The 144,179-nt window shown below is 45.2% G+C and overlaps 1 protein-coding gene and 1 long non-coding RNA gene across 2 annotated transcripts; both read left to right on the forward strand.

Annotated features, from left to right (window-relative positions):
* Positions 1-60,335: 60,335 nt before the first annotated feature.
* LOC147701172 (lens fiber membrane intrinsic protein-like) lies at positions 60,336-114,845 on the forward strand. The gene is made up of 5 exons (XM_086928587.1): positions 60,336-60,602; positions 77,068-77,271; positions 97,016-97,165; positions 99,810-99,932; positions 114,520-114,845. Exons 2-5 carry the CDS (start codon positions 77,109-77,111, stop codon positions 114,843-114,845), a joined length of 762 nt encoding a protein of 253 aa, XP_086784713.1. The 5' UTR covers positions 60,336-60,602; positions 77,068-77,108.
* Positions 114,846-117,650: 2,805 nt separating this feature from the next.
* On the forward strand, positions 117,651-120,223 carry LOC147701173 (uncharacterized). Its single transcript, XR_015297161.1, has 7 exons — positions 117,651-117,751; positions 117,852-117,956; positions 118,053-118,161; positions 118,974-119,066; positions 119,280-119,374; positions 119,547-119,622; positions 119,987-120,223. It is a non-coding gene; the product is annotated as an uncharacterized LOC147701173 (long non-coding RNA).
* The last annotated feature ends 23,956 nt before the right edge of the window (positions 120,224-144,179 follow it).

A 144,179-nucleotide genomic window follows, 5' to 3' on the forward strand; every position in this document is an offset into this window, starting at 1 on the left:
GACTGTGCTCCCCCATCCAACATAAGGCGATGTCAAATTGAATCCTGGTAACTTCTAAACGGAGAAACACTGAGGATATCAAATATTGCAGCTGATAAAGGTGATAATATAAGATATCCTCCACAGGAACTGACCGTAAAATCTTGTGCAATGATTTAAAAATGTGAAAAGATACCGTAGTCTGTAATCAAATAAAAGGCAACTTCAAATGATCAATGGCTAAAGGGCAACCCGTGAAACGTAGGGGAAACAAGATATTACAGCAAAGCATGAGCCATAATATTTGGTATCCCCATAGTAAACGATGTTGAAACACAAAAGGAAGGGTGCTTTTTAGGACAGATCACTGTGCTCACCCTTCCAACATAAGACCATGTCAAATTAAACCCTGGTAAGTTCCAACCCAAGTAACACATGCAATACCAAATATTATAGGCTGTGTAGACTATTATATTAGGTATCCCCTAAGGGTTCCGGATGCAAAATCTTGTGGAATGATGTACAAAATGTGAAAAGATACTGTAATCTGCTATCAAATAAAAGGCAACTTCAAATTGTCAATGGCTAAAGGGTAAATCATGGAACGTAGGGGATATGAGATATTACAGCAATGCGTGAGCCATAATATTTGGTATCCCTATAGTAAATGATGTTGGCAAGCAAAAGGAAGGGTGCTAATTTCACGAATACTGTACTAACCCATCCAACATTAGACCACGTCAAATTGAATCCCTGTAAGTTCTTAGCCAAGAAACACAAGGGATACCATTTTTTATAGGCGATAGACTCCATTATATATGGTGCCAAATATTACAACAATGCAGAAGCTGTAATATGTGGTATCCCCATAGTACAATATTATGGAAAACCGAGGGAAGGATGCCATGTGGAAAGAAAATACTTTGTTCACCCAGACATCATAAAGTCCAATTGAATCCTGGTACGCTCTATCCCACGAAACTTAGGGGATACCAAATATTATAGCCCTTATGAGACATTATATTTGGTATCCTGCAAAGGAACTAGATGTGAAAGTTTGTGCAATGAAATAAAAAATGTGAAAAGATATAGCAGTCTGCTAGCACATAAAAGGCAACTTAAGTTGATATGTGGCTAAAAATAACACTTTAAAAGTTGGGGATTCTAGATATTACAGCACTGCAGAAGCTGTAATATGTGGTATCCCCACAGTAAAATACTATGGAAAACAAAGGGAAGGGTGCCATTTGGCAGGAAAATACTTTGTCCACAGAATGTCATGTCAAATTGAATCCTGGTAAGCTCCAACCAAGAAATATAGGGGACGCCAAATATTACAGCCCAACCAAGGCATTATATTGGATATCCCCGAAAGCAACCAGATGTGAAAGCTTGTGGAATCAAATGAAAAATGCAAAGAATAAGTGTAATCTACTCTCATATAAAAGGTAACTTTAATTGGTCAGTGGCTAAAAGCTAACAGTTGAAAAGTAGGGGATATCAGACAAAACAGCAATGCTGGAGCAGTAATATGTGATATCCCCACTGTAAGAGATGTTGGAAAACTCAGTGAACGGTGCTAATTTGCAGTAATATACTGTGTTCATCCAGCCCAAATTATGCCATGTCAAATGGAATCCTTGTAAGCTCTAACCCAAGAAACACAAAACTTTATAGCCCTTGTAAAGCATTATATTTAATATCCCCAGAAGGACCCTGATGTGAAAGCTTGTGGAATGAAATCACAAAAATGAAAAGATACTGCAGTCTGCTGTCAAATAAAAATGCAACTTGAGTTGAAAAGTAAGCAAAACCAGATTTTACAGAAACGCATGAGCTGTAATATGTGGTATCACTTTAGGAAAAGATGTTGGAAAACTCAAGCAAGGATTCTATGAGGAATGTGTTCATAGAGTCAACATAACGCCATGTCAAATTGTATCCTGGTAGGTTCAATCTCCATAAAAATAGGGGCTACTAAATATTGTAGGATGTACAGGCCATTATATTTGGTATACACTAAAGGAACCAGATATGAAAGCCGTGAAATTATATAAAAATTGCAAAATAAGACTTTGTCCACCTGCCATCCTATCGTGATATGAGACCACCCGCCATAAGGGCGGGAGTCCCGTGGGGGCCATTAGGATGCACTGCCACAGTGGAGGGTGCATCCTGCATTCCAGACATTGTGGCGGGCGGTGCAATTAGCATCCCCGCCACAATGCCAGGAAGGCATGTCATGCACTTCCATGCACAACATGGCAGGCACCGCGCGGTGCCTGCCATGTTGTGCATGGAACTGCAGCGGGTACCATAGGTACCCCCCCATGTTCACCTCCCAGTGTCCCTGGGGGCCCGCAAAGGGCCCCTGCAAGAAATAATATTGCATGCCTTTCCGCTGCAGCAATGCCACCAAGTAAAGGCATGTGTCCGCCGCATACTAATATGGATGGCGGTGCCTAGCAGACACCGCCACCATATTAAACTCTTTTCCGCCCGGTCCGAAAAAGCGGCAGACGGTCTTTCTGTCCGCCGTGGTCCCCCCCGCCATAGTAATATGGCGGGGGAAATGGTGGCGGTGGGGACGGATCTCGGGTGGATTGCCACTCGCCAAAGATCCTAATGACCCCCTAATATTCTAACAGATAAAAGGCCATTTAAAATGATCAGTGGCTAAAAGGAAACCATTGAAAAGTGGGTAGAAAGATATATTAATTTAGGAGCAACTTTGTTTGCTACCCCCATACAAAAAGATATATTGGAAAACACAAAGATTGTAACACATTGTTTGAAAAAATTGTGCACACTTAACCAATATGGAAATGTCTTGTTACTTACTCATGTACATTTTTTTCAAAATGTGAAATACAAAATTCTATAGGGCAAAGGGGGGCTGTGCTGTAACCAGTAGCACCCATGATTGGCTACTAGTCACTAACCAGACCAAGTAGAGGGAGTATCCACCATCTAAAACTAAATAACATAGTGAGGCTAAAGATATTTTTTTGCTTTCAGTTTTTTTTTGTTGCAATGTTTCCCCTTGAATTTGGCGTGCCTTTCACTTGGCACCTGAAGCAACTGCCTAGTACACCTATGAACCCTGACAGTAGCTTTCATGTGTTAAAGTGAAGTTTGTGCTGCAGGTATTTGAATGTCTGGATTCTCTTTGAGTTGTTGACCATTACACTGTTCAGTGCCACACAGCACTTTTATGGTTCCAAGCCAGTGAGTCTACTCTTTTAAACTACAAGAGTGCTTTGCATGCTGCAATTTTTCAGCAATACTGTCACTTTAAAAAAGAAACTACAAGTTCCAGAATGCCCAATGTAGACTAAAAAGTGGACATTTACATCTCTCATAATATAAAGCGACTTGACACTGGGGCTGCACCAGAAACAAATATTATTTGGTTATGTTTACTATTCTGAAACAGCCAAGTGTTGGCACATGAAAAGGTATTTGTGTAAAATGCTTATATTAATTTCTAATAATTATGCTTCATTTTAATAATCATTGTAGGAAATGACCATATTTTGTGTGGCATCCCTCCTGATTTTTCCCATTTCTGTTTTGCTGGCTTTTCAACTCTGTACAATTTGCCCCTGCTAGTAGAGTGCCTGTGAACCCTCTTATATATGGTTAATTTGGCTTATTCCTAATTGGAATATTTAACTTGCTTGGATGTCCCTACTATACGATGTAGAAAGTGAACACAGGGTCCAAAAATATAATGGCACTAGAGGACTGCAGTGCCTATAGTGCCATCAACTACAGCGGCAGGGGAAACAAGGCTTCAGGCCTATACTGTGTATTCCTGACTACTGCACTGTAAAACCTACTGTACATTCATTCAACATAACTTATTTTGGAAGGTAAAAAATGTCTTTTATATCAAAAAGTCACTCCTGTGTAGGCAGTTTAGCCCACAAGGCAGTGTGCATGATCTGAGAGTAGAACAGTAGATATATACAGTTAACAGTAGAAATATACAGTTAACATGTCTTTATAGTGACTAGCACCCAAAAGCTATTTTTAATGTGAGAAGGTTCTTGCTATCCAGTAGGGAAACACTGGGAAGCGATAGTAAAAATAAATGTTGGTATCTCCAGTTAGGGTCCAGCTACAAAAATGATGAAACAACTACTTTTTATTAGTTATTAAAATCCCAACTCAATGGTGTGCAGTCATATTTTTAATGAATATTAGGGAAAGGTATATTTTAGAAAGTTAGATTTTTCCTGCTTGAAGCTGCTTGGGCTAATTTGCATTCTCTCATAAGCAGTGGCACAGCCAGGAATAAGCTGGGATGAATGGTAAGAAAAATGACCATAGGGCAGGTACAATGGCTTGGGAATCAGGAGTTGTTTTTCTCTTCCCCTGACAGAAAGAACAGTGGGGTTAGCCCAGGAACTTAATTTACTTCGAAGGGGTGTCCCCTGTAACAGGCAAATGTTTGGTGACACCTGGAGAGGTCTCGGCTTATGTCCTTATCAGGATGGCCCCAAATGTCCCTCCTGAACCTTTTCCCATTCGCTTCGGGCACCTTTAGGAGCAATACAGTAGTTGGTAGCAAGCATTAATATGGAACCTCAAAACACCAATTTTAATCAAACTTTAAGGACCTGTGGGAGAAGAGAAGGCGAATGGACCAGATATCTGTAACTAGAGCAAAGCCTTGAAGGATTGGACTTGCTTTCCCTTGTAACCAAGGCAAAAAAGTAGACACCTATTGTCCTGTGTAGCTATAGGGCCACAACAAGCTGCAAGAGGACTTTTCCTTGAAGTGCCCAGCTGACCAATAACAACTGGACCCGACTTGGAACCTGCTGATAGCCTCTCCTGGATTGAGTCTTGACTCCCAACTGTTGTTTCTCAGGTCCTGGAAACCTTAGCTGTGTCTAACTGCACTGGTCATACCACCTCTGAAAAGTTGGCACTTACAAGATTTTGGATTCCCAGTTCTCAGGAGAACCAGAACACGCAAACCCATTCTATCCACCCAAGGCATGGCCACACTGGTTTGAGGAAAGTGGTTTCTCCCACTTGGAGCTTCACCGCAGCAGGAAATTAGTGGGTCCTGATCGATAAGGTACCCGGCCTCATGGAACACACCGTCCGATACAGCATGGCGGTTTGACCCACTGAAGGATTTTGACTTCAATTTTAGAGACTGAGTCCCAAGGAAAAACTCTACTGTGGCCATTGACTATCAATGGTGCGTAATCCTTTTCAGTGCTATTATCACTTTAATCTTTAAAATTCATATCTGTAGTATCCCTTAATGGATTATTCTTGTTTTGGTGTCATTTTGCTTATTACATTTTACTCAATTTTTATAATTCGTTTTGGGATTTTTTGTGTGTATATTCTTTATTTCGATCTCACAGATCATAATAGACAATTACAAAATTATTATTTTTTAAACAGTACAACATATTAAGTATAGATAAAAACAGAACATTTTTGGCTCAACGCTTAACATTATACGCTTGACATAAAAGCGGAGTTGATATGAAGACATACTTTTTTTTTTAAAGGGTTGTTTATAATATGACCCCCATAATACTGCTAAAAAAGTACAAAATGTAAAAGCTGGTACCCAACCATTAACGCCAGAAAGAGTACAAATGCAATTCTATGAGGCTACAATTCTGTATATTCATAGGCATAAGTTGGCCATTGTTTGAAGAGCAGTACAGCGGTTAACTAATTTGTTTTAATTGTTCCATCTTGAACAGATTGTTATTATGCCTGACATGGCCATTCAATATGCTTTTAAATGTAAGCTACTGATTTGGCTTGCCTCTAGCGTCTTAAGCGATTTAGCACGTATTCTCCATGACCAGCTTAAGAATTTGGCAATGGACATCACACAGAGCTCGTTAGTGCTTGACCTCATAATTCATAGCGCTGTGGAGCTAGACCTAGTACCCAAGATAGTGCATAGTGGTTTTAGCCATTTGTCCCGGGGGGCCTTGCAGGCGGGACAAACAAAAAGGATGTGAGGGATTGACTCTCCCTGCTCTATGCATAGGTAGCACTTATTGTCGTTAGTATTGTGCCATTTGTGGGTAAAGGATTTTAATGGTAACGAACCAACTCGGAATTGAAAAAATAATCTCCTGTCAATAGGCTTAGTAATCACATCCCAGTGGGGCTCATGACTTGGGCAAGGCTTATGCTCTATGAAGGAGCCAGTCAAGGAAGTATACTCAATGGTACGTGAGCTGCTTGTGGTAACCATAGACCAATAAAGCTCCTTGAGTTGTCGTTTAGTTGGGAACTGGTGGCCTTCTGGGTACTCTCACAAGTGGCTTAAGCCCATCTTAACTAAGGGGCTCTCCACCTTTAGTAGCCAGCTTATTTTACAGGAGGTACCAGCCTGTCTAATGTCCTTCGGCGCTTTTGCATAGTGTGATAGGTCGGGAGTGGCCATAGTCTTTGCCAGTAGGCTATCGGTCTGAACCTTGCTGTCTCCTCCAGAAGATTACATCCTAGGTCATATAAAAGGGGCTTTAATGGAGTACTTTACAGAAGGCCTATAAGGCCTCTCACACATTTATTCTGGGCTAAGACTAGAGGTGTTAGTTTGTTGAAGCCCCAGAGTTCTGCCCCATATAAAGTCCCTGCTAAGACTTTAGTGTCGTAAATCTGCATCCCTGGAACTATGGGCTTATTTTGCGAGGTCTTGTGTTCCCTCAATAGAGCACCAGCTATTTGGCAGTGTTTAAGGGCCATGGTCTTGATCTGAGGCTCCCAATTTAGTTTACTCCCAAGGGTTATCCCTAGGTTATTGAAAACATCAGTCTTTTTTAGGTTTTCCTTGTTTAGGTTTATGTTGCCCTGTATTGCTCTATGTTTGTGAAGGACCATGGATTTAGTTTTGCTTTTATTTATGAGAAGACCACGATCCTTAAAGAAACCCTCAAAGCGCATCAACCCCCTACCCTCTGCAGCCCACTTTGTGTTTTTGAGATGATCAACGTATCATCAGCTAACATAAGTATTGGGACTTTGGTACTTGCAAGTGACTGCGCATCGGTCTAGAACGTGGATAAATAGTCGACGACCTCATTTGAAAATAAGGAGAATAATGTTGGGGCCATTACACACCCTTGACGAACCCCTTTAGATACAGGGAACTGATCTCTGATGTTACACTGTGAGCACAAGGGCACTTGAGCATAATTGGCCTTGTGTAGTCTGACAATAATGGATAGTAGGTCAAGTGGCACCCCGGATTGTATAGGACCACCCACAGCTTTTTTCAGGGTACCATGTCCAAGGCAGACTTGAGGTCCACGAAGGCGGCATAAATTGTACCTCCTGCTAGCACCACCACATGCCAATAAATTAGAATAAAACAAAACACCTGGTCAATGGTGCTCACATGAACAAACCAGCTTGGAACGGGGTTAATATGTCATTCTCTGAGATCTTCTGAATTGAGTCTATAAGGCTGATTGGCCTCCAGTTGCTGGACTGGATTGGTCGCCCTTTTTGTAGATTGGCAGGATTTCTGCTCCATACCAACATTCTGGTATTGGAGCTCCACTAGCAATTGCATTTGCTAGTTGCTGTATGTGCCTTTGCCAGATGTCACTATCATGCAAGTACAACTCAGCCAGTACGCAGTCAGGGCCCGGGGCTCTACCACGAGGTACTGCTCTTAACTTTTGATCTGGGTGAGGTTGAATCGGCGTTAAACACCATATCAGGGTGGGGAACTTGAAACAGTTCTTCTATCCCCCTCACATCATTTGCGGCAAATTGTGCCTCAAAGAAAATAACCCACTGGTCTGGTGCCACATAATTGTGTGGTGTGGGAGCCTGACCACCGCTGCCCTATTTGACCAGATGCCAAAACTTTTTCAGGCCTGTTGGAGATCATGCCATCTGTGTTTGTCCCATTCTTTCTTCGCTTTTAGTTGAGTTGCTCTATAGCTCTTCCGTGCTAATCTGATTCTACCCAATTCCTTTGATTTTATAGCGGAGGTCAAGATCCTGTAGGCTTCTCTGCACAACTTATATCAAGTAGCATGTATTATGTTGAATTTACTTTTCAGACTACTGGGCTCTGTAAATGGATTTTAATTTTGCCAAAGAAATCTTCATGGTCTCGAAGTATAGGCTCATTAAAATTGGCCTGAGAAGTAGCAGCTTGGACGACTGTTAGGGACTTCACGATTTCAGCCCTAATCAAAGCGGCCGATTGATCATTTCCCAAATTGCGTGCCCCTTTGACCTGCCTCATATCATTACAAATCAGGGTATTAGCTGTCCAACACTGAGCTACCAGTGGCTGTGGCATTACTAAACCTTGGGCTGACACCTTGAGTATACGAGGGATGTGATCACTTTCCACTCTTTCTATAACCTCCATGTCAATGAGGAGCGTCCGGTGTTCCAGATTGATAAGAAAGTAATCAACGCGGCTCCTACTCTGGCCAATACAGAATGTGTGGGAACCATTTCTGTCCAAGGGAATTCTGCCGTTAACTGCCCTAATACCCCACTCCATACACAATGCTGCGAGTTGTAAAGTGGCCTCCATCCATTTCTTAATCCGATTTTAATTGCTTGGTGTTTTTTTTACTTTATTACTGTTCTGACAGTGGATAAAGAAGTCGCACATTTCCCTAAATTAAGCCCGTCTTATCTACACCATTCCTATCAGCGGGTAGAGCATAGGTAATTAGTGACTTTAAAGGTTCACGCATACTCGAGTTGTGATTATTCCTTGAAATGTGTAGTTGTCCACCCCAAATAAGAATCCAATTTCTTGCAATCATAGAAGACATGCATATTTTTAAAGGACTGCTTTGTGTGCTTCTTGTTTTAGGTGTATATGTCACAAGAAAAAAAAATAGTTGTATTGCTTTTTAGGTTGAGCCTAGCAACGCACATGTGCTGTTTGGAAGACCCGTTATATTGATAAAAGGAGTTTCCTCCTGCCTCCTGCTTACTATTGCTTCAGTCAAGTGTCGCTCTTCTTTGTTGCCTTCTAAGTGGTTCATGCAGCGATTCCTCACTTCAGTTTTTCGCAGAGGAGCACTGCCTAAATACAGTTTCTTTCCGCTTACATTCTTTATCTGTTGGGGAGAACTATTTGTTCTTATTGTTGCAGCACGGCAAGCCGTACTTTATCACAGTGCAACAAATGTAAACCCCAGCTCGTATGGACAGCCGCCGACCCCTGCACTTCTCTCATTCCCAGTCCACAACCCCCGTTTCTCTCATCAGTCAGTGGTGAGAATAAAATAGTGGAGGCTCGCCTGGATGCTGTGTATTTAAATGCATGAAGTCTGCCCTCTGTATGACAGTGCCTCTGCTAAGAGCTGTCTCTTCTTTCGCTAGTACTTGTTTTGTGTTGCTGCCGCTGTTTTAGGTTCGCAAGCACTCAACCACAATTACACAGTTTATGATCCCTTAACCAAGATGGCGCATCCTACGCTGATTACCTTCAGCATGGATAGTACCTTAAATAGTATGGCGTCCTCAGGGTGACAATGTACAGGTGCTGCGCTTGTCAAATTTATCCAGTTTTTGCCTTCCTTCTGCCTCCGGTGCTGGCTGAGCTGCTGGAGGCCGTGGAAGGCAACAATGAGCCCATGGGGTCCACACTGCTGCAGCAGCAGGTGAAACTGGGCCTGGCGAAGCTGGAGTAGGCAACCTGCATGGTCTTGGAGCTCCATTTGTTCAGGTAGGGCAAGGGTGGTGGGCTGTCTGGGCAGGTACAGCATCACAAGTTCGGCAGGAGTGCTTTTTAATACAATACATGCTTAACACCTGAAACTGTTATCTGCATCTTTGCAAGGCATACAAAATGTGTATGGAGCGTACTTTGGGTATAATTATACTTCTGATTTGTGAGGCTAGACTATTGTTTTTTCAGAGCGCAGTGCAATCTTATTTCTTCTTTGTAGTGCTTCAGTGAATGTATGGGTCAGGTGTTTGGTGAGAGAATAAGGAGTTTCACCTAGCCCATCAACTAAAGCAGTACATTAAACATTCTGGGGCCGTACTACAGATGATGCACCAGCGCTAATTGTTGCTGTACCCCAGAGTACATCTGTGTTTATGTGCATTTGCGTGTGTGCGCTATACAGTATGTGCACAGACGCAAACGCATATCAACACAGAGTTCAAAGTCTGCGCCAATATCTTCGCGCATTACAAGCCTATCCTCTGTAATGCCGTTGGGTGCATAATCTGATGCACAGTGACAATTAGCGTTGGTGCAGTAATCTGTAATAAGGCCCCAGAATGTGATATCTTTTGTTTGGTCTTCGAATCAAATAAGCAACAGAGATACTGGGAAGCTGCTGCTGTGAAGGCTCACTCGGAAATGTTGCAGTCCTCAGAACAAAAAGACAGTAATGCTGCCCTTGCTGTGCCAGTCATGCCATCCCTTCCTTGCCCTTACACAGTTACAAATTGCAAGGCTCTGGAAACATGTTGCATGCCTTTTGTGTGCATCACTTGCACTAGAGAGATACAAATAGGCCTATATTTGGCAGTCTCAATGCCACAGAGTGGCATAATTGTGCTTATCAACAGTTTATTGCTAACGTGTCCTTGCAATGTGCAGAACACCATATGCAAGGGCTATAAATGCGACCAGTCATCAGACTTTTCCTTCATCAGTCATAATTAGTAACTGTCTACTGTAAGGTTTGATCGGACACAGCATTTAAGATTTGAATGGGTTTAACCAGTATCCAAGTGTAATACTCTGTTGGAAGACTGCAGATTAGGCAGGCATCCAAGCAGCTGACAAGGAAGCATAGTTTCGGGGTAAAGGCACAAAACCACCACCAACTTCTGAACAGTAAATGGGATTTTATGTTTATTGAGATCTGGGCCACCATTGTAGCCTTAAATATCATCCAGTCTTGACCAAAGGTCCAATAAAGTACTAAAATTTCCTTTTCCTAAATGTTTTCCCTATGTATCCATCTTTTTCTTTCCATACCAACCATCTGTAACTTTCCGACACATGCATCACCTACCATCTTTTCATTCAACTGATCACCAAGACATCAATGCATGTATTATTATTTATTATTTAGTGTATTTATAAAGCGCAGTCCTGTCACCCAAAGGGCATCCTGGCGCTTGAACTTGAGCGGAGGCACTGTTCAATTACACAGCAATTTTAGGAAACAAATGCGTTTTAAACGCTTTCCTGAATGGAAGGTAGTCACTGTGGCTTCTCAAGGAGAGTGGCAGGGAGTTCCAAAATTTGGCCGCTGCAACACTGAAAGAGCGGCCACCCATCCTGACTCTCTGAAACCTCGGGACTACCAACAAATTCGTCGAAGAGGAACTGAGAAGTCGCGGGGCAGAGTACCAGGTGAACATATTCTGCAGAGGTTATCGGGCCCAGCTGATGTACTGCTTTAAACACCAAACAAGCGGCTTTGTACAGCACTCTCAGATGTACCGGGAGCCAGTGTAGCTCTCTCAAAGCTAGGGTAGAAGAACTGGACCTAGGGCGTGAGAGAGCCAACTTGGCGGCCATGTTCTGCACTCGTTGTAGCTTCCCCACCAGATTTTTTGGGGCCTCCAGAAGTAGCGCATTACAATAGTCTAAGCGACTTAGTATGGTACCGCGAACTAATTCCGGCCTGGCTTGGGCGGGGAGAAGGGGCAGAACTTTACGCAACATGCGTAACAGCATCAAGCACGTAGACGTGGTTTTATTGACGTGCATGTCAAGCTGAAAATTTGGGCCGAAGATCACCCCCAAGTTGCGAGCAGATGCCGCAGCCGATACTGGCTCGGGGAAGGAGGCAGGCCAAAAGTTCTCAGGAAGTGCCCGCGAGATCCGATCTGTGGAACAGTAGAGAACCTCCGTCTTAGCGCTGTTAAATTGTAAGGAGTTGGCCCGTAACCAGTCCGCTGTGGCTGCCATGCAGCGATGGAATGTCTCCAGTGAGACCGCATTGTTGCCCTCCAAGGAAAAGGCCAGCTGGGTGTCGTCGGCGTAGTTAAAAGCCGAGACACCAAAAGATTTTATAAGCTGGACCAAGGGGCGGAGGTACAGATTAAAAAGTATTGGGCTGATGGCCGAGCCCTGTGGAACCCCCTGCCCTACTTTCCTTGGCTCAGAACAAAATGGTGGGAGCGAGACCAGCTGTTGCCGACTGCCAAGATAGGATATGAGCCAGTCTCTTGCATCCTCTGTGACCCCACACTCTTAGAGTCTCCTGATAAGGGTCCGGTGGCAGACCGTATCGAACGCGGCCGACATGTCGAGCAGCACTAAAAAGGCTGCCCGACCACTGTCGACACGCGAGCGAAGGTTGTCCAATACGGTTACAAGCGCGAACTCCATCCCGTGCCCGGGGCGGAAGCCAAACTGTGCCTCATCGAACCAACCGATGTTTTCCAGGAAACCGGAGAGCGAGCGGGTCACCCATTTTTACATGATCTTAATAGGAAAAGGGAGCAAGGAAATTGGCCGATAGTTGGAAAGACAGGTCGGGTCCAGCGTTGGTTTCTTGAGCAGAGGTGACACTACAGCTAGCTTCCAACACTCGGGGACAGATGCCAACTCCAAAGACTGGAGGCAGATGGAATACAACGGTTGAAAAAGTTCCGCCTGAAAAGCCTTCCAAAATTTGGGAGGCAGTGGATCACGAGGAGAACCAGAGGACACCGTGTTTGCCAAACTGCAGAATTCCTCAAAAGAGGGACGAGGGAAAAATGTTAGTTGGGGTCGACTGGAGAGAAGGTCCGGAGCTCCCACGCTAAAAGCTGGATACTCAACTGGGGTCGACTGGATGAGCCATCTGGAGCCATCTGGAGCTCCCAGACCAGGGCCGAAGGCACCTGTCTGGGGTTGACTGGACAGATCAACCGGAGCTCCCAGATCAAGAGCTGCTATTGGAAGACGCGATTCGGTCAGCTGGGGTCGACTGGATAACCCGTTCGGAGCTCCCAAGCCAGGACTAAAGTCAACTGGTCGGGGTCGACTGAGCGGGCTAACCGGAGCTCCCAGACCGAGTGCAGCGGGCAGGGGGTGTTTTAAGCCCTCTAAGATCTTAGCAGTCTTCTCTTCAAAAGCACCCGCCAGGGAATCGCACAGGGCCTGCGATGCGGGGACCGTATTAGCCACAGATATAGGGTGGGACATGTCCCTGATTATTTTAAACAGTGCTTGCGATTTGTTAGGCGCCTGATTCAAGGTAGATTCCAAAAAAGCCGCCTTAGCAAGCTTAATCTGCGCTTTATAGTCCTGTAATGCGAGCCTGAACGAGGCCTTTGCTGATGGTAAATATTGCTTCCTCCAAGCCCTCTCAGCACGTTTACAGCTCAACTTCAGCTGTCGAAGCTCTTCCGTATACCAGGGAGAAGCCCGGTTCACTCTCCCACGAGACTTACGAAAGGGAACAACCTTGTTGAGAGTGTTAGTAATCGACCGGCACAAAGTCAAGTAGCTTTCCTCCACTGAGTTACTCAGACAATAATTGTCTGGTAGTAAAGAAGGCAGAGGAGATAGGCTGAGTAGTCGAGACCAAGGTCTACCCAGTTTTGTCACTCCTACCCCGGCTGTCTCAGAGGAGTAATCACCTATACAAAGGGAGAAGGCCACAAGTGCGTGGTCCGTCCAGCATTGGCGTAAGATATCGGTGACCACTGCTAATTGAGCGTCAGCAAAAATCAAGTCCAAGACATGACCTCCCTTATGAGTCACTGAGCAAACCAATTGCTGCAGCTGAATGTCACCAAAGGCCTGGCAAAGTGTCGTAAACGCCCCATCCAATGGACCCCCCCTGCCATAAGTTGAAGTCCCCCAAGACCAGCAGCTTTGAGTGAGTGTTGGATAAGTCATATTAGGTCAAGAAAATCTGATATGGAGGGTGCCGAGCCCGGTGGACGATAGCAGAGCACACCTGAGAGCAGCGTTCTCTCCAGAACTCTAATGGAGAACCCCATCAGTTCAAAACCCGAAACCTCACCAATTTTAAGCTGAAAAAGGCCCAGCTTTTCTCTGTAGATGATACCAATTCCACCACCTCTGTTCTTCAGCCGAGGGGTGTGGATGATTTTAAAGCCTGGGGGGCAAGCAAGTGCCAATTCAACTAGGCAGTCCTCCCGAGTCCAAGTTTCGGTTAGAAACAACACGTCCAGACCTGAGGATTCAATCAGGAAGGCAATCTCTGTATGGTGCTTGCAGAGCGACCGCACGTGAAGCAAACCGCAGGACAGAGATTGAGATGGGAGAGAAACAGTAGTCTTTTGAGACTGAGACGCCAAAGTCGGTCTAAGTTCCAGAAGGGCAGCCCGGGAACAGACTAATATAAACAGACAATGGTCCAAGACCCAATTTTTTCAAAAATGAAAAATCAAAGATTTAGCAACTCAAGGTGTGCATAAAATTCACAACCCAAACACATTTAAATGACAAACAAAAGAATAGGCAACTGTAATAAATTCAAGCTTTTTATGCATTTGATTCATGCTTGGAATTCAGAAATATATCTAGCGGGAACAGACTAGGCGAGGAGAATGTAAGAGTCCAGAGGAAGCGGCCCTATGCGCGCCCGTAGCGCGAACGAGCGCAAACGGGCTTACCTCTGGCGCACCTCCGGCACGCCTACGACGCGCCCGCTGCGCGTGACCACTGCGCGCTTGGTCCACCATTCTTTTATGGTATTGGACCGAGCGGAAGTCCGCCTCCTGCGTCCCTTGACCTACGCAAGATGGCGCCCGGAGTGCTCACACACTTCACCACCACCCAAGATGGCGGACGGACCCGGTAAACTTACTCTATCCCGCCAAGTACGGGTAAAAAGCAGTTTTGAGTGCAGGTAAGCCTGTCAAATTCACCGGCCTACGGAGCCGACACCAGGAAGACAGCGCAATAAAAGCGAGCTCTAGAAGCTCTAAGCGCGATGACCAGCAGCGCAGGTAATTTAAAAGTAATGAGCGCAATTAAAAGTGTTGCAGCAGCGATAAGCGCGTAGGCAAAAGTTACTCATACAGCTATCCATCCATTCAGGCATTCATACAAATAGCTATCATTCCACCAACCCATCCATCCATCCTAACTGCAGCTCTGCTTCTTAAATGCTCACATTAGCTGGATGGTAGCCACATAATTCCACTACACACCACATACACCGACTCTACTCTATTACACATAAATATTTACACTTACAACGCCAATAGCTGTAACTCTTGTTTTCTAACTGATCACGCCACTGCAAAGAAAAAAAAGCATTTGCAAGAGTTTAAGCTATCGGTATTGTACATGACAATGCCTTTTATTTATCTAAGAAAGTCCAATTGGTCGCACACTGCTTGTCCTACCAGCGTGTTACCCCAAAGCATTGTGGTCCATGAAGTAAGCATCACGTGGTTGTTACCTCTCCTCAGCAGGGAATAGGCATGTATGTAGGGGTGCTGCGTAGGCTGAAAAAAAATATTCTCAGGTCCGGTACCGCTTGTGGCACGCAGGTGCGTAACCCGGGCTCGTCAGCCCCACCAGCCCAATACCCCGAAACACGTGTACAGGGATGGCGAAGACTTGAAGATACTCGAGAATTCAAAAGAAGATGCATCGCAGAAAACGATACTACAATTACCATGGTCCTTAGGGGCGATCCCGCTGGTGTATAAGCAGTGTGCGACCCCATTTTCCTAATGTTTATGCTCCTTTGAGCCATGGGCTGACGAGCTTGGGACCCCGCACCTGCGTGCCTTTGTGTGGTACTATACCTGGTGATATTTGGCAGCACGCAGCAACCCCAGAAGATGGCCTAATCCCTGCTGACGAGGGGTAAATACCCCGAAACAAGTGTACAGGGATGGCGAAGACTTGAAGATACTCGAGAATTCGAAAGAAGATGCATCGCAGAAAACGATACTACAATTACCATGGTTCTTAGGGGCGACCCCGCTGGTGTATAAGCAGTGTGCGACCCATTTTCCTAAAGCCTTTTATTTATCTGTTTTGTAATTAACACATCAATAAAAAACATTGTCATTTACGATGCTAATAGCTCAAATGCTTGTAATTACGAGACCTATTTCTGTGTAAAGAAGTAGCCATTCTCTCGGGCTGCTTGGAAAGTGAAAGCATGCATGGCGTTTTTGAATATTGCAGGAAAGCCTGTTCTGTCTGCAGTAGGAGAAACTCATCTGAAAACCAGCCTTAGATTGTGCTGTGCAGAGTGAGGCATAAGCGTGCACCAGGTTCTGTGCATGAAAACTAGCCATGTGGCAAACCATTATTAACACCTTGGGTGCTCATGACGAGCTCAGCTCGTAATGAGCCACGGTGCTCGTGTGCTCATGACGAGCTGAGCTCGTCATGACCGTTAGAACGCTCGCACGCTGAGAAAATTCCCCTGCTGTGCAAGCGTTCAAATGAAACTAGTGTGGTCATGACAAGATCAGCTCGTCATGAGCACACGACCATCGTGGCTCATGATGAGCTGAGCTCGTCATAAGCACCAGGGCGCTGGGCGCGCCCCCTCTCCCAACAGCACAGGGGGGGGGGGAATATGCCCCGCACGGAAGGGGTTAAAGTGTGCAGTAAGACAAGTGTCCCCACGGACCTGCGCATTAAAAATAGCATTATGGAAAACCAGCATTAGAGTGTGATGTACTGCATGAGACACGAGCGTGCACCAGGGTCCACGTATGCAAACTATCATTAGTGTGTGCTTTGCAGCGTGAGAGTGCACCAGGGTCCGTGTGCCAAAACCAGCCATGTGGGAAACTAGCATTAGAATTTGCTGTGCAGCGCGAGACATGAGCGTTCACCAGGACCGGTGCATTAAAACCAGCCCTGTGAAAAACCAGCATTAGTGTGTGCTGTGCAACGTGACACATGAGTGTGCACCAGGATCTGTAAGCGAAAGCCAGCCATGTGGGAAACCAGCATTAGAATGTGCTGTGAAGAGTGAGACAAGCGTGCACCAGGATCCCTGTATGAAAACCAGCATCAAAATGTGAGCAGTGCCACGTGGGACGAGCGTGCACCCGGATAAGTGCATGAAAAATACCCCTATGGAAAACCAGCATTAGTATGTACTCTGAAGTATGAGACATAAGTGTCCACTAGAATCTGTGCATGAAAACCAGACATGTTGAAAAGTAGCATTAGACTCAGCGGTCTTCAATCTGTGGGACGCGACCCCCAGGGGGGTCGTGGAGTCCTGGGAAGAGGGTCGCAGATTCTGCAGAGTGCTGTTCCTGGCATTGGGCTGAGGGTGCTCACGGCGGAGGCCTAATTCACACCGAGGTGTGAAAAACATCAACGCCTCATTAAGAAGTAAAAGGTCATTCAAAGACCTGTCAAGTACTTGGGTGTGACTGTGTGTGTGTCCCTGAAGCTGTTACAGCTGGGCTCACATACACGAGCTGGGGGGAGCTGGAGAGGGGGGAGGGGGGGCTGGGGGGAGTGGCTGTAGTGTAGCCCTTCGAGTTCAATGGATGCTGCGCACCTGGAGCTGTGGGACCCGTGACACGTCCCCCGCCCCCAGCAGGGAGGCACAGAGATGCCCTCCCATGAGTGGGAAAGAAGAATGAAGGCGACGCAGAGAGATACTGATTCTCCCCCCCCCCCCATGAGAGAGGCACAGAAAAGGTGGGTGGATGAATGAAGGGTGGATGGATGGATGAAAGGCTGAAGGATGGATGGATGTGTGAAAAGGTGGGTGGATGAATGATGAGTGGATGGAAGGATGAAAGGGTGAATGGATGAAGGATAGATTGGTGAAGGATAGATGTATGGATGGAAGAATGAAAGGGTGGACGGAAGAATGGATGGATGAAAGGGTGGATGGATGAATGATGGATGGATGTGTAAAAAGATGGGTGGATGAATGAAGGGTGAATGGATGGATGCATGGGTGGATGGATGAATGATGGATGTATGGAAGGATGAAAGGGTGGATGGATGAATGATGGATGTATGGATGGAAGGATGAAAGGGTGGATGGGTGAATGATGGATGTATGGATGGAAGGATGAAAGGGTGGATTGATGAAGGATAGATGAAAGGGTGGATGGATGAATGATGGATGTATGGATTGGAGGATGAAAGGGTGGATGGATGTATGAATGGATAAAAGGTTGCATGGATGAATGATGGATGGATGGATGGATGTGTGAAAAGGTGGGTGGATGAATGATGGGTGGATGAAAGGAAGGGTGGATGGGTAAAGGATGGGTGAATGGATGGATGATGGATGTATGGATGGATGGATGTGTGAAAAGGTGGGTGGATGAATGATGAGTGGATGGATGAATGAAAGGGTGGATGGATGAATGATGGATGTATGGATGGAAGGATGAAAGGGTGGATGGGTGAAGGATGGATTGGTGAAGGATAGATGTATGGATGGAAGAATGAAAGGGTGGACAGATGATGAAGGATGGATGGATGAAAGGGTGGATGGATGAATGATGGATGGATGTGTGAAAAGGTGGGTGGATGAATGATGGGTGGATGGAAGGAAGGGTGGATGGATGGAAGGATGAAAGGGTGGATGGATGAAGGATGGATTGGTGAAGGATAGATGTATGGATGGAAGAATGAAAGGGTGGACAGATGATGAAGGATGGATGGATGAAAGGGTGGATGGATGAATGATGGATGGATGTATGAAAAGGTGGGTGGATGAATGATGGGTCGATGGAAGGAAGGGTGGATGGGTAAAGGATGGATGTATGGATGGAAGGATGAAAGGGTGGATGGATGAAGGATAGATTGGTGAAGGATAGATATATGGATGGAAGAATGAAAGGGTGGACAGATGAAGGATGGATGGATGAAAGGGTGGATGGATGTGTGAAAAAGTGGGTGGATGAAAAATGGGTGGATGGAATGATGGGTGGATGGAAGGAAGGGTGGATGGGCAAAGGATGGATGTATGGATAGAAGGATGAAAGGATGGATGTATGGATGGAAGGATGGAAGGTTGAACGGGTGGATGTATGGATGGAAGGATGAAAGGGTGGATGGATGGATGTGTGAAAGTGTGGGTGGATGAATGATGGAGGGATGTGATGAGGTCTAACAGGCGCATTTATGGTTGTCAAAAGTTGATGATGAGGAGTACCAGTTTCTAGAAACTTTTGTCGGAAGGGGGTCCTTACGCCTAAAAAGGTTTTACAAGGGGGTCTCGGCATCAAAAAGTTTGAAGACCTCTGCATTAGAGTGTGCTGTGCAGCATGCGACACAGGCGCGCACACCAGGATTTGTGTAGGAAAACCTGCCCTGCTATGTGGAAAACCAGATTTAGAGTGTGCTGTGCAGTGAGTGACATGAGCGTGAGCCAGAATTTCTGTACAAAAAACTGCCACGTAGGAAGCCAGTACCAGAATGTATGCCGTGAGCCGCCAGCGTACACCAGGATCTGTGTTCGAACAAAGGCAGTAAGGGAACTAGTCCCAAAATGTGCGCTGTGCAGCCTAAGACACGAGCATGCACCAGTATCTACATACGAAAACCAGATATGGGAAAAACGAACATCAGAATGTGCGTCACCAGTGTGCACCAGGAACCGTGTGTGACAAGCATTTGCAATGCAATAGTTGTCGCATTTGCAAGAGTTTAAGCTATTGGCATTGTAAATGACAATGACTTTTATTTATCTGTTTTGCTAATTAACACATAAATAAAAGGCAGTCATTTTACAATGCCAATAGCTCAAACGTTGTAAAGGAGAGACCTATTCAAAGAAGCGGCAGCCATTATCCCGGGTTGCTCGGAAAATGCAAGCATGCATGGTGCACTGAATGTTGCAGGAAAGCATATTGTGCCTGCAGTATCAGAAACTCATTAAAGAAATTAGTGCTTACAGACTAAACAAGCATTTGCAATGCAATAGGTCTAGCAGCATTAAAGTTTGAGTTACTGGCATTGTAAATGACAATGCTTTGCATTAATTTTTTTTCCTGAATTTGGAATTGGTATATAACCATGGTTTGTGAATGGTTAGCTGTTCCTTTTGCTAAGCAAAGTTGCCAGTAATATAGAGTGCTAATCTTGCTTGTTATAAGCGTGCTGATTTAAAGCGCTCTGATACACGCGGGTTAGAGGGATGCAAATACATTTCATACCTCCCCAAAAATGATCTTAATTTCTATGTGGCTTCGAGTAGCATCTAGGGGGTATTAATACATTTAAAACGCACATTAAAATGATGTTTCAGGTGTTTTCCCGAATCCCGGGCCTGTGTGTCTGGGCTTGAGAGGGTGGTATGCAAAATATGTTCTTATAATTCTTACTCACCAGTAAGTATATTTTACAGACTTCGCGAACTTTGGCGGCTGTTGCAGAGAGGACGTTTACGCATGCGGCATATCAGAGCCCGTCACTCCTGCTTGACAACCGGATACTTTGTAATATATAGTCTGTAGAAATACATGCCCATGACCCGAGAAGTGAGTTCGAGGCCGCGTATTTTTGTACCAAATAAACTGGAGATTAAGGAGTAAATTATATAAACACTTCTTGAAATCTTAAGGGACTTTTTTATACAGAGGAACAAATTGAACTTGAGAACTCACACCTAAGTTCCCCGCATTTTATGGTGATCAGTTGTTGCGGTTGGTAACATAATTCCTCGTCACCCTGACTGGTATTTCCGAAACCAAAAGACAAGAAGAATATGGGCTGGATTTACTAACCAGAATTAATAGGAGCTACAAGAAATAGGTACAAAGCTACCTGCTAAAAGAATTTCAAAATCGGGGTGACCAGTGAAGAACAATATCGACATAGACATTTAACCGTGTATGACAAACAATTCTGAAGCCTTGAGGAAGTCACATGACGTGACGAAACACGTGTCGGCTGTTGTTGCTCGTGAATCAAGAAGAGGAGGACATATAAACATCAACTGTCCTGTATATTTTGTATGCCACTCCCTCTTGACCAGTTTAACGTTATTGAAACCTATATCATCTTTGGTTGAACTTGTAAATCATTCTGATTGTGTTCACTAATGTGTGTAAATAAAATCTATCTTTTTATAACAACCGAAATTGTTACTTGTGGACAATTGTTCAGGTTCTACATATAAAGTAAAAAGTATTCTTTGATGTACAAGTAATCTAAATTGTTACATTTGAGTGCCGGGATATTGGCTGTAATAGTTTGAATTACTCAGGGACTCTTTCTTGACATCCCTGTGTATATGTGCACCTAGGTAGTAGGGTGCTTTTTGTCCCGAGAGGCACCAACCCTAAAATTTATATTATGCTGATGAATTGTATTTGTTTACTCCGTAAATCCTTGACCTAAATCTGACTATATTTTCGAATGAGGTGCGCCCTAATTGCATTACTGCCAGTAAAATTACAAGTATATTTTACAGACTACCTCTAGTGAGAGAGAAGTGTCAGACGTTACAACGAAGCTATAGTTGTTGTTTATTTATCTTATGCATATAACAACCATTGGCAAAGCAAAAAGTCCTGGCTTGTTATAAGTGTACTGAAAATTATTGTATTATATATCTGGATGCAATGATAGAAGCAGCAAATTACCAGTCGGGCGAACCCCCCTCCCTCCCCCTTCCCCCCGTTTTTTCATTCGACTTAAATATTTATTTTTATTTATTTTAAAAATTTATAAAGCGCGGCGTATACCCGTGGGTGTCTTGGCGCTATAAATTTGCTGAAAATCCCAGAAAAAGGTGGTATCTTCCTTCAAACGTATTGTTTCTGAGCGGATTATTGATCAAATAACCAAGTTTTTACCAGTTTTCTAAACTGAAGTAACGATGGTGCCAGTTTTATTTCCTTTGGGAGCATGTTCCAGATTTTAGCTGCAGCATTGGTAAAACTTCTGTCGCCCCATGTCACCGTCCTGGTGCGAGGCACTACCAGTAGGTGACTATGTTCGGAGCGTAAGGATCTTTTTGGTAAATAGTATTGAAGTTTTCGTTTGAGAAAGGCTGGTCCAAGACCCTTGAGAGCTTTGTAGGTGAGACACAGGGTCTTGAATCTGATGCGATTTCTCACTGTTAGCCAGTGGAGATTTCTAATCGCATGCCTGGTGGACTGAAACTTAGGAATGCCAGCTAGTAGCCTTGCAGCCGCATTTTGTATAAGCTGGAGTTTGGCCACCACCCTTGCCTGGGCGTTTACAAACAGTCCGTTACAGTAGTCGAGTGAAGAGAGTACTAAGGAGCTCACCACTGTTTTCCTAGCACTCTCCGGAAGGTAGGGCAGGATTTTTTTAATTATCTTAAGCTTGTGGAAAGCAGACGACGCAACCTGGTTGGCATGGTTGGAAAAATTAAGATTGTCGTCAAATATAATGCCTAAGTTCCTGACCTTTTTTACTGGTTCTGGAGGGGCCCCGAGGGGTGTCGGCCACCAAAGAGTGGACCACTGTGGTGATAAATTTCCAAAGATCACTACCTCGGTTTTCTCCGAGTTGAGGCGCAGGCAGTTTTCCGACATCCATTCCTTGATGGCAAGCATGCCTTCTTGGAATCTGGCGGCAACCTCCTCACCGTTGTTCCTGGGCAAGACCTATTGGCTTTGCCAATGCGTGTATATTTATATTTCGCTCAAAGTGGCATCTATCACCTTGGAATAATAAATACTGTAGCACTAAAAGAGCACTATCTAAGGCAGCTCACCTGGCTGGGATCATGTAGCTGTGACATATCACTGCAGGAGGGGGCTACCCCTGCAGAATGACTGCAGCTACAATTGCAGAATTACCGCAGGGCTACAAGAGCACTGCTGCAGGGAGCTCACACTGTGCAGAGAGCACTGCTGAAGGGAGCTCACTGCAGAATGAACGCAGCGCTACAAGAGCACTGCTGAAGGGAGCTCACACTTCAGAATTACCACAGCGCTATAAGAGCACTGCAGGAGGCAGCTACTGCTGCAGAATTACTGCAGTGCTATAAGTGCACTGCAGAAGGAAGCTCAAACTACGGGGTACCCCTGGCTGTGCCAGGGCACTGCTGAGAGGAGCTCACACTGTGCTGAGAGCACTGCAGAAGGGAGCTCACACTGCAAAATTACCGCAGCGCTACAATAGCACTGCTGAAGGGAGCTCAGACTACATTAGCTGTGCTAGGGCACTGCAGTAGGGATCTAACACTGCAGAATTACCTCACCGCTCCAAGAGCACTGCTGGAGCATCGCAGGAGTTTTCTAACACTGCATGAATACTGCTGAGAGCACTGACAAACAGAGCTCACACTACAGGGTACCCGTGGCTGTGCCAGGGCACTGCTGAAGGGAGCTCGCACTGCTGGTAGCCTGTATCTGTCAGGACACTGCACGATGGAGATAACAGAGCAGACTCACAGCAGCACTAAAAGAAACATGCTGAGAACGTCCAGCTGTTACAGGCCACTGCTGGGGGGAGCTAACACTCTAGTAGCCCTGCCAAATGGATCACACGCTACTAAGGAGTCGCACGCTAATGGAAGGGATTGCACGCCGTTGTGAAGGATCACACGCTAATAGGAGGGATCGCACGCCATTGTGAAGAATCACAAGTTAATGGGAGGCATCACACGTTAATGGGAGGGATCCGCACGCTGGTGGGAGGGATCACACGCTAATAGTATGGATCGCACGCTGACTTTGCGGTTCAAACTGTCGGAAGCCCCCAAAGCCCGCTTACCGCTGCTCTGGGTGGCGGAGGGCTGCATTTCCATGGATCCTCCTCCCCCCGCCCCCCGGATCTTCATGGCGGCAGCGGCCATGTGCATGGAGCTCCCTGAATCGCTGGCCGTGAAACTTAAAGCGCGGTGGGGGCCCAGTACACGCCGTCGCCGTGAGCGTGCACATCGCCTGCTACAAGTAGACTGACTCACACGGGCGACCAAATACCATGCGCGCGTGGCCAGCTCTTGTCTCTCCCTCTCCCATTGACAATGCTGCGCACGTGCACAGCTCTGGTCTCCCTTTGTCGGCTGAAACGATAACTATAGTTCGGGCGAGAACGCACTTTGCGCGTTTCTTGCCGAGACCTAAAAAGACGTACCGTGTAACAACTGAAGTAAAAGGGGCCAATCCTCATGGGAGGTTACAAAATTAAAAATGCAGGATACGACCTACCTGCAGTGTGCACTGTTCCTGTGAACGATATGTTCCTTGCTTAATACAATTTAACACTTGTTTCTTAAATAATTACACAAGTTTCTTTCCGATTTATACGTGCAATTTATCTTACATGACTTCAATAAATCAAAAAAATTGTTACATTTGCTGCATAATGTAAATACACATATTTTTGTGTTCATACATTGATTATTGCTATCTAGTAAGTGTAAACATTCATGCAACTATGATGTCGTACAGTACATATACCATTAGATATTATACATTAAATTCACAAAGAACTTAATTTCAAGCAGTTCGGAGCCCAATGCATTTCGGGAATTGAACTTCCATCATCTGGGGCAATGTCCTGAAACAAAAAAATGCAATGATATGCACATGTATGTTGCTAATCTTCACGTCAGCAGAACACAAACGGGAAAAAGGTCCCGTGACAAGCATTATCCTAGATTGGAGTGCTCTGGATGAAAGATACTGATAACAGTAGTAGAAAAAATGACAGCATATGCATTGTGAACTCCCAGAAGTTAATAAGTGAGTAAATGAACTGTAAAGAGACAGGAAACCATGATCCACACATGATTGACCCAGGCGCGCATCACCCATTGGGCTCACAGGGCATCAGTCCCCCCACCCCCCGTCGTGTGTGTCAGCCCAGGGGGAAACAGCTTCGCGGGCGGGCGAGCATCAAATTGCAGCCGCACCCGAGTACTTAACAGGTCTTTAAAAGACCAATTAATTGTAAATGAGGCTTTTGTTGTGTGTTCACCCCGTCTTACAGCCACTCTGTCCATGTTTGGAAGAATTAGCCCCCCATGAAATATTTTCCAGCCTCCCCCCACCCCACGAAATTTGGCTCTAGTTGCCCGCCTTCACCCATATACAATCACGAGGTAACGCCATGTACGAATGATTATATCAGCCCAAAAAGTGAAACATCTCCCAAAAAGTAAATACCAAAAACAGCCTTACGAGGCCGAACTACCTGGACGCGATTTTTTCAGAACGAGTCTTCCGTAAAAGTATGCTAAAAACACCTAGCCTATTTGACCAGAATTTCCTAATGTGAACAAAAATAATTAAAAAAATAATGCTGGTTACATCCTCCATCTCTGAATTCCCTACTGACATACATAAATCTTATAGCAGCTGGAGTAGTTCATGTACAAGTCGATAACGATATCTCTCACAGATAGTAACGGAGAAAAACCTTTTTAATAATGACCAGCAACAACATCGCCAAAATTAAATGATCCACTCGGTGCTTAGAGATAAATGAAATGTACTAACTGTAGTGACGCTCTAGCGTCGCACGTCACGTAGCTACGTGACGTGCGGTGACGTGGAGAGGCAGGGCGCGCAGCGCGGCATTAGCGCGCGAGCAGGCTGGGCAGAGGACATGCTCGGCGCTCCTTGTATGATATAACTTGAATAAATAGAGTATACAGCAATCCGACTCTGAGAGTTATTGGGGGAAGAAGGCACATCATTACAGTGGCGACGAGGGTGGGATCCACGACCCACGACCCACGACCCCCCACGGCACAGATCACGCGACGAGCAGCAGAAACGGAGCGGAGTCGCGGAGCGGAGAGCACGGAGGGCCCGAGGGAACGCACGTGACCACACCCTGACCGGGCACCACAAGGAGCGCAACAGAGCCAATAAGCACACGGAACAGTGCACAGCAGGCGCGCAGTGAGTAACCTGCTAGACGCTGCGACGCAACCCGCGCAAGAAGCTAGCCACGACCACGGCCCACAGGGAACCGCACTGGCTACCCCACCTGAGCGGGAAGGGGCCGAAAGGAGTAGCCCCCCACCCTTACCCGGCGAGGAGGAACAAAACAGCGCGCCAGGGAGCCCGAGAAGCCTGGAAAGTGCGCCGCCCACATCTAAGGGCGAGAAGATGAGCGCGCAAGCGGGGTTCGCGGTGGCCCCAGTCCAGTTCCTTCCTAGACCAGGGGAACCCCTCATGAAATGGGAGGACTGGAAGGAGTACATAGACAATTTTATAGAAGTGCTGGAAGACGAAAGCAAGGAGAAATTCAAGCCACCGAGAAAGAAACGTATCCTACTGTTAAACCTGGGCCCGGAAGGCCTGAGGATCTACAAAAGCCTGGTTCCTAGGAAAAGAGAGGCGACGGAAGACGACGTGTACGCACACGCAATGGAAGACCTGGATGAACACTTCAAACCATCAGTATGTGTCTCAGTGGACAGGTTTAACTTCCAACAAAGGAAACAACAACCAGGGGAAACGGTGGAAGAGTATGTGGCGGCGCTGAGAAAACTAGCATCCTCATGCAGGTACGCCAACTGGGAAAGTGAATTCATAAAAGACCAGGTGGTGATGCACACCACGTGCACCAATGTGCAGGACAAGCTATGGGCCGCAGGCGACACCTCACTCAAGGACGTACTAGTGATAGTCAAGAGGGCCGAACTGGCGTGAAGGAGCGCAGTGGCCGCGAAGAAAGAAACCGTGCCCAGTGGCGTAGTGAATAAAGTGGATGACGAAGAGCGCCACAGAGACCACCAAACACGGAAACCACCAGAGAAGGGTCCAAGCAGATGGCAAAGTAACCCAGGCCCCTCTGGTAAATTGGCGGGAAGCAACAAAAAGTCCTGCTACAGGTGCGGAAGTTGGTCGCACGAGGCGCATGACCGGAAGTGCCCCGCGTTTCGTGCCAAATGTATGTTTTGCGGAATCGTCGGCCACTATGAGTCCCTTGCTCATTGCACCATCAGGATTCAAGCAAGCCGGGCCGAAGAGGCTGAAATGCCAGAAACCGGTCCCCGGTAGCTTGTTTCCTTCCCAGTGTAAGAATTGGCTTTTGTAGTTTGGTTTGCCCTGTTCCCATCATGCACTGGGACAGGAACAGACTAATTTGCATACAGTCAGGTTCTGAAACTGGGATGGTGCAGTGAGCTAAAAAAACGGTGTTGGATCTAGCCCTGATCTCTTGACTGGGTGAGAGTATTCTGTTTAATTCAGAGACTCTGTCCCTCACCACCCCTTGATGTAAATATTTTTGTCCACCCTAAGCGTGGAAGGGTATACTCAGATGTGAGTCCCTTGCTCATTGCACCATCAGGATTCAAGCAAGCCGGGCCGAAGAGGCTGAAATGCCAGAAACCGGTCCCCGGTAGCTTGTTTCCTTCCCAGTGTAAGAATTGGCTTTTGTAGTTTGGTTTGCCCTGTTCCCATCATGCACTGGGACAGGAACAGACTAATTTGCATACAGTCAGGTTCTGAAACTGGGATGGTGCAGTGAGCTAAAAAAACGGTGTTGGATCTAGCCCTGATCTCTTGACTGGGTGAGAGTATTCTGTTTAATTCAGAGACTCTGTCCCTCACCACCCCTTGATGTAAATATTTTTGTCCACCCTAAGCGTGGAAGGGTATACTCAGATGTGAGTCCCTTGCTCATTGCACCATCAGGATTCAAGCAAGCCGGGCCGAAGAGGCTGAAATGCCAGAAACCGGTCCCCGGTAGCTTGTTTCCTTCCCAGTGTAAGAATTGGCTTTTGTAGTTTGGTTTGCCCTGTTCCCATCATGCACTGGGACAGGAACAGACTAATTTGCATACAGTCAGGTTCTGAAACTGGGATGGTGCAGTGAGCTAAAAAAACGGTGTTGGATCTAGCCCTGATCTCTTGACTGGGTGAGAGTATTCTGTTTAATTCAGAGACTCTGTCCCTCACCACCCCTTGATGTAAATATTTTTGTCCACCCTAAGCGTGGAAGGGTATACTCAGATGTGAGTCCCTTGCTCATTGCACCATCAGGATTCAAGCAAGCCGGGCCGAAGAGGCTGAAATGCCAGAAACCGGTCCCCGGTAGCTTGTTTCCTTCCCAGTGTAAGAATTGGCTTTTGTAGTTTGGTTTGCCCTGTTCCCATCATGCACTGGGACAGGAACAGACTAATTTGCATACAGTCAGGTTCTGAAACTGGGATGGTGCAGTGAGCTAAAAAAACGGTGTTGGATCTAGCCCTGATCTCTTGACTGGGTGAGAGTATTCTGTTTAATTCAGAGACTCTGTCCCTCACCACCCCTTGATGTAAATATTTTTGTCCACCCTAAGCGTGGAAGGGTATACTCAGATGTGAGTCCCTTGCTCATTGCACCATCAGGATTCAAGCAAGCCGGGCCGAAGAGGCTGAAATGCCAGAAACCGGTCCCCGGTAGCTTGTTTCCTTCCCAGTGTAAGAATTGGCTTTTGTAGTTTGGTTTGCCCTGTTCCCATCATGCACTGGGATAGGAACAGACTAATTTGCATACAGTCAGGTTCTGAAACTGGGATGGTGCAGTGAGCTAAAAAAACGGTGTTGGATCTAGCCCTGATCTCTTGACTGGGTGAGAGTATTCTGTTTAATTCAGAGACTCTGTCCCTCACCACCCCTTGATGTAAATATTTTTGTCCACCCTAAGCGTGGAAGGGTATACTCAGATGTGAGTCCCTTGCTCATTGCACCATCAGGATTCAAGCAAGCCGGGCCGAAGAGGCTGAAATGCCAGAAACCGGTCCCCGGTAGCTTGTTTCCTTCCCAGTGTAAGAATTGGCTTTTGTAGTTTGGTTTGCCCTGTTCCCATCATGCACTGGGACAGGAACAGACTAATTTGCATACAGTCAGGTTCTGAAACTGGGATGGTGCAGTGAGCTAAAAAAACGGTGTTGGATCTAGCCCTGATCTCTTGACTGGGTGAGAGTATTCTGTTTAATTCAGAGACTCTGTCCCTCACCACCCCTTGATGTAAATACTATGAGAAAGTGTGCAGGAAGAAAGCGTCCAAGAATGCAGTGAAGTACGTCGGTCAAGAAGCGGCAGAACCGGACGAAGTGGCTGAAGAGGAGGTGGCGACGGTCCTCTGCATCTACAACGAGATCCTGAGCGTGGATGGCCAAGCCCGAGGTACCGACGGAAGAAGGACGATGAAGCCAATCCTGGATATGACGATAGGAGGCGTTGGAATCCAAGTAGCGGCAGACACAGGATCGCCATACACCATAATTCCGAGAACCGTCTGGGAGGAGAAGTTTGCTCCACAACTGGGCCCCGGATTGGAGAGACTGGACATACGCCCCGTCACCTACAATGGAGACCGCATCCCCATGGCCGGATGCAGGAAGCTGAACTTTGAGTTCCGGGGCAGATCAGCCTGGTGCAAACTGTACGTCTCTGAAAAAGGCCCTTCTGTCCTGGGGTGGCTCGACCAAGGGGACTTAGGCATCAAATTGGACCCAGGAGGCAAGGAGCAGATCCTGCTGACGGAGCAAGAAGAGGGGCCTGACACAGACAGATGGAGGAAAGAATTTCCCACTGTCTTCGGGGGCACAGTGGGGAAACTCGACAAGTTCGCACACAAGATCATCCTCAAGGAGGGAGCGGTGCCGGTGGCTCACAAGGTGAGAAACATCCTGTTGGCTGTGAGGGACGACGTAAAGGAGGAGCTACGGGAGCTAGAGAAAAGAGGGATCATCGAGCCGATCACCTGCGCCGAATGGTTGGCGCCGTTGGTGGTAGTGAAGAAACCCAACGGCAAGGTCCGTCTATGCGTTGACCTGCGCGAATTGAATAAAAACATTGTGGTAGAGAGGTTCCCCCTACCCCGAATAGAGGAGATGTTGGCCAGCACGAGGGGCATCCAGTGGTATTCCACCATAGACTTAACATCGGCTTATCACCAAATTGCACTACACCCGGAGAGCCGCAAATTGACCTCGTTTATAACCCCCTTCGGGTGCTATCAGTTCCGCCGCATGCCCTTCGGGCTAGCCTCAGCGGCAGCGGTGTTCCAAAAACTCATGCACCAGTTGTTCAAGGACAGACCTGGGGTCTAATACTTCCAGGACGACATCTTGGTGATGGGACGAAACAGATCCGACCATGACCAGAAACTGAATGACGTATTGGGAATCTTGGAAAAGAAGGGCCTCACGGCAGAATGGACCAAGTGCCGAATAGGAATCGAAAAGGTGACGTACTTGGGCCACGAAATAAGTGCACGAGGAATAACGCACAAGGCAGAAAATGTGAAAGCTATCTGCGACGCACCCCCACCGGCCAGCAAGGAGGAAGTCCGATCATTCTTGGGGATGGCAGAGTACTACGGAAAGTTTATGGAACACTTCGCCTCAAAGACCCACAACATGAGACTTCTCACAAGAGACAACAGCGAATTCCGGTGGTCGGAAGAGGCCCAGCAGGAATTTGAAAAGGTAAAAAGGGAAGTGGCAGGAGCTGTCCCGCTACAAGGGTTCGACCCCCAAGGAAGCACAGTTCTCACAACGGATGCCAGCGACAAAGGACTAGGAGCAGTCCTCATGCAAGACCGCGGCCAAGGGAGACTGGAAACGATATGCTTCGCATCCCGCACCCTGAGCGACACTGAGAAGAAATATAGCGTGGTCGAGAAGGAAATGCTGACGGTAGTGTGGGCCATGTCTCGTTTTAGGCAATTCCTGTGGGGCACCAGGTTCCGGTTGAGGACTGACCACAAGCCCCTGCTTAAGGTGCTCACATCAAGCGGACATGCAGACGCAACGCCAAGGATATCCAAGATGTCACTCAAACTAATGGAGTTCCGATATGATGTGGAACATATTCCCGGAAATAAGAACAAGGTGGCGGATTACCTAAGCAGGGCGGCAGCAATGGAGCCCAGCACAGAACGCAGCGAGGGAGCGGAAGAGTGGGTCGCACTCACGGAAGACCAATAAACAACCGTGAGCAGGCAAGAATGGAAATTAGCATACGAAGAAGACCCCCTTCTGGAAGAAGTGAAAGCCTATATAGTAAGGGGATGGCCAGACAAAAACAAGGCAGGGCGAGATCTCATCCCGTACTTCGAAGTTAGGGAGGAACTATCAATGGATGATCAAGGCATATTTGTGTTTAGAGGAGAGAGAGTCATACCACCAGCAAAAATGATCCCCCTGTTGTTGGACACGTTGCATGAGGGCCATCTAGGAGCTGGGAAGCTGAAACTGAGGGCCAAGCAAAATTATTGGTGGCCAGGAATGGACATAAGAGCGGAGAGACACGTTAGAGAGTGCCCGAGGTGCCAAGGCGCAGATAAAACACTCAAACCCCTGCGCCCGGCCCTGGGGAAGTTTGATTCTCCGAAGAATCCGTGGGAGGAACTGTCTATAGACATCTTGGGTCCTGTCCTCAATGCACATTCTATGAACCACACGAGTGTTCTCGGTAAACAAAGATGGCTCTAACGGCGGGAATTACTTTTCACTTCTGTGTGCGGTGTAAATTAATCTGCAAGAAATTGCATCCCTGGTTTTAGAAACCCAATCCACTGTCCTCACTTGTATATATCAAGGTCTTAGCCATATCTTACCACCACTCACGTACCTTCCATGAAAAGACTGTCCCATCGTGACCCAGGAATATACGTATTAATGCATTACGAACGAGGTTCACTAGTGCAGATACCTAAAAAAACACAGGAACTGAAGTAAGGTTTATGAGTGGGCCTGTCACAGTGCTTTAAATGGGCCGGTACTTTCCGGTGCAGAGTACCGACACTTTTTTATTTTTAGAGGGAGAGTACCGGCACTTCTCAGCAAGAAGCATGTACTCTGTCACAGAGTGCCCGCACTTCTATGTTTCTATTTCTAGTACAGTTTATGACCAGCCGTTACGTGACCACCTTCTCAATAAGGTTGTAAAGCAAAGAGAAAGGAAAAGAAACACCGTCTGACATACCTGGTATGCAATGTAAAAGAATTGTGACGAATGCCGGCTGTGTTCACTAACGCTTCATCACAAGACACCGATGGAGATGGCCGCGTGGCGCTCTCGCGGAAGGATACCATTAGCTACGAATATGCGTCCTATAAGCGCGCATATGATTCCCATGCATTCTGGGGGTTGTAGGATAACGATGATGACACTACATACGCATTATATGAATGACCTGAGCCTGAGGAATCTCTTAAGCTAGAACTAAGCATGCCGGGGTCGTCACGCGCATGAAAAAAACAGCTGAATGTTCGACAGTGCACCAACTTGAAAACTAAAAATCCTGCAGCAGAACAACGCCTGCATAAAAAAACTAACAAACTTTATTGACACCCGCTACAGCCGCGTTCCTAATCTGATATCACACACTTTCCGGAAAAGAAGGAAAATAAATAGTCAAAAGCACCGTGTTATGTTGTGTCTAGTGCAATGGTACGTGGAGTTGTGAAAATGTTTACCTTAGAATCACAGTGATTACAGACAAAAAATAAATAAACCTGGTATACCTATAGTTGTGTATGTTAGTGCTACGATCTGGCGGTTAGTGAAAACAGAAAAAAGTGCATAGACAGCTAGTGGAAAGGTTTTAATCACTCACGGATATAACAGGAATAATAAATGTAGTGCTTATACGATAAAAATGCACATGATGACTGCTAATGTGGTGAAAACCGTGAAATCTACAAAAATAATCTTGTTACATAGTAAACCTGTATTCACAGATGGGATAACTGAATGCTGTCAAGCATAACTGGCATAATAATTATAGACAAAATAAGCTGGGTAGTCACAACCTATTGAGAATTAAAGGCATTCTCACTGCTGTCCCCCAAATAACAACTAATATATGAATGGCTGGATAATGCATAAACAATCAATATTACTAACTTGTGGTTGTATTGATCAGTTATAGATAACAACTCAGATCAATCCTATCATTCAAACCCTGCAGGGCTAATGTCTGCAAGTGGTAAATTCCAAAATACCTCTCTTTGTAATAATTTCAAACTATTGTCCTGTCCCTCTAGTTTAGGTACAACTTCTACAATTTGAGCTCTAAGTTGAGCAATATTGTGGTGTGCTTCTATCCAGTGACTGGCCACAGACAATGATCTATTTTGTGTACGTATTGTACTTTTATGCTCAGATAACTGAATTTTGAATTTGCGTTCGGTTATGCCTATATAGGCCTTGCCACAAGGACACTTCAAACAATATATTACGTGTGTGGTGTTGCAGTCAGCCGAATGTTTCAGGGGAATTTTTTTTACCTGAAATTGGGTGTAGTAATATGTTGCCAGTCGTGATGTTATTACAGTGTGTGCAGTTATGGCATTTAAGAGTTCCTTTATGATCTTGCTTGCCTGTCGATCTTAGTGGTGCTTCAATCATGTCATGTATATTTTTACTGCGTGTATATGCAAATTTAGGTCTTTCATCAAAAATTCAGTTGAAGTCTTTCTCGTTTTGTAAAAGATCCCATCTCTTAAGAATGATTTTTTTGATCCGGGTGGAGCTAGGAGAGTACTTTGACACAAAAGTAAAAGAAGAACGTACTTTCTTAGAGGTGGTGGCTAGGAGCATGGCACGATCTTTAATGGCCAGTCTGCCAATGCTCTGTTGTAGTAAGTCAGACGGGTAACCTCTCTGTTCAAACCTGAGCTTATGGGCTATCAGATGCTCTGTCACGACAGGCAACATATTACCACACCCAATGCAGAGGAAGTAACTAGGAGAAATAAAGAGATGTCTCCTTGTTACACCTCCCCTGGAAAGGTGTATCTTTTTGGCGCAATACTAGGTATACCACTTTTGGTAAATCTGGGAATACATCAAAAACCAACGGATGCTATATATGAAGACACGCAAGGCCACGTTGCGTGGCCCTGAGTGGCTTCATAAATCTTGGGAAAAGCAACGCAGCGCAAATTGCTGCTTTGCCTTACTCTGTGTCAGGGGGTGTGGTCCTGAGAATTCTGGACCCTGCTATTATGTGGTACCAAATCTCTACACTCGTGTAAAAAATATCATCGTATTATGACGATTTTGGTATCGGCAGAGCAGTAATGATCGAGACACTATACCCAAGCATTTGCGTCATGATCGATTGACGCAAACACCCTGAAATCATCGTTTTCGTCTTGAACCCTCGGGTTCCATTTTGTGAGCGACATTCATTTTGTGATTGCCCTTACATAGTCAAAATGACCAAGGCCGAATTCGACCTGGAAGGACACGTACACCATTGCTGACTCCTCTGTGACCCGGGCGAACTGACTCCATTGCCTCCAGCCAAGCCTGTTCGGGCAGTTCCTTCTCCCAGTGGCCGAACGAGATTAGTATCAAGGCACAACATGTCATAAACCGTTCATCGCATACAAGCTATGTTTAATCTCACACACACATGTCCCTGTTTCTTCTTTATGACCTGTTTTACAAGGAGGAGGTGCCCGATTTTATTGGGAGTTCATCGATATCTGATGGGAGTTCTGGTCCTTGCTGGGTAATTTATTACGAACTGGACACACTGAAATGTGGACTTGTCATCATGACTCTGCTTTTCCTTTGTAGTGAAAATATGTGAATAGCCCACTGTAAATCTAAGAATGTTTGCATTGTAGATCTAAGAATGTTTGCCTGAAGCTTATTATTCTGTATAAAAAGAGAAGCCTGGCTCTGTAATGTTGAGCAGTCTCCTGAGAACATACATGCGCTTCATGCTGTTGTACTTCTAGGATACCTGTTACTGGTTGCAGCCAATAAACACGATCCCTGACATCACCTAGAAGACTCTGTGTTTCTGTGGTCCAAAACAGGAAGAACTCAAAGAGGTCTCCGGGTGTTCCCCTAGCACTGCTGGGTTACCGGATCAGTACCGGTTCTGAAAAACCCAGTACCTCAGTTGGCGCCCAACTCGGGGCGGTATCAAGCGGTATCGGTCCAAGCCAGATGTTCGTGAGGAGCTTCGTGTGAAAATTCCAGAGGACGGCCAGCCACTTCAGCGACCCCTGTATGTCGACGTGGTTCCGAAGGTCTTTGCTGCGAGGTTCCCCGCGTCCCGACAGCTATGAAGGACTGCTGCCCTGACTATCGCCCTGTTTTGGACCCTTGATGATTGGTAGAGCGAAACGTTAGATGAGTCTTCTGGTGACGTCATCGATCATCGATAATTCAGTTAAGTATAAGTGGAGCGTCTCCCAGTCCTTAGTTTGGTTCTTAGTTTGATATCCTTTGAGATAGTTTTGATTTGGAACTTGCAAGCGCCAAAGCCGAGGGACTTGTGCATTCACGAGAATATCGTAATCGATAATCCTTTGAAGCTTGAAGCTAGACTAGAGAGCGAAGATGCCTGGTCTTAGCAGACTTGGAAATTTGTTTTGTCTTGGTTGTAGTAGGGACTCCCGATTGAAGGACTCGTGTCCGGTTCCTCCGATTAGAACTCCAACATATGAGCTCTACGTGAAACATGGCGTAGGCCCTATCACCTATAATGAAGTGTGGGTCAGATACACCAGAAACAATGGTGTTTTAAAATGGCCCCAATATGGTAGCTTTGACACAGAAATTCTGGATAATCTAGAGGTGAAACTTTTCAAGAAGAAAGTCAGGCCGGCGATGTTTGACTCCTTTCGCCTATGGCGCAAAGAAGCCAAACAGAAAGAAATGAAATTAGCGAAGAAGAATAAACGAGGTATGTCTTTGGTACAAGCCGCCGTTGCGTTCAGGGATAATGAGGAAGAGCAAGAGAGTGAACAAATGCTTAGAAGTAGGAAGCTAGCGGTAGACAAATGCTACCCGGTTTTGCCACATAAAGGACGAGGATCAAAAGAAGAACTTGATAAGGATCCTTTAATGTCTCATCTACTGAGTTCACCACCCCCCTATGCACAAAATGCCACTGCACCCCCGCAACGCTTTGTTATACCACGCCCCGCCGCACAAACCCCAGCTCTTCCGCAATCACCAGCTCCTCTTCAGCTGGTTTCTACTCCTCCGGCGCAGCCCTCTCAAGGGCCGCCGACTTTGCTACATACTTCATCTGCTTTTCCTACGACTTCGCGTACTGCTCCAACTGCTTATCCTAATACTCCCTCTACTACTGTCTCAACATCATCTGCTTTACATCTGCCTGTCTCTTCCGGCATAACTGCCCTTCCGTCTGTTTCTCCTTCTGTTCGACAGAGAGTAGTAGACACTGTCACTGGTCTTTTCTCACCTTTCTTTGGGTCGCCTAATACGACCCCTAACTCAGAACGAAGACAGTTGCGGAGTCGACTGCCTGACTATCAGGAGAGAGAAGCACTAAATGAGTTAGCGCGTAAATGGGTTACCAATACTGTAAAGTATGACGTTCAGTCCGTCATGGAAGTCTTCCGTCAGTGGGAAGCATCTACGCAGAGATATGTTTTTGAACAAATGTGTATATATCTCTGTGAAGATTTGGAGGGAAATGATCTAGAGTACGACATGCCTGAATTATTCCGTATGCGGTTCAAGTTTAAAGAAGGCATGATTGTGGGTGCCGATGTTGAACAAGCGATTGAGATATTACTGTCTTACAGAAGTAAGGGAAGCAATTCTCGTTCACGGTTCCATGTTCAAATATCGTTAACATAAATATCGTCTGATATAAATATCGTCACTAAAACATCGCTTACATAAATATCGTCATCCTATACTTAAACTAGAAATCACACAAATATCGATATTTTTTTATCGACAACCCTAATATCGTCCACACTAATATCGACTACTTAAATATCGACTACTACATTATCGACTTTATTTTAAATAACATTACCTTTGACATATATATCGACTACACTAACATCGACGACCTATGTGCTCTACAAAAATACAAAAAATATCGTCTTTTTGTTTAGAACTCGAAATACACTATTCTTGATTTTACTCTTTATTTTTGCTATTTTTTCCACAAAACTATGAACACATATTTTTTTTTTGTTTTCCTATTACTTATTTGTAACATAAATTATTTATATAGGGAAACTTTTTTTACTTTTACTGATACTATATTACACTCCGATGGCCTAAATATGATAAACATTTCTTTATTTTCAACATATAAACGATTTAAATATTACACAAAAATATAACTTATAACACATTTTAATACATTCTTTTACAAACAAACAGTGAAACAACATAGTCTTACGAAAATAACGGTTTTCCCATGCCAAATAAAGTTCTCAACCAATGAATTTGAATTTTCACTAATTGAACCAATCAAAAAGTACCATTAATTAACTCACTAATATAAATACAATGACACACTTAACGTAATTTACCATTTTTGGCCCAACCTTGGAGAAAAACGGTTACCTTGCTGAGAGAAGAGAATACAAACCAACGACTACAACTACAATACATCACACTACACTTCAAGTAAGTTAAATACCATTTTTCCTTCGAAGTTACTATAAGTAGATAAAGTCCCTATTTTTAAAACTGTTGATCTTTAGAGTGAAAACTAAACATGTTGAACTTATCAACAACGACTATACAGTTAGATGTGAAAACATTTATAAACTACCTTATCCATATCTATTTAGATAGCTGATAAAAATTATTTAAACTTGCTAAGTAAATGTACAATGTAAATAATATGTATCCAACTACTATCATCCAAATACTACAAGTAACACAATGATAAATTTTTCCACAGACTCTACAAAATTATTTGCCTATCTACAACTACACTACCAACATCCTCTACTACATCAAGTAAGTATAGTCAGTATATGTATAACAATTCAGAAAGTAAAATGATACACCTATTACACTAAAGTATTTCTTTCTATTATTCTTTAACACTACTACAGAACTTAAAAGGGAGACAATTCTGAAAAAGAAATAAGAATAAAAGGTTTACCAGTGAAGCCACATAGTAAGTATATGTTCACACTTTTGCCTAGTCTTATACACACCTCTAAAATGGTGTTCAATGTTCTAAAAAAGACATATATATATTTCCACAGATCTACCTTAGACATGGCAACTGGAGCTACTTTCATTACTTCGCAAAAAGGAAAACTAATGCTGAGCTACATGGGTTACACCTACACCCAAGAAAAAGTGAAAGCTAATAAGACCCATTGGAAATGTAGTAAATATTACTCAAATGCATGCTATGGCAGAGCAACAACTGTTGATAACAATGTGGTAAATGTACGTGAGCATAACCACCCACCAAATGTAACTGAAGTGGAAGTGAGAGAAGCACTAGAAACATTGAAAGATGCTAGTACAGGATCACAAGAAACAAGCACTAGCATTTTGAAAAATGTTTTAAGCAAAGTGCCTGAACATGTGACAGGACAGCTACCTTCTATTCCCAACTTAAAGAGATTAATTGCTAAAACTAAACGTGCTTCTGATCCAACTCCACCAACACCAGAAAGTTTTCAGGATATAAAAATATATCCAGAATATACCATTACACATAATGAGGAAAAATTCTTAATGTATGGCAACAACAGTCATGACAAAAGAATTTTACTTTTTGCTACTAATAGTAATTTGCAAAAGCTTAAATCATGTGAAACATGGATGATGGACGGGACTTTTAAAGTTTGTCCCAAACCTTTCTATCAACTTTACACCATTCATGGGGAATACCAAGATACAAATATCCCTCTAATTTATACTCTGCTGCCAAACAAAACAAATACTACCTACGTTGAAATTTTAACAACGATCAAAGAATTAACTGATAATTACTATCCTCAAAGAATTGTAATTGACTTTGAAATGGCCATGATTCAAGCTATCCTTAAAATATATCCCCATACCTCCATACAAGGTTGTTATTATCACTACAACCAAAGCATATGGAGGCACTTACAAAAATCAACTTTAAGCATTGAATATTGTACAAACAGTAACTTTGCTTATCAAATAAAGAAGTCGATTGCATTAGCATATGTACCAACAACAGAAGTAGCTAACTACTACAATTTATTAATTGACAGCCCTTTCTACCGCACCAATGAAAAAATGCTAACTCCCTTCTTAGACTACTTTGAAGATACCTGGGTTGGAAGATTACATCGTTCAGGCCACCGTAGACAACCTAAATTTCAAATTCCATGGTGGAATGTCTATGCTAGTACAATAACCCAGAAAGCTAAAACTAATAACACAGTTGAAGGATGGCATAATGCCTTCCAAGCCACTTTAGGAAGAAGTCAACCAACAGTTCACAAACTGATCCAAAGCATTAAAAAAGAGCAAAGCTACCAAGAACTCAGAATAGAGCAATCACTTTCAAAAATTGGCCCTAAACTAAGAAAACAAACGTTTTCAATGTACGAATATCTGCATCAAAAAACTAGAATGTACCCAAGTATAGAAGGTCTAGCATACTTAGATCTAATAGCTAAATAAATCCTTTAAATATACATTCACAAAAAGTGAGCAAATTTTAATTAAAGATAATATGTAGTTAAATGTCGTAATATTATGTCATGTAAAATTATCAATAATATATTTTTACAAGACATAATAATATAACATTTACCTAAACAGTAGACTATACCACAATGCAACCCAAAAGTAAATATCACTTTTACTTACGGTTCTGCTACTGTAGAAAATGTTCCATGGTGATGATTTCCACAGGAATAATACCAAAAGCTATCCATATCCAATATCGAAAAATCCCAACAAAATGCAAAAAATACAACTGTTTGATAATACTCCCGTTGCAATCCTCTCGAATTTGAAACCATAAAAAAGGTGATAAATCTTCACGAATAAAAAAAGTAGAGACCCCGAAAATGCAGGACATTTGCAAAAATATGTACCTGCTTTAAAAAAAACGTCATAGTCCATCTGCTCACCAAAACGAAGACCTGTAAATTATCGAAAAAAAAACAAACCTCAAAACATTGGAAATACGCATAGCCTACACATAACATATAAGACATAAAAACAATATGAAATCATCCATTAATACAACAGTAAACGTTACTTTTGTTCGAACTACCTCACAAAGTACGTTCTCCATAACGACGCTAAATAACACGTAATTCGCACATAATATGTAAAGTACTACACATATCGACACGTACACACTACAACTATCACTAAACTTAAGTTAAATATCTTTAAAAGTAAAGTGAAACAAACTTACCTTCACCAACAAGAAACAGCTCCCAACCGCGAGCTTCCGTTTTCTAAAATGACCCAAACAACGATGTTGATAGAATAAAAAGTGAAGTTCCAAAAATAAAATGGCTGCATAATAAAAACTAAAATAGGACAATATAGCCTTTAACTAAAAAATAAATTGTATTAAATAGCATAATATATGCAATATGTATTAATAAATATTTTTTTCTTGTTAAAAAACATATGAATATTGTAAAAGAGACATTAATATGATTAAAAGAGTTATGTATTAATTGTTTATGATTCCAAAAATGTATTTCATTGTTAAATATTTTTCTCAGATATTACAAAATGTAAAATTATGTTATGTACATATCTTGATAAAAACAATGCCATAATAAATATGTAATATATTAAATTTTAATAATAATTATTAAAATTTAATATAATAATTTATGTATAATACAAACAGTATTTATGTTAAAAAATGCTATATAATTTGTGACCCAAAATTATGTAAAAAGTTTTTTGAAAAATTGTAATATCTTTGCAATACCAAATTAAACTCTCAATAAAAATATATTTTTAAAAATGTGTTTCTTAATTTAGACTCATCATATTAATGTAAAAATGTTATAAAAATGTTTTAATGTATATTTATGAAATGAATATTACTACATAACATATATTATTCTTATTAAAAATAATAAATAGATACTGCTGAATAAAAAATAATAATAATTGTGCTGGATAGTAAACAATAATAAATTACTATTCTAACTCCAATCCAACATAACTCTGGGAAAGTGCTGGATAATAAACCATAATAATTTACTATTCTAACTCCAATCCAACATAAGTCAGGGAAAGTGCTGGATAATAAACCATAATAATTTACTATTCTAACTCCAATCCAACATAAGTCAGGGAAAGTGCTGGATAGTAAACCATTATAAATTACTATTCTAACTCCAATCCAACATAAGTCAGGGAAAGTGCTGGATAATCAACCATAATATTTTACTATTCTAACTCCAATCCAACATAAGTCAGGGAAAGTGCTGGATAGTAAACCATAATAAATTACTATTCTAACTCCAATCCAACATAAGTCAGGGAAAATGCTGGATAGTAAACCATAATAAATTACTATTCTAACTCCAATCCAACATAAGTCAGGGAAAGTGCTGGATAATCAACCATAATAAATTACTATTCTAACTCCAAACATAACTTAACTCAGGGAATGTGCTGGATAGTAAACCATAATAAATTACTATTCTAACTCCAAACATAACTTAACTCAGGGAATGTGCTGGATAGTAAACCATAATAAATTACTATTCTAACTCCAATCCAACAGAAGTCAGGGAAAGTGCTGGATAGTAAACCATAATAATTTACTATTCTAACTCCAATCCAACATAAGTCAGGGAAAGTGCTGGATAATAAACCATAATAATTTACTATTCTAACTCCAATCCAACATAAGTCAGGGAAAGTGCTGGATAGTAAACCATTATAAATTACTATTCTAACTCCAATCCAACATAAGTCAGGGAAAGTGCTGGATAATCAACCATAATAATTTACTATTCTAACTCCAATCCAACATAAGTCAGGGAAAGTGCTGGATAGTAAACCATAATAAATTACTATTCTAACTCCAATCCAACATAAGTCAGGGAAAATGCTGGATAGTAAACCATAATAAATTACTATTCTAACTCCAATCCAACATAAGTCAGGGAAAGTGCTGGATAATCAACCATAATAAATTACTATTCTAACTCCAAACATAACTTAACTCAGGGAATGTGCTGGATAGTAAACCATAATAAATTACTATTCTAACTCCAAACATAACTTAACTCAGGGAATGTGCTGGATAGTAAACCATAATAAATTACTATTCTAACTCCAATCCAACAGAAGTCAGGGAAAGTGCTGGATAGTAAACCATAATAATTTACTATTCTAACTCCAATCCAACATAACTCAGGGAAAGTGCTGGATAATAAACCATAATAATTTACTATTCTAACTCCAATCCAACATAAGTCAGGGAAAGTGCTGGATAGTAAACCATAATAAATTACTATTCTAACTCCAATCCAACATAAGTCAGGGAAAGTGCTGGATAATAAACCATAATAATTTACTATTCTAACTCCAATACAACATAAGTCAGGGAAAGTGCTGGATAGTAAACCATAATAAATTACTATTCTAACTCCAATACAACATAAGTCAGGGAAAGTGCTGGATAGTAAACCATAATAAATTACTATTCTAACTCCAAACATAACTTAACTCAGAGAATGTGCTGGACATTAAAATTAAAAAGAATTACTATTCTAACTCCAATCAAACTTATATCAGGGAATGTGCAGGATAGTAAACAATATACATATTACAAATAAAATTTCGTGACAATTTCAAATTTTGATTTCTAAATTTCGAATTCTGATTACATTTTTAAATTGTTCTTAATTTTCTATATTTTGTAATACATATTGTCTAATTTACTACCCACCCTTATCCCCTATTATACCAATAACCCGCTACTAAAATATAAATATGAAATTTTACACTATCATTACAAAAAAAATTTCGTACAAAATTCTAAATTTTATTGTTAAATTTCTATTTCTGAATTATTTTCGATTATTTTAATATGTAACTATTTTTTTTATTTTTTTTTCTAATTACTACCCACCTTTAGCCCCTAAAATACCAATGACCCACTACTAAAATTAAATGTTTATTTATTAATTAATGATTACAAATAAAATTTCGTGATAAATTCTATTTAGAAATTTTAAATTTCGAAGTCTGATTAAATTCGTATTTTGTTCATTTTTTTTTATTAAATTTTAAATTACTACCCACCCTTATCCCCTATAATACCAATAACCCGCTACTAAAATTTTAACAAATCTTTTGTAAAAAAAAAATTTATTTAAAATTTATTACGAAAATTTTTTTTCTAAGTTTTTTAAAAACATAATAATTTTTTAATTTTTTTTTTAAACACATTATATTTTTTTGTCGATATTATATACAACGATTTTTTAGTCAACGATATTCTATTCATCGATATTTTTGTTTGACGATATTTATGTCATTCTAACAAAACGATATTTTTTACAACGATATTTACTAAGACGATATTTTTTTCTTTCGATATTCTTACCACGATATTAATGCTAGTCGATATTTTCCCGTCGATATTCTATCTTAATACCCTCGTTCACTATCTGAGCATGACATGCCAGGTAGGAAAAAGGCGCAACAGTATCCCATGAGAGAGGTTCCCCCAGTTTGGAGCGAAGGTGACGCAAATGCGAATCCAGCCATTCCGCCACATTTTCAGCGTGTGTGGGTACATGTTCCTTGGAAAAGGTCAGAGGTTTTAGCGCTCAAACAGACATTGCCTGATCCCCGCAAAAATCCTGCAGGGTATTATAAGGAGTTATCACAAACTGCCAGCTCCTGTATCATGAATTTAGCCGATATTGACATGTTATTTGGAAATGTTGTGCCACAGCCTTTATGGGGAAAGATTTGTCATGCAGATCATGACCAAGAGTTAGGCGATACATGGGTTAACATTGCCACTGCTGATGCTAGACAAGTTGGTGGCTCTAAGCCCGAGCCTTTAGTAGCAGAACTTCCTGGTAGGATTATTGCGTATATGAAGACTTTAATGCCCGAATTGCGTGTGAATTGGGACAAGTTGTCTGCGTGCAAACAGAAGAAAGACGAGAATGTGTCTGACTTCTTCACGAGGTTTGAAGAGACTTTCGTCGATCATAGTGGCCAGGATATGGCTACCGAGGGTGGCCAGAGATTGTTTGTCGACAAATTTGTACATAATTTACTTCCTGAATTATATAATAAGCTGAAGGATTCTGAGAGTGCTTGGGCTGTTTCCACGTCAGCGCAGATTTTAGCTACAGCTCAGTACTACGAGAATAGACGCTAAGATGAGTTAGAGAAAGCGGATAAAAAGACTAAAGAATTGAAAACTAAAATTCTTCTGCAGCAAGCTTATCCACCTTGCACTGCTAGTCAGCACGATTATCAACAACCACAGCAGTATTCGAGAAACTCGCAAAGAAAGGAGTCTTCTCAACAACGTTTACAGTATGGACCGAATCAGTGTGCATGCTGCAAGGAAGAAGGTCATTTTAAGAGTAGTTGTCCGGTTTTGTTACGGCGTATGAATGGTGTTTCTGGTGGAAGAGGTCGAGGTGTTCAACAGGCTCCTAGAGGTAGGGGCAGTGGTAATTTTCCCCAGAATGCTCTTTCTTTCCCACCTCAAAATTCTATGAATAGTTTTGACCAGCAGAATAAGGCGTTTTCTAGGACAGCTCAGTACTATGCTGATGACTACTATGCAGAAAATGAGAATACGGAGGGTAATGATTGCTAGGACAGCCATGGACAAAGAGAGGGAGTTGTTTCAGTTCCAGTAGATCAGAGTGGACCATACGTTGAGGTGATTACATCAGGTGTGTCAGAGCCTTTTCTGTTGGATACTGGTGCTACAAAGAGTTCTATTATGCACTCAAAACTTCCTGGCGCACCTTTGTCTGGCGAAATGAACATTTCAGAAGGTTTTTCTGGCGCCCCGGTTAGGAACCCGATCTCTAGTCCTATGTCCCTTTCTGTTGGGCCATGTGAATTAGAAGCACCCCTTATTCTGACAACAGGTTGTGGTGAAAACTTGTTGGGATTGGATCTGTTAAAGAGATTATATGCGACTTTGTACTGCTCTCCTTCGGGAGTACAACTTACGCTGGGTAAGAAAGTAGTCTGTCCAATGTATTTGTCAAGGGAAAAACTTCCAACAGAATTGTCTTCGCTTCCAGATACACTTTGGGCTACAGGTTCCAATGATGTGGGTCTTTTGGAAATAGCGCCGTATGTTATAACGTTGAAAGCCAATGTTAGGCTGCCACGTATTCCCCAATACAAGATCTCTAGCGAAGGTGAAAAGGCGTTGTTAGCAATCATTTACGATCTGATTGAAAAAGATGTCATTGAAGAGACAAGAGGCAACGTTTGCAATAGTCCTGTTCTGCCTGTTTTGAAAAGAACTGATCCTTCTAAGCCACCTCTGTACAGATTTGTGATTGATCTTAGAGAGGTCAATAAGATTGTTGTGCCACAGTTTCCAGTTGTTCCTGATATCACTGCTCTATTGACTATGATTCCAGCCTCAGCCACTTGGTTCTCAGTGATAGACCTGAAGAATGCTTTCTTCAGCATCCCGATTGCTGAAGAGAGCAGAGGTATTTTTGGCTTCAATTTAGGAGGCCGAAGTTTCCGCTTCAAACGCGCTCCTCAGGGCTACTGTGAAAGTCCATCAATATTCAGTCAGGCTCTGAAATCACAGCTTGACACGATTGTTCTGCCGGATGGCGCTACGCTTATTCAGTACGTCGACGATTTGCTGGTCGCTGCAGATACTGAGGAAATTTGCAAACAAGCCACTTTGTCATTGCTGAGTCATTTATGTGATCTGCGCCACAAAGTCTCTCTTTCAAAATTGCAATATTGTCGACAAGAAGTGACCTACTTAGGTCACCTCTTATCGAAGGAGGGAAGGAAACTGACCCCAGAGAGAATTCAGGCAATTGCAAAATTGAGTGTCCCACGGACACAGAGAGAAGTGCGTGCTTTCTTGGGCATTACATCATATTGCAGACAATGGATACCGAATTTCTCCTTGTTGGCCAAACCTTTGGTGGCATTAACTTGTAAGGATACACCGAAACCCATTCCGTGGTCTGAAGAGTGTCAGAAAAGCTTTTACGAATTGCGTGATGCATTGTGTTCGGCTCCTGTGTTGGGTAACCCCGACTATATTATGTTATGTTATGTTATGTTATGTTATGTTATGTTATGTTAAATAGGTCTTTTATAGCGCACGGCTACCCCGAAGAGTGTCCCGGCACTTTATACTAAATGACCTAAAGGAAAACGGACAAAACATAACAGTAAAGATTAAAGCAAAGGCTCAAGATTCAGAAACAGAGCAAAAGGTCCCTAACGGGCAAAGAGCCATGTCTTTAGGCCCTTCCTAAACACGAGCAGATTAGGTGTAGAGCGCAGGGTCAAAGTTAAGGAGTTCCAAAACTGCGGAGCTAGCAGCCTGAACGAACGTCCTCCAATGCGGGCTTTTTTTATTCTGGGCACCACAGCTAGAAAAAGGGACTCCGATCTCAAGGATCGTGCCGGATGGTAAAAAGCCAGCCTCCTTTGCAAGTAAGCCTTTTACATTATATGTCCATGAGAAGGAAGGTTGTGCATTATCAGTCCTGACACTATCTTTTGGGGACAAACAGCGTCCATGCGCGTATTTTTCGGCGACTCTAGATCCGGTAGCTAAAGCATTGCCAAGTTGCTTGAGGGCCACTGCGGCAGCAGCTGTCTGTATTTGACAGTCTGCTGGGCTAGTAATGAATAATACGCTGATTGTCATGGTCCCACATGCAGTAGACATTTTGCTAAAGAGAACAAGGACACAGCACTTAACTAGTGCTCGATTGTCAATTTATGAGCTGACACTATTAGCAAGTCACATACACATAAAGAGGTGCGACGCACTGAACCCAGCCACGTTATTGCCCATTCCAGTAGAGACAGATGAGGTCGAAGAACATGACTGCTGTTTTAGGACAGAAGAGGAGACAAGAGGGAGAATAGATTTACAGGACACTCCTCTTCCTGAATGTGATGATGCTTTATGGGTTGATGGTTCGTGTTTCAAGTTGCCGAATGGTGACACGACTGCAGCATATGCTGTGACGACTTTGCATACGATTGTTGAAGCTGCGCGTATCCCCCACAATTCCGCGCAAGCAGCAGAATTGATTGCACTTACAAGAGCATGTGTGTTGGCAAAAGGAAAGCGAGTGAATGTTTACACGGACAGCCAATACGCCTTTGGAGTGGCTCACAGTTTTGGACGATTGTGGCGTGAACGTGGATTCCTGACTTCGCACGGTATTCAGATCCAACATGGTCAGTTAGTAAATGAGCTTCTCGAGTCACTGACCTTGCCATTACAAGTTGCGATTATGAAGTGCAGTGCACACAAAAAGGTCACGGATGATGTTGGTCGCGGAAACGCCTTTGCGGATGAAGTTGCAAAAGAAACTGCAAAGAATGTAATGAGTCGAATGTATGTTGCAGGCCCTGCAAGATGGGTTGGTGATGTTGGAATGTGTGAGGACACGATAGAGAGTGTGAAATCGATCCAATCTGAGGCTACAGAAAGAGAGTTGAACATGTGGAGAGAAAGTACGGGTAGAATGGATGCAAATGGTTGTTGAGTTGAATTGTCAGAGCATCAGAGATGGTTGCTACCCAATGCGTACGTGCTTGCAGTGGTTACAATGGTTTATGGAATGGCTCACATCAGTGTGAAAGGGATCTGTAAGTTGTTGGCTCCAGTATGGCAAAATGCTGGAATTCCTAAGTGTGCAGAGAATGTGGTCAAGAATTGTATGGTGTGTCTGAAGTACAATCCTGGTAGGGGAACCCCAACTCCAGCTGGTCATTTTGCGCCTCCAACGTATCCGTTTGAGGTTTTGTAGCTAGATTTCATCCACATGGAAAGGTGCAACAATATGAAATACGTACTCGTTGTTGTTTGTGCCTTTTCAAAATGGGTCAAAGCATACCCCCTGAAGGACAACACTGCCTTATCCACAGCCAAAGCCCTTGTCAAAGAGTTCTTCCCTAGGTTTGGAATGCCTAGAATGATCTGGAGTGATAATGGGAGTGAATTTGTGGGACGAGTGATGAAGAAAGTGTGTGAGGGACTGGGCATACAACAGAAGTTCCACGCTGCAAATCACCCCCAATCAGCTGGACTAGTAGAACGCTATAATGGCACGCTAAAGTTGAAACTTGCCAAAATCCAGGCAAGCACAGGTCTTAAATGGCCTGACGCCCTGCCCTTGGCCCTCCTATCAACCAGAACGACTGTTCACTCAGAGTGGGACTTAGTCCCCATGAGATTGTGTTCGGCCGCCCGGCCAACATATGGGGAGTGCCAAGGCCCACCAGGTTTAGTGAAATAGAGCACCCTGTACTGCTTGACTATCTGTATGAGTTGACGGCTAAATTGCGTGTTTTACACCAACAGGTCCGTGACATTCTGCCTCAGGCCTCTGAAGCTCCAGGACACCCTATCGGTCCTGGAACGTATGTCCTCGTGAGAAACTTCCAGCGGATGAAGAATGATGAGCCCTGCTGGACTGGTCCACACTATAAAAAACACACCACATGGCACTAAAATAACGATCTCACTAACTAAAAGAAGCAATACTGATCTTTACATTACTCTATATAAAACGGGAATAGTTCTGATACAAGCAGCTAACAGAGAACTCGAGAAATTTAAGATAACTTTCAAAACCTTGAAGGAATCCATCGAAGATACAAGCCACCAACAACACATGACCCCACCAGTTGTCACTCCCGACCCCAACGACCATATCACCTTTAACTCGAACCAATCGGACGACCAGGACAATCTAACAGCTAATCTGAGAGATGCCACTGGATTTGGAAGTGCATTACCAGAGATTATGATAGAAGGGACCACGGAGTCTACTAACAGTGTTAACAGAATGAAGAATCTGGCCCTAAGCGAAGAGCAGATGTTGCCAGCTCAAAACGCCCCCACGCCTGAAGTGACTACCTCAGCTCCAATAAAAACTACCGATGAAAATAACCACGCCCTTCCACACCAACCGGGGAATGTGAGTCGTGAACACCACAGTGCCTTACCCATAGATTCACCCCCTACACCACTCAACCTAGGGAACAATGAGCACACCTGTAATAGAGTCAGTAATGCCAACGAAATGAAGGACAAGAAAGAAAGATCTGTGGTAAGGAGAACAAACCAATTATGGAGGAAATCAAAAAGTAGAACACCGACAAGCAGGGCTACTGGAATAAAGATAACCTCACGAATTCAGAATGAAGTTAAGGAGCTCAAGAAACTAGTAGGTAACTTGGTTCAAGTCTCGTCGAAATTCTCACAGACAATTGAGAAAATATGGGAGATGACGTTAGGAACCCACGCAAAAGTTTCTCACATCCAGAATGTTGTACTCAGGCCCAACAGACCAAACAGAACTGATCCTTTATCAAATGAAGATACCTTGGCCTTACTCAGATCTTATGAACAACCGGTCCATGGAAGAGAGGAGAGCATCAAATTAGTACCTATTGACTCCAACCGATCGTCCAGAAAGAATAACAGGAAAGCTATCCACAACAACCTACGACACATCCAGGTATCTGAACCCGATCATGGCAGCATCCCGAACTCACACGAACCCCTGAAATGCCTGTTACTAAACTGTCGTTCGGCAACGAAACATGCATCTGACATAGCTGCTCTCATTTTGAACAAGCAAATCGACCTGGCCTTCTTTACTGAAACTTGGCTAGGCGAATCATCTTCACCTAACTTAGATCTCCTAGTTCCTCCTCAATATAACATTGTCAGATTAGACAGACCTAAGAAAGTGGGAGGAGGCATAGCCTGCATCCACAGGTCTGAGATTGAGGTCAGCCAATTCCAATCTGACCCCCTAGAGTCTTGTGAATACCTCGGCCTCAATATAAGATCAGCAAACAACCTAAGATGCAGCATGCATGCGTTCTATCACCCTCCTGGAGATAACGCAAAGTTCTCAGAGCAACTCATGGAGATCATAACAACCAACTCTAACCCTGATGCCCACAATATATTCCTCGGTGACTTTAACCTCCACTGGGAGGACGACAATGACAAAATAGTTAACTCACTTAAAGACTTCCTCACCGAGCTAAACCTTACACAAGCTTGCACACATCCCACTCATTCACAAGGTGGGACCATAGACTGGATTATTTCAAGGAATAAAGAGACGTCAATTCTCGCCATTGACCCGTGTGATTGGTCCGACCATCACGCCATAACTTTTGCGATAACCACAATGAAAAAGGGCAGGACCATACAACCCCGCAAGGCCAAAAAACTGGTCCGAGACACAAAAGAGGCTAATATTGAACTATTGGTGGAAAGATGTGAGAAAGTCTTAAAGCCACCAAACAACAGACTGAATGTCAGCGAGTTAACGGAACACTACTTAACCTCAATAGGAAATATCGTCAATGACACCATGCCACAGACACTGAAAAGAGTATCCGAGAAACTTCTTCCTTGGTTCAGTGAGTCACTAAACGAGGATAGGCGCAAAATTGAGAATGGTCGAAAGGAAATGGAGGCAACATCCCTCCTCTCCCGAGCTGATAGCCCTTAGGAATACCAGAAGCCAATATAACAAGAAGATAATTAAATCCAAAAAAGATTTTATAAAAGCCGAACTTGACAATGCATCTAACAGACCTCGGAAACTCTTTGAGATTTTAAAACAACAGTCGAATAAGCTAGCTAAAACAATTCACGAGAATCCAAAAACTCCCTTAAGCTGTGAGGAATTCTCTACATTTTTCACAGAGAAAACCAAATTGCTTGAAGTGGAACTCTCAACTGCGGCAACCAACATCTCAACCCTTACCTCACCTACAAAAGAGGCCATTGAGCCAACAGAGAGTCCCCAAACAAAAAATAAGGCACAGTGGGACACATTCGAACTCTATGACCAAGATAAGATCACCAAAATGCTAAGGGAAATCAGACCGAACAACCATTATCAAGACCCTCTACCGGCAAAGTGCGTAAGAGTAATTAGCCATACCCTGGTTCCGATCTGGACTGAGATAAGAAATGCCTCACTTACCCAAGGGACCCTGCCCGACTGCCTAAAAACAGGTCAGGTTGTGCCCATCATCAAAAAACCGACTGCGGATGCAACTGACCCGAACAACTATCGACCAGTGACCAACATACCTTTACTAGCCAAAACTATTGAGAAATGCGTACAAGGTCAACTGAGTCAACACATCGCTAAGTTCTCATTACTAGATGATTGCCAATCTGGATTCAGAGCTGGGCATAGCACTGAAACTGCGATCCTGCATATCGTGGACGACGCCCTACAAGCCCTAGACAGAAATCAAGCATGCCTGCTGATTCTCCTAGACCTGTCATCTGCATTTGACACGGTAAACCATGAAATGCTGATGACCAGGCTACAAGAAAGGATGGGACTGTCGGGAAATGTGCTGAATTGGTTTAGATCTTTCCTGCAGAATAGGTCTCAACGTTTCCTGGTCAATCAAGTGACCTCTTCCCCTTGTCCTACTGCCGTCGGGGTCCCGCAAGGGTCAACATTATCCCCAGATCTATTCAACCTATATGTTGAACCTCTCACGGAGATTCTTAGGGGATCACAGATACCCTATCATATGTATGCAGATGACACGCAAATATACATAAAGATCGCCTCCCGTGTTGACATTGACCTAATGAACATGACACTAAAGAGAGCCCTACAGTGGTTAACCACGAACCATTTGAAACTAAATGCCCATAAAACGGAATTCCTGTTAATATCACCGACAAAGAACCGTCCCGAGGTAAAGGAATTGACGAAACTGGTGACAGCCCTGAATTGCACCCCGACCCTAGTTAAGTCAGCGAAATCACTTGGAGTTACCTTGGATGAGAACCTGGACATGAAAGACCACATAAACTCAATGGCCAAGGGTGCCCGCTTCCATCTGAACTATCTAAGAAAATTGAAACCATACATCTCAAAGACGGACCTAAAACTGGCCGTACAATCCCTAGTTATCTCGAGGATTGAATACGGTTGCACTACGTTAGCGGGTCTACCCAAAACATCCATAGCTCCGCTAAAAGCCTGTCTCAATGCAGCGGCAAGACTGATCACGGGATCGAGGAAATTCGACCACATATCTCCTCACCTGAAGACTCTAAACTGGCTACCTTATGAAGCCAGAATTCAAATGAAGATTGCTTGTATTACCCATAGAGCAGTTCACTTCAACATGCCGAGATACCTTGCCAAGAAAATTAAGCTATCGGGAAGCAACAGACCAACGAGAAGCGCTAAAGAACTGCTACTGAGGCCAGCCTTTTTCCGTAAGAAAAAGACTTACAACCGAACGTTCTCAGGAGCCGCCCCCAGAGTCTGGAATTCTTTACCTCCGAACATCAGGAAGATTAAAAACTTGATATCATTCAAACGCGAACTGAAGAACCACTTGATGAGCAAACACCTTTCTTAGGAAAGACGGCCTCGACTGGAACTTCTTGAAGATCAATTATCTGTTAACTGATTGATTTCATGTTTATACATTGGCCACACACGTTACTACTACCTTAAATCAAGAGGATCCGATTTCTGTAACTGCCAGACAATACGATATACCTCATTTTGTTTTCTGTTTTATTGCCTAGGATACCGGTTACTTGGCAACTCTTCTTACTCCCTAATGCTATTTATACACGATATTTGCACTGCTATGCTATACAACCCTACCTCATTCACCTCCTAACACTAATTGGATAGGCTGTAGAACTATTACCTATAATCCTCTTTACAGCTTACCGCCTTAGACCTTACACTCATGTATGTCTGTTGATACAATTGCCTCCATAATGTCTGTAATGTTTGTAACGTATCCTACATGTGAAGCGCTCTGATACCCACGGGTCTTGTCCGCGCTATACAAAACATTATAAATAAATAAATAAAATAGCACTCCTCTCCACGAGATCCGCCGTCCGAGTGGAGGGAAAGAAACATTGGGTGCACGGACACAATGTAAATGTAAATGTATTGGCATTTATATAGCGCACTACTTACCCGTAGGGTCCCAAGGCGCTTCGACCGCTGCGAAACCCTTCCTGGCTTCCCTGAGAGATGGTCCCTTAATGGGTATCTCCAGGGTGAGACCAGGCATCCCTGGCGGTCTGGTGGGGCCGTTAGTGAAGATGAGGCAAGCTAATGCCCAGAGTTGCCGAGTGTGATCGCTGATCAGAGTGGGCACCGAGGCGAGAGAATTATCGAGTCCGCTGACCCTGGTCCAGAAACCTGCCGCGCCGGGAATCGAACCCTGGTCCCGGGCCGTCCTCTGCTCTCGGGTCTGCCGCCTCTAACCAGTGAGCCACACTACTTCACAATTGCAAGAGGGTCCTTCTGCCTCTTCCGTATGACCGGTGGGTCCAGGAGGGAATTGCTGACTCTAAGGCTGAGACTGTGCCTCAGTTCCTACCCTTCAGTGATGCACGTTTAAAAGGGACAAATTCTGAAAAGGAGAGCGACAACATTTTGCAAGAGGCTGTGCATCCGTCAATTTGATTGAACACTACCGAGCCTGAACTCTTGTTTCTGGACCAGACAGCACCTGGCAGAAACCGTTACAACTTGAGGCCAAGACCTATGACTATGGACAAATACATTTTTCCTTTTTGATTGTGCAGCTCTCTCATCCAAGAAACTTGCTCATTTTCTGTTTTTTGAACCGCCATCCGGTTCTGCTGCTAGGGCCGCGGTTGCCACAGTCTTTGGAGTGCAGCTGGAGACGGTTAGGTCGACATTTCTGTTGGTCCAAGGGAGTTACCCTGGATTGACAGAAGCACTCCTTAGCAGAAACAATCTCCCACCGCGGGCAGCAACTTAGAGGATGGAGTTTCCCAAGATGGAGAGACCTGCCAGATCAACGAACTTTGAAATGGGAATATGCACTGTGATGGCAAAAACACGATTTTTTATAATATGCATTCTCATGTTGTGTAGCATAATGATGTTTTTGATAGGCTATGCTTTATACACCTTTCGAGTATCATTTGCACACACCACACAGCCCACACCTTCTCCTACTGTTTCCCCGCATTCTTTTCACCCTCTACCTGAACACGAGTCTGCTAGAAGATTAGAATTTATAAATAACTCATTCGTTCAGCTCCTACACCAGCACCAGTCTGTAATGAACACGACAAATTGTTGGGTATGTGGAATTGTGCTACACACGACAGATAAAGGCATCCCGTATTTTGTCCTGCCATTTAGCTACTATGGTTCTTTGTGGGCATTTCAAACCATGTTCCTATTTGCCCTCGAACCATACTCCCCACAAAGAAACTCGAGCAACAAGGCACTAGTGGCGGGAATCAGAAATATGAGTAGAGATGTCGACAGGTATAGAACGGTTCCCAGAGATGAATTGAAGGCTTACAGTAGATGGAATATAACAAAATCTGGAATTTCCTTGAGTGAGAACCAGCGAGCAAAGAAATCCTCCCCAATCTGGGATAGTACCAAATCAGGGTCACCTATGTCTGCAGGGAAATGGCAAAAACCCCACAGCTCAGTTAGGGAAGAGTGTCTGTACTGAAACATATGTTTTCTCGACCCAGACCTCCCCTTCGTTCTTAGCAGCTAAAGGTACCTACTTCGTCTGCCACGATAGAGCGTATACATGGCTGCCCCCCGATTTTTCGGGCACATGTTTTGTCTCATTCTTGCTGCCACCCACCTACACGGCCGAAGCAGATTACCACAGGACAAGGACAGTTAAGGGTGTTGTGAGTGAAGACGACACTGCGGAACAGGAGTTTGGGGATTTCGCAAAAGGTTTTCTGCCGTTTTGGGGGCCTATGGTGAACAGCAGGAACATTCGCCAATTGACAAGGGTAGTTGAATCCACCGTGATTGAAACGGCTGGTGCCCTTAGTAACTTGACTGCGGAGCTCCAGTCAGACCGCCTTATGACTCTTCAGAACAGGGTTGCCCTAGATGTCATCCTTGCAGACTGTGGTGGGGTATGTAAGGTGATCCAATCCAGTTGCTGTATTTTCATCCCAGATAACGCTCCGACAGTATACCAGGCCATCTCCAAACTGCATAAAATTTCTGAGTCCATTCACGTGGATGAAGGAGACTGGTCCTTAATGGGGTGATTCTGGGAACTGATATCTGCCTGGTGATGGAAGATTCTGATAGTCATTGGGATGGTCTTAGCCATTCTGTTCATGTTTTGTCTGTGTGTACAGTGCGCTCCTTCAATATGTGGCCTCTGCGCTACATCATGTGTAAGGAAGCCTGTATCAAGAGATGAACTAAGTAATAGGATGATGCTACAACAGCATCTCAATGACTTTATGTACACAGACCTGGACTCAGATTAGCATGAGTATAAGTTATTGCCTATATAAGGGCAAAAGGAGGGTCTGTGGTCCCGAGAATTCTGGACCCTGCTATTATGTGGTACCGAAGCTCTACACTCGTGTCAAAAATATCATCGTATTATGACGATTTTGGTATCGGCAGACCGGTAATGATCGAGACACTATACCCAAGCATTTGCGTCATGATCGAGTGACGCAAACACCCTGAAATCATCGTTTTCGTCTTGAACCCTCGGGTTCCATTTTGTGAGCGGCATCCATTTTGTGATTGCCCTTACATAGTCAAAATGGCCAAGGCCGAATTCGACCTGGAAGGACACGTACACCATTGCTGACTCCTCTGTGACCCGGGCGAACTGACTCCATTGCCTCCAGCCAAGCCTGTTTGGGCAGTTCCTTCTCCCAGTGGCCGAACGAGTTTAGTATCAAGGCACAACATGTCATAAACCGTTCATCGCATACAAGCTATGTTTAATCTCACACACACCTGTCCCTGTTTCTTCTTTATGACCTGTTTTACAAGGAGGAGGTGCCCGATTTTATTGGGAGTTCATCGATATCTGATGGAAGTTCTGGACCTTGCTGGGTAATTTATTACGAACTGGACACACTGAAATGTGGACTTGTCATCATGACTCTGCTTTTCCTTTGTAGTGAAAATATGTGAATAGCCCACTGTAAATCTAAGAATGTTTGCACTGTAGATCTAAGAATGTTTGCCTGAAGCTTAATATTCTGTATAAAAAGAGAAGCCTGGCTCTGTAATGTTGAGCAGTCTCCTGAGAACATGCATGCGCTTCATGCTGTTGTACTTCTAGGATACCTGTTACTGGTTGCAGCCAATAAACACGATCCCTGACATCACCTAGAAGACTCTGTGTTTCTGTGGTCCAAAACAGGAAGAACTCAAAGAGGTCTCCGGGTGTTCCCCTGGCACTGCTGGGCTACCGGATCAGTACCGGTTCTTAAAAAATATAGTACCTCAGTAGGCGTTCCTTGAGTGATGTGCAGGTGTTCCCACGCAACATTCATGGATTTTGACGTATTTCTAGATTTACCAGAAGGGGCGGACCTGGTAATGCGCCAAAAGCCTACACCTTCCTAGGTGAGGCGTAATGAGGAGAAATATGTTTATTTCGCCTCATTTCTTCCATTTTTGATGTGTGCTGCATGCAGAACACACAGAAATAGAATAATGCCTCTATGGATTGCTTTTTTTCAGGATGGTGTCCCTCTCTGCTCAAAAACAATCCTGCATACAATATAGGCACCCAGGGGCGTAACACAGGCCCCCGCAGCCCACGCATTGCGGGGGGGCCCCGCGCTCCAGGGGCCCCCTCACTTCATCATGAATTATATGGTGCGCAGTGACTCTTAATAAATAAATGGGGCGCATGCCTGGGCCCCGGCCGGGCCTCAGAGGCTCGCTTCCCTCTTTATTATTAAATGGTGCAACTGCTGCGCACCCGCGGGGCCCTGGCCGGGCCTCGAGGCTCTTCATATTAAATAGTGAGTCAGGGTGCGTGTGCGCGGCGCACATTTGTCTCTGCGCCGGGTGGGGGCGGGGGGAGGGGAGCTGCTGGTTACTAATACCCTGATTGAATTGTTGGTCATGCGCATTGAGCGCACACAATTAAAAGTGCGCATGAGTTTGAGGTGTGGCATTCCAGGACCCAGCCACGCTCCTACGCCAGAGACTGTCCCACATCCGTCACGGGCCAAATTAATTAATGTATTATTTGCCCCTGCCTGACTAGCCTTGTCCTGCCTTCTGCTGTCTGCCCAACCCACTACAGTTCCCTCGTCCTATTAATATCGTAAGTGTTTGCTTTATGCCTAACAGCCGCGAGGGGTTCAGACATTCTGTAGTGCCTGGAACTTTGTTTCGATTTCATTTTGTTGATCTAAGAAATAGGGCAGTAAATAGATTTATTTGTATTTCGCATTGGGTGAGGGCTGTTTAACACCCTCCCCCCTCCACAATTTGACGAATGTTTAAGAAGGTGTAATAGATATTGCGGGTTGTATTTTTATGTATTTAAAAAAGATAGTAATGTGGTGATGCCTGTTTGGAAGATCCGTCGGGTGCGCCGTGTGGGGGGCTTTCGATATTCGCTGGCGGGTGGTTTTTTGGGTACTTTAGCCAAACGGAGGTCTGGAGTGCCACTGCCAATTAATTGCAAGATACTGTTCGGACTTTGTTGTGGGGATGGCAGCTGCGTCTTGGAACTCGCTTTCAACGAAATGATGTTGTGCTCCTTTACATAAATGCAGTGTTAAGTTGATGCATTACATCCTTGTAAACATGCATGTAAATGTAAATGTAGTGTATTTTATATAGCGCACTTCTACCCGGAGGCCTCGTAGCGCTGTATTCATACCGCTGTGGAACCCATCCTGGCTTTCCTATGAAATGTCCACTCCTGGGCACCCCCCAAGGTGAAGCCAGGCATCCACAGCGCTGCTGGGGCCGTTGTGGAGATTAAGCAAGCTATTGCCCAGAGTCACAGAGTGGGACCCATGATTAGACTAGGCACCGAGGCGAGAATTATCACGTCCGGGGAAATTGAGTCCAAGAGCCGCCGAGGCGGGAATTGAACCCTTGTCCCGGGCCTGACCTCTGCATCAGGGTCTGCCGCTCTAACCATTGAGCCACACTTCTCCACATGCTGTTTATCTAAGGACAAATAAAATAACAGCATCGCATTTAGCATGCGCGTCCCTCAGGTGACCTTCATAATTCAGGTTGGTGGTTTTAAACAACCAGTAGCAGTTCCTCAATATTGTGGTCACCGGGGGACTGGATTCCAGCTTTCACAGCTACCTACCCTAAATACTGTCTGCCACCACTGGGCCCGGTGGAAAGCACGTGCACAGGAATAACATTTTTACCAGGACATTCCCTCATAAAATCTTCATTGGAGGGTGTGCTGGAGCCCCTCTTGAAGCTTCCAAGAAAAGGGGGTGTCCCGCTGTCTGACTGCCCTGTGTGGGCCCCCCATTCACAGCCTGGCCACTGTGGCCAGGTGACTCATTACTAGGAGACCGACTAGCAGATTTGATTCCAGCAGTCTTATTTTTTAGCGAAGAAACGTAGGCCTAGTTCTTCAAATGCATGGCTTTTTATAATCCAGACAGCCCTCTCTCATTCCCACACTGACATCTTCATTTGTTTTGTGAGTGGGCATTGCTGAGTCCATATACCCCAAGCCAGGAATTCCACCCCCCTGGGCACTGTTTCCCTGGGGTGCACATACATTACCATAATTGCATGTACATTTTTCAGCCATGCCCACATCCAATCTCCATTGTTTGGACGCCGTGACCATTGTAGACTATGCAACCGAACCTCCCTCCTACCGCCATGGAGGAAACCGAATAGGGGGCGGGCGGTATTAGTAAGAAAGTGATCTGCCTCAGTCCCCCGTTAGATGCTTTGTTGCAGGCTGGATTTCAAAAATGGAAAAAATGCGCAAAAGATGCCTCGGTGTGTGATGTGATATACTGTGCTGGGCGAAGATTTTCTGAATGGGAAATGTCCAGCCCAGTGTACGTGTGCGTATTTGGGTCAGGCACATCAGGACCTAATGAGAAGAAATAATTTGTTTCGTAATGGAAACTTCCGCCAAATATGCGTGCATTTTGTTTTGTGGTTATCTGTGGGAAATGCGGCGTAGATTTCGAATTAGTGTGCACTTATGACCATAAGTCAGCATTTAAGTCCACGATCCGTGCTCTCCAAGGCAATATGCATTTTCTTTAGTGGGTAAACCTCCCAACTTGCATAGCACTCCTGTAAATTTATCCTGTCAGGCCCACAACCTCCCTGGTGCAGAGTACCGCAGTTTGGTGGCGTGTTTAAACTGCAGACTGTATGCAGGAAGTGTGTGTGTGGAGGGGAGTGGGGTTTGGACGGGCACAGCAGCACCACGAGAGATTTCACAGCATCTCGTCTCCTGGTGGGAGCTTGAGGGCAGACAGTCTGAGCAATTTGCAGTGACCGGAGGTCCAATTTTGCTCCCTTAAAAGAAAGCAATCAACCCCGACTGTTCAATGTAAAGGTCAAGAGTATATGTTAAGTCCTGCCGCCCGTGACACTGCCTAATATCGTCTATTTATATAGAATGCCATAATGCATATAGCAGGGCTGTTGTTTACAGCGTGTATTGTGTACACCATAAAACTCCATTATCTTGTAACATCCAGTAATTCAAGTCACGTTTCACTTGGCGTGTTTCAGCCATAATTGTATACGTGTGTGTAGAATAAATACATTAAAAAAACATATGAACGCTTGATTTTTGCTGTTTGAGCGAAGATAAAGGCATTGTTTGTTCTCACACATATATGGAGCACCTGAAATTAACAGGGCAAGAATGCCACCCCCTCCTTATTTGAACAGTGTTGTGAATTTTAAAGAAAATAGAATACTGCTCTTAAAAAGTCTGAAAAAGTTTATTCAGAGTCAAAAACTGCACAGCATTCTCCATATTGAGCAGAATAATCTTTGATATTCCTTGTATGTGGGATTAGGAGTGTTCAGCAAATCTGAAACGTGGGGTAGAAGTTTGTCATAAAATACAGTACCCACGTGCTCGAGAGAATGAATGTGTAGGGCATCTTGTGCTGTCCTATGTGTTCATGTTTATTATGTGTATAGGGCACCGTGGTAGGTGGTGGGCCGGGCCGACGGGGGGAGGGCCCCCCTCCATGTGCTTTGCAGGGGGGCCCCCTCAAGTTTCGTTTACGCCACTGTAGGCACCCTTGCCCCAGGGAGCAACGTGCCAGGCGCTTGGCTGCAAAACGGCGCCAGCGCAGGGAAAAGGCAGGAATGAGCCCATATTCATTTAAATTCTGCACCTTCCCGCCCTTCCCTTGTCATCCAGTCCAGTTAGGTGACTTGCTGCGCTGCACTGTGCGATAAACTCATAAACATGCCCCTTAGTTTCTATGGCTGAGGTAAAGACACTCCAAATGGGGAGTGCCCTCCAGACAGACTTGAGGAAATGAAACCCTGCACAGTAGGCTGTGTTTGCTGGAGGCACCACTGAGGGACGGTCGTGCCCTGACACCATTTGGTTGAAATGATGAGTCACGGATCCAGGTGGGCTTGCCCTGACACCATTTGGTTGAAATGATGAGTCACGGATCCAGGTGTGCGCCCTGTAGGATCCCATGCACTGTAGAAATGCGCCCCAAAGCACCACATCCTGGTAGGACAGACCGCAGCGCGTAACCCCCTTGGGTGTGGGGGGTCCTGTTTCCCAAGCACTGGCGTCCTCTGTCCAACCACAGTCACGACACGCGCCATTTCCTTTTTGTGACATTTCTTCACCCTGCCCAGTTACCTAAAACGCCTCCCTGTGTCGCGGCTAGTCGTCACTTGGACTCGGTAGCCCTCGGCAGCATCGGCTGGAAGCCCTCCGCGAGCGGACATCCTTTCATCGGCTGGAAGCCCTCAGCGAGCGGGACATCCTTTCATCGGCTGGAAACCCTCCGCGATCGGACATCCTTTGGAGAGAGGTAAATAATTGAGCGTTGAGTCCACCTGTATTAGAACAGCTCAGGGGGTGAGGGCGTCTGCTGTGAACATCTGTTCGGATCCTGTCACCTTACGCTACCCTCAGTGCAGCTCAGCCGGTTGAGAGCCTGCTGCTGACGTCCTCTGCACCCTTCACGTATTTGAACCCATGCATCGGTCAGTTCAGCCTTCCATCCTTCCGTGGTCGGTACGCTAAAGAGCATTGGATGAGGCAAGGGCAACCCTGCTGGTTAAAGTTCTCAGAACGTTTGACATGAAACACAAGTTGTTGTTATGCCTGCAGTGTGGCAAACACAGACGTTTATTATTGTAGAGTTGATATAAAAACCTCTATTGACCTGGGTGATAGTAACTCCTTCCGTAGCATCACTTAGATGGAACATGGTGAAAAAAACTCACTGTGTGAACTCCTGTGAAGCCCAATATTTAAAGTAGCATTATTATTGTTGCTTTTGTTGTATTGCCTCTCAATTCATTTTATCATCATCATCGGTGTTTTACTGTTGTTGGCCTCCGCGAGGCTGCGGTGAAAGGCCTCCGATGCAATTAGCCAGAGTCCACTTCACACGTTCTTCCTTCAATCGCTGCGGAGCCTGTTGCAGCCGCATTGCTGAGTTGTGGGGATTATTGTACCCGAGGTGGGCTTCCGCCTTCCGCCCCTGCACAGCTGAAGTATTTTCGATGGGTCGAAGAGCGCGGTAACCAGTCTGGAAATCTGCACATTATTTTCTGATCTGCAAACCCCGAGGCTGTGCCCTTGTGTGTGGCGAGTGGTGCAAACCCCGTGTCAGGGAAAACTGAGTTCACCGGGTGGGGGCTGCTGAGGTGTGAACTTCCATTGATCGCACCTCAGAGTTGCAGCAGCTGCTTAACAAACAAGCAGTGACAAAGCCAATCAATCGTATTTGCTTTTTTTTTTTAATGAGAGGGTTTTTTTCGTGCATCACTAACAATGCAAGCGTCCCTCATACATTGAACATACACAACACAACAGCAGTTTAGCGAGCATACAAGGTCACGGGGCCAAGAGGGTGAACATAGATAAGGGACAAAACGGGAGAAGGGGCACACTAGGGAAAAGGTACATTTCAACTTTTATAGGTCTGCTTTAGCAGTGTATCTGTACTCTGTAGTCATACCTAATGTAACAGGGAGGGACTGTGGACCCACCCAGATGTTGGCTCGCCTTAGTACAGCTTTTGATTTGCCAAACGTGTGTGCTTCCACAGAAAGAGTGCCTTCCTTTCAAGCACCTGCCATCATCTGTTTATCAAGCTGCAGTGAACCTGGGCTGGTTATCAAGTCAAGCTACAGGGCCGCAACAGGGACTTGACCTAAAGTCTGTTCAGTCACAGACACACACCCCTTGTCTACAGCAGCACAGATGGGAGGAGGGAAGTCAGCAGGAATGTGGTGCTGGGCTCTAATTCCAGCCACCCCCTTCCCTTTCTATCATAAACTTCAGAGTCACCTTAAATAACTACAATGCCCTCGCGCACACACAAAGTACAGTATGACCAAATAGTAGTTAAATTACAACAACATTCAAAGTGTAGAGCTTAACTAAGACAATTGCAATCCAAAACTGTATATTAAGGAATCAGATGTAGGTTTATTTGTTCCGAAAGCCAGCCGACACGTGTTTCGTCGTGTGGGAACAGATTACTGCGACTCCTCAGGGCTTAAGACACGACCTAGAGGCCCGTCTGTCTCGGTCTATGTGTCTACACAGTCTGATTACTGCAATGAGGAAACGTAATAATATCGTCGATTTCGTTCGAGTTTTGAAAATACTGATGTAGCAAAATTGGAGGAAAGAAAGCTTCTGTAGTCTAGGAGGTCCCAGGTGTGGTGGTTCACTCCGTAGTTGTGAGTAGTCCAGAGGATAGGTTATTCAAGTTCTTAATCACGTGAGTGTCCCATCTCTAAAATGCAGTCAAGCAGTCTAATTTAGGACTGATATCGTCAATGGTGCTTGATGTTAGTGTGCATCAAGCTGTAGACCCGGGAGGGGATGCTGGGTCAGGTTCCGGATCTAGTGTTTGCCGCCTAATGCCGGAAAGTCGTGAACGTATTATCCCTCCTCCTATGGTTCCCGGTCGTCGTTTTCCAAATACGGAGTTCTACAGGGAGGGACTGTGGACCCACCCAGATGTTGGCTTGCCTTAGTACAGCTTTTGATTTGCCAAACGTGCGTTCTTCCACAGAAAGAGTGCCTTCCTTTCAAGCTCCTGCCATCATCTGTTTATCAAGCTGCAGTGAACCAGGGCTGGTTATCAAGTCAAGCTTCAGTGCCGCAACAGGGACTTGGCCTAAAGTCTGTTCGGTCACAGACACACACCCCTCGACGACAGCAGCACAGGTGGGAGGAGGGAAGTCAGGAGGAATGTGTTGCTGTGCTCTAATCCCAGCCACTCCTTCCCTTTCTATCATAAACTTCAGAGTCACCTTAGCCTGGCATCCTTCAGAGAATGGTATTTTGTATTTCTAATTCATCTTTTAAAGATTCATGGGCTGGAGAGCTTCAAGCTCCTTGGCTCACCTTTGCTTATTCCTCTCTGCAGTTGTGCCCACGGTCCTGTCTGTTGTTTCCTGTCCAACCCTTATATTGGGTGTCATTACATCAAGGTGTGTCAATCGGGAGCCCCTTTACATCATCGTTTTACACATCTGAGGGGAGGTAGCGTTAAGCAGTACTAAGGGTTCAGGAAAGAGTAGCATTGAGCGATAAGATGGGGTTTTTAGGGTACAGAGAAAGGTAGCGTTGAAGGGTAGATAGGGATTTTTAGGGCGCAGGTAAGGGTAGTGTTGAGGGCTAGGAAGGGGTTTTAGGGGCAGGGAAGGGTAGCGTTGAGGGTTGGGAATGAGGAAATAGGCTTCAGGGAATGGTAGTGTTAAAGGATAGTAAGGGTTTGTTAAAGTTCATGGATGTGTAGTGTAGTGCTTGTTTTAAGTGGTTAATTAAAGAATACAATACCATTATGTATAATTTCATTTAAATGTATTTTTATGTATTAAATTAATCTATTTATTTACTATACTTTTAAATCACCCTTCCCTGAACCCTACTTCCCCTCCCCAGCTCCCACCGCGGGCCTGTGCCCATGGTTGAAAGTCACCCATCCTTTCTGCGGCCCCTCGTGGGCTCTTCCGTCCATGTGGCTTAAACAAAGCTGCGTGTCCCTTGTGCAGCTGTTTGTTCCAGGAGCCGTTACCCTGTGAGGTCCGGCTCCATAATTCTCTGCATGACCTGGTGTCTTTTCTCGCTCACAGAAGCGTATATTGTTAATTTTGAGAGTCTGGTGGCTTGAGGCGGCGCTCTCAGCTCGGAGAGGTATGGTCCTTTCCTTGTGCCTCTGGTGGGTGAAGTCCCCCTGCCTGCAGATGAGGAGAGCAGTGTTTATTCCTCCCCTCCTGTGTTTCACGGAGGCTGCACTCCCACCCTCTCCTCCCTATGAGTTCTAGTGCAGCCCAGGTTCGCGTGTGTCTCGTATGAGACCTTAAAAGCTGTCCTGGAGGCTGTGAAAGGCTCCGGGTCGAAGCCCCCTGCATTGAACCCTCCAAGAGGCAGTGATAGTAAAGAACAGCAAAGAAGTCCCAGTTCACATTACGAGCCACTCCTGCTGATTACGTTCTTCATCGTGTTCTCTCATAAGAGCATCTCTCCGAATTGATACCTCTATACACACAGCCAGCAAGTGTTTCGGGGACACACCCCTTCCTCAAGGCAACCCCAAACTGACAGCCATCGACATTTTGATAGTATTTTCTTGTCTTTTCTCCCCCACTTCTTGGAGTTGGGAGTCAAAAACGAACTCTTGCAGACAAGAAGGAACTTTAGTTGTGTTTTCTTAAATGACTATCCTCTCTCCTGGTCCTGGAATGGGGTGTCAAGACGAACTCTGCGGGTGTTCCTGGTTACTTTGATGCACTGCCCCCTGCAGGGCTCCAGGGAGCTGTGCCTTCATGCTGAGTGTCTCTTAGCAGACTGACTCTGCTGCTTTTCCCTCAGTGAACCCTCAGAGGCTTCTCCCAGACCTGCGTTCTGAGAATGAGGGTTACCCAGAGTAAGTGGGAGGGTGAACGTGCTGGCAGTGTAATTACGGTGAAGGGACAGCGAGTCATACCTGTGTCCTGGGAGGGGTTCCTTCTGGACTCTCCTGTTTTAAATGCCATGGCTGCAACACGCATGAAGGGCGCACACAGGGGCTTAACACTGGTCCCTAAAGCCCCTGCAGCACAGGAGGGGGGCACCTTTCTGGGGCCCTTCTTAGCCTTAGACCTGTGAATATTTGGGAGATCTGGAAGCATCCGTGTCCACACCACATTCTGCATGGAGGACACTTCATGTTTCGTTATGATGCTAGGTGTCACTGCATGAGTGTGTCAGCTTGTGGTTGGGTGTGAGGTGTATGGGTATGCAACTTATGATTCATAGACATGCTCCCATTTCTGTTAGATGATATGTAGGACATTGGGGTTTAGATTGAGGGGGTGTGAATCCTTCCCAAGCAACAACCAGAATACCTGTGAGGGTGAACCACAAAAAGTTACTAAATTAACCTGTCCTTAACCCTATGGTAGCTTGGCGCAAAATCAGTCATGCTTAATCTAGAAGCAAATTGTAAGGAAGTTATGCAGCACACAAACAGTAATAAGAGCAAACACAACACGAGAAAAATCCACCACGAATTTAGCAATAAATAAATTGACATTAAAATGTATTAAATGCAATCAGTAAAACTAGAGTTAGGAATTTCTAAAGTTTTTAGTGAAAAATAGTGCATAAAAGATCAAAGAGCCAACCCTAGCCATCTGGTCACACGAGTTAAAAGTTATGGCCAACAGCGATAAAGTGCCATTCAGATACAAAAAGCGGCTATGTCCCAGTCTCAGCTTACCTTCAGACTTAGAAGAATTTTGTAACAAAAATGTCTGAGAAGGTAAAGTTCAGTGAGACAAGGCAGCAAGTGGTGTCCGAGGAGGAGGCATTGTTGGGGAGCCACTGGATGAAGTTGCAGTGAAGATTTCTACATTTGGGCTTTGTCCCTTTTTTGGAAGTCAAAAATTTCCAGTGGGTTAAAGCTTCAGGCTGTAGCTGTTGAGGCCTTCATGAAGCTGAATACCCTTAGGAAGAGGAGCCGTTGGACTGGATTTGCTGCTGAGGAGCATACTGTAGCAGGAACTACTGGGATGTCAGGTGGATTGGGGATGCACCTTGGATGTTTTAGACCTGGCAGGCTGGCATTCTTGGTGTGGTTTCCCTAATCTTTTTGCCTCTATCTCCTGTATTTTTGATTATGTACTAGACTTCATTTTTGCTGGTCTAGATGCTTTTGGGCACTTTACCACTGCTTATCAGTGCTCAAGTGCAAGTGCTCCCTGTGTGAATTCTGATTGGTTATCAATGATTGGCATATTTGATTTACTAGTGCGCCCCTAGTACAGTGCACTGTGTGTACCCAGGGCCTGTAAATCAAATGCTACTATTGGTTCTGCAGCACTGATTGTGCCCCCCACGAGTAGCTCTGTAAATGTGTCTCATGCCTGCCATTGTGGTGCAGGGATTCTGTACATACACAGAACTATGCGCAAGATTATGGGACCTCGGCATATAGAGGCTAAGCCTTGCTACCACCTTAGTGCCCATGAGCCCAGGACGGACTAGCTACAGTCTCACTAGCTCTCCTACTCACAAACGGAGAAACCAATGATTAGACACCCCAGAATACAACACTCCTAAATCTCTCATGAATCACGGTAACAGGATACACCCTTTCGCTCACACTCTCGGTCTTGTCCACAATAAGATCTGATGGAGACATGGAAATAGTTTAAAATATTTATTTAACTAACAGGCTCTAAAATGCAGATTACGAGCCACCCCCAGCAGCAAAATACATAATATCAATACAGTCAGAATTGCTGCAAGGGTTTATATCTTAAAGGGAGATGTAATTTTATAAAGACCGTGGATAAAGGGCTAAAAGGCCTAATCACCCTCCCCTTGGTAAGCAGAAGTATTATTATGTAATAGAAGATCTCTGGGCTTTGTCAGCAGATCCCATACCTCAGGCCAGAGACCGTATTTTTACATCACAGGTGCGGGTTGCTCTTCTCCCTGGAAAGATCCCTCTCCAAGTGTGTGTTACCCAAACACGCATCCCCATAATATCAAAGTACCAGTCTCCAGCAAAACAGCTGCATTGGTATGTTTTGTCTAAGTGCTAGGGCCTGGCCAGAACATAATAAGAAGAGTCAGTTTTTATCGACTTTGCTCACAATGGTTCAACCAAACTACAGGAACAGGCAGAGCATGAGTACAGCAGAGAGTTCTCATGTGAAAGGCATAAACAGAGTCTTACAAAAATAAAGACATGCAGTGTCTTGGGCAAAAGCAGCATCATGGCTACCGAGCTCATGATAACTTAAAGGTGTTGAAAATGACTCTAGCGACCACGTGATAATTTCAGTGTCTGTGAGTACAGTTTTAAAATCCCCTGTCGACCTGGCAAGTGCACCAACTTGCCAGGCTCCACCTTCCCTTTTTATGCATGTAAGGCACCCACAAGGTAGGCCCAAGGTACCCCCATGGGCAAGGTGCAGTGTATGTAAAAGTTAATATATGTCCTGGTGTGTTTTGCATGTCCTGAGAGTGAAATACTGCCAATTTCGTTTTTCATTATTCCAAGGCCTGTCTCTGATAAGTTATCATTGGAGCTGCCTTGTAACATTTACAACTGTGACTTTCGATTGGGAAGAGATATACATTTGGAGTTTGGGCTCCCTGAGCTTAGAATTTAAAAAATACATCTTTTAGTGAAGGTGGTTTTTAAATTGTTTGTTTGAAAATGGAACACTTAGAAAGTAAGCATTTTTCTTGTTTAACCATCCTATGTCTCTGCCTGACTGTAGAATCCACGTTTGGTTTAGATTGAAAGGGGCTGTTTGTGCATTCTCTCTAGACAGCTACAGAAAGGAGCCGAGGGTATACCCTGCATATCATGATGACCCATCACCAGGCTGATGGGTCTTCCTGGGCTTGAGCAGTGTGAGGAGTTTCCAACGACACCTGAATAGGCCTGCACCTCTCACAATGCTGTCTTCTCCACCCCACCTGGAGTGGGTCTGGAGCCAAGGCTGAGCACAGCAAGAACATGTGAACAACAAAGACTTTCTTTGAAGTTTGCCAACTTCAAAGGCCAAAAGGGTATAAGTATTGGATCTAAAACCCCAGGCTTTCAAAACACGTAGGACCCTGCCAATAAGAAGAGCTGAAGAGCTGTAAGGAGGAGTACTGTCGATTTGCAGTGATTGCTTTGCTGAGTTGGCCTGCAGCTGCTGCTACTGTCTGTTGGCAGTGGAAAGGACTGGGCGTTTACTTTGCAGTATCCTGCTTGAGAAGATTCTCCAAAGGCTTGAAGTAGATCTTGCTTTGTGTTAAGAAGTCTCATGGACACAAAGATTCACCTTCAGCATCCATTGACGCAACCTGAGCATGGGACTCACTGGTAGATAGTTTCACTAATCCTGACTCTAGCACTCCCACTGCATCACCCACAGGATCACCAGCAACTGTCTCCCAGGGAGATCCCTTGCACAGCTAAGGCTATCCCGAGATCCTAAAGAGAACTACAGGAATACGGTCCCTCTCATAGCGCTCCGTCGCACACCTGTCACTTCACAAACCACAACAGAGCATCAGAGCAGGGTGCAAGATATGATGTGTATAGGACTAAGTACTGACTCAAAGAGGGAGGGGTGGGGATTGTTTTGTTAAGGGGGGACTGCACATTAATCTAAATTGTTGTTGAAGGGCATGGCCAAGATGGCGATGAAGTGAGATACATCTCTCCTCCGCTCCATCTTCACTGGGCCTGAACCTCCTCCTGCCCTGGTTTAGCTTTGCCTCAACCAAGCCCGAAAGTCAGGAAGCGGAGGTAAAGCAATCAGCCACAAAGAAATTCAATTTGGCCCAACCTAACCGGCTGTAACTCTCAAGCTAGAGCCAGGGACATAGCATAGTGGGAATGCCTGATCCTTAACACAGAAGTCCCAGGATGGAAGTGAAGGCGGAAGCCAGGCGAGCCAACCGAGTCTGCAGGCCAGGAGTTGGGCCCCATACGGAGTCAAATAAAGGCGGATCTCGGCAGGAGACGCAGACTCTGGAGCCTCGGGCAACACTGGGGAGATAACAATACCCAACTGAAGACTGATGAGGCTGGCTTCCGGAGACGCTGTCGCTGCGAACACACAGGTACACCGTCACAATACAGGGAGAGGAGAGAGAGGTATGCAATAGGACCCTGCGAGCGAATGCCAGAGAAGAGCACAGATGAGCCACCACCTGGGAGAGCAGGCGGAGTAGGGAGAGATAGGCCAGATACTGCAGCAGCTACAAGGGGAGATGAAGGCCTTGCTCCCATTGCAGTCTGGGCCTCAGGGCGGCGTGGAAGGTATGATCAGGGGCAACGGAGCCATCCCACCCACCCCATCACAAACCAGGAAGATAATAGGAAGGACTTCTAGCAGCGACAGTACCAGGGCGGGACAAGGGACACACCAGGAGCAGCAACGAAGCTCCAGATCGGCACAGCCTTCACCCTCACTGTACTTTGGGCCCTGATAGAAGCAAGAGAAGGCCCAACAGAGTGGCAGCAGCACAGGAGGACTGCGAGAGCCAAACACCCTCACCACACCGCACACCCATAAGTGCTGGTCCAGGGCTGCTGTAGTGGGAGTCCACGCGGAGCGCACCCATCCCCTCCCAAAAGAAAACCCTATTGATGGCCCAACACACCACGAGGAAACAAGGGTGAGGGGACAGGTCACACACAAAGAGAGGCCCACTGAGAGCTACAGAGCTGGAACAGATAAAAGAGGAGGAAGAGAAACCACACAGGGGGTACTAGGGTGCACCCCTGTCAGATAGGACGGAAGGGCCAGTTTAAATATATTGGAGAACAGGTCCCAATCGCTAGATTAGACCTTGGAAGAAGGGAGGCCTACCGAGGCCTACAAGTGAGAGACAAAGACTGGACAGCAACAGGAATACTCTCTGAAGAAAGCTGAGTCAAGACACCACCTACAAAGGGCACTGAGAGAGATGTAAAGCTTGAAGTGAGCACCATATTGTGAGCCCTTAGCAACGTACCAGAAGTTGAATGGAAAAGTGGAGCCTCCCAATGAAAACTAATACCACCCCAACTAAAGGGTCAGAGCTGAAAGCTAGTAAAGAATATCACAGGATAGAGCTAGGCATACGACAAGATGGCAACTGGACGAACGAAAAAAGGGGTCTCCGGAAAGGACATGTTTGCAAAGTACGGGAGGCAACAGGAAAGCTGGACCAAGTGAGGACAAATCAGAGCCTCCTCCCCAACGTAGGAAGATCTGGAGGCCCCCATTACCCACCCATACCTTGAAGCTCTATTTTTCGGGCTTAAGAAGATCTACTAGCGGTCAAGTAGGACTTAGTAAGCGAACTACAGACGGCCTGCAAAGAGGTGACGGACATTGTTCAGAGAGTGGACAACTTAGAGGAACAGGGCACTCCACGGGACAAAGAGATCCAACAACTGCAACAGGAAATAATCAGGCTATCAGAACAACAAGTGGACCTCCAAGCTCATGCTGAGGATTTAGAACACCGCTCTCGGAGAAACAACATTCACATCAGCAGAGCCCCAAGGGTCACAGAAGGGGACGATATTGAGACATATGTTGTTGAGCTATTTACACATATCTTCGGAGGCACTACAGCAGCACCCATTCGATTAGACTGAACCCACAGAGTGGGGAGCTGGAGCTCAGGGAGAGCAAGGACTCTAGACATTCCCACATGTGTACACAACTTTCAACTCAAAGAAGCAATCTTGAAAAAGACCCGTGAGCAATCTGATACTCAATTCCAAGGACATTAAATCCATTTGTATCAAGATCTTGCAGTCTCAACACTCTCGAAATGACAGAAGTTCCAGCCAATCACTAGCTTTCTCCGCGACCAGAAAGTGCCTTATTATTGGGGCCAACCCATCCGTCTGATCTTCAAGTGGCAGGCCCCAATCCAACAAATAGAACTTCAAGACAATCCCTGGCTGAATGTCTCCCTCAACTTCCAAAGGCAAGACAGCAGAGACTGATGGAAGAAAATACCAGTGGAAAGCAAAGGAGCTGGTCCAGACCCCGAAACAATGGCGACTGAAAGGAAGGCGCTCCTGGCTAAGCTGACAGAGGACATGTGTAGCAAGCATCTGGCCTGAGGTGACACAGCAGACAGAACAGGTGGGTGGCGGGGGCTGGGACGGGGCAGAGGACAATAGGATGTACCACACCACCCCCAAGTCATAGACTTTCTTGCTGGTAAGGGGACGGCAAACCAACTGCTGTTCCCAACCCAGAGACTTTGGTTTACAATAGGTTTAGTTTTGGGGGTTGTTTTCGGGGGCCTGCTAAATGTTTACACTCCTGCATTTCAGTCGGAATATACCTTCTTGGGCAAAAGACACAGGATGGGGGCTTGTAATGTGGGGTACAAGACTCTCTCCAAGTATATACATATATGATGACAGATTCACAAACTCTACGGGTCATTACACTCAATGTTAAAGGGCTGAATAACCCGATAAAGGGGAAGGCGATGCATTCTTACCTCGAAAACACAAAAACAGACATATGCCTCCTACAAGAAACACATTTGCCGCACGGGACTGGCATATACTCAAGAGTAGAGCTTTTCCAAAACAATTTTTCTCCTCCCTAACTCAGAAGGCTGCAGGGGTAGCTATACTGTTCTCTCAGTCTTTTCAAGGGAAAGTAGGAGCTAAAGTATCAGAGATCAGGGGCTGCCTCAGGGCATCCCACATTCACATTGGCACAAACACGCTATTGGTGGGATCTATGTACGCTCCTAACGAAAGGAAGCAATGAGGGAGGTGTTGGAGACTCAACATAACTGGATATTGCTAGGAGGGGACCTGAACTTGGTATTTAATAATGATCTAGATTGCGCGACACAGAGGCAGGGAGGGACGGGGGCGATCAATGAAGAAGGTGCACAGTGGTTACAGGAAGTAGGAATGAGAGCCCTTTGGAGAGAGTCCCACCCTGAGACGAGAGACTATACATTTTATTCACATACACACAAATCATGCGCACTGTTGGAACACTTTTTGGGCAGGTGCATCAGGCAGTGCATACAATAGATATAGTACAATCTCAAGAGAGTTACCCTTTCATACAGAAAAGGGACAGGGTATATAAACCAAGAACAAGAAGTACTTCCTTATCTTTAGAAGACAAAGGAATTTTATTTAAAAATCCACAAAAATGCCTAAATATGCACCTTTAATGTTGAACAAAGACAGGTTGTTATATCTGTCCCCTCAACAGAGAATATACTAATAGGTCTGCTATATCTGGAAACTATATAGCCCTTAGAAACTACAAATAAAATGCATTAATGGGTGAACACAAGGAAATTCCTCCCAAATCTCAACAAAGAAGACAAAAAAAGCCAGTCATTTTGTTTCAAAAGAGAATATCTTTGTGTCGTTTATTACTTATATGACTAGTCTGAAAACAAATCATGTCACGAAATTGTAAGACAAAAATCACAATTCGATTTATCAGTCCACAGTATAAAAAACGGTTAATACGATTATATGATTACAATTCTGCGCATAGTAAAACAATATTATTGCATAGTAAAAACGCTAAACGCATCAAATCTATTATTTCATTAATACAGATCATTTATCATGTAGTACATGAACAATACAGTGAATATTTACTATAAATGAATATACAGAAAACAGTGAGCTCCTGTGGAACTGGCTGGCTCAGAAAAAGTGTTGACACTTTTTCTGAGCCAGTGATTGTAATTTCTAAGGGCTACATTCTTTCCACATAGAGTGGACCTATTAGTATATTCTCTGTTAAAGGAACAGATATAGCAACCTGTCTTTGTTCAACATTATCTAAATCACAGGCATTGAGTTTGTTGGTGGCTCCAAAGACGCAAATTCACCTGACCCAGACACACTCGATCACGTGGAAACCAACCGTCACGTACCTGGGGATTCGCTTAGCACCAACCATACGAGAAACTACAAAGATCAACTATAAAGACTGGGGGCATATTATCAAGGACAGCGTTAAAATTATCGCCCGTTTAGCGGTAGAAAACCGCAGCTAAGGCGGCGATGATGATCTTGATAATATGCCCTGGAGAATTCCAATAGAAGCCCGTGTTCACACCAGAACATAGACTTCTATTGGAATTCTCAAGGGCTTTTTATCACGCCCATTATCACCGCTTTAGTGGCAGTTTTCTGCCGCTAAACCGGCGGTAATTTTTAACGCCATTCTTGATAATATGCCCCCTAGTGAGTAAAACAAACGCATACCTGGCCAGACTGGCCACACTGTTATGGCTGGGGCAGGTCGCAGCCCTGAAAAGGACAGCTTTGCCGAGAGTATTGTATATATTCTTGACCCTTCTTCGTTGGCCTCTGCCGGGAGTGCCCCAAGAACTGAAGCAAGCTTTCCACTCTTTTGCATGGGGAAACTAAAGGCCCCGAATGCGAAGGGAGATCAGTGTTAGCGATCCCTGAGAGGGAGGCCTGGGAATCCCATCCATAGTCACCCACTTCCAGGCAGCCCAGCTTAGATAGTAGGCCTAGTAGTCCCGGCTGTAATCAGAGAAAACGTGGCTGTTTATGGATAGTTAAAAGTGGCCAGGTCCCTGAAGGGCGACCTGGGCTCAAACGTGCACAGCCAGGAGGTTATAAATACAAAATAGGTTTGCGTTTTTTACCTTAAGTTTTCACAATCAATCAGATGTTGCAAAAAAAAGAAAAACAGAGAAAAATCCAAAGAAAATGAGGCCCAATGCATTTCGGGACGCCTTGTCTCTTCGTCAGGGGAAAATGTAGAGTCAAAGCTGTGATCCACAGCCCAGTATGGGGGTGGATGATTCCTTGTTGCAAAATTGAAATGAATATTTAATTATGATCTTCTGAAGTTTGATCAATTGAGTTGTTGGAATGTACGATTTATTTAAAGATTATTCAATGAGCATTAAATGGAATGCATATGTAGTTAAAACATCTAATTGATTGTGAAAACTTAATGTAAAAAACGCAAATCTATTTTGTATTTATCCCCTCCTGGCTGTGCACGTTTGAGCCCGGGTCGCCTTTGGGCGCCCTAGCCACTTTTAACTATATCATACATTGAAGGAAGATATTGGTCACAGGTAGCACGCAATACAGTTTGAAACATTCTATCGATTAGTGTACATATTCAAATTCAAAAACAGGAGTGCATAATCCATACTCTCACTTTTCCTGTTTATAGATAGAGCATTATGAGGCTCCTCGATATGGAAGATCCCCTTCTTATACAAGACTAGCCGTGCCCCCAGCCTCTATCTCTCAGCTATCACTGCCCCTACTCTCAAGGTTTGGGACTCAGTAGGGACGATAAAGGGCCATACATCGTATCCGTCTCCTCTGACCCCCGCTGGATTTAAGCACAGGGAATTTGATGCCAGGCAGAAACCTGAGTGCAGATCAATAGGCCATCTATTTGATATGGATGGTTTCATTCAGTTCCCTGAGAGCAGACGGCAGACTCCCAGAGGAAGAAAGATTTCACTACACACAAATTAGACATTGGGTTATGAATCAAGGAATTAGAGAAGCAGCACAAAGACATCTAACCATGTTTGAGAAATGGCTTTTTAGTAGAACCTCAGATAAGCGATTAGTCGCGGATTTATACAAAATTTTAATGGGCCCAGAGGTAAAGACAAAATCAGAAGCTGAACAATGCTGGGAGCAGGAGCTGGGTTGAGAATTGACCCAGAAGGAGAGGAGAGAAATTAATTACAGAGCTCGACGATCAGCCCTCAAAACTTCAAGCACCGAAACTGCAGTGGAAATATTTTCTTATTTGTATCTAACCTCAACTCATTTACATAAGATAGATCCCGCACAGGATAGCAAGTGATGTCTCACAGAGGGCACACATACATTGGGACTGTCCAAAATTGGCACACTTCTGGGAGGGAATTCTAACAGAAATAGACACCCACTTCTCTACCCAGCTTCTGAGATTCCCTTATATTATCTTAGGCCTTCCCAATCCACTCATCTACCCGCTCAAGTCACGAAGAGGCAGGCAGATAACCCTAGCACTTCGAGCAGCACACCAAGCTATACTACCGCTCTGGGGCTCCGATAACATTCCAACTGGGCTTAACTGGCTACACTGGATCTGGGGTCTATTGGGTATGGAACTCCTTTCATTAGCTGCGAAATTAGAAGGAGACACTTTCCGGGAAATTTGGCATCCATTCCTTACATTTCCCTAGCAAGAATTCACTGAACTCACCTGCCCTTGATACCTCAGATTATTACGATTAACAGAAGACCCCCACCCGACCGTCAATCAATCAATCAGGGGCCTATAAAGCGTGCTACTCACCCATGAAGGTCCCAAGGTGCTGGGGGGGAGGGGGTGGCACCTCCGGTTCAGTTGAAGAGCCAGGTCTTGAGGTTCTTCCTGAAGGTGTGCAGGTTCGGGGAGCGTATGATGTTTGCTGGGAGACCGTTCCAGGTCTTGGCTGTGATGGAGAAGAAGGCTTGTCCGTCAGCTCGGTTTCTGCAGATGTACCGGGTCTCTGCCAGCACGGGGTCTCTGACAGGGCGAGGTCGGCGGAACGGAGGTTCCTTTTGGGTACGTGGAAGGAGACTTTCTCAATGAGGTATTTGAGTCCGATGTTGTGAAGGGCTTTGTAAGCATGGGTGAGAAGTCTGAAGGTCACTCTCTTCTTGATGGGGACCCAGTGGAGGTCTTGTTGGGGTTGGACCATGTGTTCGTGTCAAGGTGTCCCTAGGACGAGTCTTGCAGCGGCGTTCTGGATGGTTTGGAGCTTTTGCAGCAGGGTTCTGTTGAATCCGGCGTATAGGCCGTTGCCGTAGTCCAGTCTGGTGGTTATGAGTGCGTGGGTGAAGGTCTTTCTGCATTTGGGGGGTATCCATTTGAAGGTCTTACGGAGGTGCGAATGCAAAGGCTGTTGAAGCTGGTGGAGGCGACAGAGTTGATCTGGCGGGTCATGGTGAGGGAGGAGTCTAGGATGATGCTGAGGTTCTTTGCGTAGTCTGTATGGGTGGGTGGGTTCCGAGGGTGGGGGGCCACCAGGGGTTGGCCCAGGTTGAGTTGTAGGGTCCTAGGATGAGGACTTCGGTCTTCTCCGAGTTGAGCTTCAAGCAGCTGTCTTTCATCTAGCACGTGACGTCCTTCATTCCTTCCTGGCAGACACATCCGAAGACCCAGAAACCAAGAAAACTTTGTAAACAGATCAGGCAATAGGACAGGCAGCATCTGAGAGGTGGAGGGGGGCGGGAGTTGGGGATTCTTTTTGCGTTGATTTCTCCTTTTTGTTATTTGATAAAAAGTTGCATAAAAACTGACGAGGCCGAATGTTGATGCCGAGCTGGATAATAGAAATTTGCTATATCTTCATTGCAACAACAAAATAGTTTAAACATAAATTGTTGTTGAACCTAAAAAACTGTTGCACAAGAGCTGCACAACTGCAAATGTACTAAATAATCTGCAAAAACCCCAATAAAAATGTGTTTAAAGAAAAAAAAAATGGTCTGGTTTATGACTATAGTTCCAAGCTATTTCACTCTTAAGGGCCCTCGTTCTCTCCCTCTCTTGTTCCCTCCTTTCCGAGCTCTTGTAATAGTCAGTCATTTGAGAAGACATTAGATCAGCATGTTACACACAACACCCGGAATAACGCAGCATAATATATGTCTTGTGGTATGTGTGCATGGGTGAGTGCATGGCAGGTAGTTTGTATGGGCTCTTGCAGGTCTGTGTAGAGGGTTTGTCTATGCCACTGCTGGTCTGTGTGTACATGAATAAAAGTAGGTATGTAGGTCACTTATTCTCATGTGTCATCGACGTCAATCTGAACATGTTGTGTGGCTGTATAAATGTGCGCATGCGCTGCACAAAAGTCAAACCAGTGGCTTTGTCAATGCTTGTTACTATACGCTTCTCACTATACCATTGTGAGAGCACCAAAGAGATATGAGTTGTCATGGAAAGATACTATTTATTCACTATGATTACTGATTTCAAATCAGATCAACACCATTAATACATTATTTTGGTAAAAGGTAGACTTTCTCATAATAATACGTTAAGTAGGGCACCATAGCTCTTCATAGTATTTTACAGTCTACTAAATTGTGGAATATAACTACTTAAACCGAAACAAATTCGGGTCTAACTCTAAGTTAGGCGACCCGGGCTCTGGAAGTAGTTCCTCACAGATAATCCTGCCAAAGAACATTCCCAGTTTAATCCTTTGCAGCACCAGGAGCGCTCCCTACATGTCTTTAATAATCCATATGTTTTTTACAGGTGGCCAGTGAAGGGAACACGGTGAACTTCATCCCTTGACGATGATTCCTCTGAAAGTGTGCGGGTTACTCCTCAGCCTCTTCAGCACCATTGTTCTCATCGTCTCCATAGCGACGAATCAATGGACCGTCACTCCAGATGTTTATTTTGGTCTTTGGGTCGCTTGTAGTGGTTCATTTTGTACATCCATCCCTAGTGTTTCAGGTGAGTCACAACTTGTACCGAGTATAATCAGAGATCTCAACCCTGTCTCAAGGGTGGGCAGAGATACTGAGGGATTATTCACCAGAAGAGATTAGAATTGAAATCTAACCAAATCATTACTTTTTCAGAGCAAGTGCGTTCTTGTAATTATATTCACATCAAATATTAGGCTTAATCAGTTTTCCAGTTTGTATACAATGTTTTTATTTCAAGAATTTTTCATTGAGAATTACTTTTAGACAGCAGTGTGAAAACATAGGGCCCGATTCACAGAACTAACTTAAGACAAAATCCTAAACTTACTATCATTTTGGTATTCACAAAAGGCACTTACTCATTTTGGTATTCACAGAAGGCACTTACTCATTTCGGTATTCACAAAAGTTAGGAGTCCTAACTTTAGGACTCCTAAATGCCTTCTATGAATACCAAAAGTCTTAAAATTAGGATTTTTCTCAATTTAGTAGTAGTAAAGTTAGGACTCCTAACTTTAGGACTCCTAAATGCATTCTGTGAATACCGTAAGTCATAAAATTAGGATTTTTCTCAATTTAGTAGTAGTAAAGTTAGGACTCCTAACTTTAGGACTCCTTAAAGCCTTCTGTGAATACCGAAAGTCTTAAAATTAGGATTTTTCTCAACGGTATACAACGTTTAGCACGCATTTTTTACCACGCACTACCATTACAACGCAGGCATTACCACGCATACCATTACAACGCATTGCGCTGGGGGGCGCTCTAGGATAGGGAATAAGTTTAATTTTATATCCAACACCTTCCCTAGTGTCCACGGGGACTGGAGTTGGAATATAAAATTATACTTACCACTATCCAGCACCTCAAAGCGCTATGCGTTGTAACGGTATTCGTTGTAAATACCGCGTTGTAAAGGTATGCGTGGTAATAGTATGCATGCTAACGTCATACATCCTTCTCAACTTTACTACTACTAAACTGTGAAAAATCCTAATTTTAAGACTTTCGGTATTCACAGAAGGCATTTATGAGTCCTAATGGTAGGAGTCCTAACTTTAATACTACTAAATTGAGAAAAATCTTAACTTCAAGACTTTCGGTATTCACAGAAGGCATTTAGGAGTCCTAAAGGTAGGACTCCTAACTTCTGTGAATACCGAAATGAGTAAGTGTCTTCTGTGAATACCGAAATGAGTAAGTGTCTTCTGTGAATACAAAAATGGTAGTAAGTTTAGTATTTTGTCTTAAGTTAGTTCTGTGAATCGGCCCATAGTCTTATAGGGTAAGGAGAAGAAAAGGAATAGTAGTGGGTAATATCCATAGGGGGTTAAATATTTCCACTGGGCATATAAGCATGAGTACACATACAGTGTGGCAGATTTATCACAGTGCTGCATTGCGTTTGCGTCACACAAAGTAACTCAAGAGCAATGAACCACTAAAGTCAGATTTACAAAGCCACGCACGGTCACCTTGGTGTCCCTGGGGTGCTTGGTTAACCTGGAGTAATGCAAGGCAATGCAAATCACTGGCTTGCGTTGCTCTGTGCCAGGGAGGTGTTTCATGGATGAAGCGTGGGTGTTCCCTCGCATCCACCTATGGATTTTGGCACATTCCCAGATTTAGCATCAGTGGTAAACCTGGTAAGGTTCAAAATGCTACGAACACGTTTATTTCTCCTAGTTTTTCATAGGAATGTGCAAAACTCACAGAATTTGACTCCATGGAATTCTGCTGCATTACAAAATACCCTGCAAAATTCCACAGATTTCTGCCAATGGAAGGAAATAGGCTCTTTGTGCTGCTGGCACTGTGATTTAGCTCCAAGAGCATATTCTGCACTGAAAAATCATCATGGATGGCACCACAAGGCACTCTAGAGGATGCAGCTACTCAACTTGATTTTGCTGCTTCTCGACTAGATTATCTACTTGAGCAGCAACCTAAAGACAACGAGCGGGCACGACTGCCCCAATAGCCTGCGCTGGAGAAGTCACACTGGGTGGACTTATAGCAACCAAAAATCATGCTAGGAGGATGTAAAATCTCGTTTGTTCTCTCCAATTTACTGATTTGTCGACTATGTGGGAAACAAAATTCCACTATGTGGCTATTGGCAGAATTTGTCTGCAACTCTGCGTTACTAGAGTAATGCGGAGTCACCAAAATTCCACCCATTTTTTGAGGCAGAACAGAATATTTCGCCCACCCCTAGTTTTTTACTCTTTCTATGTGTGCTGAAATCTGCAGATCACATCGAAAGAGGAAAAAGCCTCACATGATTGTTTTAGTGCCAGAAGGAGTGCCTTTCTGCGTAAAAGCAAACTTGCATGCAACGTAGGCACCCTAGCATTACAGCACAAGGGTAGGCCTGTGTTGGTGCAAGGCAACACATTGTGGGACAGAGCAAGTAGAGGACAGGAATGCACCATATGTTGACTGTAATGACACAGCATTTCAGGTCAAATTCTCACAGGATAATCCCTGGTGGTTTTGCATCTAGATCAATGTACAATACCCATCCCAACCAATAGTTAATTTTCCAATTTTCATGGGCTCATTCTTTTCTGGAACTATATATGTATCTATGCACACGTAGAAGTCTTTCCAGGATGTCTGTTGATGGTGAAATACAAATAAATTCCTGTCTATCCACATGGCTTTTTATACAGTTTATAATCCTCCATAGAGTTCTTCATTTATATTCTGTGCAATCTATTTACAATACATTAAAGTATAAGTTCATATGTGATGGCTCTTTACACAGTTAGCTCTTTGATTAGTTTGTTCATAGATTTACACATTTCGTGGGCTTTCCCATAGTTCCATGCGAAATGCATCATGGAGTCATGTTAGAAATTGGGCTTCTGGTGGTTAGACTATGCACCCTGTATAAGTCAGATATGCAGTTGGAGATTACCTATGCTCACCCTCTGATAGCTAGGCGATGTTTAAAGTATTTTTGCAACTCTCTCACACACACACATACACATTCCCACACACATGCACACACACACACATAGTAACATAATCAAAACAACACAAAAAGACTCCACACAGGTTTAGAAAAATAGTCTATTATCAGGGGTAGCCTTAGGCATGTGCAAGCTGTGCACCTGCACAGGGCCACTAAACCCCAGGGGCCACCTCGCCTATATATCCTTAATATAATAATCCTCTGAGGATGGATACATATTTGCATGGCGATCCCTGGCAGGGATTAGGCGGGCTCCGGCTCTGTTCCACTTCCAAACACCCCCCCACTTCACTGGCCTCTGCGCTCTGCCCTGCCCGGACCACCTCTTCCGGGGCCTCCTACCTACGTTCCCTGCCCAGGGCCGCCATGAGCCTAGAGCCGCCCCTGCTATTATATTCTGTAAAAAAAGAAGACCAAAACGAAAAAAATCCAATAATTAAAAGTCAAGATATGAATTTTAAAAGAATAAGTGAAAAATAGCACTTTGAAGCAAATAGCGTTTTGGGGTTACTTGAGGTCGTGCTGGACTGGAGCAAAGTCAAAACTCGGGCCGACTGCAATGGTGCATTAGCTGCCTACAGGACCCACTGAAGCCCCATTGAACAAGGTACCTTTACTGGTTGCAACATTGCAACAGCCAGGGGACTTGTGAGATTCATCAGTGTCAACCCCACAGGTCAAAGATGTATTGATTCTTCCCTACACAGTGATGGCAATGCATCAATCCTGCTGGCGAGATACCAGGCTGAGATGTGTCGGTTCCGTAGAGTGATGCCCTGGGTTTCTTCACACAGTTGAGGGATGCCGCAATCTCTCTGAGCTGCTGCAGTGGTAATGCATCGTTCAGATGCATTGGCCTCTCAAGGCACTGCGTTGGTTGCAAAAGCAAAGCATCAATTTTACTCCTGCAATCGGGGTGATGCGCCGGTTCTGCTACACACAGACAGGAGATGTGTCAATGTCTGTTTCAAGTATCTCCCAGTGAACCAGGCACATGAGCAGGGATAGAGACTTTGATATCACAGAATCTCTAGAAACAGGAGGCACTATAAGGAAAGTAAGTATCCTTAAGGCTAAGGCTGACTTTTACGCTAGCTCTATTACCCATGCATCTAACGGGACAAAAGTCCTCTTCGAAATTACTAAAGCGCTGTCCGCCCCTAAATGTCTGGACAATAAAGTGACAGCATCACAAGAACTCTGTGATGCGATTGCTTCACATTTCCAAGACAAAATCAGTAAGATCGTGGACAGTCTCACTGTTAACAACATGGTGGATGAACTTACCTCGGTACAGATGGGAGCGGAAGCTCAATTGCAACCAGTCTCCCTGAATAAATTCCAAACCCTGCCAAAAGAGGCTTTTGATAGACTGGTAGAGAGTGTATCCTCAGGCTCTCCAAATGACCCTTTCCCCTCCAGAATATGGAAGTTATCTGGCCGGGATACGCTCCCCTGGCTGAGACAGATTTGTAATCAATCCCTGGAGAAAGGAGAGGTTCCAGCGGAATGGAAACTGGCAACGGTGACTCCACTGATTAAAAAGCCTTCCCTGGATCCTTCAGTACCGGCCAATTTTAGACCTATATCTCTCCTACCTTACCCAGTGAAGATTCTGGAGAAAACAGTTAGTAGGGAACTGTCGCACTTCCTGGAGGAGAACTCTCTTCTTGATAAAGACCAGTTCGGCTCCCGTCCCGGTCACGGAACGGAGACGGCTCTGGTCACCATGCTGGACAACCTGCGGATGCGTGCCGACAACGGGAATGCGACTGTGTTAGTGCTTCTCGATATGTCGGCCGCATTCGACACCGTCAACCATCTAATTCTGTTGGAGAGACTACAGAATTTGGGAGTGGAGGGGCAGGCACTGCAATGGTTAAAATCCTACCTGGCAGGACGTCATCAGGTGGTAACACTGGCCCCTTTCACGGCTAGGAAAACATCGGTCACCCATGGGGTACCGCAGGGGTCTGCAATTAGTCCCATCTTATTTAATATTTACTTGCAGCCCCTGCTCCCCATTATAAAGTCTGCCGGAGTTTGCACAGTTAATTACGCGGACGACACTCAATTGGCATTCTCCTTGGAGGGTGACAACACTGTATCCCTTGATCGGTTCCAGGAATGCATGCGGAAGACAGCCAATTGGCTTAGTAGGAATTCCCTACAGTTTAACGCAGGAAAGACCGAGGTGGTTTACTGCTCCTCCGGTGGGCCACCTAGACAATTTCCATCTGAATTTAGACTGACCCCAGAGGAGGAACCACTGATCCCGGTGAGCAAAGTACGTAACCTGGGGTGCTGATTGACAAGGACCTCCAGTTGGAATCACAGGCCAATAAGACCGCCAATGTCTGTTTTGCGTTGCTACGCATGCTGCGTAAAATTCTACCCTTGCTGCCTAAAGAGACTCGCCCACTGGTAGTTAGTAGCATAGTGGGTAGCAGACTGGATTACTGCAATTCGTTGTATCTAGGGGCCCCGTTATATATTCTACAAGGGCTCCAAAGAATCCAGTCGGCGGCAGCTAAACTTGCTCTTGGTTGGCAACGCCGCTCCTCGACAACAATGGCACTGAGGGAGCTGCACTGGCTATCGGTGACGGAACGTATTCTCTTCAAGTCCCTGTGTCTGGTTTTTAAAGCGATACATGAGTTAGGGCCAGTCCCTTTGCAGGAAAGGTTCTCTAGGTATCAACCTTCCAGGCAGCTGCGATCTTCTAGTGCCTCACTACTCACGGTGCCCAGGTTCAAACGGGCCAGGTTAGGAGGTAGAGCATTTAGCGTAGTTGGCGCTTGGCTGTGGAATGGACTTCCCCAGAGCCTTAGACAGATTAGCGCCCTGCTGGAATTTCGCAGGAACCTGAAAACCTGGCTTTTCCCCAAAGCCTAGCAGGAATCCTCTATACAGGTAAGGGCTGATGTAACCTATTTAATCGTGACTCAGTTTTTAGTGGAAAGCGCCAGGATACCCGTGGGGTGACAGTAAGCGCTATATAAGTTTTAAAATCAATCAATCAATCAAGCCAACAAGCACTTGGAGCACACTTGCAGAAAAAGGCATAGTCCAGCTCTCCTTCAGCAGAATCAGAGAGCAGCAGAGCAACACAGGTCAGCTGTCCAGCAATGAGTCCTTTATGCAGCACCGCAGTCCTTCTGACAAAATGCAGAGGTGTCTTATCTTGGTAGGGATAGAGACCCAGTACTTATATCCAAATTCGACTTTGAAGTGGGGGTGACTTTTAAGCTGGTTTTGAAGTGCACAGGTTTCCCTTTCATCCCAGCCGTGGCTCCAGACTATCAGTAAGGGGTAATCAGCCCTTTATGTGGGAAACAGGACTGTACATATTCAGGTGTAAGTGTCAGCTCCCCCTCTCTCTTTCTGTCCAGGAAGAGCTATCAGAGTGCAGATTAATTCTGTCACACTGACCCTTCCTGTGTGTGTGTGTGGCTGTCTAGAGGGAATGCACAAAGTGTACCTGTCACCCTCCCAAGACATGTAGAGACATGCTGCCATGCACACAGAACAGTAACAGCAGAGAAATCCCACTTTCTAAAAGTTCCATGTTTAAAATAGTAATGGTAAAGCCAACATTACCATTAAAGAGGATTTATTATTACAATTCCAAATATATAAAACATAATTCAGCTACTCCTTTATAATCAGGAATTACAGCTTTAAAGTGGTTTAAGGAATTCCTAATGCTAGACCTATAGAGTAGTAGGCCTCACAGTAGTGAAAATAAAGTATTGAAAATAAAGTTACCTGATTGTCACCACTAGGATATGTAAATCCTAAAGTACATATCCTACCTTTTAGTTACACAGCACCCTGCACTTAGGGCTACCTAGGGCTTGCCATAGTGGTGATGTAGGTGTGATAAACAGGAAGTTTAAGACTTGGCAAGTGTTCTTAAATGGCAGGTCAAAGTAGCAGTAAACTGCACACACAGGCCCTTCAATGGCAGACCTGAAACAGGTTTGAAAGGCTACTTGTGTGGGTGGCACAACCAGTGCTGCATTCCCACTAGTAGCATTTAGATAACAAGCCTTGTGTATATTGTATACCACTTTACAAGGGACTGACAAGTAAACTAAATATGTCAATTGAGTATACACCAATGTCACCATGGTTAGGAGAAAAGCACATGCACTTCAGCACTGGTCAGCCGAGGTGATGGCCCAGAATCCTAAGGCCAACGAAAAGAAGTTCAGAAAAATAGTAGGAACATTCAGAGAGGGCCATTTTTCAACAAGTCCTCTGCTGCACAGGCTGTTCTTGGGCATCCTGCTGATTTTGAGAGCTTTCTTTCATATTGGAACTGTATAGGCATCAGATGACGATCATCCTTGCCAGATCCTTCTGTTGTTTTATCTCTGAGGCCTGCCATCTATCACTCATACTCTTTGACTGTTCTTCAGAGGGATTGTTTATTATTGAAACAGGGTTCTTTACATATTGAGCTTTTGGGCGGGATCCTGGGTACAGAGATTTGTTTCACTTTTAGTTTTTGTAGGAAAGGTAGCAATATCTTGTACATTTTGAGAGGTTCGAGCAACAAAACACTGGAGTTATCTGAGATAAACAAGTCAATTTATTTTAACATAAAATGTGTCACAAATCTTGTACCAGCAGAAAGAATGCTGTCTTTGTTCTGATTTGAAAGAAGATTTTGTAATAATGAGACATTAGGAAATTGGGCAGTTTTTGGGCGACTTTCCACCTTTTTAATAAGTTTTAAAAACAAATTCTCAATTTTCTCATATTATAGACATTTGTCAGAATTGTGGAAAAGTAATAGAGATACACAATAAAATAAGGGCAACTACTGGTTTTAAAACGTTTACTTTATAGTGCTCCTTAAAGCCAATGTTTGTAATTTTATTTTTTACTTTCTCCTAATTTACATCTCATGTAATTTCCCAAGAAAAAATAATTCCTAGTATTTTACCCAAGACTATGTACTGCTCACTTTAAAAGACTTGATTGCACATACTTCCACACCCACCTAAATATATAGAGCTGAAATTAGATATTTAATGGCACTTGTAGTTACCAGAGACTGTTAGTTCCTAAATATAGGTGGGTAGTATCACTTACTTTGTCAACAAATGAAGAAGTTTATTGACATCTGTAATTTTGACTCATTATTTTAAACACTCTTTGGCAAATTAAATTATCCTAGGGAAAAGAAGTGCAAATCATTTGAATAAAAAAAGTGTGTAGGTATATACAGTGGCATAGCACGATCAGGTGGTACCAAGTGCGGAACATTTCTTGTCATCACCCCCGCCCCCGCACATTAAATATTGCATATTTTAATTTTATTATATAGTGTTGTGAGCCCCATAAATTTATTTTTATTTTAAAAACACATATTGTTGCTATTTTGTCACCCCCTCAGTGATGAAACCCAGTGCAGCCGTCACCCACCGCACCCCCCTTCCTATGCCCCTGTGTTTGTGTTAAAGTCACAGCCCCTCAGTTTGGTGAAGGTCATTGGAACAGTTGCCTCGGACTGGTGAGGTACCTCTAGTAATGACTTGTGGAACTGCATGTTTCTGAAACAATTCTAATGCTTTTGCATCTTACTTGAAAGGGACCTCTAGTAATACCTAGAGTGCCACGTGACTTGACAGATTGCAGAGTTCTCTCTCTCTTTCTTTCTTTATTTTGGATAAAAACAACACATAATTACAGGAATTCAAATTTCATGATAAAATGTAAACAAGACGTAGAATATAAAAGAGGAAAGTTATTCTCTTAAGGTTGGAAATTATGAAATACACTTTATAAATAAATATAACCTTCTACATCTAAATTATGTCCCAGGGGAGGTTCTGTTCCCATCATAATGATAAGATAATTCCATTCTTTTAAGGTCAGTTCTTGGTTACCCCCCTCTTTTTTATGCTTTGATGTGTAATAATGTAGCTCTTCAATGTCACCATTGTGTTTGTCCAAAAAATGTATTGCTATGGGGTAGGTATAGTCACAATTTTGTATAGCCTGTAAATGTTGTAGGACTCTAAGTTTCACTTTATTATTGGCACTAAGCATGGGCGAATTTTGCAAATTCGCAATCTGCGAATTTGCGGATTTGCGAATTCGCAATCCGCAAAATTCGCGAATTCGCGCGAATTTGCAGATTTTTTTATTTTTGCGAGTTCGCGGGTGTTCGCGAGGTGCTTTGCGTGTTCGCGGGTGTTCGCGAGGCGCTTTGCGTTTTCGCAGGGTTTTTTTTTTGCTGGTTAATCACTGCCACCCTCTCGTTTTTTATGCCCATCTGCCCTCTGTACCACTCGTTTCTGTGCCCTTCTGCCCTCTGCCCCACTCATTTTTTGTCCCCTTCTGCCCTCTGTCCCACTTTTGTGCCCTTCTGCCCTCAGCCCCACTTAGAATGGCGCCGGCAAGCTGCCAGCGCAATTCTAAAATAGCTAGAAATAACTTCAACAGGAAGCACTAATAGATAAAAGTAAAGCAGGTGCTCCGGTTGAAGGTCAAATTAAGTTACACAATCATTAATCACCCCAAGTTTGGGGTGATTAATGATTGTGTAACTGAATTTGAGAAGCACCTGCTTTACTTTATCTATTAGAGCTTCCTGTTGAAGCTGACTTTTGTAACTATTTTAGAATGGCTCTGGAAGCTTGCCAGCGCCATTCTAAAAGAGTTACAAAAGTCAGCTTGAACTTTTGACCCAATCCGTTCCCGCTCGCGGATTTTGTGAGAAAATTACGAATCTCACGGATTGCGAATTTACCGAAAATCCGCAAAATCTGCGAGCGGAACGGATTTTCCGCCCATGCTTAATTGGCAACATAGTTCATGTGCATTTCAAAATATAAACTACATATTGTTTCACACGTGTTGTGTTCCCTTATTTTCTTTTTTTTCCCATCATATGAATTTATATGCTTGCATGCCTTGAATTTAGTAAATTTTGAGGAGCCATTTATACTAGGGCTAAGATATTTTACCGGGCATTCAGCCTGACCACCCACTCGGATGACCCCACAACAACCATGGAACATTTCCACTTGGTCTAGATCAACCCCAACACCACCCTCCGCGGCACTCTCATCTGCAGACCTCCTGGCCCCAGCCCTCCTTTCACTGACAGCTTCATCGACTTATTCGCACTCCAGTCTCTTGCATCTACCAATTACATCCTACTCCGCGACACTCAACTTCCACCTGGACAACCCCAATGACCAGAACGCTGCAGCCTTTCTGGAGAACCTCACCAATATCAGACTCAAGCAGCTAGTCATTTCTCTGACCCACACAGCAGGATATATGCTCGGCCCCATCTTCCCTGTCAGCGAAAACATCACCTACAGGCTACAGCCACACCTCCGAACTCCTCTGGACTGACCACGACTGCGTTCACTTCGCCTTCACCAAACCTAGTGGACACAACCAACCACACCGCTGACATCCATAGGCACCAATACATAAGCATGCCACCTCCACCAATGGATCCCCAACTGTTCGGATGCCCCTCAAGAAAGTGACTGGCAAGCAACACTCCAAAAAAGCTAGTTGGTTCACTGCCACCCTTACCGCATCCAGACGCAACTGTAGATGGCTCAAGAAGAGTTGGAGGAACAACAAAACCCCAGAAGCCCACGGAGCCTTCAAAACCACCGTCACCGCACACCAGATCCTCATCAATACCACAAAAAAACAGCCATGCAAGAAAGAATCAATGCCAATGCACACAACAGCAAAGAACTCTTCGCCATCATAAAGGAGTTCGCTAACCCAGCTGCGAGACCACAGATGTCACACCCTCCCAAGACCTTGGCAACAAACTCAGCACTATGTTTCATCACAAGATCTAGCAGATCTGCAACAGCTTTGACACCCAAAACCCACCCATCACTCCTGCCAGCACCATACGTGACGACGATGGCCCCAACAGATCCTGCTAAACTGGCCCCCCTTTCCACAGGCGACTCCCTCAAAACAATCATGAGCATTCACTCTGGAGCACCCTTAGACCCCCATCTGCACTACATCTTCCACAGAGCCACCATAACCCCTGAACTACGCTGCATCATCAACTGCTCCATCGAGACCACCACCTTCCCTGACAATGGGAAACACGCCAATATCAGCCCCCTGCTGAGAATCCATCCACTGAACGGACAGACCTCAAGATTTCAAAACTCTCCGAGTTCATAGAAGCCAACCACGTCCTGAACTCCTCTCAATCCAGCTTCCGAAGCAACCACATTGCTGAGATAGCCCTCCTCGCCACCACCGATGACATCTGAGCCCTCCTCGACCAGGGAGAAACAGAAGCCCTCATCCTCCTGGATCTCATGTCAGCCTTTGACACATCTCCCACCACACCGTACGCACGAGACTCCACGATGCCGGCATCCACAACAAAACCCAGGACTGGATCTGTTTCTTCCTCTCTGGTAGAACACAGAGAGTCAGACTACCACCGGAGATCGGATGGTCAGTTCTCCATGGCTCTTCCCTGAGCCACACCCTCATCAACGTCTACATGGCCCCACTCGCTGCCATAGTTAGGTACCATGGATTCAACATTGTCTCCTATGCTGACAACACCCAGCTGATCCTCTCCCTCACAAAGGAGCCCACAATGGCTAGAAACCACTTCCACAATGTAATGAAGGTCGTCGACACCTGGATGAGAGACAGCTGCCTCAAGCTGAACTCCGACAAGACCGAAGTCCTTGTCCTCATTGCTTGTTGGCACACCATGTTAGGAACCCTTCATACATCCACAGACCACAGTACAAACTCTGCATCATACTGGACTCCTACCTTACTATGAACCCCCAGATCAACGCCATCTCCTCATCATGCTTCCACACTCTTTGTCTGCTTCAAAAGACCTTCAGATGGATCCCCACTGAGGCCAGAAAAACAGTCACCCATGCACTCATCGCAGCAGACTAGACTATGGCAATGCACAATATGCAGGCCTCATCCAGAAACTCCTCAGGAAACTACTGAATGTTCAAAACGCCTCACCAAACTGGTCCTCAACAACCCCTGCCACAGCCACATTGCTGAATACCTACGAGAACTCAACTGGCTCCCAGTCAACCAAGAGTGACATTCAAGCTCCTCACACACAACTGCAAAGCCCTCCACAATGCCAGACCAGCGTACCTGAACCACCTTCTCTCATTCCAAGTTCCTACCAGACACCTCAGTTCTGCCCAACTGGCCCTTGCCACCGTCCCTCGGATCCATGAGACCAGGACCAGAAGAAGATCCTTTTTCTACATCACCGCCAAAACCTGGAACACCCTGCCTCTCCACCTGAGGCTGTCACCGTCGCTGACCCAATTCAGGAAGGATCTCAAGACCCGGCTATTCGACTGAACATCAGCATCCAGTGGGACCTGCAGCCCCCACCTCAACCTCCACCCCCTGCCAGCACCTTGAGACCCTCACAGGTGAATAGTCACAATTAACAAATGCTGATTGATTGATTGATTGATAGATGAATTTTTGTTAAGAGATCTCTAAAGATTCACCTTCCTATGTGGTACACTAGGGTGGTCTCTGAGCATATCCCTCAGGGTTTCATCAAGTTGCACACTTTTCCATTTTATGTCTAGTATTTGATTTAATTCTCATTGTTTACAGTTGTAATCCATGATTATGAAGATTTTATTGTCCACCAATGTTTCCTTTCTGCGAGCAATTGGAAGTTCTTCTCTTTTCCGACTATTGCTCTATTTTCTGCATTCATAAGCACTTCAGGTGGGTCTCCACAAGTCAGAAACATCATTTGCATTTCTTGTATCTGTTCCTCAAAATTACCGTTCTCTCCGAGCAGTCACCTCTGGATCTTAACATTTCTCCAAAAGGGATACTCCATTAAAACATCTTTAGGTGTGCACTGTGAAGGATACTATTGCATTATGTCGCTTTTCGATGGGCTTTATTTTACGTCTTTGATAAAAATCTCAACATTAAAAAAGGTTACCTGTTGTGAACTGATAGCATGAATGGAGTTCAGATTATAAGCATTCTGATTCAAAGATAAAAATTAATTGCTCCAAATTATTCCTGTGTCCTTCCAAGATTAGGAAGAGGTCCTCGATAAACCTTGTCCATAATCTTACACGATCTAACATGTTCTGATTTTTATCAGTCCATATTGTTCCAGCTTTCCAGTAGCCCAGAAGCAGATTTGCATAAGTATGGGCAAAATATGTCTCCATAACTGTTCCTCACTTTCGTAGTTAGTGGGTTCCATCAAAGATAAATCCATTATGGGTAAAGCAGAAATTAAGCATTTCAATCAACATTTTTGAGTGCTCGATATAAGTATTTGTTCACGCTCTGAGAAAATATTGGCATGCTGTTAAACCATCCAAATGTCTGATTGCGGTGTAAAGTGAAAAGACATCTGTCAATGCCATAAGATAGTTATCTTTCCATTTAATATCCCGTATTTTTGCAAGGCAGTCCATAGAATCCCATAGGGCACCCAGAGAATGGGGGGTTGGGGTCCTCTAGGCCAAAACGGCCCGGGAACGCCACATGGCCCCCTCTGGTATTAATAAACAAAAAAATAAAAGATCAGGTCCTGGGGAATGGGGTTCACAGGGCTGAAATTGGCCCAGGTAGTCCTCTTCCTCCATTTGGTAATGGCCAGGCCCGGGGAATGGATTCCTGAGATGTCGTAGGGGACCGCTCCCTTTTGTTAACCACTCTGCTAAAGGGCCTCCTGCCATACTACTAGTTGGGGGATGAAGTCCCCTTGGCTGCTGAGGGTCAATGGGACCAAGAACTCCTAGTGTTGCGATACGTAAGTACTCCACAGCCAGATTGCTGAGATTGTTACAGGCCCCTCCCCCTTTCTTAACCACTCTGCACAGGGGCCTCTTGGTGTACTACTGGTTGAGGGATACATTCTCCTTGTCTGCTGAGGGTTTTAGGGGGGCAAGAACCCCTATGTTTGCAACATGTAAGTCCCCTATTGCTGGACTGCTGAGACGTTGTCGGAGGCCCCTTTCTCAACCATTCTGCACATGGGCCTCCTGACATAGTTCTGGTTGGGGGATGAACTCCTCCTGGCTGCTGAGGATCATTGGGAACCTAGAACCCCTTTCGTTAAGACAAGTAAGTATGCCCCCACAGCCGGGGTACTGCAATGTAGTCAGAGGCCCGACCCTTTCTCAACCACTCTGCACAAGGGCCTCCTGGCGCACTACTGTTTGGGGGATAAATTCCTCTTGGCTGCTGAGGGCCGTTAGGGGCCAAGAATCCCTATTGTTGGGATAAGTAAGTCCCCCACAGCGGGATTGCTGAGACGGCATCAGAGGCATTACCCCCTATCTCAACCACCCTGCTCAGGGTCCTTCTGGTGTCCTACAGGTTGAGGGATGAACTCCCCTTGGCTGCTGAGGGACGTTGGGGGCCATGAACCCCATATTGTTGTGATAAGTAAGTCCCCTACAACCGGATTGCTGAGCCTTCATCAGAGGCCCCACCCCCTTTCTCAATCACTCTGCACCAAAGCCTACTGGCATACTACTGGTTGGGGGAGGAAATATCCTTCGCTGATGAGGGTCATTGGGGGCCAAGAACCCCAATTGTTGATATAAGTAAGTCCTCCACAGCAGGACTGCTGAAACGTCATCGGAGGTCCCACCCCCTTTTTCAACCACTCTACATAGGGTCCTCCTGGTGCATTACGGATTGGGGGATAAATTCCCTTTGGCTGCTGAGAGTCATTAGGGGTCAAGAACCCCTATTGTTGTGACAAGTAAGTCCTCCACAACGGGATTGCTGGTATGTCATTGGAGGTCCCGCCCCGTTTCTCAGCCACTCTGTAAAGGGGCCTGTTGGTGCATTACTGGGATGAACTCTCCGTAGCTGCTGAGGGTTGCTCAGCTGCCTGCAAGCACCCATCAAGTCTCATCGCACTCCCCGTGCACATGAAATGACATGTTCTCCATGAAACGCAGAGTTGGAGAATCCCGCAAACTTCATTAGCGGACCAGAATTTTATACCCAGGTGTTGAAAAAGCCAATGGTTAAAGGGACAATATTGTTAGGCAATTGAATTTAAAAAACCTTAGAAATTCACTAAAAATTCCAAGGGGTATATTTACAACAAAATGGTGCAGCGCTGCAAGCAATGTAGCTGTGTAGCACTGCGTCATTTAAAAAACAAAAGAAAACGGCACACCTCTGTGTTTTTACTTTCATCTGTGCTAAAAAAGTTGCCTTGCGCCAACGCAGAAATCCTTGCGCCATGGTGCAAGGGTGCCTGCATTGCAGTATCACCCCCCCATCAGCAGGACCAGCTTAAATCCAGTGGCACGGCAAGCAAGGGGCCCACGTCTGGGCATACCCATGGCTACTTAGGGCAGACATCGTAAACACAACAAGATGGTGGACAGAGTACTGAAACTTTTCAACCACTCACTCCTAATCAAGAGATCTAGGTTTAATCCATCATTCTGTTGCTCACTAGGCTACCCCCGTTTGGAACCGGCCATATGCAAATCAGTCTTGACCCTGCTCCTTATGTGAGCAGTCCAGCCTGAACTGCCTGACCTGGCAGTTCGGGTTGAACCAATCCTGACCAATCATTTGACATCTAATAACATCTTAGACTGGTCTCAACATGGCTTCAGGGCTGGCCACAGCACTGAGACAGCCCTACTAAGTGTGACTGAACACCTCCGCACCATTCTAGACTCTGGTGGAACGGCAGCACTGATTCTTCTAGATCTCAGTGCTGCCTTCGACACGGTGTCACACGAGGTTCTGATGTTCAGGCTAAAAGAGGTCGGGGTAACAGGGTTAGCCCTTGAATGGTTCAGAGACTTCCTCTCGGGCCGGTCCTTCCGAGTCTCCACCCCCCCCCATCTCTCCAGGGAATGCCCCATTGAACAGGGCGTACCCCAGGGCTCGGCTCTTAGCCCCACCCTGTTCAATGTGTATGTTCAGCCCCTGGCTGAGGTAGCCAGAAGACACGGATTATCGCTTGTATCCTACGCTGACGACACTCAGCTGGTGGTGGCACTAAACGATGAAAGTGGACCTAGTACCCAAAAATTCCAACGCACGCTCGTGGACATCACAGAATGGATGACAGCGAACTACCTTCAGCTCAACGCCGGAAAAACCGAGGTGTTGGTAGTAGGAAAAAACACTAAAGCTTGGGGGGACAACTGGTGGCCAGCAGACCTAGGACAGCCACCGGAACCCAAGGACTGTGTAAAAAACCTGGGAGTCTGGGTAGACTCCGCCCTTAAATTCACTCAGCATACAAAAAAGGTGGCAGCTACCTGCTTCGGTATTCTAAGAAATCTCAGACCCATCCTTGGATTCTTCGACAACCAAACCCGTCAGACGATAGTACAGGCAGCCATTCTCTCCAGATTGGATTATGCCAATTCCCTTCTCCTAGGGACCAACGTAGCTGAAAAAGCTAGACTCCAACGAGTACAGAACGCTGCCGCCAGGGCTCTGGTAGGCACCCCCCGCCACACGTCTGTAACCAGTACTCTCACTAAACTCCACTGGCTCCCAATGGAGAAACGAATTCATTTCAAAACACTGTGCCTAGCATTTAAAATTCTAAAAATGGCTTCTCCACCCATGCTCAGCCCCCTCCTGTCTAACTACGTTCCCCGTCGTTCGTTACGTTCAGAAGGCCAAAATCTGGCAACAGTGCCTCGTATCAAACTATCCAGGATGGGCGGCCGTTCCTTCAAGTACCTGGCCGCAAAGCTCTGGAACGACCTCCCTGACCCTATCAGAGGGATACAGGACCTGAAGTCCTTTAGGAAAGCGATAAAAACTCACCTCTTTTGCTAGTCTCCTTCCTTCTCCTGCCCCCTCCCTCTGTTCACGTCTCCACGTCTCTTACAGCAAGCGCCGGGACGCCCCTTGGCTGGGGCAGCTGTGCGCTATACAAGCCCATTTAACATTAACATTAACCATTTAACATTAACATTAACATTAACTATTCCTATGGGGAGCAGGCTCGAGACTGACTTACATATGGCTGGGTTTAAACTGGAATATCATGGGGAGCAAATAAAATGAGAAAATATGGATTTAGGCCCAGATCTCTGTACTGGGGTGAATGTTTGACATTGTTCAGGATTCTGTCCTTCAATTGTTCTTTTTGTATTTGTCACCCTGAGTGGGACGGTTATGCCCAGATGTGGGTCCCATGATCTTCATGCGACTGGAGTCAAGCTAGCCTGTTGAGGAGAAGGTAGATTTCAGTAGATCAAAGCAGCAGGCTGGACTCACATGGCGAGGTCTTGGTAAAGCTGTTGACAATAGCAGGAAAAAGAGCAGAGAAGGAGGAGCCGGATTTCCACGCCAAAATGGTTGTTGTGGTCGATTGGGAACTGGTCGCTGTCAAGCCGGGTAAAGGTTTTTACTTTTGGACGTAAACAGGCTTTTGAAAGTTGAAAACCTCTAGTGGGATGAAGCTTCAGGCTGTAGCTGAACAGGACTCCACGAGGACGGATAGCATTGTTGAGCGATCCCACTGACTGTGATTTCCCACTGAAAAGAAGAACGTAGCAGGAGCTGCTGCAAAGACAGGTTGACTTGTGATGCACCAGGGGCAGATTAGCTGGCATGTAGGCTCCTGGCCTTCCGTCGTTTCTCAGGACAGTTTTTGGTGAAAATCTTTCTAAGTTTACGTTTTTTAGGGTTTGACAGGAGCAGCACCCTTAACATCACTTACAAAAGTTCAGAAACTGAAGGCACCACTTGGGGGGCTAGGAGTCGCTCCATCAGAGGCCAGGTTCAGGGTTCAACGTCAATGTAGTTAATTTTGTTCCTTTTGCTCACCCAGGAGGGCAGCCAAGTAGCTCTTGGAGTCACTTCTGGTGGTCCTGGGTTCAAGGAGATGATCCAGTTCTCCTTCAAGCAGCAAGGCAGGCCTTTAGCAGCAGGGATGTAGTCTGGTAGCAGCAGCACAATCCTCTGGGGGTTCAGGAATTCTTTCAAAGGACCAGTAGTTTACTTTAAAGGTGTCCTGAGGGTCCAGTATTTTTTTGATGCCACCCTTTGAAGTGGGCGGAATCCCTATACCACCCCCACATCTGGCTATGTTAAGTTCTCTCCTATCCCTGCCAAGGCTCCAAGATGTTTGGGTTGACAAAAGACTAGTTTCTGGTTCTTTTGTGTGTGCTGGAGGTAAGCCCTTTGGAGGTGTAAGTGGGACAGGAAACAGCTCCACCCCCAGCCATCCTGGCAGGATGGTCCCTCCTGCAAACACCTAGTCCCATTTTAGCTCACTGTCTGGGAGTAATATACAGCTCAAGAGCAAATCATAGTCATGTGACCCAGGATACTGGTAGCAGGCACCAAACTGTTGGGACAAGAAAATGTCAACATTCTGAATTGTGATTTAGAATCTGCCTTTACAATCAACCCGATGGCTGCTGCCGTCGGCCAACGGTTGTCGCGAGCACTACCTAGGTAGTGCTGCTCACGTCCGTTGCCGACGCGGCCCTACCCGTTCTTTGAACGTTCCACACTGGAGCTGGACGTTCGAAGCAGCCAACGGGTTAAAGAGAATTTTAAATTACAATTTGAGTGTAAACATGATATCTCTACCTGCTTGCAATCCAAAGTTATCACTTATTAAATGTAAATGGGATAACCCAGTGTTATCCAATGGAAGAGATAGGTCTTACAGTAGTGAGTGCTGTGCATTGTGACCCGTGTGTAGGCACCAGCGGCCATCATGTAATGGGTTCTCTTAAACCAAAAACATCCCAAAATTGCCAGACATGCGTGAGCAAGAGTCATGATGCTTGTATGTGCATGCAAATGACAAAATAAAAATTGTTAGCAAAGCTAATATGTCAGCCTTTTTTTTTTTTTTTTTAAAAGGGCCTCTTGGCCTTACCAGTGCTTGTTTCCACGTGGGCAAGGCAGTGCAAGGAAATGACATTACCTAATGCGTATTATTCTTTCAAACAAAGCCACATATTAGAAAAGACACTGGCTTAGGTCACTGGTTTTGGATTTATGAGGACTAGATGTTAGTCAACAAGTGACTGTGGCTATGGTAGCCCTGAACATTTATTAATTGCATGAATCATCCAGGGTGGGGTGCCTGGAGAATGACTGCTGGATTTTAATGTCCTTCTTGGGTTAGATTTAAGATTTAAGAATGGTACGTATTGGCTTTCCTTGATTGACTAGATTAATTCACATCAAAATGATTAGTCATTATGTATGTATATCTAAAAGATTTATTTGAAGTTACAAGACATTTCCTGAGAAGAGTTAAGCAAATGGCTTTCCTTGTGTGAATTACCCTTATATCTAAGCCCAGGTGTTTGTCTGCTGCTAAAACATTTCAGTAGCCCTTTGGAGGAGTTGGTGTGTGGTTGGCATAGGAGAAATACATACCCAAGAGGCAAAATAGGAGCTCTTCCAGCTGGCTTCTACCTCAGAAAGGCCGAGAGGTCTGGGATAGAGTCAGTCACATGTATTACTCAGTCGTGCCACACCAGTCCATCTGATGTGCTTATCTTTGGAAAAATCTCAAGATAAACAACACAACAGCTAATGATACCTTCCCAGTACCACACACACTCTGTCTGGGATGAAGAAACGTTTAATCGGTTCTTTCAAACTATAAGTTATCATGACAAAAACCTTATTTAACATTAGCGGGTACTTTTGGGCCCTTCCTTCTTTTTTTTACACATGCTTTCGTTCTGAAAATCGAATGTTATGGCCGATATACCATCTTTTATAATTGTATTTTTTTTATTATTCTGTGCAGCTTTTCTGAATGTGACTCGATACTTCCTCGTCATCTCCATTCTCTTCCTGGTGCTGGCCGTGAGCATGCAGATCTCTGCAATCAAGGGTCACAAGTCACTAGGGAAAATGAACATGCAGAAGCAGGCGGGCTACTGGTCCCTCAATGCAGGTGGAGTATGACATATAACCCTTCATCTTTACCCTTCCAGGGCTGCATGTTTAATTCCGGACTAGTGTTTTTGAGCATATTTGCAGATGCAGCATTGTTGGGGTCAGCAGACTACTGACTACCACACTCAGCTCCTCCCAAACTAAAGAGCCTTTTAGTATTTTGTTCCTGGACCTCCTTGTCCAACTCCTGGTCAGTCCCCCTACTGTTCTACTAATGTGTTCCTCCCCTAATCTGAGGCTCTGCTGTCAGTGCATTACACCACAGTGCTATATTGCTGCCTTCCAGCAAGGCGCTATAATATTGACCTTCTCCATCGCTTTTGATTCAAATGCTGGCACCCAAACCCGGCTCCCCTGCTGCAAATATCCCTGACACGCTGCACCACTGTTGCAGGAATGTGCTTTTGCGCACGGCACCACTCCCAGCCACAGTCTGACAAGTGTCACTCCCTTTCAGTAATGCAGGAATGAGACACACTTGCGCAGAGCACTTTACAGTGCTTAGAAAGGACTAAAGAAGTCAGGACTCTTTTACACAAACCCTGAAACGTCTTTGGCTGAATACTGAACATTTGCATATAATGGACCATGGGGTGGAACAGATGACTGTGAGTTTATTTAAAGTCACCGCGGTGCACTGATATGAGTTTTGGTTGTTTATTTATTTTCAGTGTTATAATGGGGTTGAAGCTGTTGCAGGACCTCAATAAGTGCTGTACAGTGTAACCTGAAAAAAAGAGAAAACACAAATAAGGGTTTTATCTCCTCTACTACATTTGTCTAATCGATAGTGTGATAAGACTATAATCCCTGGGACTGAAAAACCAAAGGCTTTCTTTGGGAGAATGAACCCAAATCACATTAACATTTGTGTAATAATAATGCTAACTTCACAGAAGGTGTTGGTCTAGGTAAAGTAAGGTTTAAGACAGAGCTAATGGGAACAGGTAAATCAGCTCATGGTGCAACTTGAAACCTGGACCCCAATCCCAGAGACCCACCTTTTCTGCATTGTATGATAATGTTATGCTAGTAACAATAATAGAGGGCACACAACAAGGAGTCTCCAGGGGGAGTGAACCAAGGATGATGTGAAGAAAGATGGTAGATCCTTCTGGGAGAGTGCCCCAGCAGACTGGATCCAGAAGGCGTATCTGCCAATATTTGAAGGAGGGCTGGGTAAGAAGGTTCCCACATACATGCCGCAGTGTGTATTTGTGAAACCTTTGTCATAGGAACAGAACAAGCATTGCAAAGTCAGCATGTCTTGTCATAAATGAAAGCTTTTCAGTCACTGGTGGGTTTACTCCTGCAGTAAGTCATCAAACATGCATTCTGTTATTCATCCTTACACCTGTGTATATACTCATCCTCCCACATACTTATTCTCGCATTCACCCACTTACGCAATCACAGGACAAAACACACAAACTCAACAGCACACGCAAGATAAAAAAAAATACTGCTGCCTAAACACCCAGAGACATCATAATACACTGAATCTCTCAAACAGACACAAACACTCTGAGTCACGATAATACACAACACAACTGTACCTGATATCTGACTCCACGACATCTCACAGCAAAAGCAGAAGTTGGCCAACCAAGCCCAGGGTGTAAGCTATACTTTTGTGTGTTGATTTATGGTGATTGTCAGGTGTGTGTTATTTTCCTCAGATGTAATTGGAAGAGATCTCTGCCCATGTGATTTAGAACTATATTTGGCCAATTTACACCTAGAAATGCCAGTAATCCTGCTAGCCATAACTCCACAGTCATATTTATTCTAACCACGTTTTATAGGAGAGTCCGGCATGTGGGTCTACTAATATGCATTCACGTCCCCTTCTCTTTGAATTTAGTCTAGGCAGAGGTTTAAGCCAAGGCATGTGTATACATCTACATGTGCAAAAGTTCCCTTAGATAGAGTTACCTGTTTCAGTTGCTTCCACAGACTTCTTCCCGTTAAATAACCTGCGCATGTAGTACCTGTAGGTGTCTTCAAGAAGCACATCAGTTACAGAGACAACCCACAATGCTCTGACCCCTCAGTAGCATTGGCGAGGAACATAGCCAAACCATCTCACTATGAGGAGGAAAACATGGTGGCCATCTTGTGGCTTCTATGCTCATCTCCAAGGCTCTATGTGTAAATCTACGTTTATCTTCAACATATTTAAACCTATTATATTGCTGTAAAAATGCATTGCTTTATAGGGCAGCCCAGCACTGGTGGATGTCTCTACTTCTATTGGCTCAAATGGAAACCTCTTTCCCTTGGGTGACAGAATGGTTTTTAACCTGGCTGTGTTTTTTAGATGTGCATCTGTGTAGTTGCTGTGGATTCAAGAACCTGTGCAGGTTAATATACTGTTCTTCAGTGTATGAACTAGACAAGGGACCTCTGTAAAGTCATTTGCATCCGCCAATCGGTCAATCAGTCAGGTTTCTTATATAGCACGACTAACCACCAATGAGGGTCTCCAAAGGCGCTGGGTATGGGGGGGGGGACAGCTGGTCCGCCAGAGGCGCGGTGGGTCAGTCGAAGAACCAGGAGTTTAATGTGCTCGTGGGCTCTCCTGATGCCACCCACATGGGCAGAAAAGATTGACTTTTGATCAGATCCCTTTTCTCCACCAGGTGTGTTTACTGTGATCGGCATGTCTGTGTTCACCGCGACGTCTGGCATCAATCCTCAAACGGATTACTACTCATGGTCCTATAAATTGGGCTGGGGCTCAGCAGCTGTAAGCCTTGTGGCAGGTGAGTTTTCAACCTTAATCCTGCTATGCCCTGGGGTGGATATAGAAGGGGCTGATATTCAGTGAAGGCCTTTGCTTAATTCAGACTTTAACAAAAGAGAGTGCCTGAGAAAAACAAATATTTTGTTCTGTCTAAAGCTCCTCCTTTTGACTATTACTAATAACCTGTTCTCCCCATCCCTTTTCACTTAGACCTTTTCACCACGTTAGGTTATGGTCACTTCTCTGGGGCTCCTCAAATCACATATGAATTGTTTATAATGTAAATATTTACAACCAGATTCATCAAGCCGAAAACGGCTCTCAAAGGGCCAGATTCTGAGAATCTGGCCCTTTGCAAGCGCTATTTTTGCATTCGGGATTAATCATCCCAAATACAAAAACCGCATTTGTAGAAATCGCAAATTTGCGAAAAATTGCATTTAAGGAATCTCAATTTGAGATTCCTTAAATGCAATTCATGAACCATTTTAAATTTGCGAATTCGCAATCTGGGGCCGCTATTTACCGCGAAGTCTGACTACGTGGTAAATAGCGAAAACTTAGAAAAATGCACTTTAGTGCATTTTTCTAAGTTATATGTTACACACACACATATCCTTTGGACACGTGTGTGCGCAACACCAGTGTACATTAGCATTTCAGGGGTGCTACAGGGTGTCCTTTGGACACCCTGGCACCCTTGAAATCGCTTCCTTATTTGCGATTCGCTAATTGCTAATCGCAAATAAGGAATGACTCCCCATTCATCCCTATGGGCCTTTAGGCCCATAGGAATGAATGGGAAAGTAATTCCTTATTTGCGATTAGCAATTAGCGAATCGCAAATAAGGAAGCAGAGAAATTGCAATAAATATTGCGATTTCTACATGAATCCCGTTTTGCGAGTCATTAATAGCGATTCCTTAATAATTGCTATTAAGGACTCGCAAAACATGACAATGATTAATCTGGGGGTATGTACTTTAGGAAATACTGTTTGTGGTAATTATTGGAACTACTAAATTAAACCTCACTTCGGCTGAAGTGAGCACTACGTTGATAGTTTGTCGTGTGGTATTTAAAAAAAAATCTTTTCAAATATATAAAACATTTTTTAGGAATATGACCTTCACCCAAGTTAAATAAGGTCTCATTTTGACTGCTTATGTCTTTTTGATTAATTCAAGTAAGTTATATTTTCTTGCTGAAGTTGTTTCATTTTTTTGATAAATGCGTTCCTTGTGAGCATTGTTTCTTGCTCCTTAATTCAGGGCAGCTCTACTGATTCCCAGTGGAGCTACAGAATGAGTACTTTTACCTTTATGATTTGGAATTGTTTGAGAGAATATAACTGACTGTCACCATCTATGTGCGGGTGGGTGAGTGAGTATATGCAACTGAATCTGTTGGTGTATTTGAGTGAGTCAGTGTGCGGATTATTTTGCACACTTCATGCTTTTATTTCTTATAAAGTGTAACTAAATACAATGTCAGTTTCTTTTTTAAATGAAATACCCCAGTTAAAAACAATATCAGATTTTGTCTCTACAACATAAAATAAATAGATAATAATGTAATTATTACAGACAGGGAATCGAAAATATTGCCTTTTCATCGATTTTGTCCACACTATGTCTGGGAGGGTATACTCAGACGTGAGTCCCTTGCTCATTGCACCATCAGGATTCAAGCAAGCCGGGCCGATGACGGCTGAAATGCCAGAAACCGGTCCCCGGAAGCTTGTTTCCTTCACAGTATAAGAATTGGCTTGGTAGTTTGATTTGCCCTGTTCCCATTATGCACTGGGACAGGAACAGACTAATTTGCATATAGCCGGGTTCTGAGCTGGGATGGTGCAGTGAGCTAAAAAACGGTGATGGATCAAGCCCTGATCTCTTGACTGGGTAAGAGTATTCTGCATCATTCAGAAGCTCTGTCCATCACCACCCCCTTTTCCAAAATCGATTTTGTCCACACTATGTGTGGGAGAGTACACTCAGACGTGAGTCCCTTGCTCATTGCACCATCAGGATTCAAGCAAGCCGGGCCGATGACGGCTGAAATGCCAGAAACCGGTCCCCAGAAGCTTGTTTCCTTCCCAGTATAAGAATTGTCTTGGTAGTTTGGTTTGCCCTGTTCCCATTATGCACTGGGACAGGAACAGACTAATTTGCATGTAGCCAGGTTCTGAGCTGGGATGGTGCAGTGAGCTAAAAAACAGTGATGGATCAAGCCCTGATCTCTTGACTGGGTAAGAGTCTTCTGCATCATTCAGAAGCTCTGTCCATCACCACCCCCTTTTCCAAAATCGATTTTGTCCACACTATGTGTGGGAGGGTATACTCAGACGTGAGTCCCTAGCTCATTGCACCATCAGGATTCAAGCAAGCCGGGCCGATGACAGCTGAAATGCCAGAAACCGGTCCCCGGAAGCTTGTTTCCTTCCCAGTATAAGAATTGGCTTGGTAGTTTGGTTTTCCCTGTTCCCATTATGCCCTGGGACAGGAACAGACTAATTTGCATGTAGCCAGGTTATGAGCTGGGATGGTGCAGTGAGCTAAAAAAACGGTGATGGATCAAGCCCTGATCTCTTGACTGGGTAAGAGTATTCTACATCATTCAGAAGCTCTGTCCATCACCACCCCCTTTTCCAAAATCCACATCTCTAAAGTGGTCAGAGCTCTATGGATGTTGATATTTCTTAGTGCAAAGCTGAACCTATCGTTTTTTTGACAGGTCTTTGTGTTCAAACCTATGCGAGGTTGCTTGGCAATGTTTATGTGCCACCCATGGAATCCCCATTGCCTGAAAGCACTACTTTGTATTACTTTGGGGCTACTTTTCAGTGCAAATAATGTTTAGTGCTGTAAAAAATTCCAAATCAACAGGTCGAAGCTGTTTGTGTCCCTTTTGTAATGCAAAGCTAGTGCCCATTTCTAGTAAATCCGCTCATTGTATTCCACCACCTGTGGCCCTCATGCTTGCATTGTTTAATATTAAGTCTGGTGACAAGTTGTGCCATTGATGAGCACAGATTTGTTTTGGGTAGATGGTTGAAAAGTTTTATTAAGAGCTCAATGTGAAATATGATGCGGTAGGCTGCATGAGACATCAATGCAGCTCTTGTCTGCTCTACTTATGGGCCATTTCAGCAGTTGAGGGTTCACTAGAGAAAGGCTATTACAATATTCACAGGACCACAATGTTGTTTGGGGAGTTAAGGGGAGCATAGAGTAGAATATAGTAACACATGTCCTCACTTTAAGCACACTGGATGGTTGTCTTTTAAGGTGTGACGGCAATTGAAGTGTAGCAAATTGAAACGTATGCCTTCCTGAAAGGGGATATCATCCTTGCTGTTCGATTCATACAGAGTTGTCTTTCATCCAATATGTTATCCGGGATGTGGTGGTATTGACTTAGAATTACATTGGAAGTGGATTTGACTGGAGTGCATACTTGAACGTCCAGATTATGTTGCTCTAGGAGCTATCCAAATGGGTGCATGTAAATATGAAAAAAGATGGTCAAATAAGTCCTCATATGACGCTATGTATAACAACTAGTGTGCTAAAAAAATGTATCTAGGGTACAAAAGAAGAAAATTATGCATATGCATAAATGGGAACGAGTAAACCAAGCTTCAGAACCTGAGACACTGACCGATTAGGGAATGATGGAGAGGAGGAGTCAGGTTAAACATCATTCATCTACTCAGGAAGTGACACCACTATATTTCCCATCATCCATCTGCACAGGACATGGCCTCCCTGGTTTCTCAACAAAACATTCTTTATAAAAAAGCCAATAAAAAGGACTTTGTTTCGGATTATCTCTCTGCACAGGAAGGGACATCACCGGATTACTCTTCATTAATCTGCACAGGAAGTAACATCTCTGGGTTCTCACCAAAAACGTTGTTAACAGAAGACGCCAAAGAAGAGGACTTAATTTCTCATAATCCATTCCACAGGAAATGACATAACTAGGTACTTAATCGTCCATCTGCACAGGGAGTGACATCAGTGGTTTCCAGCCAAAATGTTATGTCACTGCATTTCCCATTATCCATCTGCACAGGAAGGGACATTACTGGTAAACCAGTAAACCCCAATTTAAAAGAAGAAGTCAAGCTAGAGGACTTCATTTCACAGAAAGTTGTATCACTGAATTGCCCATCACCCATCTGCACAGGAAGTGACATCATTGGTTTCTCACCAAGACCGCCTTTAAAAGAAGAAGCTGTCATGCACTCACCTGATTCTAACCATGGGGATAACACTGGAGCCGATGCTGGACTTCCTATCCATCCCGAGGATGCAGGTCAGGGAACAAGAACCTTTGATCTCACACTGTCCCTTGTGGGGGAAGGGGAGTTATGATAAAAAAGGAAAAGAGAGACTTGCAGTACTGGATCTGCTCAGTGGCTGTGCAACACTGCATAACAGGATTTGTCTCCTATGAGACCTTCTACATTTGCGAGTTAGATGTGCACTGGATCAGAACCTCTGGCTTTGTGATGATGCAATGCACTGGAAATAACACAAGGAGGCAGTTGCCATCAGTATACTAACAAAAACAACAAGTGATGGACTGAATGTGGATCAATGTCACACATTCCCCCCAGTCAAAAGATCTGGGCCCAAATCCATCGTTTTTTTGCACTCCACACCACCCTGGGTTAGACAATGGCGATATGCAAATCAGCTCTGACCCTGTTGCCCCATGGGAACAGTCCAGTCCGAACTACAAAAGCCAAGTCCTTCCCAGAACGGAATCAAGCATCCGAGGACCGGACCGGTTTCGAGGTAACACCTTTCATCAGCCCGGCTAGCTTGACTCCAAGTGGTGTAGAGTGCCTGGGACCCACGTCTGGGCATCCCCAGCGCACTTAGGGCGGCAATTTGCAAAAACAACAAGTGATGGACTGAATGTGGATCAATGTCACACATTCCCCCAGTCAAAAGATCTGGGCCCAAATCCATCGTTTTTTTGCACTCCACACCACCCTGGGTTAGACAATTGCGATATGCAATATGTTTTTTGTAATTTTCTCCCTGAGTGTACTGGGGCAGCTCATACGTGGGTCCCAGAGCCTCCACACCACTGGAGTCAAGCTAGCCGGGCTGATGAGAGGTGTTACCTCGAAACCGGTCCGGTCCTCGGATGCTTGATTCCGGTCTGGGAAAGATATGGCTGTTGTAGTTCGGACTGGACTGTTCCCATGGGGCACAGGGTCAGAGCTGATTTGCATAAAGCCATTATCTAACCCAGGGTGGTGTGGAGTACAAAAAACGATGGATTTAGGCCCAGATCCTTGTACTGGGGTGAATGTAAGACATTGATCTACATTCTGTCCATCAAATTGTTTTTTGTAATTTTCTCCCTGAGTGTACTGGGGTAGCTCAGACGTGGGTCCCAGAGCCTCCACACCACTGGAGTCAAGCTAGCCGGGCTGATGAGAGGTGTTACCTCGAAACCGGTCCGGTCCTCGGATGCTTGATTCCGGTCTGGGAAAGATATGGCTGTTGTAGTTCGGACTGGACTGTTCCCATGGGGCACAGGGTCAGAGCTGATTTGCATAAAGCCATTATCTAACCCAGGGTGGTGTGGAGTGCAAAAAACGATGGATTTAGGCCCAGATCCTTGTACTGGGGTGAATGTAAGACATTGATCTACATTCTGTCCATCAAATTGTTTTTTGTAATTTTCTCCCTGAGTGTACTGGGGTAGCTCAGACGTGGGTCCCAGAGCCTCCACACCACTGGAGTCAAGCTAGCCGGGCTGATGAGAGGTGTTACCTCGAAACCGGTCCGGTCCTCGGATGCTTGATTCCAGTCTGGGAAAGATATGGCTGTTGTAGTTCGGACTGGACTGTTCCCATGGGGCACAGGGTCAGAGCTGATTTGCATAAAGCCATTATCTAACCCAGGGTGGTGTGGAGTGCAAAAAACGATGGATTTAGGCCCAGATCCTTGTACTGGGGTGAATGTAAGACATTGATCTACATTCTGTCCATCAAATTGTTTTTTGTAATTTTCTCCCTGAGTGTACTGGGGTCGCTAAGACGTGGGTCCCAGAGCCTCCACACCACTGGAGTCAAGCTAGCCGGGCTGATGAGAGGTGTTACCTCGAAACCGGTCCGGTCCTCGGATGCTTGATTCCGGTCTGGGAAAGATATGGCTGTTGTAGTTCGGACTGGACTGTTCCCATGGGGCACAGGGTCAGAGCTGATTTGCATAAAGCCATTATCTAACCCAGGGTGGTGTGGAGTGCAAAAAACGATGGATTTAGGCCCAGATCCTTGTACTGGGGTGAATGTAAGACATTGATCTACATTCTGTCCATCAAATAGTTTTTTGTAATTTTCTCCCTGAGTGTACTGGGGTAGCTCAGACGTGGGTCCCAGAGCCTCCACACCACTGGAGTCAAGCTAGCCGGGCTGATGAGAGGTGTTACCTCGAAACCGGTCCGGTCCTCGGATGCTTGATTCCGGTCTGGGAAAGATATGGCTGTTGTAGTTCGGACTGGACTGTTCCCATGGGGCACAGGGTCAGAGCTGATTTGCATAAAGCCATTATCTAACCCAGGGTGGTGTGGAGTGCAAAAAACGATGGATTTAGGCCCAGATCCTTGTACTGGGGTGAATGTAAGACATTGATCTACATTCTGTCCATCAAATTGTTTTTTGTAATTTTCTCCCTGAGTGTACTGGGGTAGCTCAGACGTGGGTCCCAGAGCCTCCACACCACTGGAGTCAAGCTAGCCGGGCTGATGAGAGGTGTTACCTCGAAACCGGTCCGGTCCTCGGATGCTTGATTCCGGTCTGGGAAAGATATGGCTGTTGTAGTTCGGACTGGACTGTTCCCATGGGGCACAGGGTCAGAGCTGATTTGCATAAAGCCATTATCTAACCCAGGGTGGTGTGGAGTGCAAAAAACCATGGATTTAGGCCCAGATCCTTGTACTGGGGTGAATGTAAGACATTGATCTACATTCTGTCCATCAAATTGTTTTTTGTAATTTTCTCCCTGAGTGTACTGGGGTAGCTCAGACGTGGGTCCCAGAGCCTCCACACCACTGGAGTCAAGCTAGCCGGGCTGATGAGAGGTGTTACCTCGAAACCGGTCCGGTCCTCGGATGCTTGATTCCGGTCTGGGAAAGATATGGCTGTTGTAGTTCGGACTGGACTGTTCCCATGGGGCACAGGGTCAGAGCTGATTTGCATAAAGCCATTATCTAACCCAGGGTGGTGTGGAGTGCAAAAAACGATGGATTTAGGCCCAGATCCTTGTACTGGGGTGAATGTAAGACATTGATCTACATTCTGTCCATTAAATTGTTTTTTGTAATTTTCTCCCTGAGTGTACTGGGGTAGCTCAGACGTGGGTCCCAGAGCCTCCACACCACTGGAGTCAAGCTAGCCAGGCTGATGAGAGGTGTTACCTCGAAACCGGTCCGGTCCTCGGATGCTTGATTCCGGTCTGGGAAAGATATGGCTGTTGTAGTTCGGACTGGACTGTTCCCATGGGGCACAGGGTCAGAGCTGATTTGCATAAAGCCATTATCTAACCCAGGGTGGTGTGGAGTGCAAAAAACGACGGATTTAGGCCCAGATCCTTGTACTGGGGTGAATGTAAGACATTGATCTACATTCTGTCCATCAAATTGTTTTTTGTAATTTTCTCCATCAGTATACTAACAGCTCGACTACTTACAATGAACATGCAATATTTTCAGTGACATAGACTTACAGGTTTTATTAGCAGTGCAGCATGAGAGCAGAATAATTAACATCACCAATCTGTTGTGTGCATGGCCGAAAGTCAGTGTTGCCATTCTTGAAAGCATAATTTATTGGCCAATAACTCTAGTTTGGCAGCTGAGTAACATTGCTCTATTGACAATAATCGTTTGATTAAAAAAAAGGAAATTGGCGCATGTATTCTCTTGTACTATCTAGCTGCAAAAATATACCATCCAGATGTACCTAAGAGTCATTCGCCTCCCTGAGAGAAGGCTGCTTGGAGACTGGATGTCTAAATGCTGGGGTTGTGGTGCATCTCTCCTTAACTAAGTGAAAGATATCAGGGGTCTCCTGGGACCACTCAAACGGTTACTTTTTTCTATCCAATTTGGCAAAAAGATAATGTTCTGTCTCAGGCTCTGCGGGAGTGTTATTACAGCAATGAGTCTGACAGTAATAGGATCCAGTGGTGACTGGATGAATGCAGCAGTCAATAACAGGATTGTGCAACGGAAGCCCAGGAATTCTTAAAATAGTGCCAAAGTTAGATGTGTCAGTGAGGTCAAAGGTCAAAGTCTCAGTGTGCCTTTTCTCACATATTAAGGATAGTGGAGTAGTTTGGAATACAGTCAACCCAGAAGAGTGCTCTGAGACATCTTTTGCTCTAACAGGCTCTGGTTCACTTTTTCTAAACCATGGAATATGTAAAGAAGTGGCCAAGGCTAGATGTAAGAAATTTCCTATGGCCCAGAATGTACAAGCATGGGTAAAACCTGCTTCTGTTGGTGTGCAGTGCAAAGGGTGCTTGGTATTGTTAAATGTCGTGGTACTTTATGTGAGGTATTAGCCAGGTAAATGGGAGTCAGTTCAAGAACCACACCCGACTGAGTGACACCCACTTCAACTAGGCACTCTAAATTTTCAGCATCGTGTCAGAAGTCAAGGTGGTAGCCTACCTAATTCCCTTTAGTTTGGCAGGGCCTTCTCATGCAAAATGCCCTGCTTCATCACAATACAAACACAGGTTTAATTTCTTTCTTCGTTCTTTTTCCTCCATGGTTAAAGGACTGCGCAAGCCTCCGATCTGTGTGGGTTCTGTGTTATCCCGATTCTTAGACTTGGACTCTTTCCGCTCAGATTCCACAAATAGCAGTCTTGGCTCCCCTCAGGGACATTCCATTAATCTATGGTCAAGCATGACAACTAAGTTAATGACTTCGGAACAATCTGAGTGTAAATCTACAATGTGTGCCAGGGAACCCTTTGAGTCATCCTTTAGCCCCTTATAAAAGAGGGAAGTCCTATTTTCTTCAGGCCACTGGGTTTCAACAACAAGCTTACAAAAATCAGTAATGTAGTTGAGGTCCGTACTGTCCTGATGAAGGATAAGCAACTAATATTCCCTGACCTAGACAAAAGTGTGCATAGCAAAGAGATGACTTGTCCACTCTTTAAACCCTTCAAAATCAGTTAAAACCAGGTCATTATTTTCAATGAGTGGAATAGCCCAACCAGCGACTGTACCCCTGAGATGGGATATTCTAACAGTATTTGAGGGAAAGGTTCTTGGATTACAAAGAAACTGCAACTGGCACTTATTTCAAAATGCATCAAAATTGTGACTGTCCCCATAAAATCGCTTGAGCGGGGCCAAAGGCATGAACAGTATTAGCATTTTCGGTAGTGGAGGTGCTTGTTAGATTTCCCAAATCGCTAAAGTGTGGAGGTTGTGGAGCAGAACGTGTGCTCTTGGTGACCGCCAAAGTCCCCACCCCACCTCAAATGTCCATGGTGAGGGGGACACCTGATCAGTTCATCCTTAAGTGACTGATTTTCCTGGAAATAACAAGAGGAGGCAGTTATCATCAGTACACTAACCGGTCTCTTCATACAATGTCATGCATTAATTTCAGTGACACAAACTTACAGGTTTCATCAGCAGCTTGACATGAATAGGTGACATTGCAATGCATGTGTTTACAACGCATGCCTTTACAACGCGGTCGTTACCAGGACTGCATTTTTACAATGTGAACCGTTATATCGCAAGTCATTACGATGACTTGCTGTAGGGGGCGCACTAAATTTAGGAATAGTATAATTTACTATTCCTACTCCAGATTGTGCAACAGCAGGGGAGGTGTTGGATTTAAAATCCAACAGATTCCCTTGTGTTGCTCGCCCCATACAGCAAGTCGTTGATACTACTTGCGATGTAATGGTACGCGTGATAACAACGCAGTCATTGTAACAACCACTTTGTAAGGGTACTGCTATGTGGAGACAGCGTTGCAAACGCTATTTCCCACTTGACATGAGAGCAGAATAACCAAAAACACTGATTGGAGTGTATCACTCCCAGGAATAAACTTGAAATACAGATTGGAGTTATTGGCACTCCCAGGGATAAACTCAGAACAAAAGTAGGATTTACTTGCATTCCCAAGGATACACTCAGAGCAAAGGTTGGATTTATTTGCCCTCCCATGGATACACTTGGAACACAGGGTGGGGTAAAAGGATGGTGCATATATCAAAGAGTCTTAAGTGCTTTCTTTTAGCACTACTGCTCATCAGAGGACGAAAGAGCTAGTGTCTTTAATCCTTGTGCAGTGATAGTTCTACTTTTTATTTGTATGTCCACTATACGTTGCCCCAAGGAATAGATGGCTGAAACCGGCATGCAGAAACTTGGGCACAAGGAGATGTATTGAGGCTTTTAGGGTCCTAAAATCAAATTGTGCCCCTCAACTTGCAATTGCTGTGGCTAAATTCCTAGGTTGGGCCTGGATAATACGCACGCGCACTTTAAAACCCCCATGAACTACATGAGCTCCCCTTGGTCTGTGATGATTCTCTTTTTAAAAAGAATGTGTAATTTTAAAGATCGTTATTCGTCAACTATGTATAAATGTATGTATTATTAGATTAGTATTTATTCTGTTTAGGTTAGGGAAGAAAGCTTTTATGACAATGTTGTCGAATAAAGTATTTAAACTTGAAACTTGTGATAGTTCTAGCACCAAGGCTGTAGGAAGGGTGCAGAGTATAAACACACTAGAAGCGCTGGAGTAAATCACAAAGAGGACATGGAGGAAAAGTCTAGAGTCCTTTAAGATAGGGATATTCAGTCTTGTTTAGTACAATAGGAGGTCTAGTGTCCACTAACCTGATATCAAGTACTTAACCTAGTTATTCCACTTGACTGAAGTTTGTAGAAGATCTAGAGTCTTTGACTCAGGGAGTCGCCAGCTGGTCCAAGGTACCTGTGCAGGAAGGAGTGAGGAGGAAGACCTCAAGGTAGCTGGTGCCGCATAGGTTCGGATGGACTTGAAGGAGACTGGATTGCATCTCAGTTCAGTCAGGATTCTTCAGGTGAGTGGGAAGGGTGAAGCTTGTTCCGCAGGGAGTGAGGCAAAGCCACAATTCAGGTTTGGGTGGGGTTAATATACCCTCTCGAAAGCTCAATGGATGTAGCTAGTTTGCGTACGGAACCTGGGCACATAGTTATCTGGAAGGTACTCGAACCTTGGAGAAAACACGTGTTAGTACACTATTTGCACTTACAGAATGACTAGATGCAAATTGGGTGAATGGAACCAAATCACAAGAACAAATGTATCATTTTTCTGGAATGTGCATCATGAAAAACAATACCAAGGCTCAAGCAACGGAGGGAGCAAGGCTTGCAATTGGCTCACAGGATGTTGGGGAAGCTTGCAGGAATTCAAGTGCAATGGTATTACATGTGCTGGGGAAGCATCGATCATGAGCGTACTGGGGGAGCATCCGTTATGAGGATGCTGGGGAAATATCAGTCATGAAGGTGTTGGGGTAACATCAGTTATGAAGGTGTTAGGGTAACATAAGTAATGAGGGTGCTGGGGAACATCAGTCATGAGGGTGCTGGAAAAACATCAGTCATGAGGGTGTTGGGTAATCATCAGTCATGAGTGCCATCGGAAGAAAGCAACATGAGCCTTGTACACTTGACCACTACGTAGGGGCATAGGAAGGGGTTGTGACAGAAAGAGAACAAGAGGGGATTGTGACAGAAGTCAAGCAAGAGAACTTCATTCAACATCCATCTGTACAGGAAGTAACACCTATACATTAGCCATCCTCCATCTATAAAGGGGGCGACATCACTGGATTTCCCCTCATCCATCTGCACATGAAATGACAACCTGTTTTCCAAATAAACCAGCTTTAAAGGAAGAAGCCACGAAAGAGGATTTTATTTCCCATCATATTTTCCATCATCAACCTGTACAGGAAGTGGCATCACTTCCTGCCTTCTCAGTACCTGAGCCAAATCTTCAGGGAATCCCATTGCCCGGACATCTGCAGCAATGGTGGACACAAATATGGACTTTGCCTGCTTGGGTCCATTAAAACCTGGAAAGGCCTTGGGTCAGAATCCTTGGTCCAGTGAAACTTACAAGGTAATATCAAATCATGTGCCTCACTCAGCCGCCAATCCCCACATCACATCAAAATGTAGATGACCCAGACTCGCACATAGCATAAGACTCACATGTAGACTCAACCTCATACGCATTCCACTAGCTACCACACACCATCAAAATACAGAAGACCCATTGCAACTAATGCTCATTAAGTCTTGCTCTGCAGTACTCCACACACCTTACATTGGAGATCACATCACTAATCACAAGCTTGACACCCTCTTTATTACATAAACATGGTTCACGCCCACATCTTCACACATCATAGACGTCCTTCTTCCCACAGGCTGCAGTATCCATTGTGTAGACTGCACAATAAGGGAAGAGGCCTCATTTGTCATCCATACCTCCTGCTGGTGCTGCACTCTAGGCAAGCCAGGGTCACTCAACTCCGTGGAGCTACTGGTATGCCATTTCCCACTTTCTACAACTCAGACTGCCACCTCCGATCTCAGTTACAGGCCTCCCTGAAAGTAAAAGGACTTTATTGATACATTCTGCTCCCTCTTGGAACAACCTCTTACCCCTACTTAGCTCTGTGAATGAATCCTTCACTCAAGGCATCTTCCCAAAAGCTCTATCAATATGCTAGATCCTTCCACGTCTAAGGAATTCTACCCTATACCTTGATGATGCTGCCAAATACTGGCAAGCATCTAGAACAATATCCCTGTATTCACAAGGACCCCCCCCCGACACGCTCCAATTTGGGAAAGAGTTGAAGGCTCACTTCTTTAAAGAACACTACATCACAAAGCATTAACCATCCGCATACCAGATTCTTCTCCTAATACTCATTGACTTTACGCTTATCTTTAACCATGAACAGCACTCCACTGCCTGTTGGCTAGGTTTGTGCTATAGAAATAGCATAAACATTCATTCAGTGGTCCAATGGGTTCCCTCGATAAATGAAAGACAAAAATATCATCACTGTAAGAGGATTCAGCAGGGTACATGGAAGGATGACATTCTCAGAAACAAGAGATGGACAAGTCATTCTTGGTCTCATGGTGTTGTAGTTGCTAAAATGTTTTACTGCATTCATGCCCAGGACTAATGCTGTTTCTGAATACTTACTTTAAATTCTTTGAAAAGTGTGCTTGGTTTGCACTCCAGCTAGCATACATGCCCCAAAAATCAGAATGAATAATGAATATTGCTTGGTTTTCAAATTTCTATTTGTATTTTTCTTTTTCCACATGAAAACCATCAGCCAATGCGTTACATTCCCTTATTCAAGAGGCTACTTCAGGGCTATTTCACTAAAAGTTAAACATGGTTGGAAGAACTATTTTATTTGTAATCCTATCCAATAATTCTAGCAGAATGTTTCCAATCCTCTATCGGTACGCCTGGGTATTATATGACTGCATACCTCTTTCTGTTTTTTGCATTTACTGTTTCCATAGAATCTTTCTATATTGAATTTTAATGCACATTGTGATTGACTACCACAGGACCATTCCAATCTCACTCAATTTGGATTTCTCAGGATCACCTTACCTTGGGGTACATTTTATGGGTACATTCATCGGCAAGCAATGAACAAATAGGACAGATTTAACAAGAATTATTGGATTGATATTCCATGTATCATAGGGACTAATGTGCCTTGCTTGAAGGGTGTATGTTTTTCTGAGTGCTGCATGTAAGATGCTTTGGTTATTGTATTGGGGGTGTGAGGTGTGTTTCAGTCTTTTGAGTGCAAGCTTGAGCTCTTCATAAGTGTGCTTATATCACTGAGGAGTGTAAGACTGAAGAATTACAAAATAGCTCTATCAGCTAAATTCTTTGGGATTACAAACTGTACATATCTTTTAAATCCATTGTGTGTGCCTTCTATGATGTAATTGGTAGGTATTACCGGGTACAAATAAACTAGATCTAGAATGTGTGTAATGCAAACAAATAACTTTATTCAATTCTCCTTTCTAAATTGGCAAGTAAAAATGTATTTGGTTGGCGCCATTTGTTGATGACAAACAAGTTAACATCACTACTCCCAAGCTAGTTGCCAGAAGTATGGTTTGTTTCTTGGAATTACTCATAGATGGCTGATTCTGAGCTTGAGGGATAGTCTAGTTTGTATTTGCATTGCATGTCATGTACCCCCTTCCTTTGTTTAGCATGTCCACAAACCTTTACTGTGAACATCTACTGTTGATGCATTCTTTGTATTATTGTGCAACACTTATTTATTCCTATTTACCTGTTCATAAGCATACATTAAATGCTTTTAACAAGTGGCTTTTGGGGGCTGCAATGATGCAATGATGTTTCCAGTCTTGGTTTCTCTGCTATGCTTTTATTTTTATATTTTACCTTTAGCTGTTTATGTCTCTTTCTCAGTTTAATTGTTCTAACTCAATTCTTGTGTCTGCCTACAGGAATTATTGGCTATTATGTTTTTATGAAGGAAATTCCAGCGCTGCTCGCACAGCCAGAGCCAGTCACTGGCCAAGCTACACAGATCATGGCAAATCCATACACAGTCGAACAAGGAGCCGTCCAGCAATACCCAGTTCAACCAGGAGTGATCCAACTTTACCCAGTACCACCTTTGCCCAATCAACCATTTCCAGGATCAACAGAGGGGCCTGTGCTATATCACGAACCACCACCTGCCTATGAGTCGCTATCAGACTTGGCCTTACCCTACCCACAGTACACAGTACAGGCAGCCTTTCCACCTCAACCAGAAAAGCGTTTCTAATTGTTTATCATAACTTTGTACACAGTACTTTGGATCTTTCAACTTGACTTTAAGGAAGGCGGATTTCCATTGGATGCATCAAGCCACAAGCCGGAAAGCATTTTCTGAAAAACAGTTCATTATTATGATGGCACATGTTGAATTATATATTTCATCATCTAGGCTCAAACTACTATAAAGCAACTCAACGCATGCCCAAAGGATAAGACATAGTTTTAAGAGGATGCCCTTTTTGGGTTGCTTCAAAAATCAGTCTTCCCTAATGCCTTCCACCTCCTCATCGAGTAAGATCTCCAACCTAATAAAAAACATACCACAGATACTGCAGGTCAGACACAAGAGATCAGACCCAATGTCAAGCAACACTTTCAGGAAAGGTTAATAACCTCAAAATGTAGTTGAATCCAGATGTTTTTGTAGATGCCCCAATTTGGGTTTAAAGTCTAATGTGTCATATACAGCGAACTGCACTCATGATAGCGAATGATGCCATGTGCGTCGGATGAAGGCAATGAGGTGCCTGCCTACTGATTTATAGTTAGTACTAGTACACTCTCTGCAGCTATTGTACATGGTACACAAAGGGGCATCCCTTTGCATGTTGTCCAAAGTGCATGGGAATTCCATTCGAAGAAGCATCTTCACTGTTGTGACTGGAAGCTCTGGTAGATCACAAATTATTCAGAATGACCTCTTGAGATCTACTTGTCTCCCATTACCACCTGTGGTGTCTCACTGTTCCAGTGCTCAGAGAATGGGCTTCATTCATTCTCTCTGCTTCTAAATCAATCGAAGACAAAAATATTTTTTTCCAGTCTATTCTGATTTGATTCTTACCTACATGATTTAACGATGAAAGAGTTCAATGTCTTACTTACTCTGACAATGTCATTGGTTGTCTTTGTAGACTCTCGTCTCTCACAGAAGGTTTCTCTCACTAGAAAGTGCAAAAGTGGCATATATCAAATTTATTTGCTGTACAAGATAAAGTATTTTATTATGTCTCAAAATGTAAGAATAATGGCTTAATGTTTTTTTTCAATCACTTTTTCTATTTATTTGCTGCTAAACTTGTTCTATTTTGGCTTCCCTGCACTGGTCTACCATCAGCCAAACTGTCCTTCAATCAATAAGTGCCACACATATGACCGTTCTTCCTTATCGGACATCCCTATCGGCATTCTGTCTGATTTTTAGGTATTCTACTACTTCAGGAGGGGAAACAACCTTTACAACGCAGTCATTACATCGCAACATCTTTTATATCGCATGTCATTACAACGCAGCCATTAAATTGCATGTCACTACAATGCATGCCATTACAACGCATGTCACTACAATTCAGGCATTGCATCGCAAGTCATTAAAACTCATATCATTACAGCACATAGTACCCTTACACCATCCAACACTTACCCTACTGTAGCTCTCACTGGAGTTAGAATAGTAATTATTTCCCCTATACTATCCAACACTTACCTTATATGCAACGTAATGGTGTGCATTGTAATGGTATGCGTTGTAAAGGTATAATGCGATGTAATGGAATGCGTTGTACAGGTAAGTTTCTCAAAATGCGATGTAATGGCATGCAATGTAAAAGAATGCATTCTAAAGGACGTTCCAACGTAAAAAACTGTGTTGTAAAGGCATTAAATGTAAATGTATGCGTTGTAACGCCATACATTTCTTCAGGGGTCATGTAGTCTTTATTGTTTTATTTCACTAGGAGGATCTCAAATGAGAAATTAAGGATGCTCATTCAGTGAACTCTGGCTGTGGAATTCACTTACAGACATATTTTGTACATGTGAAAACTCATGTTTCTTTTGTTTTGTTTTGTGGAAATTATTTTTTAATAAACACTCAATCTACTGATCTGCAGCACTCCCGTTCAGATAATATAAAAATTAATTCAGTTGTGGTACTTTTTTTATTAGGAGTGTGCAAAATTATAGGAAAATGTGCCCGCTAAACTTTTTGGGGCAGAGATTTGCCTAACCATATGCATTTTAAAAAACATTCTTCGATCACTAGGAGGTTTTTCTGGGGTTTCCCATGCCAAAACATAGTCTGCGTTTTAAAAAACATGATTTCATCTAAGTGGCATTCTGCATCTTTGCACAGTCCTGTTTCCTCTCTCAACCACCATTATTTAAATATCTGCCCAAAATTTTCAGTTTAACTTATAGACCAAGTTTTGCAAAAAATATACTGTGTAGCAGTACAGTCTTTTTGTATCTTCATCATTATTTAAAAAAGGCATCAGCACAGCCAGTTGGTGTGTTGTTGGTTGCTTGCTGCTTGACTGTGCCTATTTTTGATGTTTTTACAAGCTTTTATTACAAAAACAGTCCAAATAAATGGCTGACCAGGTATGCACACGTGTGGATGCATAGGCCTCCATTGAACTTTTGGGAACATACAATTCAGCAAAAACATTTAAGATGGCCTCCTTTGCGCGTGCATGTATGCCTTCACATTGGCCAATGTCTTTCAGTGGTTTACTAATTAGGTTTTGAAAAACATTTAAAAAATATCCGCTCATGTGGGCACACATACACACATGCGCACTCTGGGGCAGACTTTTTAGAATGGGTAGAAAATCCATTCCAAGATAACAACCCCATTGTGCATTTGATGCACACGAGGGCGAACATTTTGGACTAGGTTAAAAGTCGATATCTAAACAACGCAGCTCAAGAAGTGTGTGTGGGACATGACGCAGTATCAGGTAAATATAAATCTCGCAACCTTTTCTTTTTGATGTGACGCCTTTCATAGGACGCTTCACACCACGTGACTCTTTTCATTTAAATGCGGCCGTGAAACGCTTCAGGTGATACACCTTTCCCAACGGCCCGGAGACGCCAGCAGTCATTGAACGCAGCGCCCGTCACGTAACGGTAAGGTAGAGCAGGAAAGCTTTTCGAGAAATCTTACACATCCCCATATGTTTATTTGGACCCTAATACTTGTAATTTGGGTTTATTTAATTATCCCTAGTAACGAACAAAAGGGAATACGGATAGAAGAATTATCGAACCCGAACACACGACAGATAGTCTACGAAGAGGCGGTCGAATTGTGTCGGCTCTATATTTAACTTTGGTAAGGAACATTTTTACTGCCTATATTTAGATTTAGTCTTCCACGTAATATTAGAACTTGTGGATTTGCAATATATGGTTCTGGTTTACCGTTTAGAACCTTTTCCGAAAGGGAGAAATATTGATGACAGCGCTCCCGGTTTATCTGAAGCCTTATAACGTCACCAAATTGAATATTTTACATATCTTCACGACTTCGATAGTCTGTAAGTGTTCGATTTTTCAGTGTGAGAAGCCAATTGCCAACTTTAGAGTAACAGTCTAAGGCCCACATGCATCAAGCATTTTTGTAGTCGCAAACGGTGCGATTACTTAAAATCGGCCGTTTGCGAATGCAAAAGTGCTTTTTGGGATGCATGAAGCAATTTTAGAATTCGTAACATTGTTGCGAGTTCTAAAATTGCGGGTGCTTTTAAGAAGTTGCAGATGTGCGATTTCTTAAAAGCAATGCATCATTACTTTCACAAGTGCAAAGTCGCAATTAGGGTGCCAAATTTACCGAGTGGTTGAACCACTCGGTAAATTTAGAAAAAGTGTTTAAAATGCTGCAAATGTTTTTTTTTCTACATTCATGTTTCACACACACATGTCCTTAGGATATGTGTGTGTGAAACATGATGCGAAAAATACATTTCAGGGGTGCATGGGGGGGTCCTTTGGACCCCCCCCCTGCACCCATGACATTTTCAAAGTGCCACTCGCAATTTGCTGATGCCTTCCCATTGACTCCTATGGGCCTTTTGGCCCATAGGAATCAATAGGAATTGCGAAAATGCACTTAAGAATTCGGTATTCATTTGGGATTCGGTAAAAATTGCGATTTTTACCGAATCCCAAATAAATACCGAAAACAATGATGCATAGCATTTTGCACTTCTTAATTTGCGATTCCTTATTTTTCGCAAATTAGGAAGTGCAAAATGTAACAATGATGCATGTGGGCCTAAGTATTTATCAGACCTAAACACTGATAGTTCTTATCACTTCCTTCCCTTGTATTCTGCGATTCCATCTGCAGTTTTATCTGAATCACACGCGATGCAGTTTTAGAAAAATGGACTAAACCTTGATTAGAGTCCCACACTGCAACGGATTCTTACATTTCTTTTAGGTAAGCATAATTGCGAAATAAATGTATCTACTGTGGGTCTAGATGATAATATGTTTCAACAGGAGCAATTAAAAACATGGCTCTGTATTTAGTCTAGTTCATTTTAATGGAGAGCTCCAAGATGAACCGACCATTAAATCATCTTTTAGAATGTTCAAGGACATTCATTCTAGCCTGACTCGTTTTCCATTTATTCTGTGACTCCGTTTACAGTTTTATTCGAACCATACACGAGGCGATCTTCAGAAAGTGAATTAAATCTCAATCAGAATTATTAGTATTATAACGGATTCTCGCATCATTCTTAGGTAAGCGCAATTATGGAATAAATATAAGCTGTTCCTATAATCAACTTTAAAAACATATATGATTATCATACCAGTCTGATACGGTTGATATGCGTTGTTATGCTTGTCAATGAAATTGGTTTAGCGAACTATAACTGCCTATCTTATATATATCCCCTTTTTTTACCCACAGTTAGAATTTTTGCAACAATTATACCATTGTTTGAAGTATCGCCAATTACAGAAAGATTATAAGTGACCAGCTATTAGTAAGCGATGGTTTGTTAATATTTTCTGAACTATCCTGTAGATCCTAGTCAGGAATCACTAAAGGCTTTGATGTACCTTCTTTTCTCATCATGAAATGGTACCCTTTTCTCCTTTTTCAAAGCCCTCAGCATACATGAGTTAAGGACAATACAACTGCTCATATATTATTTAGGTTTGTAACTTGTTTAGCAATTGACATATTGCTAAAACATGTAGGGAGGGTTTGTTGCATGAGGAATCCTTTTTGTACTTTTTAAATACACAATGACGGTTCATATGTCAGTATACGAGATACATGTACCACTTTTGTTGAAAAACATGTATATAAATGTATTTTCTAAGTACCGCATTTATGTTTTACAGATATAGATTGTGGCTCCTGAGGAAGGCATTTTTTCAGCACGCCAAAACGCGCGTCGAGAGTATTAATTTGCCACTTTTTTCGCCAATTTTTTAATGATTGTGTAGAATATTAATGATTATGTTTTTTATGTAATAATTTCTTATGTAATGTTGATATATGTTTATAGGCTATATGATCTTTCTTTCATTTAACATTAATGTACTGTAATATTTGTTTTTTAACTTGAAAAGCTATTAAAAGTGATATATATTTTTTTAAATAACTTGTTAGAATTCCTTCTTGCAACTACCCTCATTATTGTGTTATGATTCTTTGTACACATTTATTGTTGTGGAGTGACCACATTTTTGGCTATAACTAATAGGGAATACCTGCCATCAATTTAGAAAACATTTGTAGTCAAATTATCTATTACACGACATGACTTGTAGACATGTAGTTCAAAGGTTCACTGCATATTAGGTTGTTATGGTAGGCCCTGTATCTTGTTTACACCAGGGATAGGGTGTGCAGAAGCTGTTCTCAAACCTATGCCCACAGCTTCACTGTGTATTTCGACTGCATGACGTAGGAGTAGAGAGCAGTGCCTCGCAGGCCACGACTGATCACCAATGTCATTGAATGACCTCTGACTGTGTGTAGCAAAAGGTGTTGCAAAATGTGTGGCTTCTGGCCAGGACCTTCAACCCATCCTTTCTTTGCATTTAACAATCTCAATGCACAGCCTTTTATTGTCTGCTGTGAGGGTGAGACGTATGGTCTCACAGGTTTATACTGCATATTCTGGCAGCAGGACTTGGAAACTGGGGGGGGGCGTGGCCAACTAGCCACCATGGCGGACGTGTCCTGCTACAGCTCAGACACTAAACCCCTTCGTTATCCTGAATTTTATCCTAAAAAAGCGGCAATGTGCCTGTAAAACGGGAGGCGATGCGGAGCCTGGGAAGACCCGAAATCTGAAATCCGAAGCTGCAGAGGCAACCAACGCTCAGCAGAGTGCAGCAGAGGAGCGGCTTACCCCATGGAGAGGAGCGAAACTGCCCTGGCGCCCGGCGCCCGCTGGGCGGCTGTGAGCGGACGCCGCTGTACATTGCGGTGTTGGGCATCGCTCTCAGCGCCGGTAACAAGCCTCGCTGTGCTGGGCAAGGAGTGTCGATTGGCAGGTTACTGGGCTCCGAGACTCCGCGCTGCTGGCGGCTGCCGTCGAAGCGAGGAACCCGGAGAGAGGCCTGCAGCGGGGCCCGGGATCGAGCGACTGTGACCGGAGCGGTGGCGGACCAGAGCCGGTACCGGTGAGAGGGCGGACCGGAGGTGGGGCGGCCCTCAGAGTGCTGCCCCCGTCATATGTGACCTGTGGGTCTCTGAGAGCACTGTGACGGACCTGAGTGCAACGGAGGGCTGCAGTGTCAGACTCGACTGCTGGCCGGTGAGGAGCGGGACCCGGGGCGAATCAGGGAGCCCCGTGGTGGTGCTGGCGCGTGAGGGCATGAGAGCAGCTTAGTGACACCAGGAGCGGCTGCAGTGGAGTTGTGAGGCCTGCTGAGACGAGACGGGTGGTGGAAAGTGGAGGCCTGCCGGGATCTTGCTGCCGGGTGAGGGGGCACCCTCGGAGCTCGGCCTGCTACCGTACAACCGCAGGTAGGCCTGCCTACCTGGAGAACACACAGACAGGAACACTGCACCATAGGGCATCTGTAATGGGAGAGTAGTCCTGCCAGCGATTGGGCATGACCATCATCACCGCCTGAGGCACTTTCAAGGCAACACGTCTGGCCACTCGCTCACGAGCCGGTATTGGAGGCCGCACTGGCACTGAGAGCATAGGCTGGTGAGGGGACTGGACTGATGCGGAGATTTGGGGCCGCGCCGGAGAAGCGTGACTCAGCATGGCAGGGGGCACGAGAGAGACAACTGGGCCTGTCTCCGCTGGCAATCGTTGGTACACCTCCCCAGGCCTCGAGTGGGTAGCTACTGGATGACTGACTGGTTGCGCTGTTGCACGCAACCAAGTGAGGTGGGAGAGGTGGAGACGGGCTGCGGAAGGTACCAGATGGCTGAGACCTGCTTCGGCGACTCCTGGGCGCCTCGACGCGAGGGCTGCGACACCAAGGCCGTGGCTCTGGAGGACCGGGAGCCATCTTTTGACATGGGTTGTCGCCCCTGCCTTACAGTTGAGAAAAACCCCCTCGAGCAGCACGGTCTGAGCCGTATGTAACCGAAACACCAGAAGCCTTGCCCTGAGCTGGGCTATCTCATCGGAGACGCAGCAGCCGCACTGCAGAGAGTCGCTGACTTGGAGAGATCGCAGTTAGCTGGCGCGTAGGCTTGCGAGAGGTGTCTCCAGGAGCAGGTGTTCAATAAACTCACCCTTCACGGCAAAGAGGCGAAGCGGAGCTGCTGCGAGAGTCACCTGCTGTGCTGACAGGAGACATCGGACTCCTGACCCCTGCGGCGCGGCCACCCGGCAGAGATAAGTGCCATCCCGTTGCGGTCAGAGCTATAATGGGCCGAGTGAGGAGGCCTCCTTCCTAACCCTCGAGTAGTGGCCTGTCACAAGGGAGTAGACTGTTGGTGATAAGTGCGGATGCCTACTGCGCAACAACATGTAATCGGCAAGCTCAGAGACAAATCTAGACAACGACAACAAGCGGCGGAGGATCCAGGCTCGCCCCACGGGCACCAGAGCGGCAGCATGGGGCCGACTGCTACCCTAGCTGCTAAGATGGATACTGTGCTGGAGGCGGTGGAACAAATCGGAAGCACTCTGGAGCAAACTAAAGCGTCGCTGGAGGCCCGGATCGATAAGGTCACCTCAGACTTTACCCTCTTGCACGCGGATCACCGCAAGCTATCGGAGTCGGTTGCCACGCAGCACTAGTCACTCCAAGATCTGCAACCGGTGGTGCAAACTCACACCTCAGCGCTTCAGGATATCATGGACAGGATGCAAGTGCTGGAGGACCGCATCGAGGATGCGGAAGGGCGCTCCCAGCGCAACAATGTGCAGGTGGTTGGCCTGCCGGAGGGCGAAGAAGGGAAAGACCCGGAGATGTTCACCGAGAGTTGGTTGCAGGAGATCTTACCCCCAGGGGTGCTATCCCCACACTTTGTGGTCGAGAGAACACACAGGGTGCCAGCGCAGGCGCCCAAATCCGGTGCCCGGCTACGCCCGTTCCTCTTTAAGCTCCTAAATTATCGTGACCGAGATGTGGTGCTACGTGAGACTAGGAAGCTAGAAGAACTCAGAGTGCGAAACAGTTGCGTGATTCTCTTTCCGGATTACACGGCAGCAGTACAGAGGCGGAGGAACACGTACATGGCGGTGAAAAAGACACTGAGGGAACTCGGGCTGCCTTACTCCTTACTATTCCCCTCTCGTCTCCGAGTGATCTCTACAGATGGTGCCCGATTCTTTTATGCCCCATCGGATGTCTAGGACTGGCTGGAAGAGACTGGTCAATGGACGGGGGAGTGGCCTAAGGGCTCAGAAGACGGCGGGTGGCAGGAGCAGCGCTCGAGGAGGCGCAGGAGGAGAGGGGGCCGCCGAGGCCCGGGTCGCACTGCACCTAGCCCGGATAAACTGAGACTGGAACGACAGAGCGCACTCGACGCGGTTGTCACACTAGGAGAGATGAATGATGCCGGCTGCATGGACTCCCAGCTGCGCAGAATTCCGGAAACTAGTGTCTCCTCATCCCCGTCCACAGTGCTCTCTGAGGACATGAACATGCCTGTAGTGACACCCCAAACGGCTGACCAACTCATGTGAATATCTGGTGCCTCACAAAGGCCCAATAGGGGCCCTGCCCCTGAGAACACTGTTTGTTGTATCCTTTATGTACTGGCAAAGTGTCTGGTGTTGCGTCGGCAGCGGGTAAAAGGGGGGGGTCCTGCCATGTATGCACATGCTGTTAAGAGTTGGAACCTAGTCTGGCACATGCGAGAACGGCAGCTGGCCTGCAATGGACGGAGTTAGGCGCTGGCTCCGCTCCCAGGCTCTGCTACCGCTGGCCCGTACCAGCCCTATGTGCTTACCGGCGCTAGACCCCTTTTGAGCTTTTAGGTCACCCAGGGGGTTGTGACTGGGTCGGGAGCTACTTGGGCTGTTGACGACACACTCACCCAGACAGTCACTGCGCTGACCTCCTACCTTCCTTGAGGGTGGATTTTGTTGAAGTTTGGACATACGCCCCACCGGGGCCTCGCCCTTTTAGTTGTAATGTTCTTTTTCATTGTTTCCTGCTTAACTTGAGGCACGTGCACCTCCCCTCCCCTAGATGCTGTCCTCTACCCCTCCTGGAAGCGCTCCCCTGGCAACACGAGGGCGCAACATATGCAAACACATGACACACACTAATATACTGACTTGGAATATCCGCGGTATGCACACACCGTCGCGGCGCTACTCAGTCTTCTCCTATCTACAACGTCACGGGGTGGGGATCGCCTTTCTTCAGGAGACACACATGACACAGGTTGAACTTGACAAGCTCCGCAGGCGCTGGCGGGGACAAGTCCATGGCACCACCTTCTCTGCGCACGCGAGCGGGACGCTGATATGGGTAAGAGTAGGTGTCCCCTTCATTTGCAAGGACGTGAAAGTGGATCCAGAGGGAAGGTATTGCTTACTGCGGGAAAAGTTAAATGGTCAGGAAGTCCTGCTGGGATCCCTTTATGCCCCAAACACCGAGGTGGCCGAGGTGCTGTTACGTTTTGGGTTTGAAGCGGACTTCCTGCAAATGGTTGGCCTCCTCTACAAAAACCCTATAGTACGCGTGCGACTGGGCCCTTACATCTCCGAAGCGCTGGCTGTGGGCAGAGGCACCAGGCAAGGTTGCCCCCTGTTGCCCCTGCTATTTGCACTGGGGATAGAGCCTCTGGCGGTGGCAATGCGGCAGACCTTAGATGCGGGAATCCCTTTAGGAGACGCAACACACCAGGTTTCGCTCTATGCCAATGACCTGCAAGTATTTGTGCGAGACGTGAATTGTATACCGGAACAGCTAACCCAACTGCTGAGTGAGTTCGCAGAAGTCTCGGGACTTAGGGTAAACATAGCCAAGTCCTGTTTATATGCGTTCGATAATGGGGTGGAGGACCCGGAGTACTGCCTGGGGGGCACGAGAGTTCAATGGAGGGCTGGTACCTTTAAGTATCTGAGGATACAGATATATCGCCAGCCAGCTGACCTGTTTGTAGGCAACCTAGGGCGGGCGGTGACGGCGCTCAGATCTCAGATAGGCTTTTGGTCCACGCTTCCGTTGACTATCACAGGCAGAGTAGCCCTGGCCAAAATGGTCATGCTCCCTAGGCTCCTGTACTACTTTGTCAATCTGCCAGTATTCATTCCGGCCCCCTTCTTCTCAAAACTCAACGCGGTCCTGAGAGACTTCATCTGGGGCACGTCCCGGCACCGGCTAGCATTGGCGAAACTGTTTCTGCCAACAGACAAGGGAAGACTAGCCGCCCCCTGTTTTGAGCACTACTACCGGGCCTTGCGTTCTGCTGATCCCCATCTAGCTTGCACCATCAGGGTTCGCAGGAGTGGAGCGGGCGGTCACTCTTTTAGATCTCTGGCCCCTGCTCTCTGGAATTCCATCCCCATTGAAGCACGTGCCATACGAGACCATTGGTTCTTCCGTAAATTCATTAAGACCTGGCTGTTTGCCTCCATCTAGTCAGCCGACTCCCAGGCCTTCAGCATTTCCTCTTCCGCTATCCGCTGACATCCCTGGTTGGCTTTTACGCAAGCACTGGGACGCCCTGTTGTTGGGGCAGCCATGCGCTATATAAGAAAAATTAACATAACATAACATAACATAACAATGGGTAGCCCACTGGCTGGCAGATAAGGGTAGGGAAGACACTGCTACGATCGAGCCACTGTACTCCCTGTGCCGTGTCACATAGCTCTTCCACCTGTTGACAGCGCCTGAGAAGCCCAAACCGCTGCTACTGGCGATAGCATACAAATGCTTTCGTAGAGCCCTGTTCCTCACACGCAGGGTGCCCCCCTATGTGCCTGCTATACCCTTGGAGGGCTCCCCAGGAGGTGAGGGAAATATTATGCGCCGCATGCTGGAGCAGTGGAGGGAGGCCGATGTCCAGACGCTAGGAGATCTTTTCAGAGATGGAGCACTGGTGGCTTATGAGGCACTGGTATCCGAGGATGGACTACCACCGGGGGGTTTCCTGCTGCATCCCTCACTCATAATGAAGTTGGCAGCTAAATGGGTGGACATGGCTATAGAACCTGAACAACATTTAACCATGCAGTACCTCCATGTTATGGGAGGAGTAGGCATTTGGTCCGTTGGTTTGCCGCATCGTTAAGGGCCAATACACAGATCAGCTTAGCTCCGCTCAGAGGCAAGTGGGAACGAGACATGGACAGGGCACTGACTGACAAGGAGTGGGAGAGAATCCTTAAATGCCCGGTACGCATTCCCCGAAACATGCGCTTCCGCCAGATACAGCTCTTCGTCGTTCATAGGGCCTACCTTACACCTGAGCTGATCAATCGGTACGTCCGAAGCTCAGATGGGTCATGCCCCAGGTGCGATGATCTGGACATGGGTCTTCTTCACCTCTTGTGGAGCTGCCCTAAATTGGGAGCTTACTGGAATGTGATATGTGTAATGCTTGGGACTTGCACGGGTCGCGCCATTCCCTTTAACTGGCCTGAGTACATTCTACATCACTTCAAGAGGTCGTCCAAAGATAAGGCATCTTCCCGCTTCCTAGATCTGGGGTTGGTGGTGGCGAAGTGTCTCCTCACGAGGCGGTGGCAGACGCTGGAACCACCTGCTGGGCAGGCATGGGTCCTTTCCCTTCAGGCATGGGTCCGGGCAGAATGGATAGCCATACGGAGGGAGGAAACAACAGGGCTCCATAAAGAACCTATGGCGGAGAGGTGGGAACACATGCTTAATGCCCTACAGCTGCCGGGTGGGACGGGTGACCCGGGTGCTGTTGTGACCTAGGTGGATGGCCTGGGGGCTGGGACACACCGTGGGCTTTTTTTTTCCTGCTCGGATGATGTGTCATACAATATTCCAATTTCTGGGAGCGCAGGCCTGCGATGTATACCCATGCGCGCGCGGGGTGCCCGGTGTGGGGAGAGAGGGGGGGAAGGAGGATTAACATGCACAAGCATATGTGTTTTGCCGCTATGGTTCATAATTACGTTTCTATATAACAGTTCGATAAATTTAAATTCTATATGCAAGACTATAGTAAAGGGATCCACTCCACAAGCATGTTATTGTGCAAGACTGTACATATTGACAGACATGGGCTACTTTAGAAGGCGCCGGAATAGGCCCTTCATGTATTGGTCTGGTCGGAGCGCATATTCTTTGTTTATGTGACATTGTCAGCGTGGATTTATGATTATACTCTGTACTGTTTTTGCGATATTTGACTGTTGCACCGGTGTGGCCAGACTGCAGAATTACACTGGTTGATCCTTGCACTGTACTTTTGAAAATTATAAAATGCCAATAAAAACAGATTTGACAAAAAAAATCAGGGCTCCTGTGGCCAGTACCTGAACACCACTCTCTTTGGCTATTCAGCTCAAAATGCAGACAGACTTCGGCCGTGTTCAGCAGGGGGTGGTCTGCAGACCTGGCAGTCCCTCTTCTGTCTCTGAAGCTGGTCCCGGTGTAGATATGCCGGGTTGACTAGAGCCTGGTGGTACCGCCTTTAGGAGTGCCAGGCGATGGGAACTAGCACCACTTCAGCCCGCTCGGCTCCACTAGATTATGAAGCTTTCGCCCAGTGATGATGTATTGGTTGATGGGACTAGTACCTTCACAGCCAGGCCCTGTAAGTCTCTGAAACTTGCAACTGGTGGTGATGTATCTGGCAGGGGGTATTAGTGCTTCAGTATCAGGCCCCCTGAGTTCATCAAGCTTGCACCCAGTGGTGGTATACTGAGTGAGAATCCTACCGACTCCAGCAGCCAGGCCCCTTGAGTAAGCAATGCTTTAATACCTGTGCTGGTGTACCAAGTGGGCATCTCCTCATCGGGGCCCCTAATGTCCATAAAGTTTGCACCTGATGGTGGTGAACTGGGTGATCAGTACTGGCCCCATTGCAGCTAGCCACTTATATCTATCAACCTTCCACCTGTAGGTGGTATACTTGGCGTACAGAACTGGATACTCAGCAGGTGGGCCCCTCTCGCCCATAAAGCTTGCACTATTGCCTTCAGAGCCTGGCACCTTGAGGACACTTAGTTGTAGTGTAGAGGCATGCAGTACTAGTACCTCTATAGCCAGGTCCTTTGAGACAGTAGAACTAGCATCTGATGATTGTGTACAAGGTAGAAGTTGCCAGCCCCTCCTTAGTTGGGCCCCTTGAGTCTGTGGCATGACACTTAATGGTGGTGTACAGGGTGGGAGTTAATAACCCATCTGCAGCCAGGCCCTTTGAATCCATGAAGTATACAAAAAGTGATGATAAAATGTTAGAATCAATCTCAGCCATTGGAAATTACTTGGGTTGTACCCCCATTTATCGTTATTTTGCACACCGTGCCACATAAATTATAAGAAAATCCTTATTGACTCTGCTACAATCAGAACAGTCAAGTCCAAACAGCCAACCCAGGTCTTTTCAGAAGCGGAACACAAGCAACCTAGGACCGGTTTAACCCTTGGTAAGGGCTCATCAGCTGTGAATAGCTTGGTTCTAGTGACACACTGTGCACAAGACCTTTGTCTGGGCATTCTGTCCCACTCAGATCGACAAACTAAAGTATACAAAAAGCGATGGATGGAATGCTTGAATTAATCCCAGTCAATGGTACTTACTCGGGCCGCATCCCAGTTCATTGTTATTTTGCAATCCATGCCACTTCAGATAGGATCCAGCTTTATACAAATCAGTCTTGACCCCACACTACTGGGAACAGACCAGCCCAAACTGCCATGCAAGGTCCTCCCTGAACTTAGAATACAAGCAACCCAGGAAAGTTTTTCTTTTTTAAGTTTCAAAAACCTTTATTCATTTAAAAAGGCAGATTTCATGTTACCCAAACATTGTTTAAGGTGGCCCAGCATTTGACAAGGTGAACACCGCACACAGTGCCAAGTCCTGCATCAGGTTTACATCTAGATGCTATTGTATTCTGAATTTAAAAGAAACTTAAGCTGGAACATTAAAACACATGGGATAAAATGTCATTATTAAACTAAGAATCAAATAAATCAAATAATGTATGTCTTTCAGAAACTTAAAATCAGGAAACACCTATCACCGTAGTGATCCCAACACCATTCTGAATAAATGTTCAACTTGCCCTTATTTAATATGTTTTTTCACATATAATCTTGTACCACAACCTCCTTGGAAAAGATGACATCTGCATTTAGGGATCATAGCCATACCCCTGCCAAAGCCAATACATTCTGTGCTGTAGGGTAGTGCAAACAACGGTGGTCACAAGATTCCTCTGAGAGACATTCCTATCTGACAAGGGGCTCTAGAAATTCTTCTCTATAAAAGAGACAGAAAGGCAGGCACCCATGTACCATGGACAAAGGCATGTCATGATGGATATTAAACAGGTACTTTACATTTCCCCAGATTGCTTTTGAAATCTGATCTGATCAAGCTGCAACCACAATCGTTGTCATGGTAAGGCACAAGAAAACCTTAAATTAACCTGTGCTCAACCCTCTGGCAACTTGGCACAGAGAAGTCAAGTTTAACTTAGAGGCAAGGTGTAAAGTATTTGTATTACACTTCAAACAGTAACACAGTGAAAACACACCATAAAAGAGTGTGCAACACTAATAAAGAAATAGAGTGATTTTTAATAAATATAACAAGACCAAAATAACTAAAATCCAATTAGTAGAACTGGAGGTATCACATTTTAAAGTTTTTAGAAAAAGCAGCACCAAAATGCACAAAGTGCCAACTGTTGAAATCTGGTTGCACCAGACCTGGACTGAGTCACAAGATCAGGCCGACCACGATGGAGCGTGGTCCTATTACAGGGAGCCATTATGCCTCCTGAACAAAGTACCTTAAATCCTGGTTGCCAAGAGTTGTGATGGTCCATGTCAAGAATGCGGTGAGTAGCCGAAGCAACGTGTTTATTTATTTATTTATTTATTTTATAGCACTTATAAGGCGCGCAGCTACCCACAAAGGGTTTCCCGGCGCCGGCAATAGCAAAGCACATGACACAACTAGAGAGAAAGCAATCAGCAGGCAATTATTTGTCGAACAACCAAGTTTTTACGCTTTTCCTGAATCTCATATGGTTTTCTTCCTTGCGTATATGGACGGACGTGTTGGTTCCAAGATGCAGTGAGGCTGCAGTGTGAGGCTCTGTTGTATCGTTGTCTAGGTTAATTTTGACTGGGCTTGCGCTACGAAGTCCGGCATTAAGGACGCAGCACTCAGGTGATGTGTTGGTTCTGAAGCGTTGCGAGGTACAGCAGCCCCTCTTCCTGGCAGAGTATCCACAGGTCCACAAGTGTGCTGAAGTACTGTTGTCTGAGGTCCAGTATTTATACAGAGTTGTGCCTTTGAAGTGGGGGAGAAGCTTCTAGAGCTTTACCTTTGAAGTCCCTCAGTATCCTGCCTTCCCTGCCTTTGCCTAAGACTACCTACATGGGTCATGCAGCCCCTTTGTGTGGAGACATGACATAATCTATAAGGTGTAAGTGAGGCTGGACCCAGCTCCTACCTCCCATCCTGTCAGTGATGGCTCATCCAGTCACACCTAAGCTCCCATTGTGTATGTCCGTTTAGAAAGAATACACAATGCCCCACTGCCAACTACACCCAGTCATGTGACAAGAGACCGGCTGCAGGCATGAAATGGATAAGGCAAGAAAATGTCAACCTTGTAAAATTGGAATTTAAAATCCGACTGCACCATGAGTTAGGAATTTACATTGTGATTTCAGAGACACCAAACTTCAACTGGTTATTTCTTCCCTTTTGAAAATTACACTTATAAAAGGTAATGCATCAGCTCTAATGTCATCCAATGGGAGAGATAGACCTTGCAGTAGCAAAAAACAAATTTAAGAGGTTTTCACTACCAGGCCATGTTAAACTTAAAAGTACATGTTCTACCTTTTAAATATATTGTACTCTGCCCTCTGGGCCGTTCAAGGGGTAACTTATATGTATTAAACAGGTAGCTTTAGATCTGGCAAAAGGTTTATTTTGCTAAGCCAAAATGGCAGTTAGAACTGCACACACAGACTCTTCAGTGACAGGCCTGAGACATATTTGAAGGTCTACTTAAGTGGGTGGCACAACCAGTGCTGCAGGCCCACTAGTAGTGTTTTATTTACAGGCCCTAGGTACATGTAGTACCACTTTAGTAGGGATTTATAAGTAAATTTAAATATGCCATTGGGGATAAGCCTATATTCTCAGTTTTGAGGAGAGAGGGCGCGAGCACTTTGGCACTGGTTTGCAGTGGTAAGGTGCTAAGGGCCAGATGTAGGTGAAATAGATTTACCGATTTTAAATTACCGAATTTTACCGATTCAGTAATTTAAAATCGGTAAATCTATGGGGTCGACATGTAGGTATTCCAGATGTGCTGGAATACCGAATCGGATGAATTCGGTATTTACCGATTCGGTAAATACCGAATCGGTAATGCCCATTCATTCCTATGGGCTTTGAAGCCCATAGGAATGAATGGGCATTACCGATTCGGTATTTACCGAATCGGTAAATACCGATTTTCACAAGGGTGCAGGGGGTGTCACTTTGACACCCTCTGGCACCCCCAAAACAGGCTTGGGTGCCATGTGGCAGGCATACATGCCCTAAGGGCAGGTCTGCCTGTCACATGGCATAGGTGTGCATGCACACATGTGCATGCACACTGGAATCGGTATTTTACCATCAAATTGGATTTGATGGTAAAATACCAATTCGGTAAGGCTCCTGGGACTCTGAAGAGTCCCACCTATATATGGGTGGCTCAGATTCGATATATTTACCGATTTTTTATTTTACCGAATCGGTAAAATTACCGATTCGGTAATTTTACAGATTCTGTAAAATAATGCCCCCTACGTGCCAATCACCTATTTACCGATCGGTAACGGCCGAAAATACCGATTTTCGGCTGTTACCGACCGACCTACATCGGGCCCTAAGAGTCCTTAGGCCAGCGAAAAGAAGGCTAGTGAAAAATGGAGGAGGAAGGCAAAGTCAGGGGGAACACCACCCTGAGGCTGACAAGTCTAACACACTGAGTGGTAGCAGTATCTGTTCCCCAGTGACTCCTTTGTGAATAAGATTGGACGAAATCAGGCCCAAAAAAATCCCTTTTACATTGTGCTTCTTACTGAACTTCCTCACTTAGAAGTAAGCAAAAGGACAGGATTCTGAATGAGCCACCCTGTTAGACATTGCTATTGTCCCATGTTCTGCATACCATAAAATCCAACCAAAAACTGGCAAAAAGGACCAGTTCCTTTCTTCCTTGTCTTTACAAATGCTCCTTTTTATCATGTTGAAAATAAACTTGGTGTGAAAAGTTGGCTTGATATGTGGTGTTTCCAATTCTGGAACCACCCTGTATCAGTCCAAACAATCCCTTATGGCGTCTGGTTGTAAGTCAACCTTGTAGACAAGCTATCCTAGGGGTAGCATGGACTAAGCAGCCTTAAAGGCTTAACTTAAGAGGTCGTGTTAAGCGAGCTGTTTCACCACATACAATCCTGTAATACCAAATGAAAGGACACCACACAAGTATATATTATAAAAATATATGTGTTTATTTCTAAATTAATCCCCAGTACTCTTTATGAGCAAAGGGGCAAAAGCGTTAAATCTAAAGCACAGTATAACATACAAAGTAGCACAATTATGGATGAGGGCGGCTGGCCACTCAAACCATATATTTAAAAAGTGGTATAAGAGATACCAATCGAACAGTGGTTAGGCCTAGGACCTAGAGAATTGCTGGGAGCAGTCAGGACTCGCAATGCTGAAGTCGGGAGAAGCCCGCAGAATTCGGGTGCAGCACGTAAAGTACGGCTTGCACCAATGCAATGTCAATGGTGCGTAAAAGTTACACAAAGTTAGTTTAAAGATACTTCCGCTGAACCTAGAGGAACAAAACTTAAGACACAGACCCTAAATGTGTGTAGCAGTGTAGGAACACCGGCGTTGCAATGTTACCTCACCCACAGGAAGTGGGTGCACAGGGTCAAAGTGGCGTCGGGTTTTGACAAGGCAGGTTCTTGGTGCTTGGAGCTGAAGATGCTGCAGGCGATGGGAAGCAGAAGTGTTCGGTGGGATCCAAGGGTGGATCGAAGTCGAGAAGAATCTGAAAGCAGAGGGGACAGAGTCTGGATCACTCAGCAGTGACCTGGGTGGAACCAGGACGGAGCCAGGCAATGTCGGGCGCAATCAGATGATTGTCGAGAGGCTTCTCTCCGCTGTCACGTGGGCTCTGGGGCATCTGTGACGTCCAGGAGCAGGTCACAATCTGTCCCACGCAGGCTCTCGCCGTCAGCACCGTAGGCTTCAAGATTGGAGCAAACAGCACTTGGCAAAAGCAATCCACGCGGAACCGGGAGATTGCTACTCACTCAGACCAGGAGGGTCAGAGTGGGGGCTCCTTTTCACAGGAGCTGGTGCAAATCTGGAGCAACCAGAAAAGCAGGTCGGTTTAAGGTTTTCGTCCGCACAGGGGCCACAAGCCAGCTGGCAAGTGACCGGGCCAAATGCGTTGAGCCAACACGAGCAGAAGGGCCCCACGCAGCACTCTTCGAGTGTGGAGGGGGTAGCTTTGGTGCAAGTGTAGCTCAGGGTGGGGGCTTCTCAATCCCCGGTGTACAGCTTCGAGGGTCACTCGTGGGCTGCACGGTCAGCGTCTCATGGCCTTTTCAAGATGGCATGCCCCAAGCTTCCGGTCGCCTCCACGGGTCTAAGCTCTGCAGGGACTGTGGATCGGGCTGGACGAAGGCAGGCAAGCTTAATCTCGTCGATCTCTGTCACTCGAGTTCCGGCGGGAACTGCAACAAAGCAAGGGTCGAGGTGCTGAATGGTGCCTGTTTGCACAGGGTGGTCACTCCTTGACCACAAGGGAGATTCTTCAGTCTTCTACGTTGAGTAGGATGTCGAAGGGTCCAGAGTTTCGTTTCTTATGTTTCGTCAGGATAATCTGAGTTGCATTGGCACTGCTCCCACTCTTATTCGAATCTGGTGGGCTGGATTACCTGCTAGGTCCCTCCCTACGGGTGGGACCCAGGAAGGAGGTGGATACACCCCTTTCCTTTGATCCAGGCCACGCTGGGACTGGGGCTGGTGTGCCCCAGAACCGGTTTGGCCGGATTATGCAAGGGGCAGCCTTGTGCTCCCCAGGCAGTGTCTGGTTTCTTTGAAACCTCCCTGCTACAATCCACTATCTCCTGTCTGGGGTGGTATGACACCGCCCTGCGACAGGAAACCCTTTGTCCAGGCCACCATCTGCCAAGTTTCGGTCAGCAGCAGGAGGCCAGACCCGTGTCTGTGGCAGAGGCATCCATTTTGTGGATCTGAGGCTCATTTAAAATCAACCGTGTTTCAGTAAAGTAACATGTCTTCTCCCTCTAGAAGGGTGGAATGCTACCCCCGTCGCCAGAACTGGCGAGGGGGTAGTATTCCAATTCGTATGACACCTTACACGACATGTTTTGATAAAGCCAAACCAAAGTTGCTATATAACCGCGAGGATTATAAGGCACTTATTAGTATATGGTATGGCATTATCCCGGATCAGCTTAGGGAGTTGTTCCCGACAGCTGCAGACAGGCTCAGCTCATGCCAGAGCTCCATCTCACATAAAACCACGCACTCTGCCTCCATAGGAGTGACTCACAGGTTTATATGTGTCCAGATATAGGTTTAGATATAGGTATACTATATCTAAGCAAGGGGTGATTACACCCACTTGCCCCAGCTGAGTGATCAGCCAGTTGTGTCAATTTAAGAACCAGCCAGGGGTGGCAAAAGCTATGCTTCAGCCCCTGGTAGGCCTTGGTGGCACCTATGCCCTGAGCACCTATAGTGCATGGTACAGGGGCTGACAAGGAGTCCATTTCCAATTGTGGTATGTACCTATAGCACATGTATTACAAATTTAGAGAGAGAACAGCAGGCTGGGGGTCTGATTAGCAGGCCAACAGCCTCAGTAAGTCGAAAACCAGTGAAGCAAAAAGCAAAAATTGCGGTGACCATAGGATAGCAGACCCTACTCTCCACACAACCCCCGCCCCCCAAACCCAGGGACATTAAACTTATCCTTGACCAGATAAGTCTTCATGTTCTAAGTGGAAGTACCTGGAGAGACCATCTGCATTACCATGGTCAGTCCCTGGGCGGTGCTCCACTGTAAAGTCCATCCCCTGTAGGGAAATGGACCACCTGAGCAGTTTGGGATTTTCACCCTTCATCTGATTTAGCCACAAGAGGGGCTTATGGTCTGTCTGAATTAGGACGTGAGCACCAAACAAGTATGGCCTCAACTTCTTAAGGGCCCAAACCACAGCAAAGGCTTCCCTCTCAATAGCTGACCAACGTTTCTCCCTGGGGGTCAGCCTTCTGCTAATAAAAGCAATGGGCTGGTCTTGACCATCTTGATTAAGTTGTGAAAGCACAGCTCCCACCCCCAACTCTGAAGCATCTGTCTGTACAATGAACTGTTTGGAGTAGTCAGGACTCTTCAGGATAGGTGCAGAGCACATGGCCTTCTTCAGGTCATCAAATGCCTTTTGACAGCTAACTGTCCACTGAACCTTTTTGGGCATCTTCTTGGATGTCAAGTCATTCAATGGTGTCACAATGGACCCATAGTTCTTTACAAATTTTCTGTAATACCCAGTCAGGCCCAAGAAGGCTCTGACTTGTGTCTGGGTAGTTGGAGGAGTCCAGTCCTGTATGGAATGGATCTTGCTCTCCAATGGTTGAACCTGACCCCCACCTACTAGGTGGCCCAGGTACACAACCTTACTCTGCCCTATCTGGCACTTGGTAGCCTTGATAGTCAGGCCTGCCTTTTGCAGGGCCTCCAGAACCTTCTTCAGGTGGATCAGGTGATCCTCCCAGGTGGAGCTAAAGACAGCAACATCATCTAGATATGCTGCGCAAAAGTCATCCAACCCAGCAAGGACTTGATTCACCAACTTTTGGAAGGTGGCAGGTGCATTTTTCAAACCAAAGGGCATTACCACAAACTGATAATGTCCACTAGGGGTAGAAAATGCTGTTTTGGCTTTTGACTCTTCAGCTAGTCTGATCTGCCAGTAGCCAGCTGTCAAATCAAATGTGCTCAGAAACTTGGCAGAAGCCAATTTATCAATGAGCTCATCTGCTCTTGGAATGGGATGTGCATCTGTCCTAGTGACAGCATTGAGACCTCTGTAGTCCACACAACACCTCATTTCTCTCTTTCCATCTTTGGTATGAGGTTATGGCACAAGGACCACTAAGCCAGCCCATGGGCTCTCTGATGGCTCAATCACTCCAAGCTTCAACATCTTTTGCACCTCAGCCTTTATACAATCCCTGACATGGTCAGGTTGCCTGTAGATATTATTCTTCACAGGCAGACTGTCACCAGTGTCCACCTCATGGGTGCACCAGTTAGTTTGACTGGGTGTGAGTGAAAACATATGCCTGTGGGCCTGCAACACCTGTCTGCAGTCCACCTGTTGCTGCTCAGTGAGGCTTCCTGCCAAGGCTACTCCATCAACTGAACCATCATCAGGGTTCTGGGAAAGCAGGTCTGGGAGAGGGTCACTCTCTTCCTCCTGATCCCCATCTGTGGCCATGAGGAGACTCATGTCCTCCCTGTCAACAAATGCTTTCAAACGGTGTACATGGAGCACCCTGTGGGGGCTCCTAGGGGTGCTAAAGTCAACCACATAGGTGACTTCTCCCTTTTTCTCAATGATAGGGTAGGGTCCAGTCCATTTGTCCTGGAGTGCTGCTGGGCCCACTCGGTCCAACACCCACACCTTCTGCCTTGGCTGGAACTCAACCAGAACAGCCTTTTGGTCATGCCAAGCTTTCTGTAATTCTTGACTGGCCTCCAGGTTTTTGGATGCTCTCTCCATATACTCAGCCATCCTGGAGTGGAGACAAAGTACATAGTCCACAATATCTAGCTTAGGCTTTTTGAGAGGTAACTCCCATCCTTCCTTCACCAAACACAGTGGACCCCTCACAGGGTGGCCAAACAAAAGTTCAAAAGGGCTTTAGCTAACCCCCTTCTGTGGGACCGCTCTGTAAGCAAAGAGCAAGCAAGGTAAAAGGATGTCCGATTACCGCCTAAGCTTCTCTGGTAGACCTTTTATCATTCCCTTTAGGGTCTTGTTGAACCTTTCAACAAGCCCATTACACTGTGGATGTTAGGGTGTGGTAAACTTGTAGTTTACTCCACACTCTTTCCACATTGCTTTTAAGTATCCAGACATAAGGTTGGTACCTCTGTCTGAAAGAACCTCCTTTGGAAAGCCCACTCTTGAGAAAACTGCAATGAGAGCTTTTGCCACCACAGGTGCTGTGGTGGTCCTCAGGGGAATTGCCTCTGGGTACCTGGTGGCATGATCCACTACCACCGGTATAAATCTGTGCCCAGATGCTGTTTGAGGATCCATGGGACCCACAATATCTATTCCAACTCTTTCAAAGGGTACCCCCACCACAGGTAGTGGTATCAGGGGGGCCTTTGTTGTGCCACCTGACTTACCACTGGCTTGGCAAGTGACACAGGAGCGACAAAACTCCTTGACATTTTCTGACATGTGAGGCCAGTGAAAGTGAGGAACAAGCCTGTCCCAAGTCGTATTCTGGCCTAAGTGCAAGGGGAATATCATGGGCCAAGGTGAGAAGGAAACCCCTAAACTTCAAAGATATAACCAACCTCCTGGTGGCACCAGGCTTGGGGTCTCTAGCCTCTGAATAAAGGAGTCCATCATCCCAATAAACTTTATGGGCACCTTGAGCATTCCCTGCAGCCTCAGCAGCAGCTTGCTGTCTGAGGGGTTCAAGTGAAGGGCAATCTAATTGGGCCTGTCCAAGGTCTGCCCTTGAGGGTCCCCCTGTCCCCAGAAACTCAACCTGGTCAGGTTCAAGCCCCTCAGAGACAGTCTCCTCTTGGACTGCAGAATCAGTTTCCTGTGAAATCTGATCCTCAACCTGGGGCAAGTGGGAAGGCACAGCCTTAACCCTCTTGCTCCTTCTCTTGGGTTGTGGTTGGTCTAATGTTTCAAGATCCACCACTGGTTCAGGAAGGCACTTCTTAGCCTGAGACCTTGTCACTGCAAGGACATGAGATGAAATCCCTAGCATTTCTGCATGAGTCCTGTACTCCACTTCTGACCAAACTGAGCTTTCAAGATCATTGCCTAACAGACAGTCTACTGGGAGGTCTGCACTCACAACAACTTTCTTTAGGCCATTTACCCATCCCTAAGCATGAGCGAATTTTGCGGATCTCGCGTTCGCGAATTTTGAGGATTTGCGGATTCGCAATCCGCAAAATCCGCGAATTCCCGCGAATTTGCGGATTTTTTTTTTTTTTGTGTTCGCCCGTGTTTCTGCCAGTTCGCGAGGGTTTTGTACACTTTCGCAAATTGCGAACTTACCTGGCGGGTCGCAAGTTTCGCGAACTTGTTGTTTCTACGTGTCCAGCCTGTTTGGGACACTCTTCTTCATCACTGCCACTCTCTGTCACCACTGCCACTCTCTGACTACTCATGCCACCCTCTGGCCCACCCATGCCACCCTCTGTTTCATCACCACACCCTCTGGTTGTCCAGTGTACATTATTTTCGGCAAAGCAAAGCACACCTTCCCTGCCTCAAGTGACCTGAATTAATTTGGGGCTGATTAATGTGTCACAGAATATTTTTTTAGCTGGCACCTGCTTCCTTAGTGCGCCCTGATTAGTGATCTTTTGCACTTGCTAAGTGCTTTCATTGTTGCAAAATTAGTTACAACACCTGCCCTGCCCCAACTGACAATAATGAATTAGGGGCTGATTAATGGATTTTAACTTCCAGCCTGGCTCCTGCTTGTCTCCCTTAGCTGTAATTCAGGACCTTTGTGGCATATGTGTAACTATTCTGAGGTTCAGAGCAGGGTCACATAATAGTTTCAACTGGCAACTGAACTCTGGAGGGGCCCCTCAGGAAGCACTACAGGAAATGGCTACTAATGATGAGCCTGAACTTTTGAACCTGGTAAGTAGTTACTTTCAGTTTTGCTAAAATCGTATTTCTGCAATTTTGCACTTATTCGCGGGGCGCGAACTCACGCGAACAGTGCGAGCAGTGCGAGCAAAATCCGCTGCTCGCGGATTTGCGGATTTTGCGGGAGATTCGCAAATCTCGCGGATTGCGGATTTCCCGAAAATCCGCAGAATCCGCGAGCGGAACGGATTTTCCGCCCATGCCTACCCATCCCCAGGAGAAGTTCACAACAGCCACACTATGTGAAGTAGTGGAGTTGCTTGCATTGGTCACTAGGTAACTTTCACCTAGTACAATCTGACTAGGGTCCACAAAGTCAGGTGTCACCATAGTGACACTGGCACAAGTGTCCCTGAAGGCCTGAGCCAGTTTCTCATTGATTAAGGGAGTCTGCCTATATTTGCCCAAGTTACTGGGGCTTACTGCAGTGGTCAAAGATAAGTCCACATCATATAGGAGAACTGCCTGTGTGGGGATTCTGACTAGGCCAGATTCCACCTCAGTACCCAAGGTTAACCCTACTAACCCCTTAGGTTGTGCACTACCACTGCTGACTGTACTAGGGGGAGCAGTTGCTTTTGGAGCTGCAGTGGCAGGAACTGGATTTTTCTTAGTGCATTCACTGCCCAAGTGTGAAACTGATTTGCCGGTATTACACCAAGGTTTCTTTGGGCCATCATTCTTCTTTTTCTTTTTGTCATTTTGGGAACCACCCTCCTTATTACTAGTTTGGGGGCCTGAAGACTTCTGGTCCTTTTCTTTATCTTTCTGATTCCCACCCTTCTGGTCTGTTTTCTTCTGGTCACCATGGTTCTGGGGTTTCTGCTTAATCCTTGTTCTGACCCATTTGTCCGCCTTCTTTCCCAATTCTTGGGGAGAGGTCAGATCAGAGTCAATAAGGTATTGATGCAACAGCTGGTTCTGACAGTTATTAAGGATCTGATCTCTCATTATAAGATTGTACAATCCTGTATAGTCTGAGACTTTACTTCCCTGCAGCCAACCCTCCAAAGCCTTAGTGGCACAATCAACGAAATCAGTCCAGTCCTGAGTCTGTGCTTTTTGGGTGTCTCTGAACAACAACCTGTATTGCTAAGTGGTTAGGCCAAACCCTTCAATAAGGGCACTCTTCAGGACAGAGTAGTTTTTGGCATCCTCAGGTCTAATTGTGAGGAGCCTATCTCTCCCTTTCTCAGAAAAGGAGAACCATAAAATTGCAGCCCACTGATCCTCAGGCACCTGCTGTACCATGCAGGCTCTCTCAAGAGCAGTCATCCATTTGTGGATGTCATCCCCTTCCTTGTAGGGGTGCACAATTTTTGTCAGGTTTCTATTATCATAGCTCCTGTCTTTATCTTTAGGAATTTTGCTGCCACCAGTGGCATCTAAGCCACACAATTTTCTTTCTTTTGCTAAAGCAAGTTTAGCTTGAGCCAAGGCTATCTCTTCCCTCTCTATCTGGAGTTGGACAGCCCTCATCCTGGCCCTATGCTATTTCCTCTGGGGGGAAGTCATTCCCTTTGAGATTCTCTTGAGACACTAGAAACATGAGAGTCCCCTGATGGAGATCTCACCCTTCTGTTGCCTGGGAGAATTAGGTTATGGGATCTGGGGAGGTGCTGGGCCTCTCCATTCCCTAGTAGGTCCAAGTTGGTCTGGTTAAGCCTGCCAACCTGTACCTGGGTTACCCTCTGATCCTGATCCTCAGGCTCCTCTATCTCTGAGCCTTCTTCCTCCTCTTCCTCCTCCTCTTCTTCTTCTGGGAGATTCTCATTCTCAGGGGAGTTCACCCCCTCTCCTGAATCTAAGGGAGCCTGACTCACCTTATCTAAGTCATCCTTTTCGAGGATGGCTATCAGGGAAGGAATGGTAGGGCCTCTGCCCTTCTTTAGCCCTCTTGCTGTGCACAAGGCACCCAAGTCTTTGTGGCTAAGGTTGTCATATCTGGAAGTTGCCTTGGTAGGGTCAACTGTTACAGGAGCAGAGCCTGAGGCTCCACCTGCATCAGACATGACTGCTAGTGAGGTGTAAGTGGTGCACGTACCTACACTAAGTGTTTTCCTACTGTACCTTGCTAGGGAGTTGTAGTCAGGGTGTGCTAATCCCTTTAATCTACAACTACTAAGTTCAGTAGAACTTAATATGCTAAGCTTTTGATTTATATGTACCTAAGGTACTTGATGTGATCTTTCAATTTGATAAAAAGATTGCAATGGTAAAACAACAGCAAGCTCAAATCCGCACCGCTGCGCACCAATGTGAGAAGTTGGCCTGATATGTGGTGTTTCCAATTCTGGAACCACCCTGTATCAGTCCAAACAATCCCTTATGGTGTCTGGTTGTAAGTCAACCTTGTAGACAAGCTATCCTAGGGGTAGCATGGACTAAGCAGCCTTAAAGGCTTAACTTAAGAGGCCGTGTTAAGCGAGCTGTTTCACCACATACAATCCTGTAATACCAAATGAAAGGACACCACACAAGTATATATTATAAAAATATATGTGTTTATTTCTAAATTAATCCCCAGTACTCTTTATGAGCAAAGCGGCACAAGCGTTAAATCAAAAGCACAGTATAACATACAAAGTAGCACAATTATGGATGAGGGCGGGTGACCACTCAAACCATATATTAAAAAAGTGGTATAAGAGATACCAATCGAACAGTGGTTAGGCCTAGGGCCTAGAGAATCGCTGGGAGCAGTCAGGACTAGCAATGCTGAAGTCGGGAGAAGCCCGCAGAATTCGGGTGCAGCACGTAAAGTGCGGCTTGCACCAATGCAATGTCAATGGTGCGTAAAAGTTACACAAAGTTAGTTTAAAGATACCTCCGCTGAACCTAGAGGAACAAAACTTAAGACACAGACCTTAGAGGTGTGTACCAGTGTAGGAACACCGGCGTTGCAATGTTACCTCACTCACAGGAAGTGGGTGCACAGGGTCGAAGTGGCGTCGGGTTTTGACACGCAGGCTCTTGGTGCTTGGAGCTGAAGATGCTGCAGGCGATGGGAAGCAGAAGTGTCCGGTGGGATCCAAGGGTGGATCGAAGTTGAGAAGAATCTGAAAGCAGAGGGGACAGAGTCTGGGTCACTCAGAAGTGACCAGGGTGGAACCAGGACGGAACCAGGCAATGTTGGGTGCAATCAGATGGTTGTTGAGAGGCTTCTCTTCGCTGTCACGTGGGCTTTGGGGCATCTGCGACGTCCAGGAGCAGGCCACGATCTGTCCCATGCAGGCTCTCGCCGTCAGCACTGTTGGCTTCAAGATTGGAGCAAACAGCACTTGGCAAAAGCAATCCACGCGGAACTGGGAGATTGCTTCTCACTCAGACCAGGAGGGTCAGAGTGGGGGCTCCTTTTCACAGAAGCTGGTGCAAATCTGGAGCAATCAGAAAAGCAGGTCGGTTTAAGGTTTTCGTTGGCACAGGGGTCACACGCCAGCTGGCAAGGGACCGGGCCAACGCATTGAGCCAACATGAGCAGAAGGGCCCCAAGCAGCACTCGTCAAGTGTGGAGGGGGTAGCTTTGGTGCAAGTGTAGCTCAGGGTGGGGGCTTCTCAATCCCCGGTGTACAGCTTCGAGGGTCACTCGTGGGCTGCATGGACAGCGTCTCGTGGCCTTTTCAAGATGGCTTGCCCCAAGCTTCTGGTCGCCTCCACGGGTCTCAGCTCTGCAGGGACTGTGGATCGGGCTGGAGGAAGGCAGGCAAGCTTGATCTCGTTGATCTCTGTCGCTCGAGTTCTGGCGGGAACTGCAACAAAGCAAGGGTCGAGGTGCTGGATGGTGCCTGTTTGCACAGGGTGGTCACTCCTTGACCACAAGGGAGATTCTTCAGTCTTCTACGTTGAGTAGGATGTCGAAGGGTCCAGAGTTTTGTTTCTTATGTTTTGTCAGGATAATCTGAGTTGCATTGGCACTGCTCCCACTCTTATTCGAATCTGGTGGGCTGGATTACCTGCTAGGTCCCTCCCTATGGGTGGGACCCAGGAAGGGGGTGGATACACCCCTTTCCTTTGATCCAGCCCGTGCTGAGACTGGGGCTGATGTGCCCCAGAACCGGTTTGGCCGGATTATGCAAGGGGCAGCCTTGTGCTCCCCAGGCACTGTCTGGTTTCTTTGAAACCTCCCTGCTACAATCCACTATCTCCTGGCTGGGGTGGTTTGACACCGCCCTGCGACAGGAAACCCTTTGTCCAGGCCACCATCTGCCGAGTTTCGGTCAGCAGCAGGAGGCCAGACCCGTGTCTGTGGCAGAGGCATCCATTTTGTGAGGCTCATTTAAAATCAAACGCGTTTCAGTAAAGTAACATGTCTTCTCCCTCTAGAAGGGTGGAATGCTACCCCCGTCACCAGAACTGGCGAGGGGGTAGTATTCCAATTCGTATGACACCTTACACGACATGTTTTGATAAAGCCAAACCAAAGTTGCTATATAACCGCGAGGATTATAAGGCACTTAATAGTATATGGTATGGCATTATCCCGGATCAGCTTAGGGAGTTGTTCCCGACAGCTGCAGACAGGCTCAGTTCATGCCAGAGCTCCATCTCACATAAAACCACGCACTCTGCCTCCAGGATTGATAAGGCCTTCCATAGGAGTGACTCACAGGTTTATATGTGTCCAGATATAGGTTTAGATATAGGTATACTATATCTAAGCAAGGGGTGATTACACCCACTTGGGTTCTGATTAGCAGGCCCACAGCCTCAGTAAGTCAAAAACCAGTGAAGCAAAAAGCAAAAATTGGGGTGACCATAGGATAGCAGACCCTACTCTTCTACACTTGGATTGTATTCTGAGACCAATACTTGGAGCATTCTTGCCACTCAAAACCACAGGTTTAAACATGAAAACACAAGCCACTTGCCCTTGCTTCCCTCCTCAAATGAATAGAAAAACCCACCTTTGCATTAGTATCAGACAGTTTTGGGCGATTGGCAAAAAGAGCAACAT

This window comes from Lissotriton vulgaris, chromosome 7 (assembly GCF_964263255.1).
Source record: "Lissotriton vulgaris chromosome 7, aLisVul1.2, whole genome shotgun sequence".
In the NCBI taxonomy this organism is placed as follows: Eukaryota; Metazoa; Chordata; class Amphibia; order Caudata; family Salamandridae; genus Lissotriton; species Lissotriton vulgaris.

Bases quoted from the DNA above. Each gene is read 5' to 3' on its own strand.
- LOC147701172 (XM_086928587.1), top strand. From the start codon at position 77,109: ATGATTCCTCTGAAAGTGTGCGGGTTACTCCTCAGCCTCTTCAGCACC. The intron at 97,166-99,809 runs GTGGAGTATGAC...TTTCTCCACCAG, and splicing joins CTACTGGTCCCTCAATGCAG to GTGTGTTTACTGTGATCGGC. The intron at 99,933-114,519 runs GTGAGTTTTCAA...GTCTGCCTACAG, and splicing joins AGCTGTAAGCCTTGTGGCAG to GAATTATTGGCTATTATGTT.